This window comes from Heptranchias perlo, chromosome 19, assembly GCF_035084215.1.
Source record: "Heptranchias perlo isolate sHepPer1 chromosome 19, sHepPer1.hap1, whole genome shotgun sequence".
Taxonomy (NCBI): Eukaryota; Metazoa; Chordata; class Chondrichthyes; order Hexanchiformes; family Hexanchidae; genus Heptranchias; species Heptranchias perlo.
Window position 1 is genome coordinate 13650072 of NC_090343.1, and position 101976 is coordinate 13752047.

At 39.1% G+C, this 101976-nt stretch overlaps 1 protein-coding gene and 1 long non-coding RNA gene across 2 annotated transcripts; one reads left to right on the plus strand and one right to left on the minus strand.

Moving 5' to 3' along the window:
* Positions 1-12943: 12943 nt before the first annotated feature.
* LOC137335172 (transcription initiation factor TFIID subunit 4-like) lies at positions 12944-81288 on the minus strand. The gene is made up of 15 exons (XM_068000351.1): positions 79862-81288; positions 53512-53666; positions 46672-46788; positions 44851-45000; positions 40364-40486; positions 39158-39247; positions 38181-38414; positions 36692-36830; positions 32997-33114; positions 31995-32164; positions 30224-30354; positions 29046-29171; positions 26950-27006; positions 25261-25386; positions 12944-14566 (listed from the first exon to the last, which is right to left on the minus strand). The coding sequence occupies exons 1-15, from the start codon at positions 81285-81287 to the stop codon at positions 14402-14404; spliced, it is 3327 nt and encodes a 1108-aa protein (XP_067856452.1). The 5' UTR covers position 81288; the 3' UTR covers positions 12944-14401.
* Positions 81289-81447: 159 nt separating this feature from the next.
* On the plus strand, positions 81448-92396 carry LOC137335173 (uncharacterized). The gene is made up of 2 exons (XR_010966353.1): positions 81448-81752; positions 90158-92396. It is a non-coding gene; the product is annotated as an uncharacterized lncRNA (long non-coding RNA).
* The last annotated feature ends 9580 nt before the right edge of the window (positions 92397-101976 follow it).

Below are 101976 nucleotides of genomic sequence, written 5' to 3' on the forward strand. Positions count from 1 at the left end.
GAAAACAAGGACGAGAATTTTAAAATTGAGGCGTTCCTGCACTGGGAACCAATGTAGGTCAGCGAGCACAGGGGTGATGGGAGAACGGGACTGAGTGCGAGTTAGGATACGGGTAGCAGAATTTTGGATGAGCTCAAGTTTATGGATGGTTTAAGATGGGAGGCCAGCCAGGAGAGCATTGGAATAGTCCAGTCTGGAGGTAACAAAGGCATGGATGAGCTGAGGCAGGGTCGGAAATGGACGATGTTACAGAGATGGAAGTAGGCGGTGATGGAGCGGATATGTGGTTGGAAGCTCATCTCGGTCAAATAGGACGCCACGGTTGCGAACGGTCTGGTTCAGCTTCAGACAGTGGCCAGGGAGAGGGATGGAGTTAGTGGCTAGGGAACGGAGTTTGCGGCGGGGACCAAAGACAATGGCTTCGGTTTTCCCAATATTTAGTTGAAGGAAACTTTTGCTCAACCAGTACTGGGTGTCAGACAAACAACTGCAAAAATAAAGTAATGGTAAGAAAAGGTAATTTCACTTGCAAGCCATTTAAATCTATGTTCAGGAGTCATACAGACTTTTTTTCCCCATTAATTTTCCACATGAATATGCCAACATTCAAATGGGAAATAAATCAGAGTGCTATCCTTTTAGTACTCCATTATTTGCAGTGGCCATGTGATGTCCTCCCATATTGCACTGTAAGTAAAAGTCATGTTCTGGATTCCCATATCATCCATGGTGGTGTCCTGCTGCTCCCTGAGGAGGAAAAATAAGTTCTATTTTTGATCCCAGTTCTTGAGTTGCAGTTTTCTGCTTCTTAGAGCCTGACTATTATTGCTGTAATTTGTGTTTTTTGGTTGATCAACATGGTTACTTTAAAGAGTTGTGCCCTGATTGCCTAGACGTGAATTGGTTGAAGCCAATGGACAGATTCTGATACAGTACTGGACATTTATATTCGAGGCTCAGATCGATAGATTTTTGGACTCAAGGGAATCAAGGGATGTGGGGATCAGGCGGGAAAGTGGAGTTGAGGTCAAAGATCAGCCATGACCTTATTGAATGGCAGAGCAGGCTCGAGGCGCCATATGGCCTACTCCTATTTCTTATCATAGAAAGTTACGGCACAGAAGGAGGCCATTCGGCCCATCATATCTGTGCCAGCTGAAAAAGAGTTATCCAGCTTAATCCCACTTTCCAGCACTTGGTCCGTAGCCCTGTAGGTTACGGCACTTCAAGTGCACATCCAAGTATTTTTTAAATGAGTTGAGGGTTTCTTACAAAGAGTTTGATAGATCTTTCCTTGTGAGATGAGGTGATTCCTTTAAACATTTATCTTAATGCTTCAGCACTCCGAGATTAGAATTGTCTATTGTTAGTTTGCACATGTTAACATTTCAAAAGCTGTTCTAGCCACAAAGCAACTTTGTCTTAAGATTTGCGAACACAAGCACTATACCAAATAAGCACTTGCTTATTTAGGAAAAGCATTTTCCATTGCATATGCTGTCAAGATATGATTGTGTAACCAGTTATGCATATCACTCAATGCCACTACAACAACAATTTGCATTTATATAGCACCTATAACGTAGTAAAACATCCCAAGACGCTTCACAGGAGCGATTTTCAAACAAAATTTGAGACCGAGCCACATAAGGAGATACGAGAACAAGTGACCAAAAGCTTGGTCAAAGAGGTAGGTTTTAAGGAACGTCTTAAAGGAGGAGAGAGAGAGAGGTGGAGAGGTATAGAGAGGGAATTCCAGAGCTTAGGGCCTAGGTAACTCAAGGCATGGCCACCAATGGTGGAGCGATTAAAATCAGGGATGTGCAAGAGGCAAGAATTGGAGGGTTGTAGGGCTGGAGGAGGTTATAGAGTTAGGGAGGGGTGAGGTCATGGAGGGATTTCAAAACAAGGATGAGAATTTTAAAATCGAGGCGTTACTGACCTACATTGGCTGCCGGCCCAGGGAGCATGAGGGTGATGAGTGAATGGGACTTGCTATGAGTTAGGATACGGGCGGCAAAGTTTTGGATGAGCTCAAGTTTATGGAGGGTGGAAGCTGGGAGGCCAGTCAGGAGAGCATTGGAATAGTCAAGTCTAGAGGTAACAAAGGCATGGTTGAGGGTTTCAGCAGCAGATGAGCTGAGGCAGGGGCGGAGGCGAGGGATGTTACGGAGGTGGAAGTAGGCGGTCTTGGTGTTGGAGCGGATATGTGGTTGGAGGCTCATCTCGGTCAAATCTGCAGAAGAATAGTGTTCTAGAGACAGCTGGCTGAAGCAAGTTTATAAATTTGTTTTTAAAAAAAAACATGGATTTATACGGCACCTTTCACTATTTCAGGATGTCCCAAAATGCTTCACAACCAATTAAGTACTTTTGAATCATGGTCACCGTTGTAATGCAGAGAAACCCTAACTATTTGAAATAACAAAATAAGTATCTCCCTAATTTGTCACACGGGACTTGTGAAAATTTGATTCACTGGAAATGAATTCCAAAAGAGAGTCCTCTACTGAATGCACTGAAAACGCAAGCAGAATCAAGTGTTGGTCATGACTCCGGTAGGTTTAGCTCCAGGATGCCCAAACACTTGATTGGGACCACATGCAGTCCCTGAGCCTGTCAGCCTAGCCTTCAAAGCCCAGATAACTTGGTCCTATTTCTGCATATGTTTATTCTTTGCTGGCTTTTTCTGTGGGCCTGGATGGTTGGGAAGGACCGTATTGTTGTCCCACTGGTGGATAAATTCTAAACCAGGACACCAAGATCTCTTCATAGCAGTACCTTGACATATATGCAAATTAATGGGAACACAGATTTCAATTTTATATGGAGCCCCTGAGGCTCCATAGGGCATAAGGACAAAAAAATGAGAAACATCTAGTTAAGCTGATCTGAAATTGCCAGGCGAACTAAAATCTCATTCTGTTTGTGTGGTCAGACCACTTGTTGGACCTTTCTGAGGCCCAGTATTTCTCTGTTTGGTACAGTGTGTTTGTCCACTCAGAATCATCAGTATCTGTGTATTTGGTTTCTTTTTTTAGACCATTTACAAACTGGGTTCCTTTTTGTTTTTAGACTTTAGTGACTGGGAATAAACAAATGCAACCAAGCCTACAAACTGCCTCTGAAAAGACTGAGCATTGACACAATGTGACAGTGAGAGAGCATGTTGCATGGGAATCCTTCTGTCCTATATTACTGTGGTATCTATTCCAATGTTTGCTACGTCAAAGAATCGATATCTTCTTGTTTTAGATCATAAAACCAGTAACTTCAATACCAAAACATACACACCTGATAATATAGGGCTCTGACTGATACAAAGTTAACCTGGGGAAATTTGAGATTGTCACCATAGGAAAACTTCCAAATTTATGCTTAGTTAAAATTGGAGAACAGTATTGTTGATTAGTTGCATTGGCTCATCTATTAAACACTGTCACAGTTCTCTCCCAGCTGTTTGCCGCCAAGAATTTTGCTGCAAGCATGCAAGAAGTTCTGTGATGTACTGCTATGAACTTCCAGGTCTCCAAAATGAAAACTCAGTACTTGGCCTACACCTGCTGCGTATGCCAAGGCAGGAAATGATTAATAACACGATGAAGTTGGTAAAAATTGTTGATAGAAACTAAAACATTTAATTCTTAACCAGGACTCAAAAAGGATTCTTTTGCCCCCTCCCCCTCCACCTTTCATAAATTGATTTAATGCTGACTTGGAGATTGTGTTTGAAGAAAATAAACATCTTCGATTCAAAGACTTGATATATTTCACACAATTTGAAACCCTATATGAGATTATTGAATCCTGTAACTGCACTCCTCCTCCAGTGTATTCCTGCAATTCTCCCTCCTCTTCTACACCCCCTGCCCCCCCCCCCCACCTCACACTCGCACATTCACTCTTCAGTATTTCTACTTTTATGTATCGTCAGCCTTTGTTTTGTCCTTCTACATCTGCTTAGTCTTTGCTCTCGGAAAAGCTGCCTGTATTGTCCGTCTGCTTAATGTTTCTGTATTGGATACAAAATATTGATGCAGGAGCCTCCCTGGTTATTTTTGGGAAGCTCCATCTGTTCTGCAGGTAGGAATAGCTTTCTCAATTATATATTTCACTGTTCTGTGTACTATAATACCTCGTTTGATTTTCCCCCCCACCACCATATAAAATAACTGAAGACGTTCCTTTCAACAAATTACTCTAATTCTGTGGCCACCACCCTCCCTCCCCTCCAAAATCTCTTTCTATTACTGCTCTCTGTTGAGTGTAATTTTTGCAAGCAATATCCTCTTTTTTTTTAGCCTGATGGCAATCTGCAGATTTTCTAGACGGTCTTGCATATCTTTCACTTTCACACAAACCAATGCCAAAATAATGATGTTTATTATACTGTTGGTACCCAATTTAAGTCTGACCTTTTGAGATTCAAAAGGAAGGTCATTAAGAGAATCCTTAAATCTACTGCAATCAATAACTGATAAATAGAAAAAGAGGAGGTACTTAAAAGATTGGCAGTACTCAAAGTAGAAAAGTCACCCGGTCCAGATGGGATGCATCCTAGGTTACTGAGGGAAGTAAGGGTGGAAATTGCGGAGGCTCTGGCCACAATCTTCTAATCTTCCTTAGATATGGGGATGTGCCGGAGACTGGAGGATTGCAAATGTTATACCCCTGTTCAAAAAAGCGGAGAGGGATAAACCCGGCAATTACTGGCCAGTCTGCCTAATGTCAGTGGTGGGGAAACTTTTAGAGACAATAATCTGAGACAAAATAAATTGGCGCTTGGAAAAGTATGGGCTAATAAATGAAAGGCAACATAGATTTGTTGAAGGAAAATCGTGTTTGACTAACTTGATGAGTTCTTTGATGAAGTAATGGAGAGGGTTGATGAGGGTAATGTCGTTGATGTGTATATGGACTTTCAAAAGGCATTTGATAAAGTACCACATAATAGGTTTGTTAGCAAAATTAAACCCCTTGGGAATAAAGGGACTGGCGGCGTGGATACAAAATTGGCTCAGGGACAGAAAGCAGAGAGTAGTGGTGAACGGTTGTTTTTCAGACAAGTTGAGAAGGCAGTTAAAAAAGCATATGGGATCCTGGACTTTATTAATAGAGGCATAAGAGTATAAAAGCAAGGAAGTTATGCTAAACCTTTATAAAACACTGGTTAGACCTCAACTGGAGTATTGTGTTCAATTCTAGACAACACACTTTAGGAAGGATGTCAAGGCCTTAGAGAGGGCGCAGAAGAGATTTGATAGAGGTGTTAAAAATCATGAATGGTTTTGATAGAGTAAATAAGGATAAACTGTTTCCAGTGGCAGAAGGGTCAGTAATCAGGACACAGATTTAAGGTGATAGGAAAAAAAGAGCCAGAGGCAACATGAAGAAACATTTTTTTACGCAGCGAATTGTAATGATCTGGAATGCACAGCCTGACACGACTCTGGGGAAAGAGCAGGGGAAATGGATTAAATGGATAGCTCTTTCAAAGACCCTGCACAGGCATGATGGGCCGAATGGCTTTCTGCTGTGCTGTACCTACTATGATGTATGTTATTGTTCCTCATCTGTATTAAATTATTTAAATTGTTTTTCTATGTAAAATAGTTGGAATAGATTTGAGTTTTACAGATTGAAAAAATTGTATTTGTTTTAAATGCTCGTCTCTCCTACCTATTGCAATTCCAACAAACAGTTAATATCTATTCAGTAAATATAGTGCAGGCAGCCCATTGCTTCTCTATCTCCTGGACTGATGCTCACGAGCTACTTGAGTTCTGGGGGTTTGCTTTTTGGGGTGAAATTGTGCCGTGTGATACGAATAACCAGCAAATGTATGTGCTCATAAAAACAGCGGAGGGGAATTTCATGCAATGTGTTAGCACATTTGTTACCGAGATTGTGTAACTTGGTTTCACCCCACCTGTATGTTACAGAAGAATCAGGATTCTCCATCTCCAAATGTGGTCATTCTAGGAAAATACAGTTCTGGCAGAGCAAAGTAGCAGGAACTGGTAGGAAAAATGTTCAGGATGCAGCTACCTTTAGTAGAATAGTTATGTGTATGTGTTTTATTCTTGTACGGTTTGTGATTTCTCTTTTAATAATTATCAATATAAATTTTACCTGGTACTAAAACTTGAGTGACTAATTATTTTCAAAGAAAGGTTTAACTTGTCATGCACACTACACAGTCTTGTTTAGTTTCATGTATGTAACTGGCACTCTAATTCTATGCTATGTCTTTTTTTAATCAAAATGTAAGCTTTTTGGGGTAACTGCTGAGATTTTTGAGCTAAAATTATTTTAGAACAAATTTTGGTTTATAAGCTTTAATTTTTAGAATCTGGAATTTTGTGTGTCCTAGTATAAAAATGAATGTACAGTAAGAACTGTATTTACATTAAAGTTATGACCAATGAATGATGTTGGAAACAAATTAATTTAATAGAGCAAAAATATAAACAGTTGTCTCTTTTTAAAATTGATTTTGCCCTTAGTAACGATGTGTAAATATATTGTTTGAAGTTTCATATTACAGGGAGTGTTCAATTGTTTTTAAAGGGAAAAGTAGTGAAATTTGCTTCCTGAATACATAAGGAAAGCAACTTGTGCTGGATTGAGTTCTTAGACACCTCCTACTGGTCATAGTGACAGATTGATTTAGGAGTTTGTGATTAGATCATCACTATGTAAGCAATTTAAATGTAATGTGATAGACAAAGGGCACAAGCCAAAATGTTATGGGATATGCGAAAGTGAAATTCAAATAAAACATTTTATAGGTGATTTAGTATAAAAAAATCACACTATCTAATTTCCATATGTGTGAAAATATTTTACATATTGCATGCAGCATACATTCCTAGTAGACTGATGTTTATAAGTTCATTTTAAAAGAACTTTCTGACTTTTTGTAGTCCTGTGTAATTGATCATCCTGGTCTGCATGAGTAGCATGCAAGTTCACATCCTGTACTATGAAAGCTGTCAAGTCTCACCGAATGGAGGCTAGCATAACTGGTTGACAATATCAGCCGTATGCTGACATAGCTTGAGTTGTAATCCTGAAGGAACTTTTCAGGAAAATGGTGGGGGGGAAAGAGGAAGAGAAAGTGATTCATTGGTTGTTGTTTTACTGTTTTTTTTCTTTTCTCCCATTTGTTCTCCCTGCAGCGATTTCTGTGGCTCAGATGCTGAATTAATAAACAGCCATTAGGATTGCTATTAACTCTTTCTTTTATGGGAAAGGAGTTGGTATTTATGGGAGGAGTTGGTGGCCTAGGTCAGGTCCCAATATCAACCCAGATTGCTCCTTTTGAAAAAGCTGAGGTGACATCTTTGGAAAGCTGCCTAAGCACTGTTCTAAACATTCAACATACAGGTCACATGACTGGAATTAGCTTTTGGCAATATCAACTAGCGGCTGACAAATGATTCAGATCTAGTTAACTAATCAAGATAGGCCTACGATGGTCAGTCGTGAGGCATAATTCATATTAGTTGGGTCAAAATTCCCATAAATGATTTATGGGATGAAATTGTGCTGTGCAATAAAATATGAACACAATGGGGGTGATTTTAAACCCCAAGAACGGGTGGGTTGGAGACGGGTGGGAGTTGAAAATAGTTCTTTTTTGGGTCGCAACCACAAAATTTTGGGACTTTGCATTCCCAGTGGGAAGCCTGTACTTTCACGTGCCGACGTTAAACCCGGAAATAAAGCCGGGTTGCGGTCACGACCCAAAAAGCAACTATTTTCAACTCCCACCCGCCCCCAACCCGCCCGTTCTTAGGGTTTAAAATCATCCCCAATATGTTTGTATGAAGCACCTCTCTTTGGTATTCTAATGAAGATATTAACTTCTTTAAAATAAAGATTTCATACTAATATGCTATTATTACTCAACACCATGTTATCCTATTATTGAGATCAAAACTTTGCAACCAAAGTTTTAAAAACTCTCATTGTAAAATTGTTCCTAGACTTGGCAAAGATGCTGGCTTGAATAAGCATAACCAATAACTGATGAATGGTTCGAAAAAAAAAAATCTCCAATATGGGAGATGAAGAGAACTGCTCCCAACTTCTCCTTCACTGCTTAGAATCTGTTTTATGTTTCTGTGAAGGGCTTTGGGACATTTTGTTATGTTGAAGGTGCTATCTAAATGTAAGTTGTTTCTGCTGCTGACTGGATAAAGGACTAAGGGGAACTCGGAACAAGTCCTTGTGTAGGGCAGATTATTGGGAAAATCACATGTCTGTGCTCAGCTGGAGGAAATATTAAGCATTCATTTTGTTCACCTACTGTATGTTGTTCAAGTGGCCTACCAATTCATATAGATCATTACTAAAATAATTCCTAGGCTGAGTTGTGGTTGGCACTAATGATGTGAACGACCTGACGGACCTTTATTTTGCAATTAGACATTATACACAATAATGCACTCTCATTGGACTGAATTTGCTTTTCACAGCAAAAAGTTGGAAATTGACCTCCAGGAATTGGTTAATATTATTCAGCATTTGCTATGCTACAAAAGCTCATAACGTGGCTGAACCAAAAATCTGTTATGACCAACGCGTGCATTGAAAGGAGGATCAACAATAAGCAAAAATAGGAAGTGGTTTAGTTCCAGCTAGCATTTAAATCAGGATCTTCAAAATAACTGCAGACAAGAACCACAATGAAAAAAAAGTTGTAAATGGGAAAAATTCAATCCATCCTATCAACATGATACACACTGAAACTGAGATGTTGCTTGTGTGAGGTCAGTTCTGTGGAAAAGTACCAAGACATGAATTTTAAAAATTAATGGAACACTAGAAACATATGTACCTCAACACAAGCGCTCTTGCTGAAATACTTCGGCTCATCCTCAGAAATTTATATTTGCACTGCCAAGTAAATTGGCAAGAATTAGTTACTGAACAGGAGGAATGTATTCCAGTTGGACTTGTTTTAATACTTGCCCATCAATCTTGATATCTAGTTTGTCACTTATTGGCTGTTGTCCAGTTATGCTTTGTCAATTCAATGTGGACTGATTGTTGGTAAAGTTGACCAACTATACTCTTGGTCTTGGATTAAGCTTTTTAACTGTAAGGATATGGCTATTACATTGTACAACAAAGAGTAATTCAGTAAACCGATTGACCAACTGGGATTACTTCAAAAAATGGTGGTGTAACGAGGGAACAAATTTAATATAGCGGATTTAACGGAGAGCATCGGAGAACAAAAAACTGTCATTTAAATTGCTAGCTGAAGCTTTGCAAAAGTTGTAAAATGATGCAATGCTGTTTGAGAAAGTAGATGACATGTACATTGAGGAGTTAGGTGCCTTTATCTAAGAGCAAAATATTTCATTCTCTGGTTGTCTAGAGGTGGGACTTCCAATAAACAAGTTACATTTTGCACAAGAATCTCTGAAAAGTATTCTATTTGCTTAAAATGGTTGACAAGCTAACCACTAAAATTGAATTTTTTTTTTAGAACCTCCCCAGCTCTCCCCTTGCTTGCTTTCTGGAGGAAGCATTGGCTCTTTGACACCCTTTCTCACTCTTTTATCATCTCTACCACGAGGTACTCTTCCCCAGGCATTTCACCAGATAAGAACATATAAAAAGGACAGGAAACACCATGAGGCTCATCAAGCATCCCCTATTCAGATCCAGTGCAGCCGGAACCACGCAATCTCCTAAGAGAGGCAAAAAAAACTGGTCAATTTAGGTAAAGTTTTGGAAGACTCCTCTCTGAGCTCTTAAGACAAGCAAGGCTCCATTGGACTGTAATAGCCCATTACTAATCATCATCCCAACAAACTACTAACTCACCCATTATAACTGGAAAGGTCTTCCTCGTTCAGGAACTTGTAAAACTCCCTTTTAAAGGATTGCAGTGACTCCATATCCTCTGCCCTCTAGAACAGGCTATTTAAACTTGCAATGACTCTCTGCACAAATAAATACTTCCTGGTATTTAACCTAACTTCTTGCCAAAGGATTTCAAATGTATTCAAATAGATTTCTAGTCCTACCATTCCCAAGTAACCCATTTAACTGGACTGAATCCAATCCCTCTACCATTTTTAAAAACCTCAGTCATGTCTGATGTAACCCTGTGGTTCTATAAAGTAAATAGCCTATCCCTAATGTCAGGTATCAATCTGGTCCTCCCCCTCTGCCGCTGCTCCAAAAGTTTTGATATTTTTGCCCCGTGTGGGAACTAAAACTGGATATAATACTTCAAGTGCGGATGTACCAACATCTTATATAGCCTAAGTATAGTGTTCTTTGTGTTATCATAGAATTAAACAGCACAGAAGTCCATTCAGCCCATCATGCCTCTGTTGGCTCTTTGAAAGAGCACAATTAGTCCCATTCCCCTGCTCCTTCCCCATAGCCTTGCATTTTTTTCCTTTTCAGTTATATATCCAATTCCTTGTTGAAAGTTATACTTGATAATCCTAGCAATACATTCTAAAACTATTTTGCATCTTTACAAGCTACCCTAAATTGCTTCTGCACTCTTAATGAGTTGTTAACTATTACTCCCAGGTCACTCTCTCTTGATCCATAACTTTTAATAGGTGCCCCTGTAAACATGCCTGGAATTTCCCTGCCCTGAATGCATAATATTGCACTGTAGCAAATGCAATACCTGTTCACTCACTTTTCTTTCCCTACAAAACTCTCCATGAGATGGCAATTTACTTCCTCCAAATTAGTATATTGTATTTGCTGTTCATGTTGTGGTCTCCTCTATATTGGGGATACACAAAAATAGGCTGAATGACTGCTTTGCCATACATTTTCATTCTTTCCTTAAATATAATTCTTTCCTGTGAGTAGTTACTTCAACTCCACTCCCAACCTCACTGCCTTTGGCCTACTGTTGCGCTTATATCAAACTCAATGCAAATTTCAGGAATACTAACTCATCTTCCTCATGGGCACTCTGTAGAACTTTGCCTTCTTCTCCCATTTTCCTGTGTTTCTCCTATTAAAACTCCTCTGTTTCCTTCCATTTTGGAGTTGTTATACTCACCTCTCATCTTTCTAAATGTCCTTCCACGGCCTGATTAAAATTACCATTGTATTTATCCAGCATTTTTCACCTTTTTCAAAAATCTGTTCGGAGGCTGTTAGTCGTCTCTTTGTAATAGTTGGTGTTTCTGTATTCTTGTCCTTTAATCTGCTGCTGTTCTCCTCCCCTCTGTTTTGATTAATATTATAGAGGGGCTTTTCCTCTTTCTATCATCAGTTCTGATGAACTGTCCAACCCACAATATTAACCTGTCCTTTCAGACACTGATGAACCTGCTGTGCATTTCTAGCAAATTTGATTTCAGATTACCAACAATTATAGCATTTCTTTTTATAACTAGTGATTAAATTACACCAATCATGAATTTTAAAAACCTAAGGATTGTGTGAGGAAGGAAAGACTGAGGAAAATAAGTAGTTGCAGTTTTGAGGTATTGCGAAAGAATGGGAGCAGGAGACTGTGAAGAGGCTTGGTTTCAACACATTGAGGACGTAGGGAGGAGTACTGTCTTCGTAGGGGAGAAAGAAGAAAGGCCGTGACAAAGGGAAGTCGAGTGATAAATGTGAGACAGGAGTTGCCTATCAGACAACAACCCTTAGTTGTATCTTGTCCACGAGTGAAAGAGATAGCAGCAGAGCTTTCCCACATATGGGAGCAGTACTGAAGTCTTGAACAGACTTCGGCATTTTGGAGAGTTGGGAGTTGTTAAGGGGAGAAGTGTTTGGCATAAAAGAGGAAACTGAGCTGCTTGGAGATAGCTTTAGCATGGAGATGTGGGAGTTTCATGTGAGGTCAGAGTCCAAGAATTTTTAAATTCTATTAAACAAATGCTGTAACTCCCAGAGTATAATCTTCTACAGATCTCACAATTAATCATCATGATTCAGTGTAGATGATGCACTCTGCGGACACTGTTCTGATATATGGCAAATATCTGGCTGGATTTCAAAGGAAAAAATAAAAGGGAAATTCCTTGAAAAAGCTAAAAAGTGTAACTGCAATGCAAAGGCTAAATCGAGTTTTGAGCTACGAAACAGTATATAGGTACTGAACTGATGTGCTTCCAATTACTTCCTTAGTGTCCACAGATGATGAACAACATGAAATCTTGTACTTATACACAGCATTATTAACCAGCAGGATTTGCTAGAAAGCTTCAATTTTTTTTTTCACTTGTAAACTGTGCCATCTATTTTTGAAGCTCACTCTTACTTTGTATTATGAGTTTTTTTGGTGATATGCTTGATTATGGATTTGGATCGTGGCAATCTGCTTTTGGATGTGTAAAGAAAGCATCACTGGCTAGAACAAAGGACAGGCCATTGGTTAGATACATAACTTAAAGAAATTGGAATCGCTGAGATATCATTACCAACTAGTTAACAATCCTTCTAATTAAAATGCATTGAGTAATTTGCCAGGCATCCCAATAAAATGAGGTGGTCCAACCGTGTACCAACTTACCCACATAATGAGAATTTGTTACCACGATTGATGAACAAATTCCCTTAGTCCCCTTTCCAATACTGGCTTTGGGCTACTATGAATAGTGTAGTGAAGTGCTAAACTGCAGATTAGTCTTTTCTAATTCTTTCTTTCAAGATTTCTAGTACAACAGTAAAAAAATAACTTCAATTCTACTTGAAGTGGTTATTTGCCAAGGGCACAGTAAATCACTAAAATTATGCTGTAATATAGCCCAGTGCCGTTGTGACACATGCTTGCAAAAATCTTCACTTCAGTGTTGCTTCTTCAGGATGCAGCACTTTATTTACTGAGGATTGCATGATATTTTTTTTAATTTGTCTTGCTGCTCAAAGGAGTTTTTGTAGATTCATGTAACCTAATTTTAAATGGTTAATTCAAGCAATAAAGCAGTAAGCAAAATACAGATAAATTCATTGTTTTAATAAAGGAGTTAATTCTCTTTCAATCCTATATAAAACAATAGTAATTAAAAACTTCCTTTTTTTGAAAGTAAAATATTTACATATTAACAAGTAACTGTGCAAAATTTACATGAAAAATGGAAAGACAGGATTTGTAAAAGACCAAGGGTGTAACAGTTTTCAGGCATTGGTAAAAATACTGATTAGTTTTCAGTTTACACACAACTCATCAGCTTAATAGCATCTTAAATGTTTCTTTAAACAACATAAAATTACACACAAAGAAAGCAAAAGTATTTACAATCATAATGTCCTATCGATAGACAATCATTTAATACAATAACCTCTGAAAATATAAAGAAAAATTTAGTATTTTTTTTATAAAAAAATAGATACAAAGAAGGGACATTGCTCTGGTTACCATTAAGTAGGCCCATAGCTTGCATACAGTCTTTTTACCAAAATAATTACGGTTTACATAGCAATTTATGTTATGTGCCAAAATTATGTACAAATTATTAGCTCACTGATAGACACCAGCAAATTGTTTTCTACACGTGATTCATACCAAGTAACAATCCTTTCACAATTCACCATTTCTTAGATTTTTTTTAAACTAAAGTTTTACATTAGCTAGATAGCCAACACAGTGCAAGTAATGTATATTTATGCAGAAAAGTTATTTTTTTAAATCCTTTACGGCATCATGTATTGTATCAAATTAAAAAAAGCATTTTTTCTTTTTACAAATGCCCTACAACATTCACAAAAAAACCCTTCTTAAAAGGCTTCCAAGGAAAGCCTCTGACATGCAAATCACATGGTGAGAACTGCAGAGTTACCACTGAACAAACTCTCCTAACTCTTCACAAACCATACAATTACAAAGGCTAAATCGAGAGAAATACAGCAAAGGAACAGAAACAATGAAAAAGAGATAAAAATACAGTAACGAAAATGTTTTTTGCTCCATGCCCTTAAAGGTAAAATAATGCAAGGTCGTTAGCTTCAGACCCATATAATTCAAAGTCTTCTAAGCCAAATGATTCAAAAACAGAATACTTAAATGTTTCAAGTTGCTACTAATCTGCCAAAAAAGTTGGCAAATTATACACTGGTGAAATCAGAATCAGTTTTTAAATATGGCTTGTTTGGCAAGAAGGCCACTCAGTCAGGAGACGAGAAGTGATCAGATTTTTTATTTTATAAATAAAGTATCCACAGGTCTCGCTGTATTCATTTTTCTAACTAAAATTCAAAACTTTAAAAACATAAGAGTTAATGTAAAGCTAAACGTTAAAACATTCTCCCACTCACAGAATTCCAGCTGTTCTCCATCTATATAACAGGTCTCTTCCTTTCTTTCCTCCCCCACCTCCCCCAAAAAAAATGCAAAGAAAAAGAAATGGCAGAAGGTTGTCTCGGTCAAAAAACAAAACAAATCAACCCAGGACGTTTATTTAAGGAATGCACGGTATAGCATTAGTGAATGGGTTGTCTCACGCTCATTCTCCAAGCAGAAGATAAGGTCCCTGAGGTTGACTCTTGTTATTCGTTGCCGTGTGAACTGTCTAGTTGTTCCAACTCCAGAGCCACCTGGTGTCCCGCCCGTACTGGGTCCCTAAAACAAAGAAAAAGAACGAATAACGTATTGCGTTCCATTGTAAATTCAAAGATTTGATAGAAGCAGTAAGTAATGTCAGGGACTGAAGTGCAACAATTCAAATTCTGGCAACTTTTCCTTAGACTGGACAGTCTGGAATTTGCTTTGTGTGATACTTCACTTCATACTGCCAATATATTCTTACCTACCTGAACTCTGCAATCAAGCTTGCTTTTTCGTGGCAGAATAAACAAAGAATCTTAAAGTACTACTCATGGTATCTGTTGTGCTAACTGTGTGGACTTGTTTTGTGAATGAGTGAGAAATTATGACTTTTTTCCATAAAGTTACTGCTTTAATTAATTTTCTTTCACGTGGGAAAAATGGACATTAAAGCTTGTAAATACATCTCTGGGTCAATGTAGTCCATTGTGTGGTACTGAGACAGACCAGAAAGGTTCCAAGTTTAATCCAAGACTGGTGCCGATCTCAGCTTGGGTGGCAATGGGGGTATTATTACTGACCTCAATATTCCCAAGCTACAGAATGGCAAAAAAAAAGCATTCAAAGTTCCTGCTCTTGATCAATATCCAATGGCCCCTGCAGCTTTTGTATATTTGTGTTATACAAAATACTAGTGAAACATTAGAAAAATGAGAAAATAAAATCATGTGAACTGGATATTGTCTTTTTGGTTTGTACTGTCAGTTCTAGAGAAAGGAATTTTCCACGAACAGCATCAAGCTTTTCTAGGACAATGGGCCACATGCAAGGTAGAGCTCCCTTCAGTTTGTCCCAACAATGTAACTCAACTCCAAATTCAGAAGAGCAGGCCCTACTGCACCAGTGTGACATTTCCAGTTCCATACCATTTTTTTGTGTGTGTTTTAGGCACCCCCCTTTTATAAGAAGGGGGGGGGGAAGGTAGGGTGTGTTTTATTTAAAACAAATCAAACTAAATAACAGTGTCAAATTATAATTTTATTTTGAGGATCCAGGATGCACTCCAGCCCCTGCGGTGCCCACCGGTCACGGAAAGCCTCAAGTGTACCGGCAGACACCACGTGCTCCCTCTCCAGGGCCACCTGAGTGCGGAGAATGCCGTGGAAGAGAGGCAGACAGTCGGAGCGACCACTCCCACGGGCCGCATCTAACTTGGACCTGTGGATAGCCACCTTGGACAGGCCCATGAGCAGACCTACGAGGACGTCCACCCGTCCACCCGCCCACCCTCCTTCACTGGGCGGCCAAAGATCAGGAGCGTGGGACTGAAGTGCAGCCAGAACTTAAGGAGCGGCCCCCTTAAATAGTGGATACCATCTGTTGTTGTGGTCTCTTTGAGTGACCTGCTACTTACTATATTAGCAATTAATGCAGAATTATATTCAGCTGTGGTCTCATAACCTCTAGCAACTGGATTGAGATTAGTCAAACTCATTTGGAACCATGAAACAGAGACTTTCCCCACAGTTGTCTACGGTGGATTCCAACCCAAATACCAGAGGTAAAAAGGATTGTGTTCTTAAATTCTTTGTGTAGATGACCATCAATATCAGTTTATACTATTGCAATGCAACCTGTGATTTACACTTAAGATTTCACAGGATCAGCACTGAACTGTGAATAGCAAAGCGTGCACAACACAATTGGAATGTTGATTATATTAAGTAAATGCCTTTATCAATAAACTTCATGGCTCATTTAACAGTTAATAGCAGCTGTCTAAAGTGGAACAGCATTCACCTTTCACCCAACGTATGATGTTTGGGTTACTGAGCTGAAATGGTGAGTTTCAGGAATAAAGGTGCTGAGGTACATTATGCTATTTGATTTATTTCTTTATTAAAACCAGTTTTCTCTATCACAACCTGTTTGTATCAGATTCTAGTTTTAAACACTTCTGAAGTACAATACATTCTTCTAAAATGGTTATGAAAATTGGGCTTTGGTTTCATTGTATATGATACAAGTGTGCTCATAACAAGATTTGAAAGAATTAAAGAGGCATTGTCTTAATTGAAAATTGCTTCACAAACAAGTTTGTCAAACAATGCAATTTGTTGATGCAAATTCATCTTAAAAATCATTATTGTACTACAAGAACAGTCACAGCTTTATATAATTGAGAAAGGGATAGGACATGCAGCTACTATTTCTACCTACAATAAAAGGTGATGCTTCTTTAAATAACATTCCCCCAGGTGACTGGAACTGATTGGATAATTGACTTGAGATTGGAGCCTAACAAATATGGTCCAACCAAACTGGTCTATTGTAGTACTATGTTAAAAAAAACACTTTATCATGGTTAGTGTTGACATCTTATATAATATAGAAACCAATTCCTTTTAAAGTAAGTAGTGTTTTGTGGGGTTACCACTGTTTCATAATTGAGGATAATATGAAGCTGAAGCTGGCACAGTACAGCAGAGGAATGATCCCCTGAAACTGAGTAGCTTTTCTCCCCTCCCTCTCAATTCATCAATGAGGATAGCTAAGTAAGACATGTGACTAACTTATTTGCTGGCCAATCTAATGCTTATGTTTGTAACTACTAAAACTTGAATGAAAATCAGTGCTTATACTTCACTGGACCAGGAGGTAGCTGGGTAATTTGCCTTCAAACTCAAAACTCCAGGTTAAGATCAGAAACTGAGTACTTTGCAAGTAAGCCTGCATCCTATGTTATTGTGACTCACACTGATCTACCAATGTACAATAACTACTGAATCACCATATATTATGTACCTTTGTCAATTTTATGTTTGTGGTAATGTGTTGGTGTTGTGGAATGAAATATTTTTCTACATTTTGTATCATCTGCCCTCTGTTCAATTATAGGATGGGTTAGATTTGCTCCTCAATATTAACCCCAAACTTACAAAGATGGCTCTGACTACATGAGTTCCATTTCCCAAATCAGCCTTCTGCCTCTCACTGTGGTGCTGTGGACATGCCCCAGTGGGCAGTTTCAATACAAAACGATTTTTGAATTTTACAATAATGACACATTGAATGATGATAACATATATAGTATTTAAAAAGACTTTGTATCCTGACATTAAGATTCATATAGTATCAGTAGTTATATTAGAACCACTGTTTCTTATTGTGTCACTGGCAGGAACTGTAGAGGGAGGCATAGTACTTAGAAAATTCTTTCACTGGTGGTTTGCCTCTGTGGTTTTAGGATTGGTGCAATGGTTCTATTCTGTATCTATTTGTGCAGAGTGTGTGCTAGGAGTTACCCTGGTTTGTCCTCCCTGCTCATTGTATCTTGCCTTGGTACAGTGGAGCAACCATCCAGTTCCCACTAAAAGCAGGTTATTTAGATCTTCTCTGGTCTGAATCATAGCCCTTTTTGGCACTGGCTGTGCAGTTGCTTATATGCAGGGATTCTAGTTCACCCACACACTGCTCCAGGTCCCTCTGCGTTTGGAGTCTCTTTTTCTGTTGTTGTGGGATGGGCTACTACATAGCTTGAATATTGCTTGCACACTTTTCCATAGCATTGGCAGGAAGGTGTTGGGCTTTCCATCCCAGAGGAAAACTTGAAAGTGCTAGATGTCCCAGTAATTGAGGTCCAAAAAGCTGGCACAAGCCTGCAGAACAGCAAGGCTCCAGCGTCAAAGGAATTCCCTACTGATTTCTACAAAGCTCTGCTTCCTGAACTGACCCCTATTCCGATGAATGTTTGAAATCACAGACAATCATCCTCCTACATAAAAGGATCAAGGATGCAAATGCCTGTGTCTCCTACAGGCCAATATTCCTCCCCAAATGTGATTATAAACCAAGTTCTGGACTTGGTTGTCCCTTGGGTTCATCCTCCTTGATGGACAGTATGAGACAACTGTTCAGTATTGTGTGAACATGTTTACACTGTTCCAATCACTGAACTTTCTCTCAGGGAGAATGGACTTTCCTATTTTCCTTGAGAGCGGACGACCTTTTGGAGACACGTTCAGAAAGTGAATCCAAATCCTTTACCCAACTCTTCATCTTTAATGCAACCAGTAGCAACATTTTGCCAGTATTCCCTCCAATGAGGGACTAGGCAGGGGTGTCCCTAGCTTCCCTCTTTGGCCTGACTGCAAAAACCCAAGCCTTGGCATTCAGGGACTTCAAGGAAATGGCTGAGTGAAACACAAAATATCCCTCAGTGGGTGACATCCTACTGTATGTCCCCATCCTAGCACCTCTCTTCCCCATCGCCTTTCAAACCATCAAAGAATTCTACCAACTCTCAGGCTACAAGCTTCACTATTCTAAAAGAGAGGGCATAGCCCTTGCCCAAACTAAACCGGGCATGTTAAGGAAGCAATGCTATTGGGCAGTACAGTTCCAGGGTATCACTGCCTGGAACATGGACTCCCCACACCCTCCCCTCGCTCCTCCCCCGCCAAAAACCTCGGGCTCAGCACAAAGGCGAATGCCGCTCTACCAGCCCAATTATGCACTTTACCTTTCACAGAAAAGACCAGTAGAGGGCTAGAAACACCCAATTGCAAATATTACACCCGTGTTCAAAAAAGGGGAGAGGGATAAACTTGGCGATTACAGACCAGTCGGCCTAACCAGTCGGTGGTGGGGAAACTTTGAGACAATAATCAGGGACTAAATTAATTGGTATTTAGAAAAGCATGGGCTAATAAATGAAAGTCAGCACGGATTTGTTAAGGAAAGTCATGTTTGACGAACTTGATGAGTTCTTTGATGAAGTAACGGAGAGGGTTGATGAGGGTAGTGCAGTTGATTTTTTTTTATTCGTTCATGGGATGTGGGTGTCGCTGGCGAGGCCGGCATTTATTGCCCATCCCTAATTGCCCTTGAGAAGGTGGTGGTGAGCCGCCCGCTTGAACCGCTGCAGTCCGTGTGGTGAAGGTTCTCCCGCAGTGCTGTTAGGAAGGGAGTTCCAGGATTTTGACCCAGCGACGATGAAGGAACAGCGATATATTTCCAAGTCGGGATGGTGTGTGACTTGAAGGGGAACGTGCAGGTGGTGGTGTTCCAATGTGCCTGCTGCTCTTGTCTTTCTAGGTGGTAGAGGTTGCGAGTTTGGGAGGTGCTGTCGAAGAGGCCTTGGCGAGTTGCTGCAGTGCATCCTGTGGATGGTACACACTGCAGCCACTGTGCACCGGTGGTGAAGGGAGTGAATGTTTAGGGTGGTGGAAGGGGTGCCAATCAAGTGGGCTGCATTGTCCTGAGTGGTGTCGAGCTTCTTGAGTGTTGTTGGAGCTGCACTCATCCAGGCAAGTGGAGAGTATTCCATCACACTCCTGACTTGTGCCTTGTAGATGGTGGAAAGGCTTTGGGGAGTCAGGAGGTGAGTCACTCGCCGCAGAATACCCAGCCTCTGACCTGCTTTTGTAGCCACAGTATTTATATGGCTGGTCCAGTTAAGTTTCTGGTCAATGGTGACCCCCAGGATGTTGATGGTGGGGGATTCAGCGATGGTAATGTCGTTGAATGTCAACGGGAGGTGGTTAGACTCTCTCTTGTTGGAGATGGTCATTGCCTGGCACTTGTCTGGCGCGAATGTTACTTGCCACTTACGAGCCCAAGCCTGGATGTTGTCCAGGTCTTGCTGCATTATTTGAGGGGTTGTGAATGGAACTGAACACTGCAAACATCAGTGAACATCCCCATTTCTGACCTTATGATGGAGGGAAGGCCATTGATGAAGCAGCTGAAGATGGTTGGGCCTAGGACACTGCCCTGAAGAACTCCTGCAGCAATGCCCTGGGGCTGAGATGATTGGCCTCCGACAACCACTACCATCTTCCTTTGTGCCAGGTATGACTCCAGCCACTGGAGAGTTTTCCCCCGATTCCCATCGACTTCAATTTTACTAGGGCTCCTTGGTGCCACACTCGATCAAATGCTGCCTTGATGTCAAAGGCAGTCACTCTCACCTCACCTCTGGAATTCAGCTCTTTTGTCCATGTTTGGACCAAGGCTGTAATGAGGTCTGGCGCTGAGTGGTCCTGGCAGAACCCAAACTGAGCATTGGTGAGTAAGTGCCGCTTGATAGCACTGTCGACGACACCTTCCATCACTTTGCTGATGATTGAGAGTAGATTGATGAGGCGGTAATTGGCCGGATTGGATTTGTCCTGCTTTTTGTGGACAAGACATACCTGGGCAATTTTCCACATTGTCAGGTAGATGCTAGTGTTGTAGCTATACTGGAACAGCTTGGCTAGAGGCGCAGCTAGTTCTGGAGCACAAGTCTTCAGTACTACAGCCAGGATGTTGTCGGAGCCCATAGCCTTTGCTGTATCCAGTGCACTCGGCCGTTTCTTGATTATCACGTGGAGTGAATCGAATTGGCTGAAGACTGGCTTCTGTGATGTTGGGGATATCAGGAGGAGGCCAAGATAGATCATCCACTCGGCACTTCTGGCTGAAGATGGATGCAAATGCTTCAGCCTTGTCTTTTGCACTCACGTGCTGGACTCCGCCATCATTGAGGGTGGGGATGTTTACAGAGTCTCCTCCTCCTGTTAGTTGTTTAATTGTCCACCACCATTCACGACTGGATGTGGCAGGACTGCAGAGCTTTGATCTGATCCGTTGGTTGTGGAATCGCTTAGCTCTGTCTATAGCATGTTGCTTCTGCTGTTTAGCATGCATGTAATCCTGAGTTTTAGCTTCACCAGGTTGGCACCTCATTTTTAGGTACGACTGGTGCTGCTCCTGGCATGCTCTTCTACACTCCTCATTGAACCACGGTTGATCCCCTGGCTTGTTGGTAATGGTAGAGTGAGGAATATGCCAGGCCATGAGGTTACAGATTGTGCTGGAATACAATGCTGCTGCTGCTGACCCACAGCGCCTCATGGATGCCCAGTTTTGAGCTGCTAGATCTGTTCTGAATCTATCCCATTTAGCACGGTGGTAGTGCCACACAACATGTTGGATCAGTGCGAAGACGGGACTTTGTCTCCACGAGGACTGTGGTCACTCCTACCAATACTGTCATGGACAGATGCATTTGCGACAGGTAGATTGGTGAGGACGAGGTCAAGTAAGTTTTTCCCTCGTGTTGGTTCGCTCAACACCTGCCGCAGGCCCAGTCTGGCAGCTATGTCCTTCAGGACTCGGCCAGCTCGGTCAGTAGTGGTGCTACCGAGCCACTCTTCGTGATGGACATTGAAGTCCCCCACCCAGAGTACATTTTGTGCCCTTGCTACCCTCAGTGCTTCCTCCAAGTGGTGCTCAACAGGAGGTTTCCTTGCCCATGTTTGACCTGATGCCATGAGATTTCATGGGGTCCAGAGTCAATGTTGAGGAATCCCAGGGCCACTCCCTCCTGACTGTATACCACTGTACCGCCACCTCTGGTGAGTCTGTCCTGCCGGTGGGACAGGACATACCCAGGGATGTTGATGGAAGAGTCTGGAATGTTGGCTGAAAGGAATGATTCTGTGAGTATGGCTATGTCAGGCTGTTGCTTGACTAGTCTGTGGGACAGCTCTCCCAATTTTGGCACAAATCCCCAGATGTTAGTGAGGAGAACTTTGCAGGGTCGACTGGGCTTGGTTTGCCTTTGTCGTGTCCGGTGTCTAGTGGTCCGTCCGGTTTTATTCTCATTGTGACTTTTTTTAGCGAGATTTCACAACTGAGTGGCTTGCTAGGCCATTTCAGAGGGCAATTAACAGTCAACCACATTGCTGTGGGTCTGGAGTCACATATAGGCCAGACTGGGTAAGGACGGCAGGTTTCCTTCCCTAAAGACATTAGTGAACCAGATGGGTTTTTACAACAATCCGGTAGTTTCATGGCCACCATTACTGATACTAGTATTTTAATCCAGATTTTATTTAATTGAATTTAATTAATTGAATTTAAATTCCCCAGCTGCCGTGGCAAGATTTGAACTCATAACTCCGGATTATTAGTCCAGGCCTCTGGATTACTAGTCCAGTAACATAACCACTATGCTACCGTACCCCTATATGATGTTGTGAATATGGATTTTCAAAAGGCATTGATAAAGTGCCACATAATAGGCTTGTTAGTAAAATTAAAGCCCCTGGGATTAAAGGGACAGTGGCAGCATGGATACAAAATTGGCCAGGGGACAGAAAGCAGAGAGTAGTAGTGAACGGTTGTTTTTCGGACTGGAGGGAAGTATACAGTGGTGTTCCCCAGGGATCAATATTAGGACCATTGCTCTTTTTGATATATATTAATGACCTGGACTTGGGTATAGAGGGTATAATTTCAAAGTTTGCAGATGACACGAAACTCGGAAATGCAGTAAACTATGTGGAGGATGTGGACAGACTGGTGAAATGGGCAGACACGTGGCAGATGGAATTTAATGCAGAGAAGTGTGAAGTGATGCATTCTGGTAGGAAGAATGAGGAGATGCAATATAAAGTAAATGGTACAATTTTAAAAGGGGTGCAGGAACAGAGAGACCTGGGGGTGCACATACACAAATCTTTAAAGGTGGCAGGACAAGATGAGAAGGTTGTTTTTTTTTTTAAAAAAAGCATATGGTATCCTGGGCTTTATTAATAGAGGCATAGAGAACAAAAGCAAGGAAGTTATGCTAAACCTTTTATAAAACACTGGTTAGGACTCAGTTGGAGTATTTGTGTTCAATTCTCGGCATCAGACTTTAGGAAGGATGTCAAGGCCTTGGAGAGGGTGCAGAAGAGATTTACTGGAATGGTACCACAGATGAGGGACTTCAGTTATGTGGAGAGACTGGGGTTGTTCCCCTTTAGAATAGAGAATGTTAAGGGGAGATTTGATAGAGGTATTCAAAATCATGAACGGTTTTGACAAAGTAAATAAGGAGAAACTGTTTCCAGTGGCAGAAGGGTCGGTAACCAGATGATTGGCAAAAGAGCCAGAGACGATAAGAGAAAACATTTTTTTTACGCAACGAGTTGTAATGATCTGGAATGCACTGCCTGAAAGGGTGGTGGAAGCAGATTCAATAGTAACTTTCAAAAGGGAATTGGATAAATGAAGGGGAAAAAAATTACAGGGCTATGGGGAAAGAGCAGGGGAATGGGACTAATTTGATAGCTCTTTCAAAGAGCTGGCACAGGCACAATGGGCCGAATAGCCCCCTCCTCTGCTGTACCTACTATGATGCTATGAGCATTCCTCCTTTGCCTGCATCTATGTATGCTGACTTGAAGAGGTGAAATGGCCTGCTCATTCTGCTGCAGGAGAGCACAAGCACCATAAAGATGAATGAGGCCTCCCACTTCCTTTGTGTGTTCCAGATGCAGCCCATTCACATCCTGATACAGCGGTTCCAGGAGCCTGATCAGTACAATGCCAGAATATCCCAGATGATTCCAACTCACCAAGCAAAGGCAAACTTGAATCTACCACATTTCAAGCATTATCACTGGGCTGCCTAACTTCAGAATATCAGTGCCTAGAACAAGGATCTTGTTGCCCCCACCCTGCAAAAACATCTGGCTTGGTATGGAGACAAATGCTGCCTTACCAGCTCCACTACACACTCTTCCCTTGACAAACCCTCAGTAAAGATCAGCAGAGGGCCGGATGTACCTGGTAGTGTGCCTCACTATGGCAACAAGGAAGGAAGCCTGTGCTATACTGAAGGTACCACTGGGCTTGTCAGCAATAGCGATCTCCCAGAGGATTTCTGTGTCAGTGGCTTAAAGGCATGGCATGAGGCTATTGCTGGAATGGACCAGCTGTTTTATCAGTGCCAAATCATATCCCTCCAGTGACAAATTTCATATCACTCAACACATCTATTTCTGTTTCCCTCAAGTCTGACATCATGCTCCATAAAATCTAACACAAACCAACTTGTTAGAACTAGCTGTTTGCAATGTGGCACTGCTTTACAGGTACATCTCAGCTCTCTACTCAATATTATTCGCCTTTATGCCAAATGAGACGGAAAAATTGTGTGGCTCCTAGGACTGCGAGCTGGTCATCTTACTATAATGAACAGAAGATCGAGATTAAGTCATGATCAAGAAAGGAACGGTACAAGAATTAAAATCGGTAGCAGAGCAAACTCACGTGCCAGAATATTTAAGATGTGAGGATCAGAATTCAATTGGTGAATGAGGTCCAGAGGATGAAATACAGGTTACTAAATCTATCATCTGAACTTTGTACAGATATCTCACACAGCACATCTAGTAGAAGTTTACATTTTAGGAATGATTTGTTTTTTTTAAATATCCATTTCCTTAGTTACTGTGGTTTCAGCAGCTGCTGGGTTAGACTCTTCGATGAAAATTACTGTTGTTTGATTAAAAGCTGAACTTCAGCAAATAGCACGCTACAGGTTTCATAATTATGTGGCTACATATTTAAATCTCAGTTAATATAAATAAAATTCTGTGAGTTTAAGGAGTCGTGTCCTTTAACTCGACTATTTAAGAAAATAATCTTGTCTACAAGTGCGTGGTGCTGGTAGAGATGCTTGGATCATTTCTTGTCTGAATGGCACATGCAGGGGAGAATACAAATAAATCTGGTGATTGTGAAGGGAAGAGGAATTTGAAATAGTTTTAAGTTGTGAACAGTTTGTATGAAACCCTCGACTCAAGTATGGAATCTTGTGCATAATAGTATTGAAGCAAAAAGTAGGATTTTTTCCCCAATGGACAAAGTCATCTGATTTTAAATGTTGTGTAGCTTTATTAAAGTAATGCTGCATTATATTTTTTTAGAAGTAAAAGCAAATACAGTACCTCAGCCCCAGCTCCAATTCCAGGCCCTGGTGAATCAACCTTCCGCTTCTTTCTGGGGCCAATGGCAGCTAATGCAGTTAAATTGGCTTCTCTCTGTCTCATCTGAGCCAATTCCTGTTGTTGCATCTGGGAATCAAAGAAATGTTCAATTATTCATATGAAAGGTCATGCAGTCAAATGTGAAAATGTTGAATGTTCTAGTGCACTGCCTTAACATTGGTCATTGGTAGTTTCCACCTGAATGAAGTTATATATCAACACCTTTTGATAAATAGCTCAATTTCAATAAAGACTGGCTGAGTAAACAACAGACCGTCTTAATTAGCTTGAAATATTAACTTCTAGAAATCGTTAAATATGTTCAGCTTGGTGTTATGACTCCTGATATCTCAGGAATAAAACAAACAAAAAAACATGTACTTCAGTCTTTGACTCATCCTACATGGGTAGCAAAAACCTGCGTTTTTATATAGTGCCATATAAACTCCTCTAGATGTCCCAAGGTGCTTCATATCCAATGAATTGCTTTTTGAAGTGGCCACTGTTGCGTAGGCAAATGCAGCAACCAATTTTCACATAGCAAGGTCCCACAAACAGCAAATTAGACGAATGACTAGTTAACCTCCTTTTGGTGGCGATGGTTGAAGGAGGAATGTTGACCAAGAGTATTCCCTGTTATTGTCATCAGATCTTTACGTTCACTTGAAGAGGCAAACTCAGTTTAATATCTCATTCAAAAGACAGCATTTCCAACAATGCTGCACCCCCTCAGTACTGCATTGAAGTATCAGCCTAGATTATGAGCTCATATGGTGTGAACCCACAACCTTCTGACTCCGAGGCAATAGTGCTACCAACTACAAATATAGCTCATATTTCTGCATTCCTTGCCATCACAAGTAAAAAAAAAAAAAGCACAACTGATGCTGTCATCATGGAAACCTGCAACAAGAGTGGGATTCTGTAAATAAAAATTGGTTACGTTATAAAAATCACCTATCTATACAGTGCTGAACATATTGGCAGGTTTATCTCAATTGTGAAAAACCACCTAGTTAGTTTGGTGCTCATTTTATGCTTGTGAAATAAATTAGTAATCTGACAGAGGAGTAAAATCCCATATACAAATTTGTGAAGTCATTTTTTAAAACTCAGATTTTTAAAATCTATTAGAAGCAACTATTTTTCTACTAAGACCTGTAAACCACTTTAACCAGTTAAACAAACAACCCACCACTGTCACTAAGTAGTGCTGTTTTTGCTGCTTAAATCTACTGCCAAATAAGTCAAATTTCAGATTTGAAGATGTATTCTTTCGGTGGTTTGAAATTGAGAGTAGAACCTATACTGACAAAATATACTGCTCCACCAATACTACAGAAAGTAACCATTTACTTCCCTTTTGTATTAAAGGTACCTTTTACAAGTGTGTGTGTGTTACTTTTTAATAAAAATGTGCAGAACCTTCCTGCATATACTTGCCATCTGAACTTCCTTTACTGTATTTTGTTTCTACTATTATCCCTGATCGCAGACCAATTAATTTAAGTTGAAGCTCCGCTTCTTCTGTTATAGTTATCTCTTTTCCAGTACATCCCTATAATTGTCTTTTGTACATTGATTTGTCATTGAAGGCTAACTAATACTATATTTTTTTGTGAGGGTGGGGGGGGGCGGAAGTATCCTTACCTCTTTGGCCTTTTGTTTTAGCCTAAGCTGTTCTGGGTCCTCTTGTCTGGAGCGAGACTGATGATAAAATGGAAAAAAATGATAGTTGTAAAATAATGCAGCACTTGTTTTCCAACACACTGGGGCTGACATTGATCATTTAAAAATTCGTGTAAAGGCATTGCCCAATTAATCAGCTTACAAGTCACTACATCTTTCTGGGCAAACTTCATGTCAATGTCTTCATACTCCAGGTTCTAACTTGCAACGATTTACTAAATTACAGACTTGACTCAAAAGGATGTGACAACACCAGTATAGTGATTTATGCAATACCCCAGGCAAGTGTGCTATGTGTGAGTTCAACTTTATTCCAATGTGATGACTATAATCCACCTAGACCAACAAAATACAGATGTAAGGACTTGCACAACACCAGGTTATAGTCCAACAGTTTTATTTTAAATCACTGCAATGGATGGGTGTAGAGTGAAGCAAAATCTCATCTAAGGTATGACCAGTCAAATACCAACAGTTAAAAGTAATACAGTCCCCACTGCTTAAAGCAGGTGTGTTCGTGTTAATGTGACTTGCCTGCTATATGCGGTGGACGGTAATACCAAAAAGCGAAGTAACCAACGTTTTTTTTAAAAAATCTCCATTTAGCAACTGCCTCTCCTAATTGTTAGCAGTTGCGTCCAGAATCTAATCACTAAGGTAATCGCACTTTAATGAGGTGCGAACAGCCAATTGAAACTGCTTGAAGACCTGATTTTTGCCTGAAATCAGCAGTCTTTTAAATCAGTAAATACAATACAGGGGATTAACAAGGTGTGACCAGCTGATTGAAATTGCTTGCAGAGCAGACTTTGTCTGGAATCAGCAGAGCCATTTAAATTTTTAAAGTTCAGGGTAAGTACTTCTTTAACTGCCCGAAATAGCTGGCTCATTTAAAACGTTATAAGCCTTTGTAATTGACTCCTATGGTAACGACAATATTTAGCTCTATTTGCCTGATATATGGAAGTTGCCTGTGATAACTGTGGACAGTGTAAGTGGCAGGTACTGTACTTTGATTTTTTTTTGTACATTTTATATAGCACTTTATCATATTGAAAAGTCTCAAAATGCAAGGAATTTCTTTGGGGTTGTCACTGTGTATAGGCAAGCTTTTGTTTCCCATTTGTTCGCAAGGGTATGGGCGATGCTGGTAAGACCACATTTATTGCCTATCTTTAGTTGCCTTAAAACTAAATGGCTTGCTAGGCCACTTTAGAGGGCATTAAGAATCAACCACAGTGTGGGATAGGTGTCGCATAGGGTCAGATCATGTAAGGGTGGCAGGTTTCCTTTCTTAAAGGACATTAATGATTCAGTTTGGTTTTTACGATAGTCTAGCAGCTTTCGTGGCCAATTTAGTTACTTGTATTTCATCTGTTTTTTTTGTGTTCTAGATCTGACTTGATCTGTTTTTTTTCATTCCTTTTTAAAAAGGAACTTTTCTATAGCCTAAGTAATATCAGCAAGATTTTTTTAATGTTGAAAAAAACTGTACAACTAAATTGTATGCTCTGCCACGTAAGCACACAATTGCTTTTAAAAGCTTGCATGTGAAACTCCGGGACCTGAAGTCCAGCAGTTGAAGTAGTCAACTTTGGTATATATTTACTGTACTTGCATTTACACAAAAAAACCCTACATCAGCATATCAGGACAGACCTGCCAATTCAGTCTCCTCTTGTACTGCACAGCTTGTGCTGGTCTTTTTTTTCAACTTGTTAAATGTACATTTCAAAGCAGGTGGATGTATGCCTACCACAAGAGCTGCAATTTTGGAGCAGAAATGGTTGTGCTGGTGACAGAAGACCTAAGATTTGTTTAGCATTGATGGCTAAGAACAACTCCCAGATTGGGTATGTGCAAGAACATTTGTACCAATATTGACTTTAGCTCCGCATCCACTGTGTACACTAGGTGTTAGATTAAACTTCAGAAAGGCATCACTACTCACTCAATGGAACTGTGTTTAATTTATTATAACATCTTCTCTGTTTGATTACACATATGCGCATTAGGTGCAATTTGTCATTTAAAACATAAGAAGACTTGTTGCTTACCTTTGCTGCTCGCATTAAAATTTCCCTTTCTTGTTCATCTTTTCTCTGCTTTTCTATTTGATCAAGTTGTTCAAAAAACTTGAGCTGTGACCTTACATCACTTAACTGCTCATACCTGTCATCCTCCTGAAATCAAAAGGCAATCTGCATTTATTGTTTGCAGAAGTAGTGAAATAACTCCTACATAGAAACCCTAACAAACAAATAGATTGGCTCACTGGTTTCTTGCTTTATGCAGGTTTGTGAAGGGCAACATTCCAACTTGTTAACGTCTCAATTAAAACCTCTGGTAACTAATCCAATTGTGCTGGATGAGGGAAAAATGCTCTGCTCCTTGCCCTCCTACCCCATTGAACAATACTCTGCTTGATAATAAATGAAGTAGTAAAAAGAAATTGCTGCTAAACTCAGCGCTTAATCCAAAGATGTACAAAGAGAAACATTCTGTGTATTAGTGATGACAACTCCTAACAAAAAATCTTTAAAACCATCATTTAAGTGTGTGTTCTGCTTATCAGCCTTGTTTTGTTAAGTGCAATGATATATCAATGTAGTGTTGATTTGCCATTTTAAAAAATGTTGTTGTTTTACTGCAGACCACCACTATATAAAAACTTTTTGAAGTACAAATTTGCAGATTGCACCAATAAATCTTCCAAGATCAACAGTTCTGCAATACAATCATTACAAACCTTTTTGATTCATGTTTGTACTGAGTTAGTTGAGGTGGCTGTAAAGGTACTATAAGTGATCTCAGTGTCCCGGGCTGGGGAAGGGAATGATCAGCTAGAGTTTCTGCTCCTGATTACAAATCAGTGATGCTCGCTGGAAAGTACACATATATGGAGAGGATCCGGCTTGGCTTTGATGCCCCAATTATCAGATTTCTTGCTGCCACTGACTGTCCAGATTCACACATGAAGAATGCCCACTGTGCAGCTGTACCCCAACATGAGTCAATACCTTCAGGAGAGGGGTGCGGGGGTGCATTTCAAATGACAATTTATAAAGGTTCTTTTTTAGATTACAGCAAATGCTTTTAGCTGACTGGTGTAACTGAAAAAGGATGCAAATGTGTTTAGCTTATGAACCTTTTGTTGGCAGGAATTCATGAAGCAACTCAAGTTTTAATAAAATGAAATTGGGACTCAAGAAACAGTAAGTGATTCTACACTCACCTTGTATGAGATGTTTCTCTGCTGTGCAACTTCAGATATCTTTTCTACAAGTGTTTGTAATCTCTGTTGGGTGGCATGTGACACAAAATTTACTACATCAGGATGAACGTCGGTAATTCCATGTTTTTTACCTGTTCCCAAAAAAAAGTTAAAATACCTTTTTAGATAGGTTAAATATTCTTAACTATTAATTTAGCACTCCCCTTTTACTGATGCAGTATTGTTCTTTAAGCCCAGTGTTGTCCAATATGTTAGTCCCTAGCCACGTGTGGCTAATTGGGAATCCAGATGTGACTAATTGCATTTCTGATCAAACTTAAAAATGAATAATACACTATTATTGGGCATGTGATATCAATACTCATTCACATGGCAATATGTATGTGTACTTTAACCTATGTGTGTGTGTGTTAGTAAAATGCTAAGATGAAAAGCAGAGTGTGCGAGTGTTTTTTTGGTTGTTGAGTGCTTTATTTTTATGGTTACTGAATGATGGTAGATGTTTGTTAAGTAAATATACACGTGAAGTACATTTATCTGTATTGTGTGAGTGTACCTAAGGTATTTTCTGCTAGAACTAGTGCAGGTACAGCAAGCAATTAGGAAGGCAAATAGTATGTTAGCCTTTATTACAAGGAGCAAATCAAATGCAAGATACTGAGGATGCTGGAAATCTGAAATTAAAAAGAAAAATGCTGGAAAAGCTCAGCAAGTGAGGCAGCATCTATGGAAAAAGAAACAGAGCTAACGTTTGTGAGAGTGACAAAAGGTCTTCGACCTGAAATGTTAACTGTTTCTTTCTCCATAGAAGCTGCCTCACTTGCTGAGCTTTTCCAGCATTTTCTGTTTTTATTTATTATTTATTACAAGGGGGTTGGAGTATAAGAGTAAGGATTTCTTGCTGTAATTATATAGGGCTCTGGTGAGACCACACCTGGAGTACTGTGTACAGTTTTGGTCTCCTTATCTAAGGAAGGATAATCTTGCCTTAGAGGGGGTGCCACAAAGGTTCACTAGATTGATTCCTGGGATGAGAGGATTGTCCTATGAGTAGAATGGGCCTATATTCTCTGAAGTTTAGAAGAATGAGAGGTGATCTTATTGAAATGTATAAAATTCTGAGAGGGCTTGACAGGGTAGATGCTGAGAGGCTGTTTGCCCTGGCTGGAGAGTCTAGAACTTGGGTTCATAGTCTCAAGATAAGGGGTCGGCCATTTAGCACCAAGATGAGGAGGAATTTCTTCACTGAGGGTTGTGAATCTTTGGAATTCTCTACCCCAGAGTACAATCAAGACTGAGATTGATAGATTTTTGGACACTAAGGGAATCAAGGGATATGGGCTTAGAGCGGGAAAGTGGAGTTGAGGTAGAAGATCAGCCGCGATCTTAATGAATGATGGAACAGGCCCAAGGGGCTGTATGGCCTACTCCTGCTCCTATTTCTTATGTTCTTAAAATGGTGTTGCTGTAGCCACACCTGTGGCTAGTTAGCAATTTTTATTGGACAAGACTATTAGCTGTTTAAAATGTAACATTAATTATTATTCCACTTCTAAAGAATGACTTGAAAACAACCAAGCTTATTAAGTACTTGACTTATGTATTTTTTGTTGTTTCTTGCTATAAAATGTAATGTCAAAAATCTTCCTTGGAGAACTTTAACAGTTTGAAAGAGGTTTGTTTTAAGAAGATTCCCTACTACATTGGTTCCTTCACAAAGTTTTGATTAAGAAGGTATCCATGCTGTGAGAATGGCTAGATGTCTCTTTACCTATTTCTAACATTCTTCTGTGCAATGGTGCAGCGAATAGGAATGCTTCATCTTTACACGATCTTGTCAGAGTGCCCACCAGTTCTGAATTTGTTGCTAAAATGCGTGCACTTTCTTCAGAGAGATTAACTCCAGCCATGGATGCCACATCATTAATATCATCATCATCCCTAGAAAATTTCACATCTACACATTAATGTCATTATAAGAGGTAATCTGCAAATATTAATGTAATGCTAGACCAAGATGTACAGATTTGTTAGAATTACATTTATTTGGTTTGGGAGGCAGGAAGAGTTTCCCCACTTAGGTTGTTCTTAATCAAGAGGGCAGGCAACCTGCTTTCATGATCACCCCATCAGTAGGTACAGAGGCATGCAGGGTAATTCCCTACCAAACACCACTGTGGAAGCACCATCTTCACAGAAACTGTAGTGGTTCAAGGAGAAGGCCCAACACACCACCTCAGGGCAACTAGGGATGGGCAATGAATGTGGTCTTGCCACCACTGCCCACATCCCAAGAGCAAGTTTAAAAAATAAACAGCCTGTTTTCTCTTCCTGTTGGGAAATGCCTCACTTCTGCTATGTGCTTGGTGTCCCCTGCTCTTCCCTTAAGAGCTAAACCAAGATTGTTAGTTATGATGTATTAATCCACCACAAAGCACAGCCCACAATTAGCACCCGGATGTCAGAATACTGTGTGTTCGTGGTCTAAAGGTCTCACTTGCACAAAAATGTCAGGTTCAATTAAGTAACCTGATGAAGGTCCAGGGATCAGAAGTGAAGTGAACTTTATTAGAAAAAAATGCCAGTTTGGGGTAGGGGGATTTTTTTTTTAAAGGAACTTTGTCATATGGGATTTTACGATAGATAAATATTTACTTACTGCTAGTTAAGTGATGTGCATATCAATACTATTTTTGGAGTGAAGTCTTGCGTTTTTAATATCAATCCTAAGTATCATTTTGTTCCTTCCTGAGGTTTTGCTCGAACATCTCACCTGAAAGAACCACCTGCTGCTGCTTCTTTAAGCCTGTTTTTTTGAACAACAGAAGTCTGGACAGAATAAGTCAAACCAGCTTTATTTCCTGGCACCACTGTCTGTTTCATAACGGGAACTGTAAAATTATGGAGAAAGTTATGTTAAACACTTGTCTCTAGTAACTTTCTCCAGCTCAACTGGTCACAGTATTTTACTTGTACAGCAATTTTTAAACCTGGTTATCAACTCAGATACAAATACCCACTTATCATTTGCACAACAAACTGTCATATATGAGCTCGGTCTATTTGAGGATGACGACTGCAACATCCTTTTAGAGGCAGCAAAGGATACCTTTATCACTCACTCCATTATTTAATTGGGTACATCTTCTTCTAAATATTATCTTGGGTTAATAACAAGTTCCTCAATATGCCAACACCCTCAGTTATTTTAGTTGCAAAAGAATCTCCATAGATATTTGCAAAAAAACTTAACTGAGTGTGGTGGTATAACCTCTATGTACATCATTATGTCAATATTCATTTCATCAGATTTACTGTTATGCAGTTAGATGTACTTTAGTGTGGAATATTTATGATTTTTGGCAGTATCTAGGATCATGATGCAATGACAACTCAGTCACAGACAGAGCAGATTGAGCACTGCTTACATGCAATTTTGCTTAAAAAGCATAAATATTATATAAGCAGCAATGTACAGTTGTATAATGGGGGAATGCTGATGCAAAATGGCCATCAATCCTTTGGGTCATCTTGGCAGGCAAAATTAACAACTTGCATTTATTTAGCATCTTTAATGTAGAAAAACATACCCAGGTGCTTCACAGAGGCATTTGGGGAAAAATGGGTGCTAAGCCACAGGAGGAGGTATTAGGAGGGGTGACCAAAAGCTCGGTCAAAGAGATGGATCTTAAGGAAGGTCTTAAAGGAGGAGAGGGAGGTGGAGCGGCAGCAGGGTTTAAGGAGGGAATTAAGGAATTCCAGAGAGTGTGGCCAAGATGGCTGGTAGCACAGCTGCCATTGGTGGGGCGAAAGGGGGAAGAGGCACAAGAGGCCAGAGTCGGAAGAATGGGTTGGAGAAGCCAGGGAGGGATTTAAACATAAGAATGAGAATTTTAAATCTGAGGTGTTGTGGGACTGCGTCCAATATAGGTCAATGATGACCAGGATGATTGGGGAGCAGGCATTGGTGGAGGATAAGATATGAGCAGAAGAGTTTTGGATGAGGTGAAACTTACAGAAGGTGGAGGATTGGAATACAGCCAGGAGAATATTTGAATAGTTGACTCTGGAGGTGACAAAGGCATGGACAAGGGTGTCGGTGGCAGATGGGCTGAGAGGGGGAGAAGGCAGGTGGAACTAGGTGGTGTTTGTGATGAACAGGAAACAGTGTTCAATATATGACAGTGGCGAGGGAGGGTGATGGTGGAGAGGGTGTGGAGTTTGTGTCTGAAAACTATGGCTTCGGTCTTCCCAATGTTTAGCTGGAGGAAACTGTGACCCATCCAAGACTGGATGTCAGACAATCAATCTGAAGCACAGAGGTAATGGAGGTGGAGAGAGAGATGGTAGAAAGATAAATGTCATTAAAGTAGATGTGGAAGCTGATCCCATTTCTACTGATGATGCCACCAAGAGGCAACATGTAAATGAGGAAGAGGAGAAGGCCAAGGATGGATCCTCATCGTTGGACCTCCTGAGCTGATGAAGTGGAAGTAGGAAGAAAAGCCACTACTCTGGCTATGATCAGACGATGCAGAAGGAAGTGGATAATGTGTGATCAGGATAGTCTGACTGTCATTTTAAAGTAATTATTGACATTACCAAAAATATTCATGTAAGCAGGAAAAGGCAACAGAAGAATGTCCACTTTTCATCAGTCTCTGAAAAACTTTTGTCATGAACTTTGGACTCAAATGTTTGTGTACACAACCTTCAGGTCCACAAGAACAATTAGCCTTTTGGCCTTTTGTATTTCCGGACTGCTTGTCTTTTTACTTTCTAGTATTGTAAATTTTAATGCTGTGCAGTAATTGGGGTACATTTTTGACTGGTGCTATTCCAGTATGAACACTTAACGTATTCATTCTAAATTTCTCTCTGCTCTACTCCAGATGTGGAGATGCCGGTGATGGACTGGGGTGGACAAATGTAAGGAGTCTTACAACACCAGGTTATAGTCCAACAGCTTTATTTGAAATCACAAGCTTTCGGAGGCTTCCTCCTTCGTCACCTGACGAAGGAGGAAGCCTCCGAAAGCTTGTGATTTCAAATAAAGCTGTTGGACTATAACCTGGTGTTGTAAGACTCTTTACATTTCTCTACTCCAGAGTTCAGAGAGGCAGAAACATTAAATGTGAAGAAAGCATTTTTAAAAAAAAAATTCATAATTAAAAGTAAGTCACTGATAAATGAAAGTAGTGATTGGAAGCTTCTGGAACATTCCAATATTTTAGTTTGGAAGATCTAGATCAGTGTTTTTGATGTAACCATTATTATTTTAGGACCTACAATCTATGGGGCTCAATTCAAAGGGGATTGTATAATAACCTTGGATTTCATTCAATCAATTTGTCTGATAAAGGCAGCTGACTTGGCTTCCAAAAGGTAATTTTTAAATGATAATTTTATAAATATCAAAAATGTATTTTGGATCAGTAAAATCAAGGCTACTGCAGGCTGAATGTTACAAGAAACCCAGATTCACCCAAAGAAGGGCCACATACAAATTTGAGTTCAGTGGCTACTGTTACTGGGCTCATTTTGCTTAAGTTATTATTCTCATAATACCTACATAGCCAGTCGCTGGACTTTAAAAATAATTCCATATGAAGTGTTTTGAGATGTTTCAATGCTGTCATAAGATACTATACAAGGTCAACATTTCTTTCTTTCCTAAATGACAGTTGGATTGGGTGCTGGCAACTTGCAGGAAGCAATTTATAAGTGCAGTAGTCACCGTATATTTGTTTTAGTTTTAAAAGTCATTAAAATTTGTTTACAAATTGCCCTCATCTATATAATAAAATCTGATGTCTGCATGCACTTCCTGTATCAACTTTTTCTATTACAAATTCCTGTGTCGATATTTTTTAATGGAAACTACCTACGCAAACTTGTCACATAATTACACACTCCTGTGAATTTAACACCTCAGTTTTGCATTTCCCAGCTCCTCATCCTGTACTATAGAGAAATTCTTCTGCTTCCCAAACTGCCATAAGTTTTATCAAACTATTATATTAAAAAATAGGACAAATGCACAACTTTAAAATGGAGACTGAATTATATCTGCATGCCCTAGTCCGGTTCCCGCCATCCTCCAACCACCTTTCACCTGAAGACCACATTTGGTCTCCACTCCCCATGTACAAAACCACTGGAGATGGATTTGTTTTAATGCAGCTCTATATTTTTCTGACTTGGCATTGAAGTTACCCTTCAGTTAGTGTGTTTTTACAATTTAATGGTCACTAATTTAAAAGGGCTTCTTTAAAGAATTTTGAGCAAAAATATTTAATTATTGGCTTCAACAAGGAATTTTTTTTAAAGAGGGGTGGAGCAAAGAAAAATAAGTAGTTACTAAACATTAAGCGATTGGTATCTAAGCAAACAGGTCAACAATTAATGATTTGTAGTTTTGATGTTTTCATTTAATATTTTAAGAGGATTAAAAACATACATATTTACCTGTCTGAAGTTGCTTCAATTGCACCTGTGAAGGAGCAGTTAGCATGATGCGGTTCTGAGGTGGCCTAAGTGTCACCATGGGTGTTTGTGTCAGTGTTACCTGCGGTCTGACCAGTGTTCCTTGCTGCTGTTGAACAACCTGGAGACAAATACACTCATTAGTATAAAATGAAGTCTAATTAAGCATTTAAAAAAAAAATCTTAAGATGGTAATGATTGTCAGTCTCCAGCAACTACTCTAAATATTATTATTGTTAAGTAGATGCTGGCAATGCCAAAATGACTAAAACCAGGTTTGCAAGAATGGGTGCAAGGCAAACAATTATGAACTTTTTAGCAATACATGAACTTGATATTTCAAGTGATGGTCTGAGTGAGTTTGACTTCTTTACAGAATTTATTCAGATTCTAATATTGCAATTGTGTTCTGTGTTCCCACAACAGGCATGGGATTAATTTTGGTTTAAAGGGTTTTTAAAACTTTTTTAAAACATAGTTTCAATGTGGATTGTTAAAAACACAAAGGACATGCAGTACCACCATTTATACCATGTGAAGTGCCTATCTCTGGATATATCCTAGCTCCATCCTATATCTGCTTAGTAATGGTAAAAGTACTAAATTCAGCAGGCTAACTTCTGGACACACTTACTATTTTGTGAAGTGAGTTACTGAGCTATATGGTTCCATATTACAAACCAAAAACTGCAATGTTACCAAAAGCATACCCATTAGGAAATATTGAACAACAATACTACCCTACTGAAAGTGAAATAATGCAAAATATAATTTAGAAGAATACATTCTAATATTCTGCAAATGTAATGGTTGTATGACAGTGCAAAATAATGAGAATAGTGACTTGTTCTAATTGTATCCCCAAAACGATTTAGTCAATAGTGGTCAATAATGCTTTAATTTTGGAGCGAGACATTAAATACTTATTAACAGTCATTTCTTTAATAGAGCCAGGATGTTTAGTCTTAAACAACAGGATTTAAAAACAATGACTACAATGAAGATAATTAAACACTTTTTCATACAATTATCTTTTAACCTTCTAGTATTCCAAGCAATTTAAAAGACTATGCACAAAGGTTTGTATATTATGCGATTAAATAAATATGGTTTATGAGTCATCTTAAAATACAGTGCTAAAATATAATTTAGGTTGATATTCTATCAGGCTGTAAACTAAACAGAAATGCCACAGAATCTTAAATGTTACATGGCACTGCTCAATCATCTCTTATTCCCACATTATGGTCTAAAATATTATTTTCTCTTTCTTCCCCCCCGCCCCCCGCCATGACTGCGTAAATGGAGTGCTGCTGACAATATTCTACATATGGTTGCTTAACTTCAAGTTCATGTTGATTAAAGTTTATTTTTCTTCAGAAAATCTGTCTGAGACCGCCTCTTACTAGCAGTTCTAAACAAAATATGGTAATAAGGATGCCACACTAAATGTACAGATGATTTGTCCTACCTTGCCAGCTTGCACTGACTGTCCAGGTTGTGCTAAACTTAGCACAGGATGTTGGAGGGTGCTAGTTACTGTAGCTGTAGCAGTAGTTGTCCGCACTACAGGTCGTTGTTGAACAGTGTTTCCTAGCACCACTGCTGTCAGCGCTGTTGTGGTCTGAGTTGAGGATTGTTGTTGACTTTGCTGAATAAAAGCTTGCGAGTCTTGAGTGAGTTGGCGCAAGGCTGGCAAACTCCGCTGGGAAAGCACAAAAGGGTTAAATATTTGTACTAATCTTATTACGATTTTGCACAAAAATTACTTTGCTTTATGTGTAACTGAATTTGTACTAATCAGAGCATTTGGATCATCCATTTTAAAATGCTGCCAAATTCGGGATACTTTCAGACCAACTCAACTATTTACTGGTTGCATGTTTCCTGGTACTCTGGAAACAGGACTGGCTAAAACCAATTTTTAAGGTGTGAATTTCACTTTTTTTTTGAAGGGAAGGGGAAAGAAATTTTAATGACAAACCCTCCTGTCACATGTACTGTATACCGAAGATAGACTTTGAAAAAACGACCATTTTGGTCAGTGCAAAATTTGCTGATCTTTTCAGTGAAATTATGACCAGAAGGAATTTAACCAAGATTCTTGAAAGGAACATAACTGGAAATAGTAAAAGAAATTACTTTCAATATAATGCACATCCTTGTTCTCAAAGAGAGCGGGGGAGAAAAGATTTTGTTCTGAGTAATAAACAGAATCTCAACCAAGTGAGCCTGATATCAAAGAATGATTTTTAGAGAGTGTAAGGTATACTTGATCATATATTTCACTAAGGAGAATGTATTTCTAGCATACAACTTATATTCTCATACTGGTTTTGTTCACGTACAAGGATTATTTGCCAGGAGGAAAGCAAAAATTCATAACTATCTTCTCCAAATATGAAAAATATTGATAGATGTACCACTTCAGGACAAATGATTAGTTACCTTCAGGAAAGGCACAAGGTAAGGTTGAGGTGAGGAGTTGAGCTCTCTGTATAACCGGCTAGTAAAGTCTTCTGCTTCAATTTTCCCATCCTGTGAGAAGGAGGAAAACAAAACTTGAGTTGCTTTCTGCATGATTAAGGGCTTTTCCATTTTCGGTGGATAATTTGTGCTCTGTAGGGATCAGACTAGAAGCACAATGATCTGGTCTCATTTAGTACCCACTGGTAAAGAACTAGCACTGCCACTATTAAAATGTGATGGTCAGAATCTCCTTGAGCTAGGCTATACTATACATATGACTCCTCTATTGCTGGACAGCTTTATACCTATACATGCAGCATCTGCACTTGCACCAATAACAATATATCAATCTTTTGTAAAACATCAGGCTGAAAAATGGCTTCTGACATCCAATGTAATACAACATGTTCCTTAAATTGGACTTTTAAAATTGGGGTTAATTGAAAGCCTTTAAAGGGATTTTGCTCAGAAACTCAAACTCTTTCCTTAAAATTTGAGAGTGAACATACAGTAAAGTGAAATGAATGAATTGCGAGCCCGAATAATGCAGCTTTTAAACTCTGTTGAACAAGTTTCATTTGAACTATATACAGTGTTCTCTGATGCACGTTACAGACAACTTGCCTGCGTAGTGCTGAGAATTGGAGGTCCAACAGATTTTTTAAAAGGGTGGGGAAGCTTCTGAATTTCAGGCGAAACCACGCTTTGAGTGTTTCAATGTCTCACCTGAATATTTAGTCAAAAGTTTGGTACATCTATGGCTTGTGTATGATACACTGCTTCACTCAACATCTTTCAGAATTTGAGAACTGTATCCTCTATAACACATAAAAGCATAAAAGTTTACAGCACAGAAAGAAGCTATTTGTCCCACAGTGTTTGTGCCGCTCTTTGCTAGAGCAATCCAAAACTAATCCACTGCCCTGCGCTTTCCCCATTGCCCTGTATCACCTTCTGTTTCAAATGTTTATCTACCCTTCCCTTAAAAGATGCCATGGTCTCTGCCTCAATTACTTCCTATGATTAAAGCATTCCATCCTATCTAATAATTCTCTATGTAAAAGAAATGTTTATTTTTTTTCTCTGTCACACACTCCTTCCCCAATTCCAAGGCAATTATTATTTAGTTGAGATTCTTCTAGATTACGATGTTAATGTAGAAATGTTTGAACTACACTTTCTCACCAATAAGTTTTGCACCAGTTCTTTGACATTGGCAGCCGTTTCATTTGACTGTTTACCACTTGAAGCTAGTTTGATCAACGTAGACAGAAAGTTCTTGCATTTCTTGACATTTTCCATCGTTTCCTGTGGAACATTGTAAGCATTTAAGAGAGGGCAAAGTACAGTATAATTAAAAGTCTTCTCTATTTAAAGTTTATTTTACACACACAGGAGTTAGAGTCTTGCTACAAAACATTCCTGGAGACAGAAGGGAAGTTTCAGCTCTAATATAAAGTTATAATTTTCACACATTTTATACTTTACTTCAAAACCAGAAAATCTCTAACTTGTTGGGTAAATCAATCAATGATTAATGCCATGCTTTCAGCCATCTAAGCCGAAAGCTCAAATTCCCTCCCTAATAAGTTTGCAAATAAATTTTTGTTCCCCATTTTCTTTTTTGAAGGTAGTGATTCATGCAGGTATAAGTTTCACAGTTGTTGGCAGACCTTGTCCAATTGGCTATTCTTCACGAGCCTAGCCAACAACAACAACTTGCATTTATATAGCGCAGTTTAACATAGGAAAATGTCCCAAGGCACTTCACAGAAGCTAATCAGACAAAAATTGACACCGTGCCCAAGAAGATGATATTAGGGGTGACTAAAAGCTTGGTGAAAGAGGTAGATTTTAAGAAGGGTCTTAAAGATGGAGAGGAGATTTAGGGAGGAAATTTGAGCTTTCGGTTTAGATGGCTGAAAGCATAGCCGCCAATGGTGGGGTGAAGGGAGTGGTACATGCGTAAGTGGCCGGAGTTGGAGAAATGCAGAGTTTTTGGAGGTATGTAGGGCTGGAGGAAGTTCGAGTGATAAGGAGGGGTGAGGCCCTGAAGTTTAAAAGTTTGCAGCACAGAAAGAAGCTATTTGAACATGAGGAAGAGAATTTTACATTTGAGATTTTGGTGTACCAGGAGCCAATGTAGGTCAGCAAGCACAGGGGGTGACGGGTGAACGGGACTTGGTGTGGGTTAGGATACAGGCAGCAGAGTTTTAGTTTATGGAGGGTGGAGGTTGAGAGTCCGGCCAGGAGAACATTGGAATAGTAGGATCTGGAGATGACAAAAGCACGCATGTAGGTTTCAGCAGCAGATGGGCTGAGACAGGTGCGGAGAGGGGCAATGTTATGGAGGTGGAAGTAGGCAGTCTTTGAGATGGAGAGGATATGGGGTCAGAAGCTCAGATCAGGGTCAAATAGGACACAGAGGTTGCAAACCGTCTGGTTCAGCCTGAGACAGCCGTCGGGGAGGAGAATGGAATCAGTGGTGAGGATATGGAGTTTGTGGTGGCGGGGAGGGTCTTCTCAGTTTTTGAATGGAATGTTGGCAGGCTTTTGACCATAGAAAGCATCACAACTGAGCCTGTTCCATCACCAGACTCTCAAACCCTTGCTGAAATCACCTGAATGGGAACCCTGGATTATTTGTTTACCCCCTTCACTCTTCTACCCCCAATGGCCGTGGACATTGAGGCTAAATTAGTGCCCTACTTTTTACCCATTAGTTTATTTGCACAGAAATGAAACCTTAAACAAGACATTCACCATTGCACTTACATATTAACAGTTTTCTTCCAAGTAACATCATAAAAGGTTTTCAATGGGAATTTATTTTTCATTCTCAGCTGATACCATTTTTGATTCAGAACACCAGATTATTTATTAGAATTATGCAAGGGGTAAATGGTGGTTTTGTGGGGGGGGGGGGGGGGGGAAGAAATGAAATTCCACATCCATTTCCACAGCCGTTAAATCACTGTTTTAACAGCATCGACTAATCTTCTGCTATCAGAGGGTGCTGTATGTTCTCCAGTGGTAGCAAGCAAGCAAGTGCAAACCCTTTAATAAAATATAGGATACCGGATTTTTTAACAACCTTAAGTTAAAATGTGGTACTAGATTGTTAATTTAGATGCCATTGGGACAATTTGATCACCAGTGAGGTCTGCTTTTGATGACAATCCATCCATAAACCACAATAAAGCCACATTTTGTCAGTACATTATGGAGAATAACAATGAGAAAAATTATTAATTGGTTTTTGACATTGACGCAAAAAAATTAACTCCAGTACATTTTTTTTTAAGGGGTTTGTTACCCTTCAATTTCGTTCCCCCACCCCTACCATATCTCCACAATCACCAGGCTCTCTAAGTGACAGGCTATGTCAATACATCTCTTAGATTATGGCTGGGAAGTATATGAAAGCCATCCTAGTGATGAAGATCCAACTTGTATGGAAGCATCCCCATAGTAATATGGCATATGTCTCGTTGTGGATACTGAATGTGAAAATAGTGCCAGGTCGTACCAATGATAATTTGTTTATTCCAATGCAAATACAATGTAATGACATGCTTTACAAGTACAAGATAACTGCTACCTGTAGTGAATTATCCATTAGTGGATAAGCTTTTCCTAAACCATAAATGTTTAGGTGACTTATCAGCAACAGCAGAAGAATATCAGGGAAGATTTCCACTGTTCACTATATCAGAATTGTGCATGTGTTCTTTATACACCCTTTATTAATTTTGATAATGGGGGCCAATTTGTACTCTTTAGTGGTTTTTGGCATGCATATGCACTCACGACTACATTACTCATTCAACTACTACCCCTAGAATTCACCACAACTACTTATTCCAGTTGGAATGTATTTCTAACCATCCGACTTGTATGTAATTGCTGTTGACACAAATTTGGATTTTTTTCTGTACATGCAATTTGTGCACCTGCCAGCAGATGGCTGTATGTCTTTAGCTCATCAACCATTAATCAGTTTTGGGTTTCCAGTGCTGAATGGACTTGGCTGACATACTGACCTACATTATTTGTGAAAGGGTAGTCTTAACCATGTAACTCTACTGTGGAAGCAATGGATTTTACAGGTATATAATGTAACTCTTCCTGTGAACTTCAAAGTTATTGTTCAATTTTTCCACCTTTAACTATGAAAGTAACTGCTTGATTAATTATTAAAGCAACAAAATGTTTAATTACAATCTTAGACAGTAAATAGTACCACTTCTTCCAAATCATAGTTACTGCCCCATAACGCTTAAAATTGTTCATCACATCTGGAAGAACACAAGGCTTTTAAAAGCTTTTGTTTTGATGTGATCACCTTAAAATTAAATCCAAATTTTATCATAATTCATCACTAGGGAAAACACAGATGGAGGTATCCAATGTTTTATACTCTGGATCAATTTAGCTATAAAATCATAAGGATCTAGAAAAGGTTGCCTTTTTTGCCAATGCACATGCCTGTCCTAACTTCTTTAAAAAAAAACACATCAGCTACCTAAAGGAAGATAGTGTTATCGTAACAGAAATAAAGCCCTTGTACTTCTAGGATCCCCTCAGGACCAGGTTCCCCAGTTTGCAAACTTATGATTTTTAAGCAGCTGTTGATTAAAACTTGTTTTATGATAAATACAAACTTTGGAGTAAGCTGGATGTGCTCAAAATCTAGATGCTTATGATATTGTCTTGTACCAAAGTCAATCTAATGTGTAGAATACTGCACACCTGTCTCGGAGATGAATGTTCTGCATTTAAAAAAAAAATCTAAAAGCTTCATGCTCTGATGTGAGAAATTACTCCAGGTCAAAGTTGAAGGGTTTTTGTTACAATATAAATTGATTTGCTTTAACTGAGTTAAATATTTATTTACTGATTATCAGGTTGAGCTCTGGGATGCAGGTTGATCAACTTGAAAGAATTTTAAATGAAAAGTTAAGCCAAGAAGAGGAGCACAAACAGAGGTGGATACATAGTGAGGTGTGTGCTCCTTGAATTAAGTCTGAGGCTTGTGGAAGCTCACCATCTCTATGTTAATGTGTTGTAAATGGAGATGCAGGTTTATTCAGGTTATATATTTCAAAGTGCACTCCTCGAACTTGAACTTGAAAAAGAGTTTCAACTACACTGAACCAGACAGAAAGTTTCCGAAGATTTGATTTAAATTTGTTTTGTACCCGTTCATTGTTGGAAATGCAGTTTTGTGAAAAAGATCCACAGTTTGAAATGTGTTATCTGCACTTAATTTGTGCAACTTTATTAAATATATGACTGCAACCCCTTCAGGGGTCACTGATGTCTAAAATCTAGCAATAAGTTATGACCACTGCAAAGGTACTATATGCTATAATGGATTGGGACATTTTTATTCTACTGCATTACAATGGAGAGGAAGTTATTTTTAACCAGGTATGTTTTTCATAAATTTGAATTTGCTTTCCAGTAAGTAGTACCCAAGTGGGTATTTTTGATTCTCCCATCTGTCAAAATATGTTTTGAGTATTGAATGTGTGTTCTATGTGAATGTTATTTCTTGCATTTCAAAGCTGTGAATGTTTCCGTCCTCACAAATTGGGTTTTGAAAAGCTGTTTGCGCTGAATTTTGATACTAGGCTACTTCTGCCATACTTCCAACAGTTGATTCTTACCGCTGAAGCAGTGGGTTGCAGTATCTGTGATGTTGGAGCCCCTGCAGCTGCTGCCAATGTCTGTACAGTTCTCTGAGGTGTTCCTGGTTGGACTGTCGTTGCTGTCCCTATCGAAGCTGCAGATGTTGCTCCACTTATTACAATCTGAGACTGTAAGAAAAAGAACAAACTTGCATTATCTAGCACCCCTCCTAACCTCAGGATGTCATAAAGCGCTTCAAAGCCAATGAAGTACTTTTGAAGTGTAGTCATTGTTGTAATGTAGGGAAACATAGCAGCCAATTTATGCACAGCAAGATCCCACAAACAGCAATGAGATTAATGAACAGAACACCTGTTTTAGTGATATTGGATGAGAGCTGACTATTGGCCAGACACTGGGAGATCTTTCTTGCTCTTCTTTGAATCGTGCCATTGGATCTTTTACGTCCATCCAAAAGCGCAGATGGGGCCTCATCTGAAAGACGGCACCTCCGACAGTATAGCATTCAGTATTGAACTGAAGTGCATATTGGATGAGAAATAAATATTGACCAATACCTATTTTTTAAAAAGGTGAGAGACTAAGAAATGTTGGTAGTCAGAGGGATATGGGGGGTCCTTGTACAAGAATCACAGCAAGTTAACATGCAGGGACAGCAAGAAATTAGGAAGGCAAATGACATGTTAGCCTTTATTGCAAGGAGTTGCAGTATATGAGTAAGGAGGTCTTGCTGCAATTATATAGGGCTCTGGTGAGACCACACCTGGAGTACTCTGTACAGTTTTGGTCTCCTTACCTAAGGAAGGATATACTTGCCATAGAGGGGGTGCAACAAAGGTTCACTAGATTGATTCTTGGGATGAGAGGGTTGTCCTATGAGCAGAGATCGGGTAGAATGGGCCTATATTCTCTGGAGTTTGATTTCATTGAAACGTACAACATTCTGAGAGGTCTTGACAGGGTAGATGCTGAGAGGCTGTTTGCCCTGGCTGGAGAGTCTAGAACTAGAGGCCATAGTCTCAAGATAAGGAGTTGGCCATTTAGGACCGCAGTGAAGAAAAACCTCTTCACTCAGAGGGATGTGAATCTTTGGAATTCTCTACCCCAGAGGGCTGTGGATGTTTAGTCGTTAAGAATATTCAAGACTGAGATCGATGGATATTTGGACACTAAGGGAATCAAGGGATATGGGGATCGGGTGGGAAAGTGGAGTTGAGGTGGATCAGCCATGATCTTATTGAATGGGGGAGCAGGCTGGAGGGGCCATATGGCCTACTCCTGCTCCTATTTCTTATGAAGTGTCAACCTAGATTACGTTCGCAAATCTCTAAAATAGGGCTTAAAACCATGACCTGCTGACTCAGCACTAACACTGGGCCAAGGCTGATACAGTAAAGGGAAAAAACAGCATATTAACACCAGGATGCTTTTCATGTATTAAGATTTCAATGGCACGCTTACTACTGACATTATGGATTCCACACACTTAACTATCATTTAATTTAAAAAAAAATAAGCTATGGAATGGTATCTAGGGGACTTTCCTCTCTGCACTAGTGTAACATTTTTGTTTTTCACAAACTGTGACAAACTACAGCTAGTTTATGCTATGGAATCATAATTCTAGGACTAAGACTGCCCTAACCCATTACATTTAATACAATTCTATACATATATACTGTGGTTCTTACTTAGTCCTTACTTTACATCTACCTTTCTCCCATTACCCTGTAGACATCTCAAATCTAATTTTGAATACTGCTGCCCCATTGCTTTCCAATGAAATTGAAATCATTGCTCAATTTTTTTAGGTAACACAATCTGATTCATAACATTACCTGTACAGTTGGAGGCCGCTGCAGTGCAGTTGTCACTTGTACCGTCGTCTGTGGCTGAGAAACTGGCTTGATGATTGTAGGTGTTACTTGCCGTGCAATTATTTGAGTTCCTGGTGCCTAGAATTGACATTAGAAGGGAAGAAAAGTTGAGGTCAACCTGTGTGGCACATTCATGGAGAATTTTTTTTTGTAGAAGTAATCTAGAATAATTTAAGTATAACTGCTTTATGGACCAATAATGTATCAACCAAATTAATAAATAAAAATCAATTTCTATAAAGGTCTAGATGAAAGTATGGAATTATGAAGTGACAACTTTCAGCACCTTGGAGAGTGGAAAAATACCGGTAACAAATTATAAACTTTAAGAAAAAAGTGGAATACAAAATAATGCAGAAAATGGTTTTGGATTTAGGTTTTGGGCCTTTCCTCCTTGTGATGTTCTCCAAAGCATATCCAAGAAATTAAGATGCACAAATCAGAAAACCCTGTAACACTCATAGTGAACTTATTTTCATTGCTAGTTTAAAATTTCAGGATTTACATTAGATTTGTTTTTAAATAGGAATATCTGTCAATGTTATATGCTACCCATCAGAAATAGTTCTTTTTCTTATAGTCTTTATCGCAATCAGTTTCAGAGACCAGTCATCAGATTAGAAATGTCCCATGCATAGTAGCCAAAATAACTTCCTATAATTACTTGGTGAAAAACTTCACGTTAAGGTATGATGCCAGAGACCATTTTTCTATAGGTACTAAAACTAGATACAAGAATTATAAATCTCTAATTTTACATGAACAGAAACACAATAGCCCAGATTTTCCTATCTCTACCACCCAATTTCTGGGCAGTACGAACGTGGACAGATGTGGAAAAAGGGTGGCAGGTTCCCTTCCCTGAAGGACGTTAGTGAACCAGTTAGGTTTTTATGACCATCCATGGTCATCTTATTTTCTGGTGCTAATATACAAATTACCAAACTTATTGAATTCCATTTCACAATGTGGGATTTGAAATCATGACCTCTGGGCTGCTAATCAAGTACCATAACCACACTCTATGACTTGTCTACAGATCTAAAAACCTTCAAATCAAAAATAAATGAAGTTGCCTTAGAGAAGTTCCCATGAAGCTGAAATTTCTTGAATACATATTTGTCTGATTCCATTCTAGTCAGGTGGAACATTTTTTAACCTAAAGGATTGTGGAATAAGTTACCAGGGAAGATCACTGAAGCTGACAGTGTAAGTGGGTGCATGAAACAATTGGATACATTTCTGGAAGGACAAAGGAGTGAGGGATATACTGTGAAATCAAGTAAGGTCAGGGTTGATCTAGGAAAAAGAGAATTGCTTTTCATAGAACTATTTTCACTTTTTTTTACATTTTAATGACTGCTGTATCAGTGTCTATAAAAAGTGAGTGTAGAAAAGTCAATTTAAAAGTAATTTCTGGACTTAGGTGATGTAGTTCTTGTCCACATATTGAGTATTCAATGAAGCCAACATAGTCATGTGAGCCTGTTTAGGAGCAAATTACCTTACACGTGACTTCTCTTTTTCACTGGTCCCCATACAATCTTTCCCATTTTCTTCTGAGGTGGTAGGGGTGTAAACCAAGAACACTTTTGCCAAAAATAGAACCCTTCTACTAGTTATAAAGCTGTTTTTTATTTTGTTAAATTGTATATTCTAAAATATAAACTTTTAATAAAAAAGTAACCTGATGGTTGAAAACCTGGTTACTGTTGAGTTTTTTTTTTAAAAAGAGTCATCTTCTAAACATGCATTGATGTACAAAGAGGATAAGATATATGGAGTACAAAATTGAAGAACAAGACCCCAATATAGCTGTAGTGAGCCCCCCAACACACAGTATTTATAAATCAGACTCTAAGTAATGTATTTCAGAATAGACCTGCCTGGTTAGGAGTCGCAGCAAAAAACTAAACTGTATAAATTGATCCAATCATTCATGTGTGGTAAAGGTATGAGAATTTTTAATATGCCTCCAGTTTTGGCCAAAAGTTTCTTCTGCCCAACTGTTACTATTCATGTCACGATTCTTTTTGTGTATATATTGACCCATGGTCTTGTCTACTTAACAGTGCCTGGTCTACCATATCTGTACAATGAATGGTGCACTCCATTTTAGATATGTGTGCAGCAGGGCAAAAGGATATAACAATTATTTTTGTTCAGATGGGAGTGAGTCTGAGGACTGAAAAAATATTTTTAAATATCATAGATTATCATGGGAAAATAGAGTGAAATTTTCACAGACATGCCTTTCCAATACTTGGACTATTTACTTTACATGTGAAGTATGGCAATGTAGATGGTATGGTCATACTTATTCGTCAAATGACGCTTTGCACACACAGTAGGATCAGTCCATTATCAATACGAGAAAGAAAAAGTGACACATTCTCTGACCCTTTTAAGTTGTCTACATCTGATATGACATTTCCTCATGCCTCAAACAGATTACAGTCTTACATTGGACTCAGCACATTAGTTCTTTTTGCCCAGATAATGGAAATAGAAGATATTTTGAAAGATACCCAAAAACATCACAAGGCACAAAATTAAGGTCGAGTGGGAGCTTGGTATATGGAATATAACCACATTTGCTTTATGAATCTTCTACTAAAGAATTTTTATAACCATCTAATTGCTAGCTATCATGTTCCTCATGAACATTTATACATTACTGGCCATGAACTTTGATATATCCCTATCACTTAGCGAACATTTTATTATTTATTGAGAAATCTAGGTGAAGCATCTAGGCCCACAGTTGAGTTACCAAGATTGAAAAGACGAGGAAGCACCAAGTGCAGAAAACATTCCACGAGTGATGGACCCAACCTGTTGGGGCAATTAGGTGTTTTGAAAGCATGACTAATCTCTTCCACAAAGCAGCAGAACTTTCCAATAAATAAATCATTTTTACTCACTACCACTGTAGTACCACACCCTTGGAGAGAGCATCCTAGTGATTGCAGTCTTTTCCTCTTGACGTTCATGTTGTCAATTTGAGGATCAACTAGAGAAATGACTGGATACCCTGGGTATTACAGATAACACCAAGATGATAACTGGGAATTGCAATAATGCTGTGGAGCCTGATAGAAAATTGACATGGAATTATCTGAACAAATATAGACAAGGGGAGGGGTGGGGGAGAAGGGGAGATGATTATTATAGATAATTGTGGGGGCTTCTAGTGGAATGAAGGAAGAGATTTTTCTAGAAAAGAAAGTGAGTTTGTGGAGCTAATACAGGCCTGTTTCTTAACACAGTGTGGTACAACAGAGTCTAAGTAAACAAACTATTATGTAGTAGCATTATACGGTCGGATTCAGGGTCACAGGTCACTCCCATAAGCAGACCCCTGCATCTGTATGGCCAGAAGTTTACCTTTACTGCCTAATATCTAGTTATACGATAGCATAACCTGGGTCAAAACAGTAAGACCGCTTGCTGTGTGTGCCGGATACTGTGCTCTTGCATGTGCCCTGCTTGTATTTCTTCTATCTTCCAGAAAGTGGATTGTTGAGCATTCTAGTGAGATGAGATCAATTGTAAACTAACATGTTTTACATAATATACACGAGTTGAAATTTACATTCAAGCAATTGTAGATCTGTCAGGGTCTTCTGAAATGTGGAAAGGGTGTTCAGGGGTATCATCGTGGGAGCAAAGATCTGGCTTTACAGATCTCTGATCATATTTCCAGTACATCGCACTTCTTAGTCAGCTGCTCCTGGGGAATTGTCCAATCTAACCCAGGGCAGCTCCTATTGGACAGAACCCTGAATCCGTTGTCTTTGGGAATACTCAATTCACTACTTCTTTAGTATCTGGTTCGGGTTAGAGTTGAAACTGTGGAATGGCGATTAAGTTCTGAGGGTTGAGAGGACAGGAAGTGCTGTGTGTTTTCTTGAGTGCAACAGCAGTTTATTGTTTTGCTTATGAGAGGTATAAGAATTCTTGCAAATTACAGTCCCATATTAAAGATGTAGATTTATGCAACTATTTATAGAAGATTCTGCATATTGGTCTCATTGTGTGGGGGTGACAGAGTAGGAGCCCCCAAATTTGATGTTTAATGGCCCTGTTAGCAGAAGCCTTTGGACTGGCACTTCAAAGGTAGTGATGATTAGCTTTGCAAGAATGGTGCTTATCCTTGTAGCCACTGTGTGTGTGTGTGTGTGTGTGTGTGTGTGTGTGTGTGTGTGTTGCATCCTCTGAATTTCAGCACCTCGTGGATTGCATATCTCCATGATCTGCTCAAAGAGCAATTTTCCATTCAAACAGCAAGTGCTCTGTTAATTCTATTTGCCAAATTAAGGATTAAGGGCAATCAGTGCACTGTAACTATGTTTTCAAAATCTGATCAATCAATGCATGCAAATTAATTGTATGTGTTTTACATTGGCCTTGATATGATGGTCAGTTTTTTTTAAAACTTACCCTGCATTATGAAATTATATTTGCCATTTTGGCATCAATATTAATATCCTGGCATTTTGGAGTATGAAATGTCATTTCCTATTCATCTGTTAAGCTGGCAACTGCCATTTCCCCCCCCCCCCCCCTTTGTAAAACGCTGTGTGATTTTATTTTTAAAATCTGAAAGACGAATATATATACGTTGTAGTCAAATTGCTAGGTTTCTACCAGTCTCTGAAAATTTTCCTATAAAGCCTGCCATCATAGTCATATATAACTTACATTCCATTTACAATACCCTAATCAAGTGCATTGAGAAAGTTTGGGAGGGGGATGGGGGGGAAGAGGGGAAGAGGAGAAGAGGAGGAGACTTCAGACCATTCCCAAGGGAACTACGATAGTTCCAACTTCCCAATTATAACCACTAATGTCAATAACTACTTTGGATTTTTATTAGCAAGCCAATTCATAATATAATTTACAACCTCATCCTTGAGTTTTAACTTTTAGTCACAAGCGTCTCGTGAGGAACCTGTATTTTCTTATGGTTAGTGTTGATACATTCAAGCAATTGATTGGCAACACTTATATTTTCCATCTATTGTTTAATGAAAACTATTGTGAAAGCAATTATTTTAAAGTTTAGTTATATGGTTAGAATGTTCCACAGTATTGACTTTTCCTCATGAAGGGGCATCAGCTTCATATTTTTTTAAAAAGCATATATATTGTATCTCCAATTAGTTTTCCTGTTTTCAATCTATTAACAAAGATAGGAAAAAGTGATAAATTAATAGTAATTTTTAACATTTTACTCCGATACTTATAAAACTATCACAGTTGTGTGTACATAATACTCAGCCATGCAGACCTAAAGAACATCCTGTGACAGTGTACCACCACTGGAAAATCTACTTCTAGGACCCAAAGCCACTTTTAAATCACCTTTGAGTTTACAAATAGTCCCAGAGTTGGGGTTTACAGAGTGTAAACATCTGGCAATAGAACTGACTTTCAAATCCAGACTGAAAGTTCTATAAGAACATAAGAAATAAGAGCAGCAGGAGGCCATACGGCCTCTTGTGCCTGCTCTGCCATTCAACAAGATCATGGATAATCTTCGACCTCAACTCCACTTTCCCACCTGATCCCCATATCCCTTGATTCCCTTAGTATCCAAAAATCTATCGATCCTTGAATATACTCAATGACTGGGCATCCACAGCCCTCTGGGGTAGAAAATTCCAAAGGCTCACAACCGTCTGAGTGAAGAAATTTCTCCACATCTCAGTCCTAAATAGCCGACCCCTTATTCTGAGACAATGCCCCCTAGTTCTAGACTCTCCAGCCAGGGGAAACAGCATCTACCCTGTCAAGCCCCCTCAGAATCTTGTGTTTCAATAAGATCACCTCTTATTCTTCTAAACTCCAGAGAGTATAGGCCCAGTCTACTCAATAGGACAACCTACACATAGGACAACCCTCTCATCCCAGGAATCATTTTAGTGAACATTCGTCGCACCGCCTCTAAAGCAAGTATATCTTTCCTTAGGTAAGGAGTCCAAAACTGTACACAGTGTGGTCATACCAAAGCAGTGTACAACTGCAGCAAGACTTCCTTACTCTTGTACTCCAACCCCCTTGCAATAAAGGCCAGTATACCATTTGCCTTCCTAATTGCTTGCTGTACCTGCATGTTAACTTTCTGTGTTTCATGGACAAGGACACCCAAATCCCTCTGAACGCCAACATTTAATAGTTTCTCACCATTTAAAAAATATTCTGCTTTTCCATTCTTCCTACCAAAGTGAATAACCTCACATTTCCCCACATTATACTCCATTTGCTATCTTCTTGCTCATTCACTTAACCTGTCTATATCCCTTTGCAGACTCTTTGCGCCCTCCTCACAGCTTACTTTCCCACCTAGCTTTGTATCATCAGCAAACCTGGATACATTACAGTCAGTCCCTTCATCTAAGTCATTAATATAGATTGTAAGTAGCTGAGGCCCAAGCACTGATCCTTGTGGCACCCCACTAGTTACAGCCTGCCAGCCTGAAAATGACCTGTTTATTCCTACTCTGTTTTCTGTCCGTTAACCAATCCTCTATTCATGCTAATGTATTACTCCCAACCCCATAAGCCCTTATCTTGTGTAACAACCTTTTGTGTGGCACCTTATCGAATGCCTTTTGAAAATCCAAATATACTACATCCATTGGTTCCCCTATATCTGGATCAAATTGCAAAAGTCAATGCTTTATACCTTCTGCACTGAAATAAAGTGCAGCGGCAACAGCTAAGAAGACCCTGTTGTATTAAAATACTTGGCGAATCCAATTTTTGAACCACCTTATTGATGAGCCTGCATCTTACCTGGACAGTTGAGATCTGAACTGGAGGAGCACTGGTCGGTGTGGCAGATCGTGAAGTGAGCGCCCCTTGAGACTGAGCTTGTGATTGCATCTGTTGCAGAGCTTGTTGAGGAATCAGCATCAACTGTCCGCTATCGCTACGCACAAGAACCATTCCTAGACGTAGAAAACAATTAATTTAGAATTCCCTTTCACTTAAGATTCTGGTAAACATTATTTTCCTCAATTTTATGTCCCCATCAAAAAATATGTTTATGGAATTTCTGTTGATCTATCAAGACAAATATACTGGTACAATTCAGTTGCGACCATATTAATCAAACCCTCCCCCCTCCAACAAAAGGCTCTGAAATAAAGGAACTTTTAAAGTGACATTCAATTTTATGAGAAATTATAGTGTTTGTTTGAAATGTGTATAAAAAGAAATTTATGCAACAGCTTTCACGTTCCCAAGCACTTCACAGCCAATGAATTACTTTTGAAGCGTAATTACTGTTGCTTTGTAGGCAAATGCGGCAACCAATTTGGGCACAGTATGGTCCCACAAACAGCAAATGAGATAAATGACCAGCTGGTGGAGTGTTGGTCAGGACACTGGGTGAACTCCCTGCTGTTCTTCGAGAAAATTCCATGGGATCTTTTACATCCACCTGAATAGATAGACAAGACCTTGGTTTAATGTCTCATCAGAAAGACGGCATCTCTGAGAATACAGCACTCCCTCAGTACTGCACTGAAGTGGCAGCCTAGATTATGTGCTCTAGTTCTGGACTGGGGTTTGAAATTACAACCTTTTAACCCATTGGTGGGCGTACTACCACTGAGCCAAGCTGACACTTGTGTGCAATGACAATTACAGCAGATATCATATCATGTTTACTGATTGGTACACGGGCATGTATAAACTTGAATTGACACCAATTTCACTAGGAACTGGAGAATGTTGCTCACCCAAGTCGGATTTGAATGAGGCAAGGGAATCCAGTTGTAGTGTATGGAAGTCAACCATATTTCTAGTAAAGGAATACTGGAGTTGGATTATGTTCATCTTTATTTATAAGTAAGTCACTGTACTCCAAAAGCGATTCAGTGTGTGACATATTTCAAGATATTCCAATGTGACAGGATTATATAAATACAAGTATTTTTGAAGATACTTTACTCCCTAATTTGTAGCTGAATTATACTTTATGGTCAAGTATACATGGCGCAGAGTTATATAATTAGATCTTGAAGTAAAACTTCCACATCTGAAATTTGTAGTTGGCCTGGTCTATTCAACAAAGATTCACACTACACTGACGTACTAGGGTCTTTAGTGCAATACTGAGGGAATGATGCACTGTTGGAGGTGCCATTTTTCAGATGAGATGTTAAACTAAAGTCCCGTCTGCTTGTACAAATGGGTATAAAAGATCCCACAGCACTATGCAAAGAGTGCAGGAGAATTCTTCCGCTATCCTGGTCAACAGTTATCCTTCAATAAACGCCACTAAAATGGATTATCTGTCATTTAACTCATTGCTGTTTGTTGGATCTTGCTGTGTGCAAATTGGCTGCATTACAACAGTGACTACACTTCAAAAGATCAAATGAAAGAGAGGATTTGCTGACTGTAATTAGCATCTTTATACAGTTTTTCTCAACAGCGTAACCACAGAGTCATAGGAATTTTATCACACTAAAAAGCCATTCAACACATCATGCCTGTGTGAGTGGTAGCTCTTAAATTGGAGCTATCTACTCTAATCCGATCTATTGTCCTTTCCTTGTAACTTTTTACATCCTTTTCAAATATTTATTTGATTCTTCTTTTTACATTTGCTCTGATAACCGATTGTGGTAAATCAATCAATGTTCTAGTAATCCTGTGTGGGGGGGAAAAAAACTTCTTCCGACTTTGACCATCATTCTTCCAATAATAATCCTTCACAATAAATGCATGGAAAATTAAACACATTCCTGCTTGGCAAGTCCCTCAATCTGACCCCCTTATTCCAAAAATGTTGTAATTTTGTTTTTCAAATTTAAATTTCCATTTCAAAGCATGAATGTGTACAGGTGCAAGTGGCTTGAAACTTCTGATGTCCAGCCTATACTATAGAAGCAATTCTACAATGTGCTAGAGATCTGTTTTACCCCCCACCCCCCGACTGTGGTGTGTATTTCAGAGACCAATGAAAGCCACTGTTTAAAAGTAGTGATCAACAAATTATTATCTGGCCGTAACTGTTCCCCAATACAAAAGCCACATCATTGGGCTGTATGGATGGACTAAATGCTCAGTTCTCATGCAGCTTGTAAAAAAAAAATGGCTGCTTCAATTGACTGCCAGCAGTATGGGAAGGAGCACCATCTCTTGAAATGGTACTCCATGTCACCAGAGACATTAAAGCCACACTGTTTACATTACAGCACTGTCGGGGCAGCAGTCAACGGCCATTCCAATGTAAAGGCAGTATGAAAGCAAATTAAGTTTGCAGAGCATAAAGAGATACACAAAAAATTATAGCTATTACTCCATTTATAATTGGGAGTTTGCCTCCATCTGGTGTAGAGTGGTGGTGTACACCAACGATGTGGATAATTTTCATCTGGTCCTCCAGCGTAACCATCCAATAGCATTTTAATGGAGGCATTGCTGCTTGCCTTTGTGCAGGGTGGCAAAATGGTTTTCCCACCTACTTTCCCACAAAGGAAGAGGAGGGAAAGCTGGGTCAGCCACTGAAGGCTATGCTTACATTACCAAGTAACTGGTTATTTAGTGATACTGACATAAGTTCTCCTTAGAGCAGAGAAGGTTAAGATAAGATTTGATGGAGGTGTTCAAAATCATGAATGGTTTTGACAGGATAAATAAGGAGAAACTGTTTCCAATGGCAGAAGGATCGGTAACCAGAGGACACAGATTTAAGGTGATTAGCAAAAGAACCAGAGGCAACAGGAGGGGAAAAAATTATGCAGCGAGTTGTTATGATCTGAAATGCACTACTTGAAAGGGTTGAGGAAGCAGATTCAATAGTAACTTTCAAAAGGAAATTGGATAAATACTTGAAGGGAAAAAATTTACAGGGATATGGGGAGAGAGCTGGTACAGGCACGATGGGCCAAATGGCCTCCTTCTGTGCTGTATGATTCTATGATAAGTCTGTGAGCAAATGTGCAGACTAACCTGCTGGCCAGAAAAGGTGCATGACACAATCAGGTTACATGAAATGTAAATGGGGAATAAAAATAAAGTGCTAAAAAATAATGTCAGTTATCAATCCTAGGAACAACCAAAGTCCCAAGAAATCTAGTAAGAGTTACAACTTTTATAAGGAAATTTATGGAAGGTATCAACCCACTATATCACTGACAAGACAAAACCTATTACTGATCATTCATCATACTCAGTCATGACAACATAACTATTCTGAGAAGCTGCCAATAATAATTATAGTCCTGTTAAGCTGAATGGTGGCCAACATTTTTCAGAAGCTCCCTGCTGGCTGAAACTAACGAAGAAAAAGATTAATCCTCTTGCTCAGTGCTGCAAATGCAATAATTTTGTAAAATTGGAATTATCTGTGAGCACTTTGTTTCTGCAGTGAGTAGTCTAATATGGTATTTTGAGGTGGGTGATCAAGCATACACCAAAAATGATTTTTTTTAAAAAAACAATTACATAGGAAAGTGGACTCACATTTTAAAGTGTCAAAGGATAATGGCATCATTCAACAGCTAAGCAATTTCAGACTAAAATCAGAACATTAACACAATTTCCTAGAGGAGGATGTACCTCTTACATGTTGATTTCCCCGGCGTTCTATGATGATCTGTCATGTTATTGGTCTGTTAGTTTACAACCTGAATCAAAAGGAGTTTGTAATCCACCATATATGATAATTCTACCAACCAGCTGGATACCTTACCTACACCTTTTACAATATAAAGTACACTTCCTTGGCACTAGGAAGCCTATTAAGGTCTATCTACTTTGGAGTCTATAAAAATAAGCTGTATCATCTGAAAACAAAGAACCGAGTCCACAGAGGTCCAGATCCTCAAAGTCCTGACAGGATCCAGTGACCTCCTTCTAGAGCCTAATCACTTTAGGATATTGCCATAATGATTCAATGTTTCCCTTGGCCACATTGTCAGCTGAGGGCAGAGGGCCTGATTCTGAAGATGTAGTGATAGTCTACATGGTATAATATAGAAGAACCCCTTGTGGAATTGTCATATGGATTAATTAACTGAAAAAATGCACCACAAAACGATAACATTCACCACAGGGTTTTGCAGATAGGTCTCCATCTTAGAAGAGTAACCTACATGGTATCAGTAGCCGCACTACAACTGGCTTCAGTGTCCATGGGTTAGAGAGAGGGAAGTCATCTGGAATTCCCACCTATGATTGCCATCCATTGACCCCTGGTGGGAATGAATGCTTTTGGACTTTGGTTGGTTTAGAATCTTTTAAGGCCGGATTGGAATTGGCACTGATGCTGCCTCCCCAACACTCGAATAGACTGCTGACACTCGAGGCTCATGCAGAGGCACTTGGCCGAGAATCCCTATTCCAGCAAAGAGTTTGTTTCCTCAGGAGAGGAGAAAGTTGGTGAAGAAGAAATGAAAAGTAGCAAGAAAAAAAAACTGAACTCCAAATGCAATATCTAAATCCACCCCTAGAAGTGCTCTTGAGTTGGAAGAAGCCAGTGTCCTACTGGATGCTTCAAAGTAAGTATAACTGTTACACATGAAAGTGCAAAAGGATGACTGGCATGGAATTGGAGATTGGAGAATAAATGGAGTAGGGGCTTGGGGTTACAGCATACTGTGGCTTTATTCTAAAGTTGGATATGTTATACCTGTCCCAAATCCTCCAGTCCAATCCCCAACATTGACATTAATTAACTTTGTTAAAAAACTGCATTAATGCTACAATCAATGTTGGATAAAGAGAAAACAGCCAATCTGAAAGTTATTAGAGCTTTAATTGATTGCAATAATAAGTTCTAAGATAATCTTCAATCAAAATATGTGATTTTTTTTAAAACCGAGGCTACAAATGTAGTCAAAATTATAAACTCACCAACATTAGGTACAAAGCTAACTTGCTGCTGGTTTAAACATTCATCTTCAGAGCCATACATGTTGTGATTTGCTACACTAAATTCGTAGGTGTAATTGAGTAGGTCCACTTGTAGGCAACTGGCTGGGACTTTTCTCAAACTTCCACATCTGCATTTGCATATAAACAGTTTAACAGACTGTATTATGTAATTTTTAAGAAAGCGTACAATGCCGTGTCCTGATGGGGCTCATAAAAGTTTTGATGTGTACAGAAAATAAATTGCACTATATAAATTTGCACTGGTATGACTAAACAGCAGGTCAATCTTTAACTTGTACTAATCTGCAAGAATACAGTTTGAGTAGTCCATGTATATTTGTTGCATTGCATATAAGGTGACAACTGGGCACAATGTTCCACTGTTGCTTTATAGAACTGCGCAAATAATCCAATATTTTGCTGTTCCCTATTCAACACTTGGTTAACTATTATACCTAGATTAATTTTCCTGGTATATTTTATTCAAAATTTTTAAATCCAATTTGTCGTTTTAGAACCTGTACATATTTCCTTGTATTTGTCTGTTAAATGTCATTCACCTTAGTCTGCAGAGCTTTGAATTTTTTTCTTTTCTCCTGAACATGGTGCTTTTCCACACAATTTAGTATAATATGCAAATTGGATATTCAGCTTTTAACACTTTCAGAACATTTCAATACTGACTGTCTTAAGGGCTTCACCCTGCGAGCACTCACTATCAAGGTTCACACATGAATGATGGCCTGTTGGCAGGGTACCATAGGGGAGAAAAATGTCACAAAAAGGAAGAAAAAGATTGTCAATCTTAGAACTGATACTGAGGGTATTAACAACTATCCAATTACAATGATCATTGATCATTATTCTATTTTTTCCTAATTTATTATCCAATTTACTTTTGCCTCTCTTATTCAAAGATTTTTTTTTGCTTTTAGACTTCTAAGATAATTTTACTTTTAGGCATAAGTCTTTTCTAAAGTTCACAACATTCATTAATCCAATGAGTTCAGATCTGCCTTTCTCAATCTCACACTGGATTGATATGACTTGTTTCTACTCCTGTTCAAATTAAATTGGTAATGAGCCCCATTTCCCCAAATCATCCTAATTTTTAAAAAAATTGAAAACTAGTAAATAGCTGATCTTCTTTTGGACGATGATTTTATAAAAATGTTTGACAACACTCAATTACTAATGCATAAAGTAATAATGTCAATTCATTGTGTAATTTGCATGTAATGGGAAGATAGCTCTTTTGGCTCCTTTTCAATCTTTGCTTTTATGAAGCTGGTGTCCTTTTGAAAAATGAACCACAATATTTGGGACTTTTTATAAAGATTGAGGGCATTCTGGAAGGTTTTGCAGTCTAGCTTGTATCTGGTTTCCAAAGAAAGATGCTATTGTTTTTTAAAATAGGAATATTAACATTCGGAAGGGTTAACTGCAGATTGGTTTATAAGCAAGCCTGGCATTTTTTTGATCATTTGACTTTTAAGAGTTATTTTCTTTTCAATGCTGCATGTAAATGTTATGGAAAAGATAAATCTGGAAAATTACTTTAAATTAAATTGTAAGAGAAGAACAAGGGGTCACAGGTTCAAATGTGTAAAAGACAGATTTAGGACTGATACCAGGAAGTTTTTTTTCATACAAAGAGCGATCAACACACAGAATAGACTCCAGATTGAGTTGTGGAGGACAAAACTCAGGAATCATTTTAAGAAGCAATTAAATGTAAAGTAAAAATCAGATATATGATGTGGAAAGTCCAAGGACTTCGTTGTTTCCAGCAGGTTGAAAACTCCCAAACTATTATGTGCTGAACATGAATGTCTCCCAATCTGCCATCTGCACTACGATTAAGATTGTTAAATCAACATTTTTAAAAATGTCAAAATTGCAGCAGTGACAGTTTGTTTGTAAGTTCAAATTTAACGCACTGAAAAACAAACAAATTATAGTTCACTTTAAATTTGGATGTGATGAAAATGACTCAAACTTTCAGCTTAATAAAGTCCAAGGGTAATAGTATGCTTGCCAACTGTTTGTCAAAATTGGAATAAGCTGAAGCTTCATTTTACATGTACAATCTTTTACATTAAAACCATACATTTTAAATTGCCCTAAAACGTGTTTAAAAAATTGTATGTTTAAAACTGACCACTTGCTTTGTTTAGAATTTTAACTTGGGAGCCAGCAATTCCTTTCAATAAATGAAAAGGTATAAAAGAGTGCTATTAGACAATCCAGTCATTTTAGGTTCTCATTCAAAACCCACAAACCATCTCTAAAGTCTTGAAACAGTATATCAGGATTGACTTGATGTTGAGGATGAGCTGAACAGAATTTATCAAAGGCAAGGTCTCAGTAGGTTGGTACTGGGATGCATGGCATATGGGCACTGACCACGCAGATAAGTTTAAATTAAACCAGCATGTTTCTAAAATTAAATATATATTTTAAAAACTTAATGAAAAAGCAAAGAGGTACCAAACTATATTTAATTGTACAACATACAAACGGATTTAACAGAACTTTCATTTTCTGTGTGCAAAGACTGTAGCTGATAGAGAGCTAAGAATGCAGCTCACATTGTGTAATGGCATCGGCAAATTGTTTAAGGGGCCATGTCACTGGTATCTCCTCAATGGTATCTCCCCCCGTGATTATAGAATAATGACAATTTATTATTTATATGTGGAGTTAAGCAAATGAGGGAAAATTAAAATTGCCCATAACTAATACCCTCCCTTTGTCATCATTCATCCGTTATTTGCTTAAATAGTTCCATATAAGCTATTTTTTTAATACCACCAGTCTGTAACAATTTCCAGTTATTTTCTTGTTCTTAGTGACAGATACCCACTTGAACTGACTGAGATATTTCTTAATCCTTGACCGCTATTGGATGTTCCTTTTTCCTAGCAACGTTTTTTCCCATCTCCATTCTAACCCCCAACCCCATTACCCACAAAAAAAATTGCCTACTGATTATAAATTTAAGTTTTGAAACTCATGCCAACCCTATCCATTAAAACATCTGCATCCATCTTCTTGCTTCATACATAACCTCTATGCACTTCCTTGTATCAGGTCAGCTCAGCAGTAGCACTCTTAACTCCGTTAGAAGGTCGTGGGTTCAAGCCTCACTCTACAACATGAGCAAATAATCTAGGCTGGCACTTCAGTGCAGTACTAAAGGAGTGCTCCATTGTTAGAAATGCCGTCTTTTGGATGAGACATTAAACCAAGGCCCATCTACCTATTCAGTTGGAAGTAAAAGATCTCAAGGCACTATTCAAAGGAGAACAGGTGAGTTCTCCCAGTGTCCTAACCAACATTTATCCCTCAATCATCACCACCAAAACAGATTAACTGTTCATTTATCTCATTGCTGTTTGTGAGACTATGGTGCGAGCAAATTGACTGTACAGTTTGCCTAAAGCTGCACTTTAACTCACTGGCTAGAAACACTTTGGGATATCCCAAGGAAGTGAAAGGCTCTTTAAAAATGCACTTTATTTCTTTAATTAGTATAAAATCACTTGAGTTTCACTACTTACAATGATCCCCAATAAGATACCATGCACACATTTATGAACTTTTGATTTCTTAGTATTTCATTTCCATTATGATTAATGATTTTTTCCCCTATACTTTCTTCCCTCTGCCTTCTTTGCTTCTAGTTTAAATATTCCTCAATCACAACACATAAGCTCTGAGCCTATTTCCCACTTCTTTCTCAGGTTTCGACACAATTTACAACTTCCTCAAAATCTTTATCAATTATCAATGTATTTTCTACCATCATCTTTCCTCTAATTCAACTGTTGGTTACGGCCAATTATCCAGTTCACACTACAAATATATCAGCATTGGATACTGTTACTTTTGCATTTCCATCTTGAAACTTCATCATCGTTATCTCTGATTGCTTGTTGTCTATCATGGGACAAATTATGTAGATAACTACCACAGGATCTAACATATAGTCTACCGACTCAGAAATGTCATTCATAGCGGCATTTAGTAAATGAAAGCATAAACCACTCCCTTCACAGTACAGAGAAAAAGGGGAAAAACTGTAAATTCTGGAAATATAAAATGAGAAATAAATTACAAGTTTGTCAGCATCTAAAAAGGGAAAAATGATACGTTAATGTTTTGAGTACAGACCAGTCATCAGAATTAACGAAAGATAAGATTAAGCCATCCCTTCGATTCTGATAAAGGATCTATATTCAAAATGTTAACCTGTCTTTTCTCTTCTCAGATACAGAAAGACCTGCTTTGTATTTCCACAATCCCTTCTCTTTGAACCCTCCATGTATCTGAGAGTCTCCATATGAATTGCTCGCCTTGCCGATAACACTCAATTTAGTCTTTTGCTCTGTATATTCCTTCCAGTTCTTCAGCCACTTGCCTCCTTTCTACTATTTCCAATCCATTCACATGACCTTTATGTACATACTATTTTGATGTCACAAAAGTGCTGATCAGGCACCTGAATGGAAGTTTACACCTAACAGTATTTTGCCTATTCTCATTTTTGAAGATTGCTTATGTATAGCACAAAAATTTGTCAACCTTAAACGGGGAATGTAAATAACTCTGGGTGTATGTGAATTTGGCATACAAAAGGTTCAGGAGAACGTTCCTGTGTTGCTTGTCGAACTCTGAAATCCTGTACATGTAATTATGCATCCCTTTTACACATTTCAACTGGTACCTTCAACTACCATCTCGAAGCAATAACAATCACTGTAATGCAAAATGTACTGTAACGTGTACTGTTGAGGTTTCCACTTGTTACTCTGGTATTTTTTTCTTTCTCCCTATTACTCTTTGCCCAGCATAATACATCTATCATCTTATTCTTAATTTGTCTCCATCGAACTGCATTTCTCCAATCTCATATATAGGTGCAACTCAGTTAATGGCTGATTAGTATAAAGTTTTCCAGTGATATGCTCAATATACAGGATACCAGTGCTGAAGAATAGAATGTTTTTTCTGACTTTTGTATGCAACCAGTCATCATGAAGCACTCCCAGGTCAGATGCAAATTAAAGCTTCTTGCACTCTGCCCCAACAATATGTTTTAATTCCAATATTAGAACTCCTGCTACTCCACCAGTGTGAATGTTTCTGTTTCCCAAACCAGCAATCCTTACGGCCTCTCTGGTGAGAGTGCCAATTTGTGTTGAATTATCGGCAGATTTGGGAACTGTATTGAGACTGACCAAACTCATTTCATGTAAAGCTTAAAGCGGGTGGAGGGAGGACACATTTATTTGGGCGTCAGTCTGGACTAGATTCAAACTGAGATCCTAAATACACATATGCATGTCTCTGTAATAATTGTTTGGAGGAGGTGTGCTAACCTGTCTGAGAAAAATGTTAAAATACACATGTCCGGCTTTAACAAATTACCAAATGGAGAGATCAGAGGTTGAAGATTCTGCAGGACTAGTGCCCTTATATTTTTCTTGCTTCCAATCACTGCATTAATTTTTCTCCTTGATCTCCCATTCAAAACTATTGTTGCAGCAATATTCCAGAAATGTTCTTTTTTTATGCAGGTAAAAGTTTAATCTTTGAATGCATTAACATGTTTTTACTTTTGCTATTCAAATTGGCAAAGTGCTTTGAAATTATTTGCTCCTAATTCTTAACAAAATCTGAAGTGTTTGCCAAATTCATATTATTTGGATTCTATGGCTACTAAATAACTGTTAAATGAGGACCATATTGTGCCAGTTCCCACTGAATACAAGAATTATAAGCCAAGTTCCTTTCAACTTTTGGATGATTATTTGGCATTTGCTTCAAATACTGCAGATTTTTAAAAAATCAGTGCTATAGTTAATCAGTTGAAGAAAAGGTAAAATTGTCACTTGCAGTGGAACCTTAATTACCATATTTCATGGAAGGGACACAAACTCCCAGAGAATGAAGCTAATTGGCAGATAACTAATTGTCCCCAAAACCTCCTTCAACAGGTGTTATAAATTAATGTAATTTTTCTTTTTTTAAAAAAAATCTGTTCACCGCCGCAATTACCAATGGTCTCCCAGCCTGAATTCCTCAAAAACTCTTTGGGAGAGTCAAAAGTATGAATAACGCAAGTGTGGATGATTGAGATTGCACAATATTTAAAAATGAATAGTGATGGAGAATTGCTCACCTGCAGCTCTTTACACTGCAGTTACATTACCACACTGTCTGGCCAAAGAGGAGAAGCTGTGCGCACACAGGCTTATCGGAAACCAAGTGCCAGTTACATTTTTAATCACGGAGGTTCAAAGCTGGCTCTTAGTTAAATGAAGTTTAAAAATGTTTTAAAGTTTGTTTCGTACCATCAATGCAAGGCCAAAGTGCTGTGAGATTACCACCTGGAAGAGAGTTCACATTATTGGCCAGAGTTTGTTCTCGCTGAGTTCACTCTCGAGTTATACCACTTTTTTTGCGCTGATGCCAAGGGACACCACTTTACACTGGCCCAACAACTTGGATTTATATAGCGCCTTTAACGTAGTAAAATATCGTAGTAAACTGGGTAAATCCGTCAATTGCAAAAAAAAAGCCATGGACGATAAAAGAGGTAAGGGACAACATAAAATTAAAAGAAAAAGCATACACAGATCCTGGCGACTGGGAGAGATACAAAGAACAGCAAAGGCTGACAAAACAGATAGTAAGAGCTACAAAAAGGAAGTATGAAAAGAAACTTGCAAGGGATATCAAAATCAACACATTTTTTACAATTATATTAGGAAAAAGAGGGTGGTCAAGAGCAATGTGGGCCGCTTAAAATGAAAATAAGGAAATGGCGGACATGTTAAATAATTATTCTGCATCAGTATTTACAGTAGAGGAAGAGGATAGCACGCTCCAAGGAAACTAATTTTGAATTAGAGATGGGGACTAACCATAATTAATGTAAGCAAATTAACAGTATTGAAGAAAATAATGGCACTAAAAAGAATGACAAATCCCCAGAACCAGGTGGTTTCCATCCCAGGGTTTTAAAGTAAGTAGGTGAGACCAGTTAGCCTAACATCTGTTGTCTATAATTAAGGATAGAGTGACTGATCAGCTGAAAATTTTCAAGGTGTTCAGAGACAGCCAGCATGGATTTGTAAAGGGGGATGAACCTGACTGAATTTTTTGAAGAGGTGATTAAACTAGTGGACAGGGGAATGAATATGGATGTTGTTTATATGAAGGCATTCAATAAAGTCCCTCATAAGAGACTCTTAGCTAAAGTTGAAGCTCATAGCATTGAGAGCAAATTATTGACCTGGTTAGGAAATTGGCTGAGCGGCAGGAGACAGAGTGGGGATAATGGGCAGGTACTTAAATTGGCAGGATGTGACTAGTGATGTCCCACAGGGATCTGTGTTGGAGCCTCAACTATTCACTATATTCATTAATGACTTAGATGATGGGAAAGAGAGCCACGTATCCAAGTTTGCCGATGACACAAAGATAGGCAGCACTGTAAGCAGTGTAAATGGAAGCATAAAATTACAGAGATATTTACAGATTAAGTGAATGGACAAAACTGCGGCAAATGGATTTCAATTTAGGCAAGTATGAGATCATCCACTTTGGACTTATAAAGGATAAATCAGACTACTTTCTAAATGGGGAAAAGCTCAAAACAGTGGAGGTCCAATGAGGCTTAGAGGTTCATGTACACAGATCATTAAAATGTCATGGACAGATGCAGAAAATAATCATAAAGGCTAATAGAATGCTGGCCTTTATATCCAAGAGGACTAGAATACAAGGGGGTAGAAGTTATGCTACAGCTACACAAAGCCCTGGATAGATCACACCTGGAAACTTAACTGGACCAGCCATATAAATACTGTGGCTACAAGAGAAGAGCAGAGGCTGGGTATTCTGCAGCGAGTGACTCACCTCCTGACTCCCCAAAGCCTTTCCACCATCTACAAGGCACAAGTCAGGAGTGTGATGGAATACTCTCCACTGGCCTGAATGAGTGCAGCTCTAACAACACTCAAGAAGCTCGACACCATCCAGCACAAAGCAGCCCGCTTGATTGGCACCCCATCCACCACCCTAAATATTCACTCCCTTCTTCACCGGCGCACTGTGGCTGCAGTGTGTACCATCCACAGGATGCACTGCAGCAACTCGCCAAGGCTTCTTCCACAGCACCTCCCAAACCCGCGACCTCTACCACCTAGAAGGACAAGAGCAGCAGGCACCTGGGAACACCACCACCTGCACGTTCCCCTCCAAGTCGCACACCATCCCGACTTGGAAATATATCGCCGTTCCTTCATCGTCGCTGGGTCAAAATCCTGGAACTCCCTTCCTAACAGCACTGTGGGAGAGCCTTCACCACAAGGACTGCAGCGGTTCAAGAAGGCAGCTCACCACCACCTTCTTAAGGGCAATTAGGGATGGGCAATAAATGCTGGCCTCGCCAGCGACGCCCACATCCAATGAACGAATAAAAAAAAGTTCTGGGCACCGCACTTTAGGAAGGATATATTGGCCTTGGAGGGACTGCAGCGTAGATTTACTAGAATGGTACCTGGACTCCAAGAGTTAAATTACGAGGAGAGATTATACAAACTAGGGTTGTATTCCCTGGAATTTAGAAGAGTAAGGGGTGATTTGATCAAAGTTTTCAAGATATTAAGGAGAACTGATAAGGTAGATAGAGAGAAACTATTTCCGCTGGTTGGGGAGTCTAGGACTTGGGGACATAACCTAAAATTTAGAGCCGGGACCTTCAGGAGTGAAGTTCGGAAACACTTCTACACGCAAAGGATGGTAGAAGTTTGGAATTCTCTTCCGCAAACAGCAGTTGATGCTACCTCAATTGTTAATTTTAAACTGAGATTTATAGATTTTTGTTAACCAAAGGTATTAAGGGATATGGGGCTACAGCGGGTATATGGAGTTAGGTCACAGATCAGCCATGATCTCACTGAATGGCAGAACAGGCTCAAGGGGCTAAATGGCCTACTCATGTTCCTAATTCTCTCCTCCCCACTCTCTAAACGTATTTAAATTTTAAACTTTTGGTAGATAGTTTGCCTTTTCACATATCTAGACATGCACAGAGCTCTCTTCCAAATAAGACAGTTGACGTTCCAACCAGGCAGCAGCCAAGCAATGTAAACCAGGTTTTGCCTGGCTGGAATCCAAACTGCAGCTATCGGTCTAAGATTGGTATCTGTGGGCGTATATGCACCTACAGGTGCAGGGTGACAAAAGCATGGACTAGTCAACTTGCTTGGTTAGTTGTTGCTTGTGAACATAAGTGAGCAATGGTTGACCAATTACAAGTGAAAGAGCTCCTTGGGTGAGACAAAAGCTCCTTATTACCACAATCAATGTGATTTAACGCTAGTTCATCTGATTTCATAGAATCATTGAAATTTACAGCAGAGGAGGTCATTTGGCCATGATTGACCTACTGATTGTAGTTATAGCTGCATAATCTTATGTTGTCCATCCCAACTCTGAGTTCAGCTACAGTAATATTTACATAAGTCATGAATAAAAAAGTTAAGGCAGTCATTTTCAAGTTTAAATTAAATTTCAAGCTTCTCTTTCTGACATTGGATGTAAATAAATTTATTGCATAAAAGGATTGCAACTCTTGAATTACACCTAACAATTGTGGTTCATTAAATATGAGGAGCTGATCCCAAACCTTGTAAGATCGATAACTAAGGAAAGTGGACCTTGGCTGAATATAATTGGGAATCCTTGATGTAAGTTAATTCCAGAATGTCAAACAGATGGTCTGCAGGCCAGCATTGGCCTGAGAGCTCCCATCATCTGTCCCTCAAAGCCTCATGCTTTTTTATTTGCGCACTTGTGTGTATAAGTTTCTTCTGTTGTTTGTACTTCCCCAGGGGTGGGCTGCACTAATTTTCTGGGCTTGGAAAGTTCAAGATGCTGCAACCAACGGCAGAAGAAACACCAACTTTAGAGAGCAAACTTCGGTGGAGACAATGGGGAAAATGAAAATCACAGAGGTGCTGGTGGAGACAAGAGTATGGAGGTCACATAAAAGCCATGACAGTCGTGGACTGGGCAGTGGTGAAGTGGACAGGACTGGACAGTGGTACAGCAGACCAGGCCTGACAGCAAAAGGCAATGGAATGGGTTATAATGGGCCAACAAGTGAAAAAACTCTAAGCTGCACAAAACTCTCTCTCTTGTAAAGAAGGGTGAATCAGGTATGATTTTTAAAAATGTGTTTAATAGGAAACAACACTAGCAATTTTGTGAAGCTTCACACCAGGTCTGGAGTCTCACTCAACCGGAGCGTATGTCACAGAATTGGTCCTATTGTGTTATAGCTCAATCTCCAACCTCACAAAATTACCTCCAATATCTCTGATTTCAAAGAACTTAACTTAGAAGGTCTTTGGTGAAGTATACCACTGTTTATCAGGATGTGTAGATGCCAGTGATGGACTGGGGTTGACAAATGTAAGGAATCTTACAACACCAGGTTATAGTCCAACTGTTTTATTTGAAAATCACAAGCTTTCGGAGGCTTTCTCCTTCGTCAGGTGAGCAAGTGTGGGATTCCATGGAAGGTTGCCGCATTTATAGTCAGAGAACAATACCTGGTGATGACAGATAATCTTTCCAACTGCCCGTTGTCAAGGCAATCAAAGTGTTCAGACAGAGTGAGGTTACCTACAGGACCACCGAATACACAAACGGCCAGAACAAAAAAGACAGACAGACAGAGAGAGAGAGAGAAACATCCGAAAGGAAGAGAAAGACAGAGAATGACCCGTTGTGTTAAAAACAGATAACTTTTTTTTCCGCTGGTGGGGTTACGTGTAGCGTGACATGAACCCAAGATCCCGGTTGAGGCCGTCCTCATGGGTGCGGAACTTGGCTATCAATTTCTGTTCGACGATTTTGCGTTGTCGTGTGTCTCGAAGGCTGCCTTGGAGAACACTTACCCGAAGATCGGTGGCTGAATGTCCTTGACTGCTGAAGTGTTCCCCCGACTGGGAGGGAACCCTCCTTTCTGGCGATTGTTGCGCGGTGTCCGTTCACCCGTTGTCGCAGTGTCTGCATGGTCTCGCCAATGTACCATGCTCCGGGGCATCCTTTCCTGCAACGTATGAGGTAGACAACGTTGGCCGAGTCACAGGAGTATGAACCATGTACCTGGTGGGTGGTGTCCTCTCGTGTGATGGTGGTGTCTGTGTCGATGATCTGGCATGTCTTGCAGAGGTTGCCGTGGCAGGGTTGTGTGGTGTCGTGGACGCTGTTCTCCTGAAAGCTAGGTAATTTGCTGCAAACGATGGTCTGTTTGAGGTTGGGTGGCTGTTTGAAGGCGAGTAGTGGAGGTGTGGGGATGGCCATCGCGAGGTGTTCGTCGTCATCGATGACATGTTGAAGGCCGCGGAGAACATGGCGTAGTTTCTCCACTCCGGGGAAGTACTGGACGACGAAGGGTACGCTGTTGGTTGCGTCCCGTGTTAGTCTTCTGAGGAGGTCTATGCGATTTTTCGCTGTGGCCCGTCGGAACTGTCGATCGACGAGACGAGCGTCATATCCCGTTCTTACGAGGGCGTCTTTCAGCGTCTGTAGGTGTCCATCGCGTTCCTCCTCGTCTGAGCAGATCCTGTGTATTCGCAGGGCCTGCCCATAGGGGATGGCCTCTTTGACGTGGTTGGGGTGGGAGCTGGAAAAGTGGAGCATCGTGAGGTTGTCCGTGGGCTTGCGGTAGAGTGAGGTGCTGAGGTGCCCGTCTTTGATGGAGATTCGTGTGTCCAAGAAAGAAACCGATTCTGAGGAGTAGTCCATGGTGAGCTTGATGGTGGGATGGAACTTGTTGATGTTATCGTGTAGTCTCTTCAGTGATTCTTCGCCATGGGTCCATAGGCAGAAAATGTCGTCGATGTATCTGGTGTATAGCGTTGGTTGGAGGTCCTGTGCAGTGAAGAAGTCCTGCTCGAACTTGTGCATGAAAATGTTGGCGTATTGGGGTGCGAATTTGGTCCCCATGGCTGTGCCGTGTGTTTGGGTAAAGAACTGGTTGTCGAAGGTGAAGACATTGTGATCCAGGATGAAGCGGATGAGTTATAGGATGGCGTCTGGGGATTGGCTGTTGTTGGTGTTGAGTATTGATGCTGTTGCAGCGATGCCGTCATCGTGGGGGATACTGGTGTAGAGTGCCGAGACGTCCATCGTGGTGAGAAGTGTTCCTGGTTCAACTGGTCCGTGGGTGCTGAGTTTTTGTAGTTTTCACAGCACAATACGCCAACATTTTCATGCACAAGTTCGAGCAGGACTTCTTCACTGCACAGGACCTCCAACCAACACTATACACCAGATACATCGACGACATTTTCTTCCTATGGACCCATGGCGAGGAATCACTGAAGAGACTACACGATAACATCAACAAGTTCCATCCCACCATCAAGCTCACCATGGACTACTCCTCAGAATCAGTTTCTTTCTTGGACACACAAATCTCCATCAAAGACGGGCACCTCAGCACCTCACTCCACCGCAAGCCCACGGACAACCTCACGATGCTCCACTTTTCCAGCTCCCACCCTAACCACGTCAAAGAGGCCATCCCCTATGGACAGGCCCTGCGAATACACAGGATCTGGTCAGACGAGGAGGAACGCGATGGACACCTACAGACGCTGAAAGACGCCCTCGTAAGAACGGGATATGACGCTCGACTCGTCGATCGACAGTTCCGACGGGCCACAGCGAAAAATCGCATAGACCTCCTCAGAAGACTAACACGGGACGCAACCAACAGAGTACCCTTCGTCGTCCAGTACTTCCCCGGAGCGGAGAAACTACGCCATGTTCTCCGCAGCCTTCAACATGTCATCGATGACCACGAACACCTCGCTATGGCCATCCCCACACCTCCACTACTCGCCTTCAAACAGCCACCCAACCTCAAACAGACCATCGCTCGCAGCAAATTACCCAGCTTTCAGGAGAACAGCGTCCACGACACCACACAACCCTGCCACGGCAACCTCTGCAAGACATGCCAGATCATCGACACAGACACCACCATCACACGAGAGGACACCACCCACCAGGTACATGGTTCATACTCCTGTGACTCGGCCAACGTTGTCTACCTCATACATTGCAGGAAAGGATGCCCCGGAGCATGGTACATTGGCGAGACCATACAAACACTGCGACAACGGATGAACGGACACCGCGCAACAATCGCCAGACAGGAGGGTTCCCTCCCAGTCGGGGAACACTTCAGCAGTCAAGGACATTCAGCCACCGATCTTCGGGTAAGCGTTCTCCAAGGCGGCCTTCGAGACACACGACAACGCAAAATCGTCGAACAGAAATTGATAGCCAAGTTCCGCACCCATGAGGACGGCCTCAACCTGGATCTTGGGTTCATGTCACGCTACACGTAACCCCACCAGCGGAAAAAAAAAGTTATCTGTTTTTAACACAACAGGTCATTCTCTGTCTTTCTCTTCCTTTCGGATGTTTCTCTCTCTCTGTCTGTCTGTCTTTTTTGTTCTGGCCGTTTGTGTATTCGGTGGTCCTGTAGGTAACCTCACTCTGTCTGAACACTTTGATTGCCTTGACAACGGGCAGTTGGAAAGATTATCTGTAATCACTAGGTATTGTTCTCTGACTATAAATGCGGCAACCTTCCATGGAATCTCACACTTGCTCACCTGACGAAGGAGAAAGCCTCCGAAAGCTTGTGATTTTCAAATAAAACAGTTGGACTATAACCTGGTGTTGTAAGATTCCTTACAACTGCTTATCAGGGCCTTGCCATGAGGTTATGATCCCAGATGTGGCTACAATTTCAACATTTTCGTTCTTGCAAATTATAAACTTGAAATCTTAAACTTACTGGAAGTAGTTCGAACAGTTTTTCTTCTCTGAACAAAATGTACACATATATTACACTGTAAATTCACACAAGGTCTACAGCGTACATATCTAACTGAAACAAGCTGCACAAATGTGTACCCTGTTCAAACACTCCTTGGGATGCTTGCAAACTAATTTCTGTCCTTTTTAGGATCACTGAAAACATAGTGGGTAATAAAAAAATTAACTGGGGTCGAGTACATTTGCAGTACTAACATACATCAATGCATTTTGAATTTCATGTAAGTTTTATTGTAGTGGGAGAAGTTCAAATCATCTAAGCATTAAATTATTTTGGTTTTTTTTGCTGTATCCTCTCCTCCCCCATGAAAGATCATTCTGAGGTGGTGTTCTCCTGGACCTCTGCAATTTTATCAGCTGCATGATGTGCAAAAAAGGCCTGGGGAGAGTACCCCTCAATTTTCCCTTCCTCTTTATGGTAAAATCCATGACTTACACTTGGTAGCCCTGAATGGTGCATCAAATGTGGGGAACGGTACCATATCACTTCATGGGATAGCTTCCAGCTAAACGGAGTCGCCCTTTAATTTTCCCTTCCTCCTTACAGGGAAATACCTGGCCTGCACTTGCATCCCCTGAGCAGTCCACCCAAGATTACAAGCGCATCATGTGGGGAACTGTAACATGCCACCTAATGGGAAAGTTAAACGATACTGCGCCATAGTTCCCCCATTTTTAAACAACTTTAATGAAAGATCCCACATTAACTACTTCCTAATATCAACAAAAGCAAAATACTGCGTTTGCTGGAAATCTGAAATAAAAACAGAAAATGCTGGAGAAGCTCAGCAAGTCAGGCAGCATCTGTGGAGAAAGAAACAGAGTTAACGTTTCAGGACGAAGACCTTTCGTCAGAACTGGTGAAAGGTCTTCAACTTGAAACGTTAACTCTGTTTCTTTCTCCACAGATGCTGCCTGATTTGCTGAGCTTCTCCAGCATTTTCTGTTTTTATTCCTAATATCAACAGATGACTTTCCTTTTTTTTTTAAACTTTGACAAGGCTCTGCAAATTTACTCAATTTCAGACATTACTTGCAGAAATTGGCAAAAGATGAGACTTTTTTATTAAATGTTTTCCAGAGTCAAGATTTGTTCAAGCAGCAACACACATTCATTAATGGTAATAAATGAATCAAAGTATCAAGTCCTACAGCATAAGGGGGATGGATCTAATTCATAGCTTACGTCAAAACCTAAGACTACACTTGGCCACCACAAAAATGTTTACATACACGTACATTCAGTATTCTATTTGAGTGTAGCATGTTTTTGTTCTTTTCTTCTCTCCTCACCCCTCCCGTCTAGTATTAATTTACCAAAGTTACTCTAGAGTGATAGTGCAATAGTTCTGCCATTTATAATTGCCACAAACTCTGTTTTGTCACTTATCGTGTAACTGTCGGTATGGCTGTATTTATTGTATAGGAATTGAAGCTCCACAAAATCAGGGGAATCCTGTGAATGTAAAACACTATCTAAAATTAATTGACAAATTTCACAGGCTTTGTGGAACAAATGCAGCTTTTAAAAAAGTATATCAGTTATGTATGACTTACACAGATTAAACATTTCTACAATGTAATAACAGCAAGTATTCAGATTCACACACTGCACACTTAGGTTTGACATCTGAAAGATGTACCCCTTTTGGGGGAAAAAGATTGCTATGTAGGCCATAAAACCTTCTTAAAGATAAATGGAAAGGAATTGTACTATTCTAAATGGAATACAATGCAGTGGAGCCCCAATGCACTATTAGGATATTGCTCTTTAACCCAGACTTCCACAATGTGAATTACTGTGCTGTCGTATGGAAACAGAGCAAAGGCTAAGTGTTTTCCCTACAGGGCGGAGAGGGAGAAAGCCCCATCCCTTTTGCGCACACCATCGTGGCCATCTTCAAAGAAATATCACTCAATCCCCAGGAACAAGTTACTCGCCTGCACAATATGCTGGAAGACTTGCGAGGAAGAGAAAAAATGCTTGTTTCTCTCTTTTCGCAGGTTAAAAATACTAATTGAGGAATAAAAACATAACAGCAGATTTCTAGTAATGCCGCAGCACTTAAAATGAACAGTACTGACAGCTAAACCTGTCTGGTTCTTAAAGATTATTGTAGTCTCGTTGCAGTGACTAAATGAGTAAAATCTGCTTTAAGTTTTAACGCAATATAAAGCTGTCAAAGTTAAATAACTTTTTCCTATACGTACGCACTCTTTAAACAAAAAATGCCAATGTCTTATGTACTTGTCTATTTAACTAAATTCATTCTGTCACAATATAAACATCAACGCGATACATCACTGCTGTACCATAAAATTTAGCAGTCTATAAAAGTCAGTCAGTATTGTCTCCTACCACAATTCCGATAATCATAAATCATGATAACACCAGATCCCTTACTAAGTTTCTGGCCAATGACCACCAGCTCTTAAAGTTAGTTGTCAATATCCAATTTTTAACTTCAGAAACGAAGAAAAAAATTCCCACATGAAAGGGAACACCACCAAATTTTGTTTTCGTTTAATTACTTTTGAAACTGTCCAGCTCTCAAATGTGCATTTTCTTAACTGTATATTCATTCTCCCTCTGCTTTGTTAATTTTTCATATTCTCATTGCACTTGCTGTGGATTTTAGGGTCCCCTTCACTCTATCTCTCTCACTGCTGTTCATTCAGGTTACAACAAAAATACTTTTTCTGCATATAAACAGGAAGAATTTTGTTCATCATTTGTCCATAACACTACTATACAGGAAAAAAAAACTTTTAATGTGGCTTGTGTTTTGTGTGTGGCATTTTTTAAAAATCTTCAATGAAGTGAAATATTTCAAGCTAGCAGCAGTTATTACTGAAAAAAATGACATTAGTTTTAGTCGCAATATGATAATTTTCAATATAGTCTGGAGGCTGCTTATAAGGATATAGGAGACACATGAAGATCAGAACTAGTTGTTTTCACTTACAGATACTGAGGTTTACGTTCTGCATTAATAATTAGATTAACAGCATTCTGTAATTCAGTAATGAGATCCAGGCAGAAAATGGTCCACTTGTTCAAAGCAATAAATTTGCTTTGTAAGCAAGTAGCTTTTGGTGGTGATACTGTTAATTCTCTTAACTTGACTTTACTACTGTTGTTCATTTTTAAAATGATTTTTTAAATGTCCCAGTTTGTAGAATGGTATTTGATAAACAGATGACTTAAATACTGTACATTTCAATGTACACCCAAATTTACTACTGTGATATTAAGCTAATTAATGATTTTGTTGTGGCAAGTGAAATTTGGAAGCTACTTGCCCTATTGACAAAGTTAATGTTGGGCCCAGGTCATTTACAATGAATAATTAAAGTATTGCTTTGTGGAGAAGATGAAAGGACTTTTAAATCAAGAATCTATGAGTTTAAGGTAGGAATTCCAGAGCTGGTAGTATAATATTCATCTGACATTTAGTTATTTAAAAAAAACTTTGCAAGCAAAGTATGAAATCTATATTATTTCATTCAGTACAATTACGTACACATAAATTATAATCGACAATGTCTATTACTTTGATTTTCATTAAACTAGTGGTTAAATATAGGGCGTTTTCTGTTCATTTTATCCTGCATTGTGGTCAAAGGGGTGTAAAATAGATCAGTGACAGAACTAAATTTCAATTAAATTATTGGACAAAACAGTCCAAAATTCTTACCCCACAAAAATAAATTCAGATCTTAACTACTACAAGTTATTGTTTATGTATTTTACTAAAGAATACAAGCACCAAAGCAATGATTAACCTTTGTCGTTTTGTAGGCAAATCATAGAATCATAGAAAGGTTACATCACAGAAGGAGGCCATTTGGCCAGTCAAGCCCGTGCCAGCTCTCTGCAAGAAAAATCCAGCTAGACCCCCACCTCCGCCCTTTCCCCGTAGCCCTGCAAATTTTTTTTCTTTAAGTACTTATCCAATTTCCTTTTGAAAGCCATGATTGAATCCACCTCCACCACCCTTTCAGGCAGTGCATTCCAGATCATAACCACTCGCTGCATAAAAAAAGTTTTTCCTCATGTCGCCTTTGGTTCTTTTGTCAATTACCTTAAATCTGTGTCCTGATTCTCAACCCTTCTGCCAATGGGTACATCTTCTCTCTATCTACTCTGTCTGGACCCCTCATGATTTTGAACACCTCTATCAAACCTCCTCTCAACCTTCTCTGCTCTAAGATAAATGCAGGAGCTAATTTGCGCAAAAGATAGTACATGACTTCTATAGTGAAATTTAGTATGAAAAACATAAGACTGCACATCCAAATACAAAACATTTTAGGGATTTTAACAAAATAAGTTGTGTACGATAGTGAGACTCCGCTGCACAGTTGGATTTATCATGATTTCTTTTTGAATGCATTTTTTTTTCCATGAATATCTGAAGCAATAAGCATGAATACTGGAACTTAGAGTGTGTTTATGTACTGATTTACTGTGGAGAAGTTGAATACTCTTGTGTACATTACAGTTGACGTGGTGTTTTCATCCTAACTTCAGGAATAGCAGGATCTGAAGATTGGGAGACACCCTTGTGTGGTTCAAGCACCTCACTTCAGCTGGAACAATAAGAGAGCAGGGAACAATTTTACCAGTTTCCCCCTCCCTGGTCTCTATTTGACCTGTCTCAAACTGAAGCTAAATGTATTTTTTTTGCTTGTCAACTTTCTTCATTCTCCTCCCAAATGATGTTGATTCCTTACAGGGGAGGGGACAGCTCCACTGCCACTGGTCACGCTCCAATATCTTGCCATTATTCTTCATGTGTGAACTTGACAGTGAGTACCAGCACTTTATTCTTCCACAGGAGCATCACAGCCAAGTTTGATCCTACCATCCCAGCACATGTATACTTGCACACCTCAAGCAGAATTCACTGGAAAGTGATCAGGTGCAGCAACACTCACTGACCTCCCGAACCCACACCCGCCCACCCCCCAATCCAGAAGTGTTGAGACCACCACAACAGATAGTCAACCAATTAAGAGTTATTAAGAAGCACTCACTCCTTCAACTCACTCCAAGTCCACCTAACCTAAACCAGCCAGAAAGTTTAGACGTGTATTACTATTCAACTTTTGAGTCCTGAACTCAACTGTAAAATTGTATGTTTTTGTCTCTTAATTCTTCACTTTAGATGTCCGTTACACTGCCTGCAGATTCCTTAACTTTTTTCTATTAGTTTCCCTCACATGTTTAGGCTGTGAAACAACGTTTAAAGATATGCATAGCAATTGAAAACTAGCATTGGTGCAACTATACTGAAGAGAACGGTTAGGACGTAAACAACTTTCATATCGAACACTCTCAAGTATACAGTTTTTATTTTAAATAACTTCATCTATTCCCTAGAATAAAAAATAAATGTAAAATTTGGAGTGATTGAAAGGCTTTTCTTATTAATTCAGTCTACACCGCTTATTGAAATGACATAGTTGTGAATCTAGGAGTTCTGTGTGTTTTGTTTATTTGACAGCATGCAGGATAACATTAACAGAAAATGCTTTCTATTTAACTTTCTTGAAAAAAAAATAACATGAAAGTTTTTTAAAAATTAAAGTTTACATTGATCATATCCGCATATATTTTAGCCAGACGTAAGAAATTTTGTGATGGCAGATTGTTAGCAACCTCACTAAGCAATAAATAACTGCCCTCTTAGTGTCAAACTCAGCCTAAAAAAGAGTATTTTCCTTGGTTTAAAAAGTTTGGCTTAAATGTTGTGAAATACTTCCTGGATACTACTTCATAGAGAGCAATCCCCCAAAAAATCTCTGTAAAATACAGCGAAGTTGTATGTGCAAAGTTTTGGACTTTACGCATTCTAGAAATTGACATTTTGCTGTAAATTTTATGCTTTCATTCATTCTACTGGGAAAAACTAGACAGGTCTAATTTTCCCACTGGCTGTTCTCTGTTCAGGCAGAAATAGGTCCACCACTTTACCGAAATCCTAGTGATAATAATCATATATGAATAACTTGAAATTGATTACAGTTAGACAATGCAGCAGTAAATGCAGCAATTATGAGTTATAATGTAGGACATTAATAGTAATTCTGCAATGTTAACTCTTAAGCACCAACACATTGCCACCTTCTTGGCAACAAGTGATAAAAGGGGAAACTATGTAATTGCAAATATTGATCATTTGTTCAAAAATAATTCTCTTTGAAAACAAGTGCGGAATTTGACGAATGTACTGTTCACTATAATCGATTGTTTACTTAGTATAATATTAATACATTTTCCTTATAATCGCTGAAGAAAAAGCTAATGCGCAAAATCAAAGCAATGTTCATTAAGGTTAGATGGATACTTGTCGATCAATTTTGGTTTGGGGGAAAGGAAGAAAGAATACTATAGAACTAGAAATCATTTTAATAACAGGTTTCATTAACACTTATGGGTTCCAATCAATTTTGTACTCCATTGATTTCATTGCAACAATTTGATATTAACAGGCAATAAATCACCTGGATAAGTCTCCCATTTGCTATCTATCAATAAGCAGTATTTAAAATTTTGGATGGATTTTTAAAAAATAGCTTTTTGTGGCTTCAATTAATTTCTGGGGCAGAGGAAGGTGCTAATGTAAGTTTACACATAGGTTTATATTAAACTTGAACTATTATAAGTTGTGCAAAACTATCCTGCCTCTTAAAAATATTCTAACTTTACCAATAGTTCTAATAGATTACTCAGTCATATAAGAGAAATCCATCTACACATAGCTACCGTACAGTACAAGGTAGAATGAAGTTTCCACTACAGGCATGCTTTACAGCCCCTGTCACAATCAATGTTTTAAAATGAAAAGAGCACTGCATCTGCAAGCTGTTAGCACCAATCACTTAGAAATGAGCAATATTATAACTACAAAATGTAACAGCAAGAATGTTGTGTACACAAGTTCAATTGTTTGGTAGTTTAATGCTAAATTAGCTTCTATGTAACATCAGCCTTTCAGAATTTGCATGTCAGAACTGATAATTTATGGAGTCATATCAGATTCTATTACAATAAAATTTGGAAAATATAAGCTGAAGCACATTGATTTCACTGCCTGTTTGTTTTTTCTCCCAGTATAATGTACACCCTGATTATTGACAGCCCATGGCACATTAAGTTTTCCTACTTTGGTTTAATTGCCTCCTACAATACTGTAAATTACACAAATGAAGACTGGCCTGGTTATGAAATAAAATAAGCTATTTTCCAAAAGTCTTAACAATACAAGAAAGCACATGCCACTTAACAATATGATCTGGTTCTCACCTGGGGGAATTTGAATATTTTGAATGTTTGGCTGATGCTGTGGGGGTTGAGGGAGACGGGGAGCTATAACTTGTGGTGTTATAGTTGTCCTTGGGCCAGTGTTCACTGCTACTGTCCTTGCCAGAGTTTGGGCAACCGTGTTAATTGTTCCTTTGCCCATTCCCGCTGGTGTACCAACTGCCTGAGTGGAAATTCCGCCAGGATTGGATGCCACATTCTGAAGCCCACTTTGTATAGGCTGACCTATTACCATAGTACTTGTATTTGACTGATTGTTTACACTGGTCACAGCACTACCAGTTGTTGTCAATATTCCTGCACTGAGAGTCTGTTGTGGTGTCTGGATAATAGTTTTGGGCTGTAAATCGGATTTGATAACCTGTCCAGCAGCAGACAAAGAAACGTTGCTTGACAAACTAGAAGGTTGACTGTTTAAAGTCAGAAGTGAAGTCTGATGGGGAGCCCCAGTGCCACTAGGAGCCGGCAAGTTAGTTACACTAACCGTTGAGTTCAATATGCTACTACTACCGTTCGGCGTCGATGCAACTGACAGAGATGTGGCACTGTGAGATGGTGGTCTCACCAATGTCACTGTGGGTCCGGCTGCCTGTGAGGAAACGACAGTTGAAGGAACATTCTGCGTACTGACAAAAGACGTCTGAATAACAGTGTAGGCAGAACTTGAGGCCGGCAAAGACGCCGATGGCAAACCTGTATTAATTGTGCCTTTAACAACAGATCCAGGTCCATTATTGACCACCGTAACAGCTGGCAAGGTAGTTGCAGCTGCCGAACAAGTGAAAGTGGTGGCATTTCCTGCATTATGAGAGTTTATCACCATTCCATTATTCCCATTAAGAGTTTGTACGTTGGAGGTGACAGTTTTCACATGGTTGGACACTGGGGTTGCAATTGCACTTATTACCACCGATTTCCCTTGACCGATGCTGCCTGAAGCTGCTGTTTCTGCTGATGATCCTGTCACTGCTGCTGCCGCTGTACTCTGCTCTTGTTCCACTCCTGGAACCTGGGACCTTGCATTATTGATAACAACACTTTGCTGTACCCCACTCCCCGCCGTCGTGCAGGGCAAAACCCCGCTGCCGAATGCGTTCTGCGAATTAATCTGTACGTTTTTCCCTTCGGAGCTCTCCTCCACTTTGATATTGGCTGCGGTGGAAAGCGCTGCTCCTGCCAGTCCCATTTTGTTCTCTGCTGTTTGCAGCTCAACATTATTGCTCACCATCCCGGGTGTGTTTTCCATGTGATTATTCACCACCTGCGCCCTTATTCCGGCCTGTTCCGCCGCGTTATGGTCCGTAGCCGCCAACTGGGACTCCAGGGACCCGACTAAGTCGCTCACGACTTTCTCGTCCACGTCTGAGAAGAACACATCGTCCAACAGATCTGAAGCCCCCGCCGCCATCTTAAGGCAGAACTCTTGTTTGACTCGGATCGCGCGTGCGCACCGAGCCGTGTTGTTGGGGGTTACGTCAGAACTGGGACCGCAACGGCCCTTCGCGATTGGTCCGCTCTCGGTTTAAAGCGCCGGCGAATGAAGGAGCGCGTTATTAGGCTGTGGAATGGCTGTGCCGAACGGGCTGGAGACGCACTGGGGAGGAACAACACGAAGGGAAATGCTTTAATCCTACTCTTTCTTATCTGAAAGATTGACGTTTCCGACTATCTCGACGGTTTCGACGAGAATCGCGTCAAAAGCGACTGTTTTCTGCGGATTTTCCGAATTTATCTTTGTACATTATTGTGTGCAAGATGGCTCCCTCGCTCCAGATGCTGAAGGGCGCCACACCTGGTGTATGTGTGGAAACAGCAACTTGTCTCACATCCTAACAGCTTTATCTCAGCGGACATGTTAAATCTACTTTTTGAGGTTTTTATTTCATAACTCCTATGGGGAATGTGTATACAACTGAAGTGAGAACTAGTTAGTACCATAACCGGGTATTTTTAAAAGAAAACTCGTGTCGTTTTCAGTTGATTCGTAAGATAGTAAGGTTATACTATGGGAATGTTATATATCTAATTTATATGTTTAGTTTGAGGTATTTAGTATTTATGGATGTAGTTTGAGGTAAGGGAAGGGCGAGGGTAAGATTTACTTTTGCTAGTTCTTTTTGGAGCAGAATTTTTAGGATTGCCCTCAAGAACTATTAATAACGATTCATGGGACGTTTTACTTTTGAATGTTCCATGTGGGATTTGTGTAAATACTACTTGAGGAAAGCTTCCCTTTTTAAAAATATACAAGGATGGGTACTCTTGCAAATTTAATGTTGTACTGAGGAAATAAGCACTTTAGCTAGTAAGTCTGGCGAATATTAACGGAAATGTTGCATATGCTTGTAAATAAATCAGATGCTACAGGCTTCAAAGTGGAGACATTCCAGTTCTGTTAAAGCTTACCAGTATTTAGACTGCTGCTGGTGTTCTACGTGCATCGGATAATGTATCCAGACTGTTCACCAGGGGCTGGGCTATTTGTAAACTTCTAACTGTACTTACAAGAGATGATTAGATCAAGAGTTCTGCTGCTGTTGGTTTGTGCTAGAGATCCTTAAATTACACTAATACAATAATATGTTACACAAATTGAGGGGTCAAATTGCATAACTAGAATTTCTAATACACTTTTGTGCAGTAACCTCTACTATCTCAGTTCACTCCTACTTTTCAATTTTTTAAAAAGAAAGAGGGTATAATTTAGATGTTAGGTTAATACTGTAATATAGTGTGACTTAAGGTTTCTCCATCTGAAAGTTCCAACCTACTCTTCCATCTACTTGGTGAGCACAAACTGTTCAATAACTGTTCCTAATGGCTATATTTTTCATTACTTGCAAATATGTTGTGACCCATGATGCCTAATAGTACAGGCTACAGGACCCAACTATTTACTAGTGAAGCTGGGCTTAAAAGCTGTCATAAAAACAGAAAATGCTGGAGAAGTTCAGCAAGTCAGGCAGCAGCTGTGGAGAAATAAACAGTTAACATTTCAGTTCGAAGACCTTTCGTCTCAAGGAACAGCACTTCATCTTTCATTTAGGTACTTTACAACCTTCTGGACTTGACTGATTTCAATAACTTCAGATCATAACCACTGCTCCCATTTTTTTGGTCAGCTAGTGCTGGTAATGGTTCTGCTGCTGCCATTTACAGCTACTCCTGATCAATCTTTTGTTTCTTAACCTGTCCCATTACTACCTTCCTTGCTTTGCACCATCATCCTTTTTGTCATTTAGCCACTCATGCCCTCTATCCTATCTCAGACCTTTCCTTTCTTCTCCTTCCCCCCCCCCCCCCCAAACTTCCCCTGGCTCTGCACTTGCTCAAAAGCTTTAACTCTTAACATCTTCCAGTTCTGATGAAAGGTCTTTGACTTGAAATGTTAACTCTGATTCTTTCTCCACAGATGCTGCCTCACTTGCTGAGCTTCTCCAGCATTTTCTGTTTTTTTGATTTCCAGCATCTGCAGTATTTTGCTTTTAAAAGCTGACAACTGGAGTGTTGGTGTGACCTATGTGAACAGACCCAGTTCATCAGAATGATTGTGACTTCCCTTTTGAGAGGAAGTCACAAACACTTTGGGAATGCAGATAGTGTGTCCCAGAATGAGATTATACAATCAAATCTTGCACTCACAGAAATATTTAAGTGAACCAGTAAACACTTAACTACTTTAGATCATCTGGATATGTACAGATCTTGATGTGTGGAGCACATGGAGGAAACTTAAATCATATGCATCCTGGACTTGTGAAAAGCAGATTTAGCTCAACCTTTGTGGGAATAGTGCAGGGAGCTGCATTATTAACTCTGCAGTACTCTAACAATTAAAATTGATGGACATGTTTTTGTGCATGTTGCCTCTGTAACCAGAGGATTCATTTTGAACAGTGCAACCTGAAAACTATATAGTTTTTATTAGTTGAGTTTACAATCTGCATGTGTGCTGAGGCCAAAGACCTGCCCACCTCCATTTAATTCAGCAAAATGTTACACTGCCGTCCCCACTGCTTATAGTGAGTGTATTGGTGTTAAAACAATTCATCTGCTATAAGTGTTGGACGATAAAATGTCCATCATAGGTTGTAGGAATTAAACATTAACCTCAGACCCTCCAGAGGATTTGGAGTGTAAACTGTTAGGTGGGTTTTGCACATAGGGATTTTTAAATGATTAATTGCCAACGTGCTTAATATATTTTAAGTGGCACCTTTGTAATTGACTCCTGTGGTACTGGCAAATGGTTAGCACTATTTGTCCGATTTATAGGTAGCTGCCTGTGGTAAGCATGGACAGTGCATGTGGACTGTATTGCCTACTGAATCTAAATTTTCAGGAATTGGGTCAAAGGCCAACTTGTATTATGCATGTAATCTGTGCAACCTTGTCAAATATGCTTTCTAATAGCATTCTCTTGAATAGAGAAGGCGGAGGCCTCTGACAGGTGCAGTAAGTTGGTGTCCAATTGCTGTGTTCAGCAGTTACAGCTCTCCAGAGTGTGCTTGTACCAGACCACTTTCAATGAGATGGATAATGCTATCATATTAGTGATGCAGTCTGGGTTTTTTTCTCTTGAAGCCGTGAAACTTTTTTAAACAAAAAAGGCAATAAGAAACTTGAACACTGATGATTCATTTGGTTGGATAACTTTCAGGATGGCTGAGACTCTAACTGGTATCTGAAATACCCCAATGGTCTTATTGAAGTTCCTAAATTGGCAAAGAATGTCTATATAAACCTGTGATTTCCAGTAGAAATAAGTGTGCCATTTTCACAAATGAAATGGGAACATTTATAAAATTTGTATATGTTAATTATTGTGTGGCAGTATGGTATTTCACATATCAAATTAAGTAATTGATTTTTGCAACACTGCACACTTGTGCAGTGTTCCTTTTAATGCAGTGATATTTTGGTGGTAGAGGGATTGTGCTGCTGTGCAGAATTGTTTTGGATGAAATAATTGGTCAGTGATTTTTTTAGTCTAGCTACGGTTGTACTTTTAAACTTGTCTTTAACCATGCTATATTGCATTATAAAATTGCTAAAAATTATAATTCTAATGCTATGTAAAACTAAATGGAAGGCCTTTAAGATGTCAATTTATCTGATTATAGAATCAGATAAAATGTTGGCTAACTAGCTTTTTTTTTAGTGCAAAATAGACTAATATTGCTCTTTAGCAATTTTTTTTACCATTATTAACTTTTGCAATTGTAATCTTAAACATGGAAAAAAGGAATTTCCATTTTTGTCTTCTCACCCCTTTTTATGGAAAGTTTGCAAAAACAAATCTGGGGAAAATTGTAACGTGGAAAGATAGAAGGGGAAACTGGGTACCCATTTTTCAGAAATTAAGTCTGTATAAGTACTTGTCATGTGTTCGTTATCAACATAAACTTGATGCTTTGTTTCTGGAATGAATTGATAGTTACAGCAATTGATCAAGACTTAAGTTATCATTACTTTTTTTAAAATCCCTCACGGTGGATCAGCCAGAGGGATTGTTGACCTGATCCATTTGTAACTTTCAGCTAAATGTAATGTTGGTTAGATTTAACTATGTGCAGTCCTTTGAATGGGAGAACTTTTATATTCAATAATACAAGTACTTTGTGCAAATTATCCTGCATCTGGTTTTATGGTTATTAAAATTCTGCTTAAACGCTTGGTTCCTTTTAATCATTATTCCTACAATAAATATATCCTTTATTCCTTTTGACCAATTTTTAAGCAACTGCATTTGTACTTGTAAATTTAATCTGAGAAACTATCTTTAAAAAGGAGAAAGGCACAGAGGTCCTGTTATAACCTCTTGTGTATTCTACATAAGTCATGAATCATTTGAAGATCAGTGCTTGTTTTAAGATTTGAAAGCAGTTGCACAATTATGAAATTTTTCATGTGTTAATGCTATTAAATATATTTACAAAAGCAATAACATATTTAAGGTAGGCTGAGAAGTATCTTGTTTAGTACAGCACAAATGCCTAGCCCACCTTGCCCAAGTTTTTCTGTAACACTTTTTAAACTTTCTCACCACGAACTTTGCGTGTAGTCTTTTAGCAAAGTCAATTTTCATACACTGCAGATGGAGCTGGCAACTGATTTTTAGAGTAAGATGCAGTGAGGATGGGTATAGAAAAACAAATAATGCAGATAGCCCCTTTGCACATCAATTCCTACAGTAGGAGGAAAATATTAAATGCTTTTTAAGAATATCCTACCCATGACATTTTTGTTTCACTCACTTTTCCTTAAAACAGCACTGGAGTAGAACTCATTTTAGATGAGGGTTCTCCATCTCCTCACCTGCCCACCCCCCCCCCCCCCAAAAGAAAAACCAACAGTACTCCTTCACTTAAGTGATCATCCTTTTGTGAGTTCAAATATTGAAAATTTGCAAGCTGTTCAACTGTGGGATATCATAAACTAATCTGTCCTTGCCCCCACTTTCTATCAGGGGTTGCTGAATATTGATCTAACTGACCTAGATTTTAATGAAGAATTTTGCTTTGTGCAGTGTTAGCTAATTGACCAAATTTAATTGTGGCAGTCAAAGAAGTGGCAAAAAATATCTTGTGATAGTGCAACTCAAGATGAGCAAGTATTTCAAACTTGTTCATGAAAGTTTAGTAAACTTATGCTTCACTAGACTAACTTTCTGTAATGTAAAGTGAGTTTCTTGAACATTTTTGCCTTCTAGAACAGAAGATTTGTATGCTGTGATCAAACAACCTTAAAACAGCATGAAATTAAAGCATTCCTATAAACTTGCAGTTTAAGGTTGGCTGAAATAAATTGTAACAGAGGGAACTTGGGCCATATCTGGCCTGTGTATGCTTTATGCTGACAGATGGTACTGGATATAGAAAAGTTTCATTTCCTAGGACTAACATCCCTAATTTGTTTACAAATCCTAAATCTAGTTGTGAAGAAAACCACTTTTTTTCCTTTAAAAGAATTGTAACATACTAACTATCTTTTTTTCCCAGAAGAGAGCGATCAATTATTTAAAGAGCCTGATTTGAGTACATTACTTGGATAGGAGATTCTCAATTGATTAAGGATTGGCTGAGTACTGTAACCTAGCTGTAAAACCACTTTATTCTTAAGATATGAAGGATTAAAAAGAAAATAACTTTTCTAAATAGCATATTATGTTATCCAAATATCTTACAATTGCTCTTTCAGTAGAATGCCTCTAGTGTAGTCAAATGTAGTAAGCCATTCTGCATCATTAACATCCATAAACAGCACTGAACTGAATGAACAGTTAACTTTTTTGGTGATGACAAGATCACCAGGTGAGCTTTGTGCTTCCTCCAAATAGTTCAATGTGATTTTTTTTGATAGTCACATCAATAGATGGGCAGAACCTTGGTTTAACATTTCATCTCCTGCAAAGTGCAAGTTCACTTTTCACTTCAATCATATGTACAATAGAGGAAAGTAAGATTACTCACCATAGTAATTTTCATTGCATCCATCCATGACTATCCAAACTTTGTTCACTGAATTTCCTGTTTTCTTTAAGAGAAAATGAGTGGTGGACAATGAGTAGCAGGTTATCATAGGGGCAATGACTTAGATAATTGAAAAGCTCTTATCACATCTGTGTCACATTCAAAATGCATATTTTCATCTATCTTTTTTCTTAGTGGTAATATTGATTGTACCATTTTAAAATTTAATGTAGCATGTGCTTATCACAACAGATACACCCTATTATGGAAATACCTAGTTCTTATTTATAGTGAGCTGGCTAATTGAAATAACCCATGCTTTAAGGCTTAAAATGGATCAATTAATAAGACTATATCGTCTCAGCTATATGTAAAATATACATACTCTAATCCTTGTGCTCAAGTTTGATCTCCAATAATATTTGGTGTTACTTTGCTCTGGAGGTGCAATATTGGAGGTTGCTGGTTAAGATCTTCTAAAGGTAGTATTTCTCTTAGACCTTAACCAATAATCTCTAATATTGCACCTACCTAATAATATTTTCCTTTTGAGCTGTAAACTGGCTAAAAGTCTTATTTTCCACTAGATTTATTATTTCATGTTAGCGTTTATCCAACTGGGATAAAGTGTTAGTTACTCGGACAAGGTCAATTGTACTAAAACGGCAGATTAGAACAAAACCAATCCAAGTGCTGAACAATAAGCTCATTAGATGAGTACTACTTATCACTGAGGTTTCAACTCTAATTTCATTACTCTTGGCTGATAGTGGGTTGATAGTATGCAGGCAGCATCCCTGACAATCCTACTGCTTTTTGGCAGGAGCTGTAGAAGCTTTCTCCATTATCTCCATAATTTGCTAAATTATTTTGTTACTGATCCACAAGAAACCTTATTCTAAAATGCTAGATGAAGTCTTGATGCCTTAGTCTCATAGCAAAAATTGTTTGCAAGCCTTACTCATTACAATATACTATGTTAATTGGGATGTGGTTAATGCTGCCAAGGCAGCATTTGTTGTCCTGAGGCTAGTAAGAGTCAACCATGTAATGTGGGATTGGAGTTGCACATATACCAAACCAGTGTAAGGATGGCAGGTTCCCTTCATAGATTAGTGAACCAGTTGACCTTTTATAGCCTGTCAATTAGATTTATTGAACTCAATTTCACAAGTTGCTATGGTGTACCCCCTCTGCTCAAACAACCAAACAAGATCCAGCTGGGAGCACTGATATAAGCTGTCCCTCAGTGCCTTGACCAGGATCTTCTAAATCTTGGCACCAGTAGTATAGTGGCAAAAGTGCAGGAATGCTGATATTTAGGAAAATATCTCATGATTCAGTGGGCCCTATACAGGTGCAATGAAAATTCCAAATATATATTGTAGTACACAATGCTATTATCAGAAAGTGCTTGTGATATTACATGAAAACACAAGATAACATTATAAACTTCCAGTTTATAAAAGTCGCAGCCACTGCATTGAGTCCAAAGGAGCTATCGTAAAAGAATCTGATCATCTTTCCCACTTTCTGTTCTCATCTGCAGACCTATGAGATTGAAGTCAAATCTTCTGACATGCCTCTGTCCATATGTGGACTAGAGTTTGAGGTTAGATCAACATCAGGGAAGACATGCCAGATATCAGCACAGTCGGTGTAGGAGTAATAATTAAGTTTGTGTGGTTAAAGCTATGCTTGCACTTAGCTATAGACCAATGCATCAATTTTGCACAGTTAATCATTAGAATTACATGGAAATTACAACATATAAACAGGCAGTTCAGCCCAACCAGTCCATGTTCACCTGAGCAGTAGTCTTATTCCCATGTTCCCAATTCTGTTTGTTCCCAGTGAATGCATGTTCTGTAGGGCAAATACATCAAGCATTATTTTTGTAATTTCAATGTGTTTTTCTTTATCATTTATGGAGCAAACTTGTCAGTGATTCCACTTGTAATCCTCCCCATCCTAATCAGTATACACATCTACTGTCCAGTTATCTGAATATTCACATAGCTATCTTGACAGCCAGAGAATTGCACTGTACTGTCCCCTGTGTTTTTTCATGTGCTGTAGTGACAAATAATGAGCTGTCATGTGGTTAATCAATCTGGAAAAAAGTCCTGGTGGTCAAAGACGAAAGGAACACTTTCTTGAGCTGCAATTTTGCTTTGTGTCCTTGTGCCTGCTTTCATCTTCATAGTCTGAGTTATAGTGTACTTCTCAGTAAGTATGGCTTCTCACTTCTGCAATTACTCAAAGCAGATATAGTTCATAATGTCATTATGGCTAAAAACTGTGCTGCTTAAGGAGATTGCAATCTTGTTAACAGCCCAATGGATGTAGCTTTGTCTCCTTTCAAGTAGCAAGGAACTGAGCATGAAATACCTCAACTCATTTCATACAGGACAATGTCTGCTGTATGAATATGCAAACCTTTCAGTTCCTAATATATACCCAATTTTCTTTAGTTGCTGATTTTCAGATTCTCCATTCCTTTTGGTTGAGTGGGCAGCTGTACAGATTGTGTACATTATCCATAAATGTCTGAAAATGATTTGGAGGGAATGGTTTCATAGTATATCTAATTACTGTCATTGAGACAATGTTACATTATGATGTCTAGATATTTGCCTTGAAAACACTGACCAACTCTTTTTCTGCCTAAAATTGTTATAGCACCAGCACTGGCAAATCCAATTGAATTGTTTTGCAAATGTCATCAACTTTATGTCCATAAAGACAAGCTGTCTATAATACTTGGAAATTTCTGCTCAGAAATCGTTGTCATTTATTTTGTCAGTGTACCGAGGGAATGCTGCATGACGAGGTGTTAAACAGATGCTATTCTTAGGTGGACAGAAGATCTCGTGGTACGATTTGAAGAGTGGGGAGGTTTCCAGTATCCTGGCCAACATTCCTCCCTAAACTAACATGATGAAAAACACACTCTCTTTGGTCATTTGCTGTTTCGGGATCTTGTGCACAAATTAACTGCTGTGTTTCCTTTGTATATGAACAGTGGCTGCAATTCAGAAATAATTTGTTGTAAAGCACTGTCATGCTTCCTGAAGATGTGAAAAGCTGCCAAAAATGCAAATTCTTTCATTAACTCCAAAATTAAACAGTTTACTTCTTTGTTAATCAGCTAGCACCATTTTATCTATCCTGCTGAAATAGCATATGCCAGATGCATGTGCTGTTGAGTAACAATTTAGCTGCTGTGATGTAAATGCAGTTAGCCATAGAAGTGTGACTGTAGTTTATAGCTAGCATAGCCTACTTAAAACCTCAAATACATCCCTTGTTCTGTATTCTTCTTAACTGTGGTTTTGCCAATTTGTCTATGGTTCCTCGTTGGAATCTCCTTCTCGCATTAGTCGGTCTCTTGTTCTATTTTGTATCGTTCGCTATTAACATATGCTTTTTTTCAGTCATCTACTTTCAAACACTACAGGTGACTATTCCATCAAGAACATTATTTCTTGCTCTGTACTGTACTGAATGCCTCTTTGAACCACTTCTTGCTTTACCTTCAATGTATCTTCATCTGCTATAATCAATAAAAGTTCCTAGCATACACTCCAGCATGTGTTCTGCTGACCAGATCTGATACTTCTGAAACATCGCCATGATTATTTTCCCACTGGCAAAAGAAAAAGTAACCACAGTTCTTCCACTGCTGTGTACAAGTTTTCAATTCATGAAACACCTGCTTTCCCAAGCCATCTCTATCAACTAGAGGGTAAATTCACAGATCCCTTTCTCCCAGTGGGAGCCGCACTTTCAGTGCAAGGCAGAAAATCAGCGTTACACTTTTGTAGTCCTATTTCTAACCCGCCCTCCCTTCAAGCTGTGACCACCGGATCAGTGAATTTATCCTCTTTATTACCCAAAGAATTTACTGCCTTTGAAATGATTCAGAGATAAGATATCCAGGTAAGCTTATAAGGAAACTTTAAAGAAGATGTGCTTGCTTTCTTTGGAAGAAACAAGATATCAATGTGATGTAAGGTTAAGAGGGCAATTGATGAAACTGATCCAGACATCACAAGTTAATAATGAAGAAAGGAAATAATTTGGAATTTTTATGTAAAGGTTAATTTTTTTCCATAGAATATACAGCACAAACAGGCCATTCAGCCCAACAGTCCAAGCTGGTGTTTATGCTCCATGAGTTGTGAAATAAATCACTAGCGAAAGCTATTGAAGCAGATGGTATAAATGAGTTTGATAGATGTGCTTCTGGAGAAGGATTGAGTGATATAGTTGCAAGAAAGATTGATGGGGTTGATTTCTGAATAAGGCACTAAATTTGACGGCCGGCCTTTTTCTGTTCCTAAACCTTATGCTCTTGGGTGAATCATTGAAGAGCGAACAGAAAATTCTAGGGCTTGGGGTTCTAAATTGAGAAGGTTCACTGAGAGGGGGACATGATCCAAGTTTTTAACATGCCAAGAAGCATAGATAATATAGATGTAAAAAGGCTGTCTAACTTGGAATGTGAGTACAGAACTAAACAAGAATGCAAAATTACCATGCTTCATTTAAGGCAAAGGACGAGAAGGTTTTTTTCTCACTGTAATGAATATCTTGAATAGACTTTCAAAAAGAGCTGTGGCAGAATCTAGTCAGCAATGGCATTGAAGGCTATAAAGGATAGACTGAGAGTCAAATACTCTATGCCACTTGGTTTCTGAGCTGCTGGAAAACACCTAGTCAAGGATGAATAATAGATATTCTGAAATATCACCAACTAATGGGGAAGAAACATTTGTAAAATCTCCATTTAGTGATTAAATAGGTTGGGTGGAGTCCATGGTCTGTGGAAGGAATGGGTTTAATAGCTGATTGTTTAATTTTTTTTCATGCTTTATTATAAGATTAGCTCTAGTTATATTTAATATGCTTATTCAACAATGTGCTTTTAATACTGTCAATTTCTATTATGGTTCTTGATTAGGAATGACATTCTTACTGTTTTCTACTCAACTAAATAAAGAACTTTATCTTCAAAATAAAGTGACTGAGCTGATAATAAATGTCCTTCACTGTCATGTTTTGCCCATATGCAAGTCATTATGCATTTAGTTATGGTGTATAAAACATGTTTAATTTGTTGTATATTTCTGTACTAGCATGTCAATTTCTTTTCTTAAAAAAAAGCTAAAATTGCAAGTTTTTTGGGGGAGTTCTGCAAACATTTGTGCTGTCTGGGATCTGACTTCAGCCATGGAGAGCTACATATTTTTATTAGTTATGTCCCTATTGGCAAATGGTCTTTTTATGCATATGGATTGTCAATTTCCAAACATTACACAAAGATCTGGTGGATTTTAAGCCAATGGGTTGCAAACTCTTATCCTGAAACAGCTATTATCCTGATATATCCACTGTGTGACTCAAGTGTATGCTGATCTTTTTGTAGTCACAAAGCTCTTCATGTAGTTGGTTTAATCTCAACCTGTATGTAATGGCATTTTGGACCTTGCATTGACTGACTCCCCTGATGAGCTGAAAGCACTCAACAAAACACCAGTTGGCATATACAATCAAGTGGCCTTTTAAAGATACTTTGGAAGGAAACTGTGTTGGGTCTGTTTGGATCATCCTCAAATTGGAAGTTACTACCTCAGACTGCTATGCTATCTACAAGTCCATGCTGTAGTAGTCACACCTGAACTTAGATTTTAAAAGTCATATCTGATACTGCAGAGCACCACATCCTATCTAAGTAGCTCTAGATTAAAAATGACTTGCAGCCCTTAATTAACTAAAGATATGCAGTAAAATGGAGAAGATCAAGCAACCAAAAAGACAAGAAAGCATATCTTTGACGCCCGCCATAAGAATACTGAGGGCCGATTGCGGGAGTACGTTCAAGATCAACTACAAACTGAATGATTCTGACAATCTTCAAGAACAGGCAAAAAGATATCAATGTTTCAAACATCAGGCACAAACTAATATTCCCTCCCCTTGAGAGTCATGTGCTGTACCTCTGGATAAAACCTAGCTGTTGAACATATATTTGTTGAAGAAACACCTGAAATCCAAGAGTAAAAGGTTAAAGTTTTCCAATTATGTGACAAACTTCTATTTGCATAGCAAATAGACAACTACTGTAGTGTCACATAATCAGCTGCACGTATTTTAGTTAAGTATTGTATAACCTTGAATAAACAATGCTTCCAAATATGTTTTTTGATTCACATCACCATCCCATAGTCAAACTTTAACCAGAACAGAAACAACAGTTCCAGTCCTTTAGTTATTGTACTTGGGAATTTAGTGGGGTACACCACAGGACGACGGTGCACAACTCTTGCTTTTGCAGATTTGTCGTCTTATGTTCCACATATTCTCTGTAGAACTTTTAACTCTTGAGAGATATTTGCCCATTTGTAGCTTTGGCTTTAAATTGTTTTAGATCTAATTAACTCTTGCTTTGTTACTGTGGAACATAAGACGACAAATCTGCAATAGCAAGAGTTTTGCACCGTCGTCTTGTGGTGTACCCCACTTTTTGAACATTAAGGGATATGGGGATAAGGCGGGAAAGTGGAGTTGAGGTAGAAGATCAGCTATGATCTTGATTGGCAGAGCAGGCTAAAGGGGTCATATGGCCCCATACTGCTCATATTTCTTATGATCTAGGATGCTGAACAAGTCCAATCTTACTGTAACTTTTTACTTGAATAGGTGCCTATGCTGCTTCTGGTTGCAGGAAGTTCCTGCTTTATATGTGAAGCAAAGCTAGCAACAGTTTATAATCCGCCCCATTTAAAATGAACCACAGCAAAACATTAAAAATGCTGAAAGCAGTTAAGAAAAAGAACGAACTTGCATCAAATGGCGTGTCAACGCACCATGAGATATCTAAGTTCTAATAACAATTGAAATGATTTGCCACATTCACATCACCGGAACAAATTATTAGACTGACTATTGAAGATTCAAAGATAAAGTCAGTCATTAATATATTGAGAAATATACATCATAACCCGTAGTTTAGTCTTAGAAATGATTTTGATGTCATCTATTAAATGTTGTGTTTTATTTACTCGAAGATATTCTGTGGTATTGTTCAAGGTAAGTCAGATGCTACGCTGTTTTACAAGGACAGGGGTGTTGTACCATGTAATGCATATCGTATTCTACTGTTAAGGTGGAGTTGCTTCCTTTAAGACACAACCTATAACTTAAGTTAACACCGAGGGAAGTCAATCAAAGTTTAATTACAGATTGGAAGCTGCTGATTAATTTCAGGCTCCAGGTTTTAAAAAAAATTGTAGTGATCATTAAAATACTCTCATTCCCACCCCCATTCTGAAATTCACGGATTTTAATGGGTGGGGGAGGCAGTGCATTGGTTAAAAAAACAATTTCTTCTTGAATTTGAGAAACCTCCCCATCCACCCCCTCCCCCCGAAAGTTCCCAAACCTTGTTTTCTTACCAAAAATTGGATCCAGGGACCTGGGTAGATCAGCATGCTCAGTGTGTGCGCGCTTCATCTTTGTTGCTGACATTATTGACATAATGCACTGAATTTCTAGAGCTGATTCTCAGCAGGAAAAGAAATGAACGCTGTACAATTTTTTGGAATTTTTTATGGGATATGGATCAGCTTTAGATACTACTTTGAGGACTATATTCTTTATACTGCAGGACGCGTCAGTTCTTTTATTCCGAGCAAGGACGGCAGTACACTGGCACAGATACCCTGAAGATTGACTCAGGCCACGCACCAAACTTTTGTTTACTAAAAGCAAGATTGTAACTTCCCAGCATAATCTCCAACAGTTTTTATTATCCAACCCCCATAGTAGCGGGCAAGTGGAAACTTATCTTCTAGCTATGGTCGCGAGGCAAAAGTGTTAGGGAAAAGCTCAAATTGTAACAATCCTTTTGTGGACACCTTTTGTGTAAAATCATCAACTACTCCTAAGGAGCTGGCATGCAATCCGTTTCCTCTTTCTTCCCCACCACCCATCCACACACACACACTCGATACCCTGATGTTCTTCGTTGTTACTTTTTATCCAGGGTTAAGTGAGAGTCTGATGACGAACCCTATAAAAATGATATCCATGAACTATGTAAATAATTGTGGGTTGTCATTTGGCTTGACGACCTTTCTCAAGTCCCTTGCTTGGTTTCTTGAATTTCAGTAGCATTCAAAATAAAAATGTTTTTCTTTGCACTCACCAAGGTTTTTTGGGTCCAACCTTCCACTGATTTCCACCTTTTTGGCACTAAAATCAAACTGGAAAAACAATGAGTTTTTAAATTGACAAAATAGATTCTTAACCATTTATTTTGCATCTGTAATAAAAGTGTGATGGCTAAGGGGAAATTTGAGTAAATATTTAGTTTTTGTTTTGTATATTTTTGCTCTGGTTCTTCGGGAATTTTGCTCCAAAAGTTTTGGTTCAAAAAGTGGTGTTTCATTGTTCACACAACTCAAGACTACACAAGGTTCAAAATTAATGAACTTGTCTGTTTTAATTTTAGTCTCTATCTCAAATTTTTATTCTTCATGCTGCACTCCTAATTTTAATATTGTTGATTAAAAACTTTCCTCTTTTTAGCCAACTAAAACAACACTGATCATAACTGACATAGATTACACAAAATAATCAAGAGTTGCATCATTAATGAGAACAAAAGGTGAGTATATTATGTAGTCTGACATCATGTGCATTATGTTGCATACTTAAGCATTCTAAAGTCATTTGTATATACTGCCATACTGTTAATGAACATAATTTTTAAACAGACTTTTAAAACTAAGGGGACTTATGGCAGAGGGTGTTGGACTACATAATAGATTAGCTTGAACAATGCTTAAATCAAAAAAGTTGTTTCATAAGGCAATAGAGAAGCCTCAATACAAATATAAGCGACCTGAAATTTTAAAAAAATCAGTTCTGTGTGATTATATAATCAAAGGGCCATTGTCTTCCTGAATAGTACTTGACAACCTTTTTTAGGGAAACGAGAACAGCTAGCACGCCATTTTAAAAAACATTTCACATGGAGGTGACTGAATGATATGTTACAATGTCGTTTGCAAACACACAATGTAATGACCTGTAAACAAAAAAAATTTTGCTGGATACATTTTCATAAATATGGTAACTCTTCATAAAATATTGTGTATAGGCTTGGTTCAGTTGGTAGCATCTCTTGGGGCAGAAGGTTGCCAGTTTGAGTCCCATACCAAGTCCCAAGCACATAATCTAGGCTGATACTTTCAATGCTAAACTAATGGTGTTGTGCATTGACAGAGATGCTGTCCTTTGGATGAAATATTAAACTGAGGTCCCATAAGCCCGTTTAGTGGTTCAGGTGCATGTTAAATGCCCATGACACTATTAGAGAAGAACAAGGAGCTCTGTCTGTCCTGGCCAACATTCCCCCTTCAGCTACTACTACAGAAAACAGATTAACTGATCATTCATCTCATTTGCTGATCATGGGATCTTGATGTACATAAAAATGCTGTGCTTGCCTTCATAGCATGCACTTCAAACATAATTCATTATTTGAAATGTTGGATGTGATAAGGTGCTATAAAATAACATGTTATTGGATTTTATGAACCAATAAATGGCTCTTGTAACTGAATAATTGCAAACATCACTCAACGCTGATGAATATAGGGTTGATATTTCTTGTTTTTGTACAACTACAGGATTTGTAGAAATACATCTGTCTTGAGTTTATAGTAGTTATGTAAGTGATTAGTGGACTAGTGGAGCATTAACTGATACTTTTCCTTTTAGTTATGGATATGTAATAACTGAAACTTCATTAGTGAGGACGTTTTATTTCCCCCACGTTTCTCCCTTCTCTTACCTCTTGCAAAACCTTTATTATCCTCTCCAAGGGGGAATTTTTCAGATGTGAACCTAGAGGTTGTGTTATCTGACTACTGGGTTATGGGGGCACCATGCCTGTGTCCGATCCTGACTTGGCCTGATATTCCCACACATTGTTTCCAGAAGAAGTCACTGGGTAGTGTCTGGAGGTGGATTGGGAGCTCTGGTTTGATATTTTTTCCCTTTAACCAAGGACACTAAGGCTAATTGCAACATGCCAACTGCTGCCCTTGCTGAGATGAGTTAATGCACAGAACAGGGATCAAATCTGCGACCTTGTGATACTGAGCATACAGACCAAATCATATCACACAACACATTTACCCATCAAATCTTGGAATGTTGTATTAAATACTGCAAGATAAATCCATTTTGGCAGCTGAGAGTTCTCAACTTAATATGTTTCAGGTGATAAAGGGCCATCCAAACTAATAATTAACCCCAATATCTTTGTTCCTCTACTCTATTAAGAGTTTTATCATTTAGAGTATATTTCTTTTTTTCCATTCTTTTTCTCAATGTACTACTTTACGTTTCTCTGCATTTTTCGCCTATCTGTCCACTCAACTAATTATCTATCTTCCTGCAATCTTCTCCATTCTTCCTTGTAATTTGCTATGCCCCTTAATTTGGTAACATCAGCAAAGTTCTATCACTGTTCTTGTGCTTATGTCAGAATCATTCACAGAAATGAAAAACAAAAATATTCCAACACTGATTCCTGAGGCAGACCATTATCCACATTCCTCAAACCCAAAAAACATGCATTAATACCTACTTTTTGCTTTCTACCCCCTATGGGGGCTGAGTTAGATAGTTTCCTGATTAACAAGGGAGTCAAAGGTTATAGGAGGTAGACTGGAAAGTAGGGTTACGGTCGCAATCAGATCAGCCATGGTCTTATCAAATGGCAGAGCATGCTCGAGGGGCCGAATGGCCTACTCCTGCTCTTAATTCGTATGTTTGTACATATTCTATCATGTCCCTACATTCCCTTTTTAATGGCATTTGCCTTAATTTTTGTAACTAGTCTTTTATGAGACATGTTATCAAATGTCTTCTGAAAGTCTATATGTACTATGCCCACAATATCCCCTAAGCTACACAGTGATTTCCTCCAAAAATCTATTAATTTATTAAGAACTTTTATAAAGCAACTTTCACATCCTCGGGACTGCTCAAATGTTTCACAGCCAATGAATTACTTCTGCAGTGTATTCACTCTGGTTTCTGTGCTTGCCCATATAACAATGTGCACACAGCAAGATCCCACAAACACCAAATGAGATAAATGGCCCATTAACTTGTATTGGTGATGGTAGTTGAGGGATGAATGTTGCCAGGACACTAGAAGGAGAACTCGCTGCTCTCCTTCAAATAGTGCCACAGGATCATTTACACCCACCTGAATGTGCAGAGAGGGCCTCTGCTTAACATTTCATCCGAAAGACCACACCTCCCATTATTCAGTATTCCGTTAGTGCTAGACTGAGATATCAGCCTAGATTATGTGTTTAAGTCCTAGAGTTGGGCTTCAATCTACAATCTTCAGATTCAGAGGTGAGTACTACTAACTGAACCAAGCTGATACTAGTCAGTCACGACCTGTTTACAAATCCACCTGACATAACCCTCATCCATGCTTTTGTCACCTCCAAACTCAACTATTCCATTCGCCTCCCATCCTCCACTCTCCATAAAGTTCAACTCATCCAAAACTCTACTGCCTGTATCCTAACCTACACCAAGCCCAGCTCACCCATCACCCCTGTGCTCATTGGCCTACATTGGCTTCCGGACTCCAATTTAAAATTCTTGTTCAAATCCGTTTGTTGCCTCGCACCACCCTATCTCGCTAACCTCCAGCCCTACAACCCTCCGGGAACTCTGCATTCTTCCAATTCTGGTCTCTTGTGCATCCCCAACTCACTTTGCTCCACCATTGGCGAGAGTACCTTTAGCCATCTAGGCCCTAAATCGCCATCTCTTCATCACCTTCTGCTTTCAGATACCTCTTTGACCGAGCTTTCAGTCACCCATTCTAATATCTCCTTTGGCTTGTTAATTTTTGTCTAATTATGCTTTTATGAAACACCTTGGGACATTTTTCTACGTTAAAGGTGCTATATAAATGCAAGTTGCTGTTTTTGTTTGTCCCTGATTAACCCATGCCTTTCTAAGTGTTAATTTCATTCTGTATTATGGACTCTTGGTTTATCTATAGCTGAGGTAAGACTAATTGGCCTACAATTTCTTGACATATCCTTTTCCCCTTTTTTGTTCAGTGATGTAATATTTACCACCCATCTGACCTTTGACATAATTCCTGTGTTGAAATATATTTGCAAAATTATGGTTATGCCTTTGCTATTTCCTCCCTAACATCCTTCACTATTCTGAGATGTATGCTCAGTGGGCTTTCTTTCCTCTTGTGATTCATTCTCTCTTTTTCCCATCTTCTATCCCTCTAGATGGGAGGTGGTGTGTGTCAGGGCATGGTGGGGAAGGGAGCCACCAAGGGCCACAGGTCCTATTTTCTGGTGGTGGGTGGGAGGAGAGATTTGGCCAGGATAGCAGGCTGTATTTTGGGTAACTAGTTGCAGGGTCATAGAGCATTGGTGGAGGTATGGATTCAGCCTGGACCACAGGCAGGTTTTGGATCACAGATATGGAGAGGGATCCACCAATAATATCACCCAGCTTTGGAAGGACCAGAAGTATAACAGTAGCTATACATGCACATCATGCAACTTAAAACTTACTCCACATGTTCTGAAAATGGTAGCACTGGAAGTGTGTGCTAGACGTAAAGCTTTTCATACTAGGTACAGCACAGGAGGAGGCCATTTGGCCCATCGTGCCTGCGCCAGCTCTTTGAAAGAGCTATCCAATTAGTCCCATTCCCCTGCTCTTTCCCCATAGACCTGTAAATTTTTTCCCCTTCAAGTATTTATCTAATTCCCTTTTGAAAGTTATGTTGCATCTACTTCCACCACCCTTTCGGGCAGTGCATTCGAGATCATTACAACTCACTAGAAACAGTTTCTCTTTATTTACTCTGTCAAAACCATTCATAATTTTGAACATCTCTATCAAATGTCCCGTTAACCTTCTCTGTTCTAAGGAGAACAACCCCAGTCTCGCCACATAATTGAAGTCTCTCATCCCTGGCACCATTCTAGTAAATCTCTTCTGCACCCTCTCTAAGGCCTTGACATCCTTCCTGAAATGTGGTGCCCAGAATTGAATACAATACTCCAGCTGAGGCCTAACCAGTATTTTATAAAGGTTTAACATAACTTCCTTGCTTTTGTACTCTATGCCTCTATTAATAAAGCCCAGGATCCCAAATGCTTTTTTTTAACAGCTTTCTCTGCTTCTTCTGGCACCTTCAAAGACTTGTGTATGTACACCCCCTTTAAAATTACCATTTAGTTTTTATTGACTCTCCTCATTCTTCCTACCAAAATGCATCACTTCACACTTCTCTGCATTAAATTTCACATTTTCTCATTACAAACATTTGAAACTTTAATGGTTAGAAATATGCATTTTGTAATATTTATATGCATGCCTTGTTCAGCTGCCTAGTACTTCTCTCCAGATTGGTTTATAGTGCAGTACAGATGTCATTTACCATATTGTCTGGTCTCTTTAAAGAAAGAAAGAACTTGCATATTTATACATCACCTTTCACGTCCTCAGGATACCCCAAAGCACTTCACAGCCAATGAAGTACTTGTTAAGTGTAGTCACCATTTTAATTTAGGGAAACATGGCAACTAATTTGCACACAGTAAGGTCCCACAAACAGCAATAAGATAAATGACCAGATAATCTTTTTAAGTGATGTTAGTTGAGGGATAAATGTAGGCCAGGACACTAGGAGAACACCCTCACTATTCTTTGAGTAGTGCCCTGGGATCCTTCACATCCACCCGAGGCGGCAGATAGGGCCTCGATTTTAACATCTCATTTGAAAGATGGCACATTAAACAGTGCAGCACTCCCTCATTAAAGTGTCAGCCTAAATTATGTGCTCCAGTCCCTGAAGTAGGGTATGAATCGACAACCTCTGACTCAAAGGCAAGAGTGCTACCACTAAGCTAAGGCTGATAGGATTTGGTCTACACCCACATTGAAATAAATGCATCTTATCTAAGTATCATAATTGAGCTGTGAAATATCTAGAATTTGAAGAAAAATCAACTTATGCTCTTAAGCTGAATTTTTGCAAATATTTAAAAATAGTTTAAATGCTGGATTTGGTTTCACATTCTAGACTATATTCTAAATTATCTACCATTCTTTTTAAGGAGCATTAGACAGAAAACCTTTTCTCATGAATCAATTGGCTTTAGTTGTCAGCACTGTCTTCAATATGTTTCAAAAAAATGCGAAGATGTTATACAAAATTCTAGCTGAAATTTCCTAAATAATTTTAATCTCCAAAATATGTTCTTGATCCGTTGAATGCTTTTCTTGTTCCAAATATTTAAGTCTACCAGCTTGCCTGCTTTTAATGATCTTAAATATGCCATGAAATTTGCAGACGTCTATCTCACATTAAAAATGTTCTGGTGACATTTATTTGAGAATTTAACAAGTCCATCTATCCATCTATCAATATGTAGCTAGAGAATGGGTCAGCACTAAATAAAATACTCCCAGAGATATAATGAATGTTCAATGATCAGCCACAGATTCATTATCAGAGGTGTAGGATGTGGGTTTGCA

Excerpts from the sequence above, each read along its gene's own strand:
- LOC137335172 (XM_068000351.1), bottom strand. The coding sequence starts at position 81,287 with ATGGCGGCGGGGGCTTCAGATCTGTTGGACGATGTGTTCTTCTCAGAC. Across the intron at positions 40,487-44,850 it reads TGCAACCCACTGCTTCAGCG|GAAACGATGGAAAATGTCAA; the intron begins GTAAGAATCAAC and ends AATGTTCCACAG. Across the intron at positions 29,172-30,223 it reads AGAGAAACATCTCATACAAG|GAGGATGACAGGTATGAGCA; the intron begins GTGAGTGTAGAA and ends TTTTGATTTCAG.